This window comes from Pseudopodoces humilis, chromosome 2, assembly GCF_049639895.1.
Source record: "Pseudopodoces humilis isolate 2021_Gansu_Grassland_sample_001 chromosome 2, ASM4963989v1, whole genome shotgun sequence".
NCBI classification, from domain to species: Eukaryota; Metazoa; Chordata; class Aves; order Passeriformes; family Paridae; genus Pseudopodoces; species Pseudopodoces humilis.
Genome location: NC_142201.1, coordinates 104,083,832 through 104,218,043, shown reverse-complemented (window position 1 = coordinate 104,218,043; position 134,212 = coordinate 104,083,832). Strand labels below are relative to the sequence as shown.

General features: G+C 39.3%; 1 protein-coding gene across 3 annotated transcripts; it reads right to left on the bottom strand.

Annotated features, from left to right (window-relative positions):
* Nucleotides 1-25,834: 25,834 nt before the first annotated feature.
* SAMSN1 (SAM domain, SH3 domain and nuclear localization signals 1) lies at nt 25,835-108,041 on the bottom strand. 3 transcript variants are annotated; one of them, XM_014253508.2, is made up of 16 exons: nt 107,940-108,041; nt 99,258-99,395; nt 93,023-93,063; nt 90,603-90,640; nt 89,006-89,092; nt 85,160-85,227; nt 81,521-81,589; nt 78,567-78,690; nt 76,972-77,348; nt 43,518-43,589; nt 42,774-42,929; nt 40,708-40,828; nt 39,177-39,328; nt 36,917-37,123; nt 35,273-35,423; nt 25,835-26,828 (listed from the first exon to the last, which is right to left on the bottom strand). In XM_014253508.2, exons 1-16 carry the CDS (start codon nt 107,961-107,963, stop codon nt 26,623-26,625), a joined length of 2,031 nt encoding a protein of 676 aa, XP_014108983.2. In that variant the 5' UTR covers nt 107,964-108,041; the 3' UTR covers nt 25,835-26,622. The 3 variants fall into 3 exon arrangements, with proteins under 3 accessions (XP_014108983.2, XP_014108984.1, XP_014108986.1); XM_014253509.2 differs by lacking the exons at nt 76,972-77,348; nt 78,567-78,690; nt 81,521-81,589; ... (4 more) ...; nt 99,258-99,395; nt 107,940-108,041 and adding an exon at nt 59,577-59,719; XM_014253511.2 differs by lacking the exons at nt 76,972-77,348; nt 78,567-78,690; nt 81,521-81,589; ... (4 more) ...; nt 99,258-99,395; nt 107,940-108,041 and adding an exon at nt 48,336-48,395.
* Nucleotides 108,042-134,212: the final 26,171 nt, after the last annotated feature.

The following is a 134,212-nucleotide window of genomic DNA, read 5'->3' as shown; positions in this document are numbered from 1 at the left end:
AGCAGCCTTCCTCTGACAGACAGTTCAATATCAGGCAGCTGGATAGAGGAGCATAGCCTTTAATTTAGATGCAAAAGTTTCCATTAAAATTCCAGCATATAGCCTAAAGATTCTGGCTCCTTTTGAGTGGCTGACTGGCCATGGCTGGGCAGGGGTGTACTGAATTCTCCATTAGCCACAAACTCACCCCCCAGCTGGAGGCAGGAGGAGCAGCTCAAGGCTTCTCCTAGGATCCACAACCCCAAAAAGCTGAACCATAAGGCGTGGGAGGAGTGCAAGGAGCTCCCAGCAGATGTCTCTGCCACGGAGCATTTCTTCCCCAGACTGCTTTTGGTGTCTGACAGATACCTGCAGATTCATATAAAGCATATTAACCTTTAGCAGTAGTTACCCAAAGTCTTGTAAAGGCGTAAGTCATGAAAATGGCACCACATTTTCATTACAGTTTCTTTAACTGCTTTAACATACCCATCTCACGGAACCCTCATGAAATAATTTTGAGGTTAACAATGAAATTACTGTTTCCCCTTTCATAAATACAGTTGCAGTGATACCAGTATAATGTAAAAACTAGGAAAAACAGTTTGGAAAAGAAAAAGAGATTTTCACTGATTTTTTTTTATCTGTCCCACTTTTCTACTTGAATTTCAGTTGGTGTGAATGCTGATAAAGCTTTCTGTGTTGTGAAAAATAAAAACCAGAGACATTTTATTGAAGAGGCAAAGCAGTTTGACACTTATTGGTCTGGTAACTGAGAGTTTCTCTTCATGCTTCACCACGGTGAAGTGGGCCAGTGTTACAATGCCAAAAGGCAGCTGTGAGCTTGCTGAATTCTCCCCAGCCACATCAGCCTGGGGTAGTGGGCCTGAATCATGGCTTGGCTTGGATTTGTGCTGGTGCCTGGAACACATCATCCACCTTCTGCTCAGCCTGGGTGTCCTGTGTGGAGCAGGGAGGGCAGTACAGCACGGGGTGACAGGGAAAGTGATCGCTCGTAGCAGTGTTTGCAGCACCACGCTGTGTGAAGGGCTGCAGAGCTCAAGGATGGGATGGCTGGGAGTCTCATCATCTGCACCAATCATCATGGTGATAATGAGAATGAACAAGAGTTCCAGCAGCCCCCCAAGAGACCACTTTACCTCATTCATGTTGCTGCTGTGTATATGAAAGCCATACAGATGTCAGTCAGGCTTGTCAATTTGGTCTATTGTATATGACAACAAAAGGATAAACACAAGAACGCACTCAAATAAAGCTGCCTGAACAGCGTGCTCCCCAGGCAGAGGAGAAATTTTGCAATATGTGTGGATAGAGAAAAGTTCTGTTCTTTTTATTTATTTATTTATTTATTTATTTTTTGTGGAGTACTGAGGCTGAAGTGTCAAGAGTATCTGTTTTACATTTGTTCTTTTCCTGGAGGTATCACCTGGCATCATTGGGTTTGTACACTGGATTAGAACTTCTGAGCCTTTACTGTGAATCTTTTGACTGGCACAGAAGATCTATTACAGTCATCATTTAGAAGTGCTGTTATGGTACTCCAGGAGCAACTATGCTCTGCCTATTTTCCTAGAAGACCTAGCTCCCTGGCCCATATTGTTTCCAATCCAGGAAAAAATAATAGGTAGCAACATGTATTCTTCTTTACACTGTGTGAAGCAAAGGAACACTGAAGGTCAGTGACTCAAGAATAAATAACAAGCCTGGAGGGCCAATACAATTTGGAAAAAGATGTCTCAAACATTGTTTCAGAGATCCCACAACATCAGCCTTCTTGCCTTATTTTTAGGAATCTGTATTAAGCAGTATCGTCAAAGATTTGATGGGAGAGAAGTGTCCTCATTTATAATTGCTCATTGGCCAAGGTGGTTGTGGCATTTCCTAATGATCTTTGTAGTGCACATCTGTCCTGCAGGAATAAGAGTTGCCATTATCGTGTAAATGCATACTTCAGTTTAGTGGATGAATGGTTCAGATACAACTGAGATGTGAGCAAGCTCATCCAGCATTATACAAACTCAGTTTGGTGTCATTCCTGAGTGCCATATGTAAAACCAATAGCATCTGACAGCAGAGCCCACTGTGTTTCTTACATACTCCAAACCCTCTGAAATAGGCAAAGAAATGTTGAGACACAGAAGAAGGAAACTGTGTCATCAGCCTAAGTCAAAGTCCTTAGTGTTGCTTTGTACCTTCCCAGAACCTCTGGTCAGTTGGCAACCACTTTGCATTAGTTGTTCCCTGTGCCAAGGCTTGCAACCTACCTGGAGGGCTCTTAAACCTATTTCTGACAGTATTGATGGAATCATTCCGACATTACTCAGATTACTCTTACAAGACAAGCAAAGATGTCAGCCACACCATGTCTTCTTTTTTCAGCATCACTCCCCTGTGCACTGTCATGTGAGTAGCAAGTGTCTGTTTAGCCTGGAGAGAAGTTTGTTGGAAGAAGATACTGTAAAGTTAGAGCCATTCCAGAAGAAGGGTGTACAGCTAGGGAAAATGATCCATCCACAGAAGTAGAGATTAGCCTTTCTGTGCAATCAACAATAAAATAAAAGACCCATGCCAGTTTTCTCTCTCTTTCTTGAATGATTGCACTGCGTGTAGGTCTGCTGGACTGTATCAGCACCTTCATGCAGCCCATAATTCATTGCCATGCTTTTGGCTCGGTTCTGCAGCTCAGATATGCAAGTGTTTGAAAAAACAGCTACTGCTTATGCACACCCAAGGACAGGCAGAGACTTTACAAGATATGCGAAATCTGTGTGCCAGCATATTTGTGGGCGCTGAGCCTTTAAGCTTCAGAATATTTGTACCAAATAGAAAATACCGATAAAAATGCAACAGTATGTTTATGTCATGGTTCTAAGAAACATTTCTGACTGTGTGCAAACAGTCTCATTGGGCTGGACTGCCTTTTTTTCTTTTTTTTTCTCTTTGCAGTACATAGCACAGAGGGCTCTGTGGCTGTCATCACACTATGGTGCTCCCACAGCACCCTCAGCTGCAATTAAGCAATGTGAGGGAGGGATTTCACAATCTCAGAAGGAGGTAGTATATCAGTTTCTGCTGAATTGTTGGGACAGAGAATGCATCTTTTCATATGGTCTGGAGAAGTCCCAAGTGTTTCCCATCTCAGTATAATGCTCTTCCCTTGCTGTCATTCAGTCCCAAAGTGAGCAGAGCTGACAGATGTCGATTCTTTCAGATTTTCCCTTTCCTAAGGACCTTGACAGCTTCAGCTGCTGAACAACAAACTTACCTTTTTTTTTTTTTTCTCCTTACCTGTTTACTCCCACTGTAGCTGTCCTGTCTCTCATGAGGAGATGTAGATTCAGTTCACATCATCCAACATCAATACTTCGCGCTCACTTTGCTGAAAAGGATCCAAGGAACAATACAACAAACTACCTGTCCTTGTCTGTCTGCTGTTTATTGCAGTCACCATCGTCTGTGCTTTCATTTCAGAAGCAGTTAGGTATGACAGAAGCACTTTAGGATAGACAGATATACAGTGCTGTGCCAATCAAAAAAAAAAAAATACAGTTAAAAAACTTGCAATATGTCTATCAGCAAAATAAAACAAATAGAAAAGAAAGGTGTTGCAATTTCAGTAGTAATGAATAAACCAAATTGCAAGATCTGTCTGCATCTTTGTTGCTACTACATTCATTGAAAGCAAAACTGTAGTTGTATATCATGCTCTGTATGGTCACAGCTACTAATACACAGCTTTTTGAAGCTGGGTTACACATTCTGGGTCATTATATGGAAAATATGGCATGTCTGGATAGTTCCAAAGTGTATGGTATTGGGAGCCAAATAGATAAAACTCTCTGATAATTTTATTTTGTACAGGCGATCTCCCATAAACTAACATTGATTTGTCTGTTATCTGCAGTCACTGAGGGCTAGTAATTCACTGCCATTTTGTTATTTTGTTTCTTCTCTCTGATTTTTGTGTGGGTAATAATTATGCTGGTAAGCCTCTTTCTGTATGACTTTTACATATTTTAGTTTTGAATTCTGTGGCCCTAAAATCTGAGCAGAACAAGGAAAGAATTTTTTTTTTTTCCTGCTAGCTGAAACCTTTTCCCAATTCTCAGAACTCCTTTTTTTTTTTTACTGCAAATTGATAGATTTTAGTTCAAGTGTGTGATAAACAGGAGTGGAGCCCTTCCTGTAAAAGACAGTCCTGAGAAAATGCAGCTTAGTTTGCAGCCTCTGATAATGAGATGATTCATGGAGGGCCTGTCAGGAAAAGCAGCTTGCCATCTCTATGCCATTTTTAAACAATTTGTATTGCCTACCTGTTTTCCCCTTCACTTTTCACAGAAATACAAAGCTTTCTCTATATTACACTGAAGGATGGAAATAGAAATGGGGAAAAAAAGCATTTTTGTTTTTAAACACGAACATTTAATCGACCTGAGGGGAGTGATTTATCTTGGATAATGGATCCACCTCTCTGCTCCTCCTGTTGCTTATCCCCATCCAGCTGGGTGCTTTGTAGGCTCTCTTGCACTGACATGGTGTGGCACCACTAGCTTTTCCAGCTGCTGGAGCACCAGCAGAGCCCTACACATGAGCACAGAGACTCACATTCCTGCCCCTCTAGGGGGAGTGCAAAGCCCAGGAATGATGGCTGGTAGCACAGTCTTCAGGCCTCCTTTTCAGCAGTTAACCCAAAAGTCCATTGCAAATCCATCTATGCAACAATACTTGGTGCTAAAAAACCTGACAAAGCCAGAACAGGGGAGAAAACTGTTTATGATAGGAGGGAAAGCCTGCACTTGTTGGGTGGTGCTTTAAACCGGCAGAACTGTCTGGTTCAACCTGCTCTCTCTGCAGTTAGGCCTTTTCCACATCTATTTTCCAGCTCTTATTTTTTTAATATAGAATAAATATTCTGTTTGTAATTACATTTAAGTTATTCTATGAGATTATAACATTCTTCTTTTCTGTCTGAGCTGGGTCTGTTCCATCTGAATTGCAAAATGGATATAGGATTGCAGTAGTTAGGGAAGGAAAAGCTGTATTAGACCAGAGTCCATCATCCTGTATGGGTATGATATAACACTGTGACAGAGGCCATATGAGATATTAATTTGCTATAATACAGAAGTGTTTTACAGTTTCTTAAATTATAATGAGAAAGAGCAGCCCAGGAGTGGATTTCTTATCAGTGCAAGAGCTGGGTTGCCATAAAAGCTAGAGGTAATGCATAGACTATTAGAAAAAACAGTCTGCCAGGTTGGTTCATGTGCTTAAACCTTCTCCAGCTCAGCCCTTAAAATTTGGGACCATAAGGTCCTGGATGACCTGCACTCATCCTTCCAAGCAGAAGAGCCTGGTTTTGTTCTTGGGTCTTGAAATAAAATCTGTGAAAGCCCAGTGGGTCTTTGCCTGTTGTTTTGGAGCAAAGCAGTTCCCATCTCTGCACTTCCCAGAGGCAGGAGGGGACTCTGTGCTGTTGTAGATCCACTCTGCTCCCAGGCAGCTCTATGCCCACACAGGAGGCACTGAGCAGCTGGCTAGGGTCGTGGGTTTGTGCTTAGCACCTGAAGGCAACTTTGTCTTGCTGGGAGGATGAAAAATCCCATGGCATGTTTGCACAGGATGAGATATAAACCTTTTGGTATCCTGGCTGGTCCCAAAATTCAATGGCTCAATTCTGCTTAATTCTGCTTAATTTCTCTTGCATTTTAATTGGTGCAGCTGTAACTGGTGCCTTGTTTCACTCAGAGTGAAGCAGGCTTTGAAATAGCACCTTAAATGTATATACACTCACTCTCATCCCCCCAAATGCCAAATAAAACAGCCTTTTATCACTTGTTAAGTGGTACTGCACATTAATGCAGTTGTGGAAACTGCTACTTTACAAATATCCTCTTTCATAACTATTTTCTATAGATTTGTTTTCAGCAGAGTATGAAACCTTGGGATAGAAATGCTTTTATAGTTTTCTGCTTCTGGCCATATTATTGAGAGACAAGGAATATCTTTAGTTCAGTGCTTTAAACTCTCACAACAGGTTTGTTTTTTTTTTTTCTCTCAAAACACTTGTAACAAAAATACATTGCACCAGGTGCCCTGGTTTCATTTCTGCATGCTCCCTTCTCAGAGGTTTCACATAACTCAGGAATGGAAAGTCAAACTACACAGTGTGCACTTGCTGCTGATGGGCATATACACAGGGGTAGACTAATAAAAATACTGTATTATTTCTCAATACAGTGTACATTTCCAGTGCTGAGTAAATACTAAATGCAATGGCTGAAAGATCCTGTTACTAAGGCAACCAACTCCCATGTTATCCTTAAATATATATACATAATCTGTCTGCTACTTGAAAAGAAAAATTCTTGTCAAGATTTGCTGAGCTGAATTCTTGATGAGGTCTGTCTTATAAGAGGCTAAATGTTGTGGGTGCCTCAGACTGGACTTTCAGGTTGACAATATGTCCTGGGGTGAAGTTATGATGCTTGTATCCCCAGCTGTCTGCTCTGTTTATGCTGGATATTGAGTTCTGCAGCTTTAAGGACGGCTCTGAGAGTGAAGGGGGGAAGGAAGAGGTGCACAGTTTTATTTGCAGAAATGGCACTCGCTGCCCTGCATGCTTCTCCTGTCTGTGTTCTCTGCAGCACAAACAGCAAGACAGAGCTCTCCTTTGCTTTTAGTTAGTTTTTAACTAGCTAAAACAAAAAAGTTCCCCAGACTATGTTTTTTTTTTCTTTTTCCATAAATCTTTTCAAACCTACTCTAAACTAAAAACCATAAAAACCACTGAGAATTCACACCTGTAGCCCACCAGAACCTAAACCTCAGCACTTACTAGCACCAGAAAAACTAATAAAGAGCTAAACAAGCCAAACTACACCCCACAACAAAAACTTTTTTAGATTTGCCATCTCTTTAAGAAACAAAAATTTTGTTGTTAAATATTATTAATTTTTATACTTGTAAATACTTGTTAAATAAACAATTTTATCCACTTTTCTCAAAAAAGAAATCTTTTCCCAAACCAGTTAAAAGAAAAGCCACTTAAATATACTTTCTAAAAAACCCCATTCAAAAATTTTCTCCCAGATTTACCCTAAACCAAAACAAATACACAATAAGAGCAAGAACAGAAGCTAATGGAGAGGATAATGATTTTCAAGTTGCAGAGTTCTGACCAACTTGTACAAAATGGTGATAGGACAAAACTTTTCTAAGGCCTATGCACACCATAAGTGACTTCAGAGAATGAATGTATGTAAATATTTCATAGCACCTTCTGAGATAGCTGTTGCAGCTTGCTTTATTAGGCAGACCAATGTATTTCTATGGCAATTCTTGTAGGGAATGAGCCTAAGCAAAGCAACGCCCAGGGGCATGGAGGTGCTGACAAGACATCAAAATTCAGTGCTGCTCCAAAAGAGTATAGTTGAGGCACCACATGCACAGTAGATTTTTCCCAGCTTTCTCAGCTGTGGCTGACTTTTTTTTTGCCATAAATGTTGATTTTGAGGGCCATTCAGCTGTAGTTTTCGCCCAATGTAAAAAGAAGAGTTCCCTCACTGAAGGTTTAGTACTTATGCAGGTGCAGTATCAGTTTACTTCAGGACTTAATTTTCAGGACTTTAATTTTCAGGACTGAAAATTTACTCAGCAGCAACAACCCAGCGGAGAGGGAGGCTGAGAGACAAGAATTTCATGGCCTAACTTAAACCATCCTTGGAATCAATCTTTGGTTTCATTGCAGGTGGCCTGTGGAGTACAAATATTTCAGTGGACCTTGGACTGGACAAGTTTGCAGCTTCTTGACCTCATCATGCTTTCAGTGAACCACTGCAGGTATTACTAAGTTCTGTATTCAGGCTTTAGGAGTTACCTTAAAAAGAATATTTAAATAGCTTCATCTTAGTGCCATATCCCAGTAGCTTGGGACACTAAATGAAGTTATCTGTGATGGTGTTAATCACCCCATGTGTCTCTGAAGAGCAGGTATAAAAGCAGATATAAAATAAGTCACTGAATAAGCTTAAGGAACAGTGAAATGGTATTAGGTGAGACTTTTTCCTCCTAGTGAAGTTTTAACCCCAGTCTGTCTCTCAGAGACATAAGTAGTGAGGCAATTCACAAATACTTTTTCCATCTTCTGTGTTAAGTCTAAGAATTTTTTGTCCAGAACCACGGAAATTCACCTGTGTGACACAAAGATCTCTCACCACTTTGCTTTCCTTTTTTTAACACTGAGAGAAGTGTCTGTGCCTTCTCTCAAATCATGTAATAAGGCTAGGAGGTCCTTATCCATGTCCCTCAGCTGGGCTGCTCTCTCTCTGTGGCTGGAGTCCAAGTACTTTCAGCTCTTTTCAGCAACTCAGAAGTGACACCATTCTGTTCCCATTTTTAGAAAATACCAGGGATACGCTGAAGCTGAGAAAAATCCCTGCTCCTAAATAAGCTGTTCTGGATAAAACTTTCCTTGTCTCATTTCTTTCTGAGTCTTTTCAGAGGCTTCCCCAGTGTGGTCGTAAAGGCGGTGCTTGTAATTAGGGAAACTCATCATTCCAAGCACAATTGATACAGAGCTTTTGTCAGTTATCCCCCAATAGGGATAATAGCATTTTATTCTTAAATCCAGAGGTTAAATGCGTTTTAACCAAAGTCCCTAAACCCGATGCTTAACCGCAACGTGTATGAGGTCTGTCCCATACAGTCTTCCTGGCTCACCAGCAGATGCTCGAGGAATGCACCCCTCCCCTTGGAGACCTCCGTCCATCTGGAGTTCCAAAGCAGCCCTTAGGCTGCACTTCTCCCTTTTCATCAACAATAAGCTCCTTGCTCTCAAAACCTTCAGGGAATGTGGATTACACAGGCATGGAAATAGGATTTTTAGTAACAAGTGGACAAATGTTCAGACATCTCCTCTAAAGACATTTGTGCTTCTAGTGAAAAAAAAAGAGCCTGATCCCAATAAAGAGTCTATTTCTAAATTAATAATCAATTTTAAACCTCCTCAAGTATGAGATACATTAAAACACAAGGTGACATTTGAATGTGTGCTGTGGGTCAGATTCTGATTCTCTAAGGCACATTGACTACTGTTTTACTTGCAAGTAGATCCATTAATTTCAGTGACCCAGTTATGGAGTAAGACACCACTCAGCAAGAGAAGAGATGTGAAAAAACTGCCCACAAGATTTGATGATAATTTAATTTCTCTACTGCCTTCCAGACCCAGTTGCCCCATTCTGCTTTCACCAAAGTGCGGCATCTCTTTCATAGATGTTGACATCTCTGGACTGCTGTCAACCTTTGTGATGAAGAATATTAGTATAACATTGCAGCTGTGTCAATAAAGCAGATACACATCCATTCATGGAGAGGATATTTTTGAGCAATTCTTGTAAAATTCCTTGTTTTTTTCTCTTCTAAGTTGATAATCAGGTTTCTGTGACTATGGTAAGTTCTGTGCATTTGCATATTGTAGGCTGTGCAGCCACAAAAGGAGATAATTGATTTTCTTCCCAAAGTAATTTGGTGCTCTTCACTTCAGAGATCATCCTTTGGATTATCGACTCCTTATTATTAGTCATTTGCAAAATTATTGCTATAACTATGAGGTTCATAGCCCTCTCACACTTTTGGCTTCTTTTCCTCTGGGTTTTCTTCCTGACCAGGAAGGTTTTAATCCTCTTGTACTTGAGAAAAAAAAAAAAAAGCCAGCTGTACTGGCACCTCCTCCCATAAGGCTGACATTTCAAATCAGTTCCTTATCAGCACATGCTTCTTGCTTGCCTTTACGATAGCCTCAAAAAAATGTTGCAAAGAGCTTGGTCAGTAGTGATAACCTCTCCAAAGCAGTGACCTACAGCAAGGAGAGGTGTGTTTCTGAGCAGCTGCAGTATAGCAGCAAATAAGTGGTTTGTACTTGACTACACTGTCACTCTTTACAGTGTTCACCTTTGGTCTAACATTGTGCCTAAGATCACTTTTTTTTTTTTTTTTTCCTGTTTCAAGTATATTTCTAAAACTTCAGCATAAAGCCTCACACCAGGTTAAATGGTACGTCAACATGAATCGTATTATTTAGTCCAAAAGTTTCAAAATTCTCAGATTAGTTTTTGGAGACTTAGTGAGGGATCCTTTTTGGTTTGGGCTGGACATCCCTTTACTCACAAAAGGTGAAGTTAATGTTTTAGAAAAGATTCCCCAAATGTATTGATAGTGCAGCGCTTGCTTGAAAGTGTAATTTTCAAAGCATTTAGGACTTCACAGAAGTGGTAGTGATAATATGAATTCAAGGTAATATTTGAGCTTCAGACACAGCTGTTTCTCTGTTTGCACTCTATTTTCATTGTGGCATTTCTCAGGCTCTGCACTAACACTGCAGGTAGCAGTGGGAATGACTCTGCTTCCATTTCCATCTGCAGTTCCCCACCTGTGCCTTTGTTGATTTCTGGTTTGTAGTTAAGGTAACCATTGAGTAGAAAGGACCTGGTGTTGTGCAGTTGTATCTGAACTAGGCATAGAGGTGAATGATGGAGCTATCACAGTAGCCTCCATGGCAGTAACAGGGTTGGACATCCATGGCACTGACACATCATGTGTTATTTTGGTTGTAAATGAAGCCCTATGAGCTTCCTGCCAAGCTCACCATCCTGCGGGACAAATAATCTAGAACTGGAACCCAAATATGTATATACAGTTTTAATGATGCCCCAGTCATGACTTCCTTACTGTTAGAGAAAGACTGATGTGGAGATGTGGAGAGATGGTGTTTGTGGACAAAACATGGAATAACAATAAGGGCTGTGACTACTAATAGCATTTTTTTTGTTGTATAGTATTAATTACAGCGGTAATCATAAACACACACAATCATGTGCATATACACAAACTCCTCATCTTCCTTTCTGTATTAGGAGCCATCCTTGTTTGCCTGTGAAAGGCTCAGGATCACGTCTGTGCACTGGAGAAGAGCTCTGTATGTCCTTATTCTTAGCCTAGCCATGACAGACTGTCGGTGGCTGGTTCCAGAGGTTTGTCCGACCCCCGGCACTGCCACCGATTATCCCGGATACGGGTCCCATGAAGAACGGCTGTCCAGGGGTCTTGGGCAGTTTCCAGCTGGGGGTAAGCCTTATGAGCATGGTCTGAGGTGTCAAGTGTTCAGCTCTTCTAGATGTGATTTCAGCTCTGTGATCAGCTCAGATCAGCCCAGCTCAGCTCAGCCAGCACATAGAGGAGAGATGGGAGAATGTGTGGCATTCCACGGGGATCCATCCTTCAATAGCACGCTTCAGCAAAGGGGGCCAGTGATGAACTTCCACTGAACTGGGCAAAAGCTGGGGTTTTTATAGGAGAGGAGAATAGGGAAAAGGACCAATGGTCTAAGACTGGGGTAAAATGACCAAATAGTTAACAGGGAGATAACATGGGGTCCTGAAGCAGGAGGGGTCCACAGCTGAGTCACCATGACTAAGTAGTTTTGTCTTATCTTGGGGGACAGATCTCCAAGGAAGAAGCCTTTCGGAGGACTGGCCTTCCTCCACAACAGACAGGAGTCTCATCTCAGCCACATATTTCTCCAGTAAAGATGATTCTGCAAACTTTACTGTAAACTTGTTCCGTAGCCTAACTTTTCCAATAGTTATAATGTTTGCCTATTATTTAATCTAAATTCCCCCTTGCTGCATCTTAAACCCATTGCTTCTTGTTCTGTTCTTGTTCTTTAATGAGAATAATTGGTCTATGTCATCTCTGTAACAGCCCTTTGCATATCTGTAGACAGTAATGCTTCCCCTCAGTCCTCTTTCCTCCAGACTGAGCAGTCCCTGCTCTCATAACCTTTTCTCAGAGGTCTTATTTACTAACTCTTAAATCATTTTTGTTGCTCTCATCTGAACTCTCTCCAGTGTCTCTATCTGTTTTAAAATGCAGTGCCCCAAAATGAGCATTGTGCTCTGAATGAGGCCTAGCTGGTGCTAAGTAGAGCAGAATAATTATCCTGCTTGTTTAACATGAGGTATTCCTCAGCATGGCTCTCGCCTCAGATGCCAGGGCTTGGTCCCCTGGCCTCCCCATTCATTTGTTATCCTCTGCAACCCTGCAGAAAACTGGAGCTTTCCAAGGCAACATTTTTAGGGCAAAAATAAATTAATTAAATCCTGATGTCTTCATTATTCCCCATTCCAAAGGAGAGGCGCTCCCCTCTTCATCCACGCACAGCATGGAGGGGCTGGCAGTGTCTCTCCTGTCTCCCCACAGCTCCATGTTGGCTCTTGGATAAATCCAAGCTCCGAACCTGCGGTGATGTCTGCAGGCCCAGGGCACAGAGCTGTGTGTGGGCAGTGCTGACCAGGGCTCACCTCTGGCTGAGATGCACCCCATCGTTTTTAGTGTGGATGCACTGTTAACCTCTTGGCCAAGCCTTGTGACTCAGCCATTGCATTTTCCCAGTCCACTGCAGCTCTGGAGACCTGCACAGGAGCCGTGTGTAGGTGGGAAGGGCAGGTCTGGGGAGTGGGGGGTGGCTGCCAAAAGAAGTAGCAGGGTCAGAGGAGGAAGAGCATGTAAATTTTTACCGTTCCATTCAGTGAGTGGAGAATAACTTCAAAGAAAGTTATCAAAGCAAGGGGTTTTATTTTGTTTCCATGCCCATACCAGGAATAATTTGCTGGAGCATCATTCCTGATATTTGTTTGGGGACTTGATTAAGGCTTGAGGGGTGAGGCAGTCCAGCAGCATGGGAACTGCAGGGGCAGCATGGCCTCACAGGAATTGCTCAGTGCTGGTGACAGGAAGGTACAGATTCAAAGTTCCCTTGCAGATAGCAGCTCAGAGGTTATTTCCAATTCTGTGCTGGCTCACACCTGTGGGAGCAGAGGTGCTGATGCCCTCAGAGGTACACCATCCAAGGAGTACATGGACAAACGTGGGATATCACCCTTAATATCAGCCACCACTATTTTGTAGGAGCCTGTAGCAAAACTTGTGTCACTTTATGTTGCAGTTTACACCCAAAATACAGGGACAGTGCTACTTTGATACTTCCAAGGAGTGCCACACATACTTCAAATGTTTGACAGGCTTTGGAGCTAAATCCAGAGCCCACACTTTCAAACATCCCCTTTGACTTTGCAGAGCTTGGAGTTGGCCCTGGAGACCCTCTAACTGGAAGTGCTGCTGAAGATGATTATTTCTTTCAGAGAGCAAGACAATACCTGCTGACACATTGATTTGCCTGCAAAGAATTAAAAACTCAGCGAATGAATTCTGTATAAATGTTCCAGTCAGACTTCAAGAGAGAATGTGATTGGTAAAAATATACCCACATCTCAGGCTCTGTGTTCAGCAAAGGCACTGGGCCAGAGCTTTGGTTTTGCTGAGTCCACGTTTGTTGAAGCAGAGTGAGAAACTGGTTATGACTTCCTAACTCTGTGTCTGGCTGCCAGCCCACACCAGCCTGGGGAAGCCGTGGAGCTGCTCTCATGACAGCGTGTCCAAGGCCTTAGTCCTGATGTGTACGAATGGTATAACCTGGGCACATCCCCTTGCCCTTCTTCCCCTTTCTTGTCTCTGCCTCCTCTGCTGACACGGGCCTTGGAGCAGAGGTGGCGAAGGAGCAGCAGCACAGTCTGAGGGAACATTTCAGTGCTGGCAATCAAACATGCATGCAGGTAGCACAGCTTTTCTCTTTTACCTCAGCACCTCGTAGGCGATGCAGAGAATGTGCCCAGGATTTACGAGGCTCGTGCTGAATGCAGCCAGCATCACTGCCTGCTACATTTTTCCACCTCGCTGCACCAGTATGCTGCTTAATAGACCTCTGGCATAATGTGCAACAGTACCCAGCTCTGTACCTTAGAGCTAAAAATGAGGAGACAGGAAGAGATGAACAGCATAGCTGTTTTTCATGCACCACAAAGGGAAATTACACAGGAAGTAAGTCACCTCCTGAAGAGACTAGACACAAGAGGAGTGATCTTTCTCTGTTAAATTAAAAAGAATGATTAAATGTCAGGTATTTCAAGCACATCAGGCAGATACTGCACAAAGACTTTTCTTGCTAAGAAGGTAACCACATAAGTTACTGACTGACTTTAAAACAACTGAGAAACTGTAGTTGTAAAAAAGCACTACTGCTAATTTACCTTCTGGCAGGTAGGAACCAGTTTTGGCTTGGAGTAGTACTCCATGCAGTAATACAATACTGCAGCTTGTAACAAGCACCTGAACATGTGAGGATGTGGTGTCTGGGTTGCTCCATGCTTGACTGCTGAACTTGAATGACCCTCACAAAAGCTTCACATATTGAGCAAAGAACTGTGAAACCCAGCCCCAGCTGAATGCATAGTCTGCTGTCTCTTTTGGCTTTGCAAAGGTATGCAACACTGGATTCACATAAACTGACTGAAGCTGGGGACACTGGAATGAGGTATCCTTAAATCTCTTACCACATCCAGCTCCTCTTTGGCATTTCTTGTTAGCTAGGTCAATACACCTGCCAGAGGAAATCCTTTTCTCTTGCTGTCTCAACACTAACACTGTTCTGTCTTAGCCACAGCAGGTAAACTAAACCAGAATGGTCCCTCCAAAGTGTTAGAGGGTTTTTAGCACAGCCTACTTAGCAAAGATCTCCATATCAGATCTTGTACCCAAGGAAAGGTTTTGGTTTTTTTTAATCTTTCTATTTTTGTCCCTTTTGCTTTTCACCAGCTAGCACATCAGTCATATTTAAAGGAAAAATGCAGTTCATTTTAAACACTGTCCCATTCCAGTCTGTATGAAAAACTTTCCATTCATCTCAGCAGATGTTGGCAAGCTGTAAACCTGACTACTAAAGGACAGTCCCATAGGGAAAGGGATTCATCTCATCTCTAAGCTCTCCGATTCTGGGGCTTAGCAAGTTTCTCTTAGTGAAGATTTGCCTCCAACAAGAAACGTGCAAGGGGTTTGTAACTGGGCTTTAATTGGAACTGATTGTACAGAAACTTCCCCTAAAAACCTAGTTTCCTCATAAAGAGGAAAGAATTGCTACAGCCAAATAAAATTTTCTGCACAGAGACCTGGCAGAGTATTGCTGCCCAACATTGGCCATTTCATGTGATCAAAACTTAGGCAACACCCACAGGCCTTTCAGCTCTGCAAGCAGCAGGAAAATTAGAGGAACTTCCTCATAGTCTCCTGCTCTTTCAAACTCCCAGCATTACCAAAAAAAGTCTCTGAGTCAATGGAATTGTAGCAAAAATAAAGTAGTGGTGTGTGAACTTATCTCTCTGGTGTCCCAGGCTGGAGAGAGAAGCAGAAAAGCTTTGTTATTCAGATCAGCTTGTCTTTGGTTACTGCTGTGACTGCAGTCTGAGGGCAGTAGGGGAGGGAGAACAGCACAGTCTGTCATTTGCAGCTCATATTAAAAACTGACCAAGCCAATGCAGACTCTTTCTTCCCCACCCTTAAAAATGATAGTGATAACTTTTATGGAATACGATAGGAAGGGATCAAACTGTTGTTATTATACCTTGCTCCTTTGAAATATATACTTCTAGTTACCCATATATGCTTTGCTACTCAGGTCCTAACAATGTGATGGGCTATCTATAACCCTTTTTAAAAATAATCTTTGAAGGATGAGTGGGACAGAAAGCTGCCATAGCTTTTAGAGACCATCCCTAAAAGAAGATTCCTTCTAAATCCATCTATTCCAGTTAATAGGGCTTGGCACAGCCACTATGTCTACTATTCCAGACCTTAAAAGATAATTTATAACAGAACTTTGAATGTTTCCTGGCTCAATGCATTTTTTAATATACTGGATCATTTGCATTAGTGTCTCTGTTCACCTTATATTTCATGAGTAAGTAAATTGTGGAAGGTTAACCTCTTCTATAAAAAATAGGACTTTATGTGGAAGTCAATATTGGCACAGTCTGGAGAAGGACTCTGTCTCAGCTGTCAGGGTGAATGTTTTGTCTGGCCTTCATTGCAATTCTTTTGGTTTTACTCCTTTTTTTTCCTTTTATTTTTTTTTTTTCCCCTAAAGCTAAAAAAAGAAATTTAATAAACTAACATTAGCATCAAATTCTCTAAATTGCCAAGTCATACTCTGGCTAGCTTTTCCCCCATGCTGTGCACCATGGTGAACATTTATGCTTACACCACATCCCTTCTTGAGTAATTTATAGCATTTAAAAGCTTGGTTGATCTTGTGGGCTGCTTGGTTCCCTGGTGCTTAAGTGGGCTCTTGGCTCTGAGGCAGTGGCTCCAGGCCTGTGAGGCAGCAGTGCCCCCTCAGTGTTTGATTGCTCCCCTACTCATCCAAGGACATAACTAGCAGTATGAAAGATTTCTCCCAAGACTGATGCACACAATTAACTGAATTACTTCAACAGGGTGTAGATAGGATAGATTTAAAGTGGAACCTGTTACTGTGCCAGTGGCTGGATGAGGATCCTGCTGTGCCAGTCACAGGGGAGGAAAATCCTTCTCTGCCAGTTCTCAGTGAAGAAGTTCTTGCTGTGACAGCAGATCCAGCTCACACGCTTGATATAATGCCCTTAATTACCATATCTTTGTAATTATCATCCCTGTCTGATAAGTCCTGTGGAAACTATCAGATCTTGAGTAGAGGATCTAGGAGACTTGTGAGAATATAATGTCTTGAATTGATCTGTCTGTTTAATGTTTCATCACTCTGCCACCGATTGATCATTCTTTGAATAAAATGATAGCATAGCTGTATGCCAACACTTGTGATTCATTTTCACTTAGCTAATCAAAATGTTGTTTCACAAGACCCTAATGATGTTCAGGATGCCTTTTAGGAGGTATTACCTTACACCAAGCTGGCTGACTCAGGTGGTCTTTTCCTTATAATGTTATCAGACCAAGCCCCATGATTTACGAGGTATGCTTTCCTCTAACAAGTTCCTACAAAGGTGCAGAACAGTTTGATTAAAAAGTTTATCAGCTAGAGAGAAATCATAGTAAATACAATTTTTTTTTGTGTTGAAGGAACTGCAACATCCCCACATATCCTGAATCAATAACTGAACATTTTTCTCTTTTTACATGAAACTTGAGGATTATCTGAAGATTTCTGCCAGGTCTGTACAGATCACCCATTCATCGTTAGCTAGACAAGCCAAGCATCTGTTTTCACTCTATCTCACGCTGAAACTATAATACTAACAGTCAGACACTGACTTGTTTTTAGGAGGGCTTCTTTTAGCAAATGCAAAGGGAACTTGCTGCTGCTATAGTCATGAACTGTGTTCATGTTTGTAGCTGAGATTTGAAAGCACGCACCCATCAACCAGGGAAGTGACTCTTACTTTTTTATGAATGCTAGTTGTTCTTTTTACTGCTGCAATCCTGATGAGTTAAACTGTGTAATGCAGTTTGATGTTTGCTGTAGCAATGAAGTGGTAAGTAAAAATTACCTCTAGGTAATTTTTAATAATCTCTAGGAAGAGTTAAGCACTGATGTAGAATGAAGCAGTGAGTCAGGATACTCTAATGCAGTTAAGAGACTGTGGTTTTCAGACTACAATTGTAGGCAACTATTTCATAGGCCTTAGGGACACAGGTGATTTTTACCCAGAAAACAAAGCCTTTTTCCACAGGTTTATGTCTGTTATAATTATGTTCTAAAGTTCTATAATTATGTTCTAAAGTTTTTTGTTTGTTGGGGTTTTTTTTTTGTTTTTTTTTCTTTTTTTTATATTCTGTGAGCCTCAGTAGCAGCAGCACTGGAAAAATTGCTCTGTAGCACTGAACACTGTCTGCCTACAGCAAAGGCAAAGTTCATAAAGGACACAGAAAGCAGAGAGCCCCTGTTAACCTTCTGAGAAGGAAGGTGTGTTTGTACACGCCAAGAAAGCAATCTTTTTTTGCCTTAGGTCTTTGTACAGCCTCCTATGATCTCCTTCTAAAGAAAGAAGACACCACTGTAGTCATTTTGTAAATATCATCAACTTTAAAAAGACTAGAAGCATCTGGCAGGACCAGAATTGTGATTCATCATGTCAGCCACCACCTTGCCCATTATTTTTTAAAAATTGAGTTAAGCAGCCTCTCAAACACTGACAGGTTGGATAGAAGCCTAACTCAATGGCTGGTGGCTGGAACGGCCACTGGAGAATGTCCTGGAAAGTGATCAATAATCCATATCAGGTTTTTGGGTTTTGGTTTGGCTTGGGGGTTTATTTTTGTGTGTGTTGTTTTTTTTGGGTTTGTTTCCTTTTTTTTTTTTAAAAAAAATTAACAGTGTAATTATTAACTTTGAGAAAACCAACATTTCTTTAAATCCAGGGATTCACCTGTATTTTCAAGTGTGATGTCAAATATTTAATGCCTCTCTCACAGACCAATATGTCACTTCTAGCCACTTGCCTTTTCTTTCTACAACATTGATGGCCCTTTGAGTTAGTGATGCTTGTGCAATTCCAGATGAGAGCTCCCAGTGCTCACGTGGCATCACTTCTTCCTGATTAAGCAGAACAAGTGAGCACCTGATTGACTTTTACCATAAATGCTGACATTCTGCAGGCAGAGGGGAGGGGGGAGGGAAAAAACCTTTTTTGATAGTGTTTAAAGCACACAGGCCGTTTTCAGCAAGGATTTCCATTTCAAGAGATTTGTTAGTGTAGTCTTGGATTAGTGTATGCATCGAAAGCTTTACTTAGGAAGATTTTCATCCTTTGAGGCACACACATACCAAAGCTCTTTGTTGTTCCGAATCCATGATTATGTGCTGAATAATGAATATTTTTAAAAGCATTATGCAGCCACACTGTGATACCTTGACAATTTCAGCCAATCCCACCCTCTCTCTCTCTCTTTCTTTTTTTTTTTTGGTTTTTTTTTTTTTTTTGACATTTGCTAACATAAAACTTTTAGCAAAGACTTTTAGCAATTTAGAAGTTCTTCAGTGCCAGGCAATTGAATTGCTGAGATGCTGATTTAAAAAAAAAAAAAAAAGAAAGGCATCTTATGTTGATTTTGTTTTAGAACAAGCTGACTAGCTGCAATTGAGGTTAATTGACCTTTATAATGGATACACAGGACAGTGCTAAAGCTGTATACATAAACTGCAAGTTTATTTGATAGCAAATTGTGTTAATTGACATTCATTGTGCATCTTTCTGTTGTTTATTGCTAGTTGCTCATGTGAATAGTTTGTTGATATTATAGATAGGACAAACATTGTTTCAGATAAATAGGATTTTCAGCTGAATAGGTTTTAATTAAATGATCCCCTGAATTCAATTTTGAAACTATGAAGTACTGTACAGTATGTACCTAAACCTCTTATCTAGGATAATAATAATATCTAGGATATTGTTGGATCATGTCTCATACAAATTTGTTTATTTTTGTCAAATAATGCCTAATTTTTCTGCCAGTTGGGCAAGACTTACGTCTTTTGCCAGAGGAAATAACAAAATTACAGTGTTGGAGAGACTGAATTTATGCAAGACTTACAGGTGACTACTCTGCATATGCTCATTCACAGCTCCTGTTCTGCTGGACACTCAGCCATCATTTTCTGTTCACAGACCTCATTAAACAGCTGTAGGGCTGACCCACTTAGCTACACTCTTCATGCTTCTCACAACATACAAACTTTCTCATATCTTAACTAAGTGTTAAATATATCTACAAATTCAGTCCAAACCAGTCAATTTTCCCACTTTTTTTCTCTAATGAAATGAAACTGTAGCTGACAAAATCACTGGTCACACAGCCTCTTTCACTGCTGATGGCTTTCCCTCCACTCTGCAAGCAAAATGAAAAAGCAGCCCCTCCAAAGCCTTTTCTAGGTCACAAAGCATGTTTTTCTTAGCCAAGTTAAATCAGAAAAGACTGATATTACGTTTTGTCTGAAAAATAAAGCATAACTAAGACAGGTAGATGTCCTGCAGGCATGTACATATGTATATACAATTGAGTGGTGCACAGCTATGAGTTAGCTGTTATGATCTTTTAGCTCCTTCTGACACTTCAGCACTCTCTTTAAATAGCCATGTAGCTCAAAACATCAATAAGGAAGTATTTGCTGTATATTTTTACCAGAGAGACATTTAAAGAGAAATAACTGTTCTTGAATAAGTTACACTTTATTTTAATATGCCCATGTAAATAGTGATAGTCATTGACCCCTTATGTTGGAGATGAGAGCAAACTTAAGAGGCAAAGTAGTTAGGTAATAATATACAGGGAGATTTCTTTCAAAGAGTGCAAGTTCCTCGGGTTTGCTGTATTCATTTTTCTCTAATGTGTTTTTTCCTCACATGAATGGCTTTCTATTTCCACTTCTTTTACATTTGCACTCTCTAAAGTCTAAGGTTATTGCCAACCTATTTTGAGAAGTGACTTCCCTGGAGGATTTTTTTTTTTTTGATAGGCAGTAAGAGACTGCTCTCAAATATGATGGTGAACATATTAGAGAGATTTGTAATATAATGTGCATCACAGGCATAAAGGTCTTGTTTCTTTTCAAAGAAAAGTGGCAAAAGGCTGGGGCCTGATTTTCAGCTATGGCTGAGCTAACCAGCTGCAGGAGCAGTCACTGAAACCTGCACTGGGTACTGGGCATCAGAGCTAAGCTGGTCAGAAGTGTCTGGATGAGGTGCTTCAGAAAATGGGAATAGAAGCAGCACAGGCTGGCTGTCCTGGTAGCAGAGCATACATTGCATGCAAACTTCACCCCAAGTCACTGAGTAACCCTCAACACTTTCATGTTTGTTTGCATTCAGGGTAGCTACGATTCACAGTTTGGTTCCTTCCGCAGGAAAGCTGAGGCTTGGGAATGATTCAGGTTGAAGCCCTCCCATGCCCTCCCTTGCCCTCCCCTCCCTCAGCCACATGGACATGACTGGTAGTCAAAGCAAGTCAACCAGCTTGGCCCCAGTCTGTCAAAATGACCTGATGGCCCTGCACAGTCCTTACCTGTCTCCATGTCCTAGTGCTGACTTGTACAGCATGGCTACACCTTTGATGTTCCACCCTAAAAACCTGTGTATGGCACACAGCATGAGAGGTCCTCCAGAGAAATATTCTGGATTGGCATGGGGAAAGGGCCTTAGAAGCTGAGGACATGTGTGCTCTTCCCAAGAAACATGCACTTTGTGGGACACTGGCCAGGCTTAAATTAAACAGCCAAGGTATGTGAACTGTTAAGGGACACCACTTGCCCTCCAGCCCTCTTGTCCCTCATTTGTCTATGACTTCTTGGCACAGGAAGGTTTTCTGTTCTCTTGCTGTCAGCAGACAGTTCTCATGCCTAGCAGAGCCTAGCCACAAAAAATAAAATGACCCTCTCAGACCCTTCAAGCCTATCATGGACCGCCTCCCACCTGTGTCCTCCTTCTAGAGAATACGTATTTCCCTGAGTACATAATTCATGTTCATTGCAATAATTGCTGTTTATGCATACGTGATGCAACTCTAGATTCAACAGCTGTGTCTCCCTGAATTCACTGCTGTTCTCCAGCCCCTTTTGCCCATGTGTCTGTAGTGGCATTTGTTAGCCTTTCCTAGCCAGGAGAAAATAGAAGGTTTGAAACCACTTTTATTGGTTTTGCAGTGAACAGACCAGCCCTTCCTCTAGGATCAGTTAATTGTAGAATTATAGAACCATAGAATGCTTTGGGTTGAAAGGAACCTTACAGATCATCTTTCCCAGCCTCCTACTATGGGCAGGCACACATTTCAGAGGACCAAGTTGCTCAGAGCTCCATCCAACCCGGCTTTAAACATTTCCAGGGATGAGGCATCCTCAACTTCTCTGAGCAACCTGTTCCAGTGCCTCACCACCCTTACCACAAATAATTTTTTCCTAATCTCTTATCTAAAATTTCTTTCTGACAATTTGAAGCCATTCCCCCTTGTCCTGTCTCTCCAAGCCCTTGTAAACAGTCCCTCTCCACCTTTCCTGTGTGCTCCCTTCAGGTACTGAAATGACACAATTAGGTCACCCTGAAGCCTTCTCTTCTCCAGGCTAAAAATTCTCTCAGCCTTTCTTCATAGCAGAGCTGCTCCATCCCTCTAATCATCTTGCTGTCCTCCTCTGGCCTGGCTCCAACAGGTCCATTCTGTGCTGGGAACCCCAAAACTGGGTTCAATTTAAGGGTTGTAAACCTTCAGCAAGGATTCCTGCCTGTGTCAGTCCTCTGGCCAATCCCCAGGAAATCACAGGCAGATGAGGAGCTGCAGGCTGGTGGGTTCATCAGATGATACAAACTGAATGCTCCATACAGCCACATCAAAGCCTCTTCCACATTCTCCTCAGTTGTAGGCAAAAAGCTGCTCATTGCCTACCAGGAACCAAGGATCAGGGACACAAATGAACAACTCATGCAGGAACCCATAAACCAAAGGGATATTCTTGTACCATTCTATGTCACCTGTTCCTGGACCCACACAAAGAGTGCCATTGCACAAGGCAGTACTACAACACATGCAGCCGCCAGACAGAGCATGATGCAAATAATCTATTCAGAAGCTAACACAGCTCAAAACCTCGTCTTTGAGCTGTGAAAAAGGCAGAGTTCTTGCCATGCTTTGATAGACATGTTGAGACTGCTTCTCTCTGACATGACAAAAGGCTCAGAGATCTGTGACACTGTGACTCAGTTGCACAACTACCATCAAAGTTGTCGTAGGACAGACACCAAGCTGTCAATGTGACTCAAGGCGCTGGATCGGTCTGTGGCACGTCTTCCCTTACCTATTGACCAGAGATCTGTGTGTGTTTGCGTGGGCTGAAAGAACTGTACTGGCCTTGACTTGATGGAAAAGCTGATTTCCAAGCAAGGGGCAGGTTGTCCTCATCCTGTGAGCACTGTGACTTCTACAAACTGACCTGTCTGTTTCACAGAACCCATTTATTCTTTCAATATTGCTTTGTTATCTGTGCACCAGCCTTCTTTACAAATGGGTCTACCGGTGTGACGCAGCTCCATGACAATGCCAGAAATTATTTCAATTGCCACTGCGTGGGAGGAAGTGCTACAGTATAAAGGCGCCCTTTATATCACAGCTGATGAGCTGTGGGCTCCTGCACATCACAGAGCAGACACTCAGGGGTAGATTTGGTGAGGTTTGGGATGGAAAACTGAGTGGTAAGGTGGGTGGAAAATTGGCTGGGTCAGGATCCTGTGAGTGCTGTGAAGTCCAGCTGGCAGCCTGTAGTTGGTTGAGTCCCTCAGAGATGAATCTTCTCCGGAGTTTCCACAGAACTGCCCATATTTTTGTGCTTCCTGTGCTCACGGGCACCTCAGCAAAATGAAAGCAAACCCCTCCTTGCTGGTAGCCACTACCCTGCTGCATTCATGTACTCTGACTTTTAGAAGTTTTGTTACAAATTCTGGAGAGCAGGATGCTGCCTCCTGGGATCTGCAGGCTACTCCATATGGATCATAGGGCTGTGGCCTGGCACTCAGCTCCTCTCTTTGATGGTAGAGCAGCCCTCCTTTAATGTGATGCCAGCCGTGGATGGCAGTCACATGGTGCTGAGCATGGGACATTAAACACTATTAAACACTGCTAACTTTGACCAGAGATGGTTTTCCTTTGGGAAGGAGGAGGCCTGCCACCACCTGAATTTTTGTGGGGGTCACCAAAGTCTGTGTGAGTTGTGGCTTTCGGCTGTGGGCAGCAGCACAGGTGTCAGTGGTCAGCCCTGGGGGAGTCTGCTGCACCTGCACCACAGCCCTGTGCTGCCAGGAAATCCCCACTGCCTAAAGGCTAGAAGGGCTGCCCTCGTTAGCTTTGCCTCTGCTGTTACTGACTGGTTTTGCATCTCTTTGTAACTGCAGGGAACAGGCTCCAAATAAATTGTAAATGTTTTAATCCTCCTTAAATGTAGAGGAAGGTTAATAAAAATGAAAAGGGACATGACACTCTTGAGCAAGTGACAGAGAGGAACAAAACCTCTACTGCTTTCTTCTCTTCCCTATCTCAGGGACATTTTAAGGATTACTTGAAAGTCAGATCTCCACCAGACTTTATCCAAGAGTTCCAAAAACAACCTTTTGTTCAGATTACCCAGCACTTAAACCAATTGGAGAAATGCTTCTGCTATTCCAAACAGTTTAATCCATGATCAGTGTGATTAACGAGACCACCAAGGGAGGAAAGCAAGTTGGGTCTGCCTCTTGTAGGAAACACTTTTTTTTTTTTTTCCTTTGTGGCCCAAAATTTCCTCATTCTTTTTCTCAGAATGGTGTGAGAGAGCGGAAGTGTCTCAGTTTGAGATCTAATCTGCTCTGCCATCACAGGAAGCTATAAAAGTGTCAAACAAGCTTTCAGTTGGTATATTTTTCTAAATAAGAAGCCCTTTGGACGAAGCCTTACTGCTTAGACATCAGAGTGGTTACAGCTCATGCCCTTTGTTTCCAACTACTTAACCTTACACCTGTATCCCCTTGCCATCAGCCCAATAGGCAGAGTTTAATTCCTATAAAATATAGCAGCTCTTGGGTGTTTTGCTCTGTTGAAAGATTTGCCTATGTCACTGCCACTGGCTAGGGAGGCCTATTTTCATTTGCAAACCTGTGCAAATTAACATTTCTCAGAGTATTTATATCAGGGCACAGCTCTGGTCTCTGTGGTTGTTAGTCCTTGACCCAGCTAACTCAGCTGCTTCTTGACAGTCACAATCACATTTAAGCTCACCTCAACATATTTTCACAGGTTCAGCAATTTTTCAGATGTCTTCAGAACCTGAAGACTAAGTGCCTCTGCCACAAAAGCCAGAAGATAAGCCCATCTGAGAGGAATTTAAGCTGAATTTAGTCCTTTTCTAACCTGAGGAGATGATAGAAGCCAATTCAAACCCATTATTTCAGAAGTTAAGTCATATTAAGTGATGTCAGTACTGCATGTCACGATACACCACTGGCTGGAAAAGCATTAAGAAACAAATACAGCTGCTTGATACAAGCTCTCACATCCTTCATCCCACCAAGGGTTCTGCATCCCCACCACACCTGGCAGTACGGAGTCATTGCTGCTAAATGCTGACATTAGTTGCTGTTATGAAAAGTTAAAACCGGAAACAAATCATAGTAGCCCCCTTTCTGGTGTATTTTTTTCTAAACAGAGTCTATTTACTCCAAATCTTTGAAATCTTGTTGATGCAATTTTCAAAATATACAATTTTTATACTACAGCCTTCAAAGCATACTTGTGTATTAGGAGTCTGACAGCCATAGTCTTTCGAGAAGTCATGAAAAGTACAGAAAACACAGTGGGGAAAAGAAAAAGAAAGGGAGAAAAGCTTTCCATTTGTTTATAGCTTCTTCAGAAATACTCCTTTTTGGGGTGGAACTTTTTGTGTTTCATCTCTTCTGAAGTTGATTTTCTTTCAAGTTGTCAGCAATATGTGGAAACTTTTTAACATAAATGCAAAATGCCTCAAATTATGAAAATGCTGTGACTAATGACTGAGCAAAAAGTCTATTTATTTGATACACAGATCCTTATGCATGCTAAAAATGCTCAGTGGAATTACTGTTTGCTGTGTTAGTCTTAGAAGAGAACAGTCTTTGAAATGTAATAACCACATTAAAAATCAAGTATTTTTAAAGGGCTTAAACACATGATTCTGTTTATTATTGAAGGAAGAACTCTAAAAGAAGACAGGCAGTTAAAATGTGTATTCCAGTGTGAAATATACTGGGAAAAGACAATAAAATCTCATATGAAAGACAGTCATGTACAATACCCATGTTATCTCCGGAGTTCTGTATACAAACAAATACTCTATTAACAAACTTCACACCACATACAAATGGCCACATCTTCACAAAACATTATCATAAAAGCATAGCACTGATCCTGATTTATTTATTTTTTTTTTTCCAAGTTTGAATTCTCTGTATAATGCTTGGGACAAATGAGAACATGTGTGAAAAGAACCATAAAAAAATTGCCACTGCATGAGCCATTCAGATGGCTCTGTTCTTCCACAAGATAAGGACCACAGAGAGCTGAATTCAGATTTACCCTACAGTTCTTTTATGCCTCCAGGAAAAAGTACAGGAAATGATAGTCTACTTTACAGCTCATCTTGGAGAAAAGTGGTGAGAAACAACTTTAATATTAGTGAGAATTGGCTTGGTACTTTTCAAAGTAGGGTTTGACTGTACCCACATTTTTATTACGATGCTATATCAATGAAAATACATTCTGTACACAAATCAGCAAAACACAGCTGAAAATAGAGATTGTGATTAATCCATATGTTTTTAAAATAAATATGTACAATATTTACATTTTAGACAGTTCCAGAAATGAACATCTCCAGATCATGAACCAATACCAAAACAAATTCTCTACTATTATAGAAAATGCATTCACTGTACAAATATTTATAAATACTTTAGTATAAACTTTTTCAGGGAAATACCTGTGGATTTATTGAAAAGCAAAACACGAGCAATTCTTATTATCAACTAACATTTAGCTATCAAGTGTCCACATATGGAACAGTTTAGAGCATCATGAATCAGAAAAAAGTAGATTTTCAGTGTTGAGAATATTTTGTTCTGCTTCTGTGCCATCATGCTGACAAATGTGATTGTCTTTTCTGAAAACCTGCAGAAAAGCAGCAGGACCGAATCAGTTTGACTCACTGATTGTTATTGACTGCACCATGTCAGACAGGGCTTCTGGGTCTGCTTCTTCTTTACCATTATCTGAATTTTCTGATGAGATGTAACAGCCAGAATCTCTTGGACAGTCATTTAACTGTGATTTGTCAAAACTCTGGTGAAGGCTTAAGTTCTGCGTCTCCTGATCACCCTCACATTTCTGCTGTTCTTCAACTAGAAAGAAACAAAAAGAAAGAAAAAAATGTCAATGCAAGTATCTTGGGAAAGAGCTGAGATAGCAGCATGGCTGATCTTGAAGAACTTTGGAAACAGAGCTGGTAATCTACACATGACTACATCAATATGTTTTGTTCATCAGAAACAGAACCCTCAGCATCAGAGAATTAAAAGTATGATTACACAAGTGTAACAACATCTGAGTTGACATTGAGGTTGGTCTTTTTCCTTCTGGATGTTTCTCAGAGATGAATGCTGGAGGCTTTGGCGTGATGCTTTACGCTGAGGCCCTTCAGGCTGTGCACAGTGCGTGGTCACCGAGGCCACAGCAGGGATGGAACCTTTCCCCTTCCCCTGCTCACGTATCCCAGAGCGAGATACTGAATTAACCACAGAGCCCACTTGTTTTCTAACACACTGCACTGTCTAACACACACTGTCTCCTGAGTGCAACCCCCAGCACCTGATGTGCTCTCTGCAGGGAGACAGAATGTGCTGGCCTTCTGAAGCTCTCGGCACAAAGACGTGGTAACCAGCTTTTCTAAAGCCCCCAGCTTTTCTGCAGGAGTGGGTGGCTGATGGAAACTTCCTAAGCTTAGCTTGATATCCAGAAAGTTATTTTCCAAAACACAGAAACCTCAGAGGAAGCTAAGATGCTTGATTTCTGCTGCATGGTTTTTGAACACTGTTCCAAAACTAAGTAGAAGCAAATTATCTTGCAAATAATTTTCCCCTGTTTAAGCTGCTGTATGACTAATCTGCTCAAATTCAAAAATCTGGAAATCAGTGCCAGTATCAACAGATCTCTCAAGAGAAGCTCAACAAGAGAGGACATGCATGAATATAATGGCTCTTACATGTACTGGTTTAAAATTTCCTCTCCCTGTTCTCTGCTTGTGAAGCACAGAAATTTACTCACAGTAAATTTCTTAAGAAAATAAGCCATAAAATATAAATCTTTCCATTTCCTATTTTTTTCCTTGTGCTGTTATCAACCTCCTGTAGCTGTAGATTTACATCAAACTGTATCTGCCTTTCTGAACAAAGTGTAGGGAACACATCTCAGAGGAAACAGATGGTTTTGCTCCAGACTTTTAGCCCTTCAGTACCTTTTTGCTTTTGCAAAGAAAGTTCCCTTCTGCCACTTGATTTGTTACTTCTTGGTTAAACAGTCAGTTCTGGATCTTTAGTCATATCTAAACTGTCTGAATTCAAGTTCAGGCAGAATGGAAGTTCAAAGATATGAAGGATTAAATGCTGTCTCAAAATCTAAATCTATTTTAGTTCCTTGAATTTTAAAATTTCCACAAAGAACACCCATACTGACTTTTATTTCAATTGTTGGAAATTATAACATTTGGTAAAATGGGAAAGACTTTAAATTTGATTTTTTTTCCTATCTTGTATTGAATAACACAAAATAAATTAGAAATGTAAGACTGATTTTTTTCACTCTTTTAGAGTGAAATGGAACAGCGGGAGAGTTTCTTTGGAGAACTCTTTCATTGTGTGAGATTTCAATGAGCTTATTTCACAAAGCATTTTGAGCTACTGAGAAACATTTTGAGGAACTGATGGAAATTTGTTTGGCCTGATGGAATCTGCTTAATATCTTCTAGCTTCCAATTGCCTAATAAATTGAAAAACTAAGTTGATTTTTTAAAGAATCCAGACTCAGCTTAGTTATTTTTTCAATGAAGTCTTGAGGGTATAGGCATAACCATATGTATTTAGAATAGTAATAACAAAAAAAAAAATTACTTTAAATATTTTCCAAGGAATAAAAGTTCCACCTTGTTCCCAAATAAATTAATGGTTAATTGCACTTGCATGAAAGAGTACACGTCAAAGCAGATTTAATTGAGATCTGTAACTGTTTGATCTCCTTCTCACTTTACAGGACACAGTTTGTCATGTCAAATGTTATCTCTCTCTTTGCAGGGAAAATATTTGATCAGGTAGGGCCCAATTGATTTCTGGCTGAAGTCAGGAAGGAATCACAAAGACATCACACCGGTGAAGGCACTCCTGCTGCTGTTGGCAGCCACAGAAGGAGTTCAGCACAAACGAGAGTGATGCCCCAGCAGTCCTGAGCATCTTCAGCTCCTTGCAGCACCCTCCCACCAGGCAAAGGGAACCAAGTCTTGTGCAGCTCTCGGAGCCCTCCTGCCCTGCTGCCTCCCTCCTAATCCCCTTGGCTGCCTAATGCTGCTTGCTGCCCTTTCATCTGCTCTCCAGCATCATCTGCTGCCCTGGCAAGCACTGACCTAAAAAGTGTTAATCCTGTTTACATTTTCAAGGTCAGAGAGGAGCTTCCATCCACTTTGTTTGTTTTACAATGGAAAGAAGACCGAGTAACCATTGGATTAAAAGGAAAATGCGGTCTCAGTCACTGTATTAGTGCCTTGTAACTGCTTGTCTAGGTAATCCGAGCAGTTCCTATGTGAACAACAGATCCTAATTTATTGGTTTTTTTAAATCAATGTCTCCCTAGTGTGTTTCAGGGAAAAATGCACAGACAAGCCTGGAACTGAGATTCTTTTTTTTATTATTTATTTTTTTTTTATTATTTTTTTAAATCTGAATCTAGGTCAATTAGGAAAATGAGAATCTTCTGTTTAGAAGATATACTTATATGTAAATTTCCTGTAAATCTAGTTGAATTTTCTTACATGAAAAACTGAAAACTGAAAATATTCAGGTGTTTGAGACAATAAAAATGTTACTTTTTTTTGTTCATTCTAATCAGAAAAAGTTGGAAGAATACCCCTCCATCTCCATTTTTATGTAGACAAGACTGAAAGCAAACTTTGGTGCCTCTTTTTTCTCTTTAAATCAGTTTTAAATATTCTGCAGTAACTACTAAACCACGTGAACAGGATGCTGAGTATCATAAAAATACATAGCATGCAATTTTAGAAGTTGCTTCATGAGAAGAGCAAAGCAACTTTTGCTCTTTTTCTTTTTATTCTTTTTACACTTTTGGCTCTTCTATTCCTTTCTACTCAAGTCCTTTTTCTAATATGTACATGCTCAAGTTCTACATTAGGAAAGGTAGGTTTGCTGCCTTAATCTTTTGGACATCAGAAGAAAGCCACACTGCACAGAAAACAGGAATTGATAAAATTAAACTGCCTTTAGATGTTGCGGAATCATCAGAAATAACTATCTTATCAACAAATGGAAGTCCTATCATTTTTCTACAGTAAAGCAGTTTCACATAAGATAAATGGCTCTCAGTCACTGTTGTCTATGATATGGCCAGAAGAGCCCAAGATATGCATCATTTTGACACATATATTCCAGTACTCCTTTAGACAGTAGGATTATATTCAGACTTCTGAAAAAAATGTGAGGCCTTTAGCCTTGGTAAGAGATGTGTGATGCATCCCTTATCTTCCTCACTATTTAGACCTTTAAAATGAGGTTTTGTTATTCAATGACTTAGATCTGCACGACACATGCAAGGATAGATTTCTTTTTTCCTTCAGCAGCGATTTTCCCCTTTCTAATGAGGTTAAAGTCCTGATTAGGGAAGCACTTTAATCTTGGGTTTAAGGGAATTCAACTCAAGAATGCACAGAGGTCACTCTGACTCCTGTAAACCAGATGAGTGGCAGGAAGCTTGCATTTTGTCTTGGACAGAAAGAAGGTCATTCAGGAGCAAACCAAACTTCATGAGCGTGCTCTCTGAGAGTTTGCCTTTGTGAGCTTTCTCCTGAAGAACTGGGCTAGGAGTACCATGCTTTGGGCTGAGTCACTCGCCTGCCCTCCTGGGACGTGCTGTGGTGCTGGACTGAGCAGCACCTTTCAATAACTAAAGACTCAGAATCAGAGAATCACAGGGCACTTGGCACAGACCTCTGGAGATCATCTGGTCCAACCCCTGGAGCAGGTGACACAGGAATGTCACCAGGTGGGTTTGGAATGTCTCTGGAAAGTGAGCAGCTGTTCCAGTGCTCTGCCTCCCTTAGTGTAAAGAAGTTCTTCATGCTGAGATGAAACTTGTTGTGTTTTAGTTTATGGCCATTGCTCCTTTCCCTGACACTGGACCCCACTGAACAAAGTGAGTTTCTGAGAATGAAACCAGACCTCCTTTGAAGGTACACAGGCCACGTATCACCTGTACCAGTTAGACCATCTAAGTGTGAAAATGAAATGAGAACTCACAAAGCATCAGTCTCAAAGGATCATCTTGGAGCAGTAAAGGGCAGTAATTCTTGGAAAGGATGCAGAGAACATGAACTGGTTTGTGCAATACTTTGGGTATTCAAATGACTAAATATTTTGTGGATGTTTACAGATATGCAACTTAAAATACAGCATTCACTGAAATCAGTGGCATAGCTTTTGTTGGAGTGAAAAGTTATTGAACAGATGTGAGAACCTGTGGTGAAAACAGGAATGAGAAGCTTCTTTTTTAATCTAAAATCTGCAAGGAAACAGATGTGCCTAAAAAAAAGGAAAGGTGAAAAATACTAATGCACATGCAAGGACGAGCTTCCTTGGGAAATCTGGCAATATTATGTTCAGGCCAATGAGTTGTACCACAATACAGAAGGGGAGATTGTCTTTGAGCACTATTTGACTGACAAGATACTGTGTGATGCCATGTATTGAAAGGGACTGCCCAGTGTAAAATGGAATTCTTGATGCCTGGTTCTCACGTAAGGAATGTATCTGAGAACTGAAAGTCATATCTTTATCTATCCCCTACCTTGCTGTCCAATAATAAATAAAGAATAAACATTATTTGGTATTAATAGTGGAATTTAAATTATGATCTGCACTTAAATATGAAAAGTAAGCTAAGGAAATTGATTTGGGGAGATAAGTGTAAAATATTATCCCCCAGATTGCACACATTCACCTTTTGGGATTTTTCCATAAAATTAACTGCATGCATATATCCAATGAAGTCTATTTTTTCTTTAGCTCAGAATAGCTTTGGACTAGTGTAACCCAGTGGATTTCAGGGATGAACCTCTTGATTTAAATCATCTATGAGAGAAGAGAATCAAGCCTATCTTGCACACACACAAATGTGTGTCCTGGGAAGTGGTCAAGGGAAGTTCCAAACTTCTTTTATTACTTTATTCATTAACCATCCAGCAACTCCTTCACTTTAAAAATAGCATCCTACAAAAGCACAGACATCCATCTCCTGTCTAGGAGCCATCTGTGAGAAGAATGGAAAGCTATTAAGAAATACTTTATGAAAAACCTTTTTTTCTTTTTTTTTTTCCTCACAGCCATGAATTCATGGAAACCAAGACTTTTGCCCCAAATATATAGGTCTGACCAACTTATAGAAAATATAAAATGATGTCTGAGGAGGGGGAGAAGGTCATGAGGAGCTTACAAATCCTTTCAGTTTTAGGATAGCCTTGCTACATGAAGTACTTGAAGATGATGAGTTTGGGCCTGGACTCCCAAGAAAAGGGAGAAAGAAGATAGTATAGTAATAGGAAGAAAAATATGCTTAAAAAACTCTCTGTGGTAGCATTTGCTAAATAAAACTTACATTTTTAAATTCATGGTATAAGATGGGTAAAATTTATTCTTTCAAATTCATTCAGGTCTAAATCAAATGTAAGATTAAAGAAATCACTGCCAAAAATCCTATGTTTTGCATGGCTTTAAGTAGCATATAATGTGGAAACGACTGCTGCAGGTCCTTTGGTTAGAAAACTCAATAAATGTTTATTCTGCAAAATGAATTATACAGCACAAGTATGTGTCATGAAGATATTACTTAGTATAACATACAATAAATGTCAAGAAAAAGCCAAGGAATGACAAAGAAATTAAAAGCCTTGTAAAAACCTCTGGACATCTCACAGGATCAGATTGCACATTAAAGAAATATGAAATGTTGTTTTACTGCATTTATAGGAGGATCTAGTAAAATGAAGCTAGGTTCCAGCACACTTGGCTGTCTGAGTAACAGCAGTGTCACCAAAACTCAGAAACCCTTGTATTTCAACTCTGGGCCACACCTGACTCCCCATCCATTAATCAAACACGTGCTTCATGGAAGCATGAATGGAATGCAGAGACATGGAAGTCTTCCAAGCTCTGTGAGAAAGATGGGCCTAGAACACTAAATACAGTCTATGGCCTTAGCTTATTTTTTAATAAAGCTTACTTTTAAAAAGCGAACTTTTTACCTGGAAAGTGCTGAAATTCTATCTAGAATTCTCTTGGCCAGTAAACAGGTTACATTGTAGCTGTGGGTAATTATGCAGTTCACTTCTAAGCAATGCACAAAATCAATTTTAATTAAAAAATCATTTATGCTGGACTGAGCCATGCCCATTTAGGAAAAAAAATATATTGACCCAGGAAAGTTCAGTCCAGATGCAGAATTCACTTTCTCAGTAGCACCCAGCTCTTTCAACCCAATTTTCTAATCTGATTGACAGAAGGACAAAGAGGTCAAATGATTTGTACAATGTCAGACTCATGTGGAGCTTATCCCCAAGATCATCTTGACGCCCTGTCTTTTGTTATAACAACTTAACAGATAGCTTCTATCCATTTTGGTCTTTAGTATCCTCCTTTCTGGAACAGGTTGTTCAGTTCTGTTCCCACCAGTCACGTGACAAATGCTCTGATCCCTTTGAAACCAGGCAAGGCAAGGATTCAAGAATCAAACTAGGACAATATTTACTCATGGCTTACCTTAAAATACACATAAGTCTTACAGAAGTTAACTACACTTAAATGAATGCTTATAGCTGGCATGACACAAAAAGATGTTTTGGTTTTGGTCCCTGTGAGCATTCATAAATTCTGGGAAAATTATTTTATTGCATTTGAATACTGGAAAGATTTGCTACACCTGTCTTAAGTGCATGTGAAACAAATATTCATTTAGTCTCTTGAAATAAGACTACAGTGTCGCCACTGATTCTGAAAGATGGACCACTTTATAAGATTTAATGTTTTTATTCCCAGAGCTGTTACAAGAATTTGAACTATTAGACTACCATGCAGATAACATCAGGGATATTGTTTCACCTGGAAAAGTGACTTAATCCTATGCTGCCAATGTAGGAAGAACTCAATTTGGACAAAAAAGGTGAATGTATTCATTTTCAGTATATGGAACATGTAAGGACCTTGCCAAGCTTGGTTCTTGCACAGGTGCAATGTAGATCATTAAGTGTTAAGACACCAGTATCAAAAGCTGCTTGCTGTGCTTTTTTGTTACCCAGCAAATATAAATAGCAAACCACACTCTCACCACTACGGAGTAGTTTGGCACTCGTGTGGTCTGTTACAAACCATTATGTTTCAGTTTGGCTTTCACACTGATGCAGAACTGAAAATTACAATCTAACATTTTTCTTTACTATTTTTCTGGTGTTAAATATGGAAAAACATTCACAATAAAAAGTGCAGAAAGTGTAGCAAGGCTGGTTCCCAAAAAAACAGACTATACTCAGTATATACATTTTCAGGTGACTTTCTGGCAGATCCCTGTGATAAAACTGCAAAATGCAACCATTTTTTTTCTGGATTTACTCTCTCAATCGTTGCTTCTACATAGACAGCCCTTCAAGAGTTCTTTTCAAACCTGTCATCTCACAGAGCTATAGACCAGAAAGAACTTCTAAACCTGGAGGGCAAAGAAAACCTTTCTAATGCCACTCTAATATGTTTGCAAGAGCCTTTCTCTGGAAGCTAAATAAGAACAACTTAATGTACAAATAGGGTTCCAAAAAAAGCCCAAACATTCAGCAAAAAAAAAAAAAGGAAAGCTGCCTATGTACTGAGGAGATAATAAGTGGATGCTGACAAAAATTGATATTAAACTATCCCAGGAAGACATTGTTTATCCTTCTCTCTCTTTCCTATGCTTCTCAATTGGAAGTGCACATTCGATGACATGACTGCTCAGCACAGGGGGAGTATGCACAAATATTAAAGAAGAAGAAAACACCTCCTGTTTTCATGTCTAATTAAGTAGATGTTAGGCTGTAGTTTCTGCAAAATTGACATAAATTATATACAATTCAAAGTCAGACTGGAAATACCATGAGAAATGTTTTTTCCTGTTCTGGATCCTAGCTTTTCTACTCCCCATGAAAGGAACAAGTGAAGAAAACAAAATGGTGATCAATACATGTGCATATACATACCCCATAGGTTCAAATGTTGGGAGCTCACCAGAAGCACAAGTTAGATTAATTTTGAGAGAAGAATGCAAACCAGCTATTAGCGTATACATATATTTTTTAAAATGCTTTCCTACAAAAGAAGCTAATTTGGATAAGGACTTAAGTGTGATGAAGCAAGGGAAGAAAAAGTTTGTAATTACCTGAAGAATGCTGTTCAAAAAATTAAAGAAAATTCTTTACTGGAGCAGTTTGAACTAAGCTCTCTTTTGCTTAAGATACTAGTGCATATATTCTTAACAAATCTTAAACACTTACTGTCATAGTCCTGGAGATTTTCAATTGCTGCTAACAATCTTGCCCTGTCTTCTGGGTTTGAAATATTTAGTTCAGTAAGGTGGCTTTCCTGTAGATCCTTTAAGTCCTCTAGGGTTTCATAGCCATTCAGCAGGAGGGTTGAGGCATATTCCTATGAAAGGAAACAAGCAAATTCTCTCATGGAAACAAGCTCTGTGTTTAGTAGAGGAATAGGTACTATCTCACTTTTTGGCCAAGACGAAATGAGCTCCATTCTCCAGTCCAGTTGCCTGACCTTTGCCAGAGGTGGAAAGCAGGAGGGAACAGAGGCAGAGATGCCTGGGAATCCTCCTGGCCATGCCAGCATCTGTGCCTGAACTCCACAGCACAGTCAGCAGCACACAGGACCAGGGCAGAGCTCTGTCAGAATTATTTAATCTGCTGAGTGTCTGGACTGTTGTGGGTCACTCCATGAGTGTCTCCCACACTGAGCCCAGGAGGGCTCTGGGGAAAGGAGTGCTCTGCCTTTTCACAGGAGGAACCCTCGATAAGGGGAGAAGCAGAGGGTGCCCTTGTCCCTGCTGTGTCACACAAGGTCCCCCTTGAGCTGTGTGTCAACTCAGTACAAAACTCTGTGCATGCTCCAGGGAAAGGAGTGTTTGCATCAGCAGCAAAGCAATTACCCTTATTAAAAATGTTACTTGTAAATCATGACCTCATTACACTTTGACACTCAGTCAAGATCTAGGGTTGCAGAGAGGGGGAGAGGCGCAACATGAGCATAGTGCAAAAACACTATTGCTCCCTAAAGATTACAAGAAATTGGAAACACAAATTCTCAGTTTTGGCACTGGAGTCAGACTGCAGGCCTGTCCCTGAGATGTCCACAGCCACACATCTGCTATACTTAGGCACACAACTGCAGTCAGGCTGACCTGACAAGTCTCCAGCGTCCCTCTCTGACCAGAGTCTCCTAGCCCAGCCACATGATGAGGTGAAATGCAGTTCTATAAACCACTCATGATGCCTTTCCTGGTTTTAAAAATTGAGGGTCAGATATGGTTAAGGGATTAGGGTTTTTTAACCTCAGTATTTTAATAAGAATCCTTATTGGTGCCTCACTTGGCCAAGGTGGAATGCACCGCAATGCACACACGATAGATTGCCTATGTAATTTATAGACCTTACAAATTAGCATATGTGACAAGGATACCCCAATGGGAGGCCTGGATGAATGGTGTGATACTCCCCCATCCATGGAATTTCCCCCTGGATGGTCCAAATCTCCAGTTCACAGGATATGTTCTGGAGAGAACCTTGGTTTCCCAAGACAGAGCTTTCCAGCCTCCTATTACAAGGCCTTTAGGATGTTTGGTCTCCTGGCCTGACAGAATACTAAGCTAAGTTATCAGACTTAAGGAGTTACAGTATGCATGCCAAGAGTACTGAGGATACATAGAAGTTATATAAAATGCATATAAAAGAAAAGGCAAAAAATCATCTTGGCATCTTTCATAGATGAAAGACACGAGGTTGCTTTGCTTTGCTTTGCTGACATCAAAACTGCTGAAACCTGCCTTTCTCCTCCTGCCTGTAAATGACATTCAAACCCAAGTGCACAGAAAGGGAACACTTCAAACAGAGCTGGGAAATGCCTTGGCTGACCTGCAGGTGGACACATTCCAGGAGCTCTTGCAATGTTTTAGGCTTGGTTCTTTTCTTTCCTCTGTGTGGGTTTATCTTTCTGGGTGCAGCTTCTTCTTCCAAGATAATATCCACGTAAATGAACTTGAAATTTCCTACTTTGTTGTTCAGCATGCCTGTCCATATGCCCATGGGAGTTTTGCAGATGATATCTATGATGTCTCCTTTCTAGAACAATAAAAAAAGCACACCACTGCTTACACCTCTGGTTTGTTTTATGTAGCTTTTCCTCTATAGACAAAAACCAGCTCTAGTCAGTGCAAAGTAACTTTTTTTAATTACCTAGATTTAGTGTCTTTGCTTTTATAAAATCCCAGGAAAATAATTACAGAAAGTGGAGCTAGTCCTTATCTCCAAACCTTTCTGAAGGAGAGGTGAGCATAAGCAGCCCCTCTCACTATTTTTGTGCTCCACTTGGTCCCTGAAAAGGGATAGGGTTACATCAGCAATTAACTTTTGTCATGGGCAGTGGGCACAGTTTTGGCAAAAAGCAAGGGATTACTGTAAGGTTATTTTCAAAATATGTGCCATAGCATTTACAGAATAATCTTATTATCTAACCTCTCAAGTGTCTTCAAAAACAGATAGCTGATCTATGTGAAAGGTGGACTCCTACCTATTTTACAGTAAAAAAACACTAGCTACATTTCTCAAAGATAATAAAGAACATTTAACTCATCAAACATGAGTGCTTAAAAGGGTGACAGCACAGCTATTTCAAGAGGGCTTTTTGGTAAAAGTTTTCACAGCAACACTGTGGGAACCAAGGTCTCAGCTCAGGAAAACGACCGTTCTGAGTAATTCTAACAGTAAAAAGGCTCTCACAAAGTCATGCACCCTACACAACTTACTCCACAACTTACTAAAAAATGAGCCCTATCTTCTTGGCATCTATCACAGAAAAATGTTGAAAGCCTTTGAAGAATTATCCAACAAATGCCAACTTCATTTGGGATTCTGTTACAAAGTTAGAAATTAAACTGTTTGTTAAGATGTGTCCACAGTTCCAAGACTTACATCTTTTCTGGTCTGGTCAAGGAACAGGGAGTCAAGTGGTCACCCTAGTTTTGGTACAAACCCAAGTACAAAATTGACTGTGAGCTGGTGACCTGCTGGTGACCTGCTTTATGTAGAACGTGGGGCTCAGAGCTGTGAGCACATTTGAAATGGAAACTAAACAAACATTTATTTAAAGGTCACATAATAAGCACACGTTATTCTACAAACTCATGCAAGCTCAGGAGCTTCAGATGTGGATGCAGGTCAGGATTAGGCAGTGGCTCCAAGCCAAGCTGCAGATGCACTTTAAATTCAGATTCAAGATACTGAAATTTTGTGTGATAAATAATTAGGATTTCAACCCTAAGTATTGGTTTATAATTACAAAATACAACACCCTAGTGATTAAAAAAGAAACCTATATGAGCCAGCAGATATTTGCCATTTCATGATCAGTTAAATAGTTTAAACTGTTGAACTGTATTAAAAGAAATGAGCTAGATGTGGGTGGAAGTGGAGGGCAAGTGCTGAAGAATACAAGTACAGGCAGAGCAACAGTTGTCATGTAGAGAGGAGGAGAGGAGGAGAGGGATTCTGTGTGAGATACAGGATTTGGCAAAAAAGAAGAAGCTGTGAAGAAGAAAAGAATCTGAAGGGCTGGGTTTTTTAGTAATGTTCAACTGGGCCCCTCTTTGTTGTTCCTCTTCTTCACTCATACGTCCCAGATACCCCTTGCCATCTCTGGGCTGAAGAACATTCACAGTTCAAACATTGGCTTAAAGAAAAGTTTAATGGAAAGGAAAACTGTTTTTATTAAAGACAATGGGTGCCACTGAGCTCTGGATATATCCTAGTTGTGACTAGGAAAGCTTGGAAGACAACTTCACATCCCATGAGACTTTACTCTTTCTTACTCCAGACCACGTATGTGGTAAGTAGCATGTATTTTACTCTGAGGAAAGCTGGGGTATGTGGGGAGATACCATGATGAAGTTCTTACCTGGAATCTGTGCCTTAAAAAGCCTTTAGCAGTGCTTGGTTTTGCAGCCTTGTCTGAACTAAGCCCTTATAGAAGCATTGCGAAACCAGATCAGCCTTGCTTTTAGAGATTTCCACATGCTTAAGCAGTTACAAATTAATTATTAAATGTATTATTTACACTTAAAAATTGGTCCCCCAGGCATTGTTAGTGGGAAAGGAGGAATCCTGGTGGTTGTCTTACCTTGATTTTCAGCGAGTCAGTGTCATAGGGACTCGGTGTGAAGTCGGTGTGGACTTTGGCTCGGCCGCAGAAGGGCCCGTTGTACGGGACCTCGTCGTCAAAGCGCAGGCTGTCCCTGTTGCTCGTGCCATCGGAGCAGCTGGTCACCCCACCTGGGAGAGAGACAGCTTGAGACACCCCTGCACCAAATGCCCAGACATGCAACTCTGCAAGCAGCCCGAAGGAAAGAGTTCCAAACCACAGAAACAGAGACAGAGGGTATTCTGTGTGGGTTTGACAAGTTCCAGGATAACTACATTCAATGAAAATCATGCTGTAAGAGACAGAAGAAAATGGGTAGGAGATCTCTCATTAATATCTTCCCTAAAGTAATCTTTTTCTGGTGATGATACTAATAGACTACACATTTTATTTACAGACTTTTTGAAATATTACCTCTGCAGATTAATAAAATGTACCCTAAAAGTGCAATTTAGGGAATTAATTCTGCTGAACTTCTCCTGTTTATTCAGAGAAATGAAAACAAGTACTGTAGAAGTTATTTTATTTCATTCCAGAGCTAGCTGAAACATCAAAGGAACCTGCATTGCAGAGGGAAAATTTTAATCTTATCAACATTTCTGCCTGTCATTTTATCCAAGCTGAGCAATAAAATATCAGCAGAGTAATTCAAGCAAATTTGAGCAAGCTCTGCAGTATCCCATCCAAATATGTTTTTAGATAAGAGCAGCGGTGTGTTGGAAGTAAACTCCTATATACGATTTTCACAAATCACGTCACAGAAAATGATCATAAAAAGGGTTTTGTTCGAGGTGATTGCTTAAGTGCACAGTTCCATCCCAGGGCCAGATTAACTCTAAGTGCAAGTGGTCTGGACTGCAGCTCCAGTCTGCACTCAGGGCTCAGGCAGTGGCTGCAGGGTGGCACAGCAGTGTCACCAGGGATAGCGGTGACCTGCACCCAGCAAATATCCACAGCAGAGCACACAGAGAGAGGTGGAGGCACATTTCTCATCAGAGATCCTCTGCTCTCCAACTGAGACTACCCTGGTGGGGAGGGTTTTCAGGTGGGCTGTGTCTCTGCATCATATCCCAAATCTGCCAGGCCAGACCCACACCCCACACATCTCAGAGAGATTTTGTCTGCCTCATCTCCAGGGCAAAGGATGAGCTCACAGCCAGTCTGCCAGGAGAGGATGCTTGTGTGGCTTCACCCAGTGATTGCAAACCCAGCATCACGGCAGTGATAACCCCACAAAAATTTATGGTATATATATATACCAGCAATATGCCCTATAATTCATGCCTCTTTTTTTCTTCAGTTAGCATTTCCACTCTTAAAAACACTCAACTTATTTCTGGATAGATGTTTACCTACCCCAGCTGCTACCCATTTAACCAAATTACACTTTTGTCTGCCAGAATGAAGAGCTCTCTACCATCACATTTTTGATCACCAGCTCTGATTCCACAGACATAAGCAATAACTATATTGATCCAGTGAATAAGAAGTATAGGTGTCTTGTACTTACTTGATGAGCTCTGGCCACTGTTCAAACTATAAAGACTTTCCAAAGAGTCACTGGTTTTTAGGGAGACCTTCTCAGTGTGTGTTCCACCACCAGGATCACTGTCATCTTTCCCCTCTTCATTCTTTAACACAAAAATCAAATGTTAACCCCCAAGAAATGTATTTTGGAGAAATATTTTTTGTCTGTTTTAAAGCATCATTGGAGATTAGCTCATCATTGCAGTTTATTAAGAACTCTTTTGTGAGAGTAGGCATTTTAGAACTTTGCCTGGTACTAACCATGCCCAACCATCACCCCTAGTATTTTATGATCCTGGAGAAATTCCCTGTCTTGTTTCTGTCCCACTCACTTCATCCCATCCCTGCTCAAATTGCTAAGCTAGGAAGACTGCAATACACCATGGCAGAGCTGAAAGCTTGTAATGGGAAATTTGTAGGCAGCCTGATAAGATTTTGTCTGCTTGTCTCAGAGAGGGAAATACAAAGCTCAGTTCTGAAAGCAGGTGGTGAAGAGCTGGCTGACACAGCTGTGTTTTGCACTGAGCTTCTGAAGATGGTGGTTACTTGGTGGCAGGCTGGGGACAGCTTGCACACACGTAGGGCACTGGTGTGTTCTAGCACCGTGCTCACCACACTGCCCAACATTCACCCTGTCCTCAAAATCCAGTGCATTTCAGAATTAAAAGGTACATCTTTCTCTCACAAAGTCTAATGGTGTATGAAATTGTCCCCTTGAGTTTATACCACTAAATCACACCTCAGGAATCCCAGCCTGCTCAAAACAATAAGATCCATATTTCAGTCACAGTTAAGTTAGAGAGGATGTAACAGATACATGAAATAGGGATGATCTTTCAAAGCGAGAGATTTTTCAGCAGAATTCATCATGTTGCCAGTGCATGTGATATCCTGATGCAACTGAAACTTCTTTCAGCACATTGTATTTGGGAAAAAAATTAGTTATTCACCAGTCAAATGATGAAGCAAAGGTGACAGTGCAGGTGTGAAGTAGAGACCCATATAGATACATATCAGACACTGAAATGAAGAACTACACTGGTTTTCAGCAAGAACAGTGCTTGTTACACCAGCCAGCAGAATAACAGATTAATCAGGAGGCTGATATTGATTGTCATCATCTCCTGCAGGAATGAAGATCATGCTACATGTGTGTTCATCCAGATAATCCATTGAATTTCTGTCATGGAAGTTGCTGCTTTAAATGTGCAGAAAGGAAATATAAAAATATAATACAATGATCATGGATTGCATTTAAAAAAAAAAAAAAAAAAGAAAACTAAACTAATGAAATACAGATCTTTGTCCTAGTCCTCCAAAATCTGTTTAAGGCTATCCTGTGAGAATTACTTTTTATTTGTGAGGTTCCTCATTTGACATGTTAGATAGGATGCAGACTAGCTAGAACTAGATTTTTTTAGGATTGTTAAGTGTGACAAGTTTTTTTCCTTATGTTTTGAAATTTTGGAACTTACTGACACAAAGTACTGAGAAAACAGGATTTTCAGTATGTGCAGGATATGTTTTTTATGTTTAATAAAGATAGTTTCACTAAGATTAGATAAGGTAGAAGGAGATAAGGCATATGACTTGGAATTCTCTAGGATGCTGGCTGACCTTTACAAAATGGGCTTCAGAAATAATTATTGTATTGCGAGATGAATTCTTCTAATGAGGCTTTTTGTACAAACTGAGCATCAGACTGATGATGGGGTGCAGCCAATACTCCCCTGTGTCCACATGAGGAGGTTTTCTTGTGCTCATACACACATGCTCATACAAATGTTCCTTGATGAAAAAGCAAAATTAAATGATGTGAAACTCTTATGACTCTCCTGGGCCCTTACTATGTGATTTGTGTGTACACTAAAATTCACATGAGAGAAAAGGTACATGCCAAAAGTTGGCTTAATTCAGTATGTGTTGTTATCCTGGTTTTATGATTTGTCACAACTGAGGACAGTTGAATCATGAACAGAAAAAAATGCACATAATATTTTTACTTCAAATGTATTTCCAACAAACACAAGGCTCTTAGGCTGTATTTACCATCTCCTCAGACAGTGCCTTGATGTATTTTTTACCCATCTTTTTCTTCATGGTAAGTGAAATGGCTCTCATCTTCTTACTCAGACTTCCTCCATTGTTTGCTGCTTTGATTTGCATTGCTTCCCCAATGTCACTTATAGTCTCCAGCTCAGGTGTCTGTTTTGAAATCAAAAAGTAAGCAATAACTCACCACGAAAATAAAATGCAGTATACTGAATAAGGAATTACCAGGAAATATTTAGGACACTAACAGAGTTAGCATGACAAAATTCAGTCATAGCCATTTTCCTTGGAAACTGTGTACCTAAACAGGTTTGCAGCACAATACTCTATGCATGAATGACAGAAAGAAAATATATTTTATGGTAGGTAAAGTTGTTTCTCATTATTTATTGACCCTAATATCAATCAGAATTGAGGGAATTTTTGCAGAGGTCTTGAAAACTAAAGTGAGACATCTGTGAATTACTTGTACAATGCTGGTTACTTTGGGCATGGATCAATGTGAAGTGCACTTTTTAATTTTTAATTTTTTTTTGTATTGTTTCTATTTTCACATCAAAGTGCCAAAGTTTAGGTGTGATTCTCTTGTTTGTTTTGTCAAGGCCTCAATCACTCAGACTGATGCAGCTATTCAAGCAAAGTTCTCACCACTGTAAAATTTACACCATAGCTTCCCAATGGTTTTGCATAACTGTCATGGGAAAAAGAACTGCAGAAATTTAAGGTTTGTGTTCTACAGACCTCAGCTGAATCATCTGTCTTTGATATTGAGTGATGCCTGAAACGGTCAAAGCTTCCAAAGCTGCTTGTGCGCTGTAAAAGAAGAGAAGACAAACCTTGACTCACTGGTGTTGTTTTGCTTTGTTCTGTTGCAAAGACTTAAATAAAACTGTCAAGCCACCTGTTGGTGTTAAAAATCCCTCCCATATCAGTGGACCATGAACTGCTACATCCAGCTAGAAACAAAATACGAGGTGACTGTAGGGGAAAAAAATTGTGACTGTAGAGGCAGAAGTAGAAAAATAAGGAAGAGAAACAATACTGCTTCAAATACTAATTAGGTAATGGATATGATTATGAGTTCTTCTACATCTGTTTCACATTACTTATGTATGTAAATAACCATGTATTATTTGCTGGTAAAAAAGACTTGTTTATGAGTTTCAAAGTAACAAAAGGTGTTTTCATAAATATGATACAAGCAATAGATTTGGTTTTGGTGGTGTAAATTGTGTCAATTTATATAATGCATTTTTGCAGCTGGGGAGACAATTTAAGGTTCTTTCCCATCAGGAATGAGCAAAAACTGCTGAGGATTATGAATACATCTTGTCCAAAATGCACACATGAGGGAGTCACAGAATCATCAAGATAAGCCTTATGCTTTTCTTCCAAATTAAAAATTCTGTTTTTTTAAACATAAATGGGTACAATTTTCTGCCATGCCACAGCTTCATTTGGCTTAACAAAGCCGCATTACCTGAGCTGTGCATTAAGAGAGAGTGAATGGATTGCCCTGACTTCCTTCTAGTCTTTACTCTTTCTGCACGTGGATAAATGACATGGAAAGGTGGGAAGTGGCACAGCAGATTTTGAGGAGTGGGGTCCTACAGAAATACCTGTCAGACATGCCCAGGCAGAGCTGCCTGACACTGCACTACCCATGTTGGCAAAATGCATAAAATTGGCATTGATGACAAGTCAGGAGTCCCTTTAAGTGTGGACCTAGAAAGAGAATTTGGACATCTATCCACTCGACAACGTCTTTAAGAGCTTGTTTTTATGTCTTCACCAATACTCACAGCTAAATCTAGAATGAATTGGGGTTTTTTGAGTATTTCCTTCTTCCATACTAAATGAAAGTTTTTAATGAATTATGAGTTCTTGAGGAGGGTTCACTATTATATATGAGGCAATATAATCGCAGACTATTTTCGAGTATTCAAAATCCCCTCTGGAGATAAAAAAACACTGAACTAAAATAGCAAATCACAAATTAAATACATTCTGTCTGATTTAATAAGTGATTTCAGGCTATCTGGGCTACAGCTTTTCCTGTACTTATTCATCCTTTTGCCTTGCCCATGTGATTTCAGCCAAACTAGTTCCTTGTTCCATTGCTTTCTTCCCCACCCCCCCCCAGCCACATGAGTCATATTTTCATCTCCCCCAGGTTTCTAAAGCACCCACTGTGCACTCTTCACCTGGCATCTCCAGCTCCCTGCTTTTGCTGTCAATCCAGGAACTTCACAAGCCTCAAAAGGCTTGTGAGCTCCCAACTTTCCTATTACAGAGTTCCAGTCTTCTCCACCAGACAAGAATTGTCACGAGGCAGCCTCAGAAGCAACAGAGGTAGAATATCCTTTGGGCAACACAAGTGGAGGAGCAAAGGACTGGTTTGGGAGCTTTGCCTGCCTTCACACTGCAGGCATACTTGATGCTGGCATGGACCTGCATCCAGAGAAGTTAAGGAGAAATCCCTCCTTGATGCATTTCCCCGTTTTCCCAAACTTATTCATTAACCAGTTCTGCCACCTCCCCCAGAAAATGAATGTGGACATAGCGGTGGGAGCCTGAGCAGAGTCAGATGGAACAGAAAAGTCTACCCATATTTTGGGTCCATATTCTAAGCAGTGTAGCTTAAAAGAATAATAACATCCTCTTTTTTTACCCTCCCTATATTTCTGGGCACATCTAAACTGGAAAATATTTACAGCCAAAGGTTATTTGAAGAAAATGACCCATGTTTGTGAATATTTTTGGACAACTATAATGACATTTACTACTCACTGAGGAAAAAAAAAAAAAAAAGACAAAAATCATACCGCTCCTCTTAACTGATTGTAAAATCTCTGTTGTCTAAACATTGTGGTTTATTTGTTTGTTTTACATTGTGAACTTGAAAATGACAATTTGAATTGTACATTTAATTTTATCTAAAATTCCCATAAAGAGCTTTGCTATGAAGTAGATGAAGAACATCCTGTGACAAGGGGTTAGCTCAACAGTATGATATAAAAACACAGCCCAGAGGATTATGGTTCTATTAGACAGGATTAACACCTTTCACTAGCTTGTCAACCCAGCCAAATGTGCCCTGCAGCACAGAGCGGGAGGGAGAAGGGAGCCTGGGATTCACAGCAATACCAGGAAGGGAAAGTATAAAATTGTCTCAGCAATCTCTAAACATACACTGACCTTTCTGTTGCATTCCAACACTTCAATATGTCTAGTAGGAATAAGTGTATATTAAAGTGCAGATGTGCTGGAAATAGTTTAAAAGGAACAAGAGGGAAAACATTGTTTAGTGTTGGTCTTACCTATAAACAGCTTGAGCACAGGGAAATCAGTTATTCTTTTTTGACCCTCCAAACAACCTTATATTCAGCATGTGCAGGAGCCTTGGGCTATTTGGTAGTGTACTTCAATGTTGCTTCATCCTCATTAAATATTAATAAGGGTTACAGGATGATTTCCACTGTTCTAGATAATGGTCTTGCTGCACTGGAGAGCAGTGAATAGGGCTGCTTCAGCACTTCTCTATACTAACTTTTTCCATTAAGTAATCAATAGGCACCACCTTTTAAAAATGTATCCAACCCCATTATACTGATAATGAAAAGCAGATTTAGGAGCTCCTGGCTGCAAAGGGAATGGGACTATTACTTTCAGTAGTGTCAGTCACTGCATTAGTGTCAGGGAACACCTACTTTGTGAAGATATGGACAGGCCTTATTTCCAGGTGAAGGGAAGCTTTTAAAGTAAATGCAAAGCTACTAAGAGAAAATACGCTATTGACTTTTGATACCAGGATTCAGCATCCTATAAAGTTAAGTGGTTTTTCTGGCTCAATTCATGCAAGAGCTACCCAGGGATATGTTAAGCAAATACAAATTTGCTCACTAAAATCTAATGGAGGCATGGGCAGAGGGAGAAACAACTGTGTTTTCCCGCACAAGTACTGATCAAATAATTTCTATAAATCAACACATTAAATTTCATCTCTTCACATTCAGTATTCCAAACTAACATAATAGAAAACATCAAAGATACTTTTAAGTATTTGAAAACCTTCTTCCATCTTCTCCTATATCATTTATTCCCTGAAATCCAGGAACTTTAAATAATCCTTTTAAAGGCATAAGTGCTATGTAATTGTTGTTTATTTTAGTTTGGACAGTCTGCAGTTGATTGTCTGGTTTGTCTGTAAATAGCCTATCATTTTTCCTAGAAAATAATATGGTATGGTATGCAAATTGTAAGACAACAAGTTCTGCAATCCATCTCTTTCTGTTTTAAAACATCCTTCCCTTGTAGGGCATATCATAGGAGAAGTTCTTGTCTGTGACAAACTAGTCAGAGCTTCCCTGTGTCTAAAAACAACCTTTGAGCCCAAACTGACTGCAGTTATCCTGATAAATAATCATTATGGGAGATATCTATCCCATATTTTTCTTCGGACAATTCACACTGCTTAGCAATCTGGTTGCCTGCTGTCAGAAATTCTGGCCCATTATATTTTGCTTTGAGTCCTATTCAAAATATCTTTTAAGTCCCTTGTGTCAATGGCTTTGTTCTGACCCTCTCACACAAGTAAATCTCTTCAAATTACTCTATGTATTTTAATTTTTAGTTTCCATTCATCCTTAGACTACCCAAACCATGTAAGCTGTATAGGGGCAAACGTGGACACTAGAAGTGATAAAAAGGGAGCTCAGCATGTTGCTCAATTTCCTTGCCTGCCACAGACACTTGTCTTCTTCCCTCTTTTTTGAAAGCAGACACAGCAGCCCTCAAGAGAACAGCCTGTTCTTGCTGCTCTGATTGATGGAGATAAGTGGAGATCAGGATTTGATTCATTTGTTCTATTCTCTGATGGTTCTAGTCCCTTCAGAAGGAGGAGACCACTCTGAGAATAAAAGTTACCAAGTAGGGATGAATATTTCCACTCTGCTAGCTTATCTTCTTGCATAGATAATCAAAAGAATTGTCTCCTACTTTCCCAGATGGCAAGATAGCAATTTATAGCTTTTTGGATGTTCTGTGGAACAAAACCCCACAAACTAAACGCCACCAAAAAAAAGTCACTTTTGTATAAAGAATGAGAATTTGCATAAAAGATTAAGCAACAACAAAAGAGAAAACACCATGACCTCTCTACCACTGGGAATTTTTCCCTATTTACACATTAGTTACACATACAGAACTTCTGACCACTAACCAAGACATTAATATAACTTTATAGCCCACATGAAACATGGCCTAAACCTTGCACTTCACCAGTCAAAAGCAATAAAAAAGATACAGCTTGTTCCTGCTAACTCAAATAGAGCAATCTACTGAAATGGCATTTTTAACTGGCTTAAAAATGACTCTATAAAAGACTGGTTGTTATCATGGCCTGGTGCTCAGTAGCTGCATGGAGGTGGGGGAGAGAGGGGAGCAAAGTGGACTTTGAACAGAACCGCCACCATGAAGCCTCAGACCAAAGACCCTAATTTTAACAGTGGAAAAGGACTGGAAAAGCAAAGCTGAATTAAGAAATTGAGGTAATCATACCTAACACGCCTCCAGGTGAACAAACTGCACTCTCCAAAGTAAACACCGAGCAGCTGTTTTATCAGTGCCTCTAACTGGTACCAGCCTCTCAAGCCTGCATCCCTGCTGACACGAGGCAGGTAGTTCCCAATATCCCAGTCAGAGTCACCTCTGGAAGCCCAGTCTCCAGTGCCTCCCAAGGACACCTTGCCCTGGACAGGCTCTGGGCCAGCTGAGAGAAAGGGCAGAGCTGCTGTTCCTGAAGTTAAACCAGGGTGGGATTGTTTGCAAGGTCTGTAAGTATTCCTCTGGAAGGGGCAGCCATGTAGGACATCTGAGCAAAGAGGCAGTTTAGTCTAGCAAAAAAATGTGCTGTGTTGATTAAACAACTTTGTGAGGGACTAAATAAGGAAGCAATTTAGGAAACGCCAGTCTTAACACTAGGAAAGTCTTGTGCAAGTGAGTATTGCAAAATGTGCAGGGGGGGAAGGGATCTGACTCCACTTTCTCTAAATGCACGTGGACTCTGAATTTTGAGCACCATCATTCCTGCCCAGCTGCTGCAGATTACTCTCACTTCCCGGTGAGAAAAGTCATTCCAAGTGCTCTTCTGGCAGTCTGTCCAATTCTGGGAGTGTGCACACAGGTATTTGCTATAATTATGTAATTAAGACTTTATTATTTATATGACATTTAATTAAAAGTGACTTTCAGTGGCACACAAAACCATGAAAAGAAAATTACTTTAAAAGAAGGTTAAGGATGTGTGACAAACTCAGAGGAGCTTTGAAAATGACATTTAAAGATTTGGCGTGATGTGCACTTCCACCTCCCTGCTATCCTTTTTTTACCCTTCATTTACACATGGGCAGAAACACTGAGGGATGAGCCTTGAAATCCACCCTCCACAAAGCCATCCCTGCAGCAGAGGGGAGCTCTGCCTGAGTAAAGGCTGGTTAAACACTATGTAAGCATTGCAGGCTTTGATCTTTAATCCCTTAAATACCAACATCTTTCCTCTCCTGAAACTTCCTCCTCTTCAAACCAGCTGAGTTCACAGATGAATTCTCACATTTTAAAACCAAATCACCTAGCAGCTTCAATTAAAGTCCTTTCCCTGCTTACTTATACAGCATGATTTTAATAATGCTGTGTGTTATCTAGGTCCTGACCTTGCAGGGTTTTGCTGGATTTCCTGTGTGAGAGAAATTACTCACAAGCATGTTTGCTTAAGTGAAGACAAAAATACATATGCCCAAAGAGGAGATGAGAAGAATCCAGCCGCAAAGGTTCAGTTTTACAGGGACCCCTTTGCCTGGCCAGCACACCCACAAGTGGAGCAACCAGTGTGCTGTGGCAGAGGAGGTGGGAATATGGCTGTTCTGTGGAAGGCATTCCTTCAAAGGACCTTCCAGATAAAAACAAGATTAAAAAAAATAACCTCTAAGTCAGGTCAAGTCTGACCGTCCCAAAAGCTTGTTTGCTCTTTTTCTGAAGAGTAAGCAAACTTCAGAAAGCCTTTACATGAGTTTTACTGCCCTACTGCAGTCTTACCCTTGACAACAGGTAATGACCAACAATAAGCTAATTCTAAGAAACTTGGTGGAGGGGGGAAAAGAGAGAGTTAGTTTTTATTACTTTTAAATGAGTGTTTGATACATCATCTTGGTTCCCCTGATTAATGTTCGCAGCAAACTCAGCCATTGGAGTTGTAATGTTTCTGCAAGCTTCCCTACAGCAAAGCCTAGCCATTAATTCAGTGGCATATGTCAGCTCAGCAGAGCAAGGTCACTCTTCTCTTTCAAGGGGAACCTTTTTAGAAATAATAAAACTGACAGAAAGTTCTTTTTTGCATGCTTTATGTCACCTGAGGTTGAGTGCTGCAGTTAATATCACAGAGCTTATAAACATTCCCTTCTTCAGCAGTCTCCAAACCCACCGGGCTCTTAGAACCTCAACATTTCTTTTTTTTTTAAAGCAATATAGTGACAGCTTTATGTGGGGCAGATATACAGTATGTAATCCTAAATGAGTAAAAAGTAAGTAAAAAATGAACAAATCTTTTCTTGGGCATTTTAGAGGAGAAATTTTGGAAGACGCTAAGGACTGCTGATACTGCAGGATGCTTAGAGAAAAAGATGTGGGATTAGGGACTTTATCTCCATGGATGCTTGCATCTTTGGATAAAGGGAGGAAACTTTAAAATGCACAGGTCCAACTCGTTTCCATTTCACTGCTAACTGATATTGTATAGGCATGTGTTGTAAAAAGAACACAAATTTAATTGATCTATTTTTGGAATGATTCTGAATTTGTAAGTAAAGATGTCCTAGTCATCTGTTATGATAACTAATTGCAAATGGAACTTATTTATCAGGGTACAAATATTATGGAACATGATAAACAAAATAACTAGCTGAAGAATAAGATCCAAACAATAGGCCATTTTTCCCCCTCATTATCTCCCTTCAGACATCCTGACTACACTTGATTAATGAATCCATAGTGAGATTAGCTGAAATTGCCTTAATGGAGATCCACTACAGTAGAGAAGCAAAATTCAGTGCAGTATCTATCATCAGTCACCGTGAATTTGAGTGCTTCATCAGATCTATATGCCCATTTATTTAAATTATTTTTATATTGGAAAACAAAGCAAAAAAACAAAAAAAATAAATAAAATACTACACTCATTAGAGTGGATTAACTTTTGACTCCTTTTAAATGTAGACTAGAGTCACCATTTTTTCTCTTTCTTGTGTTCTCCCTTGTCAAATGGCTGTGTTCCAACACTGGCTTTTTGTCATCCACAGGCCAAAGTTATCCTTATTTTCCAGTTGAAGAAAGCACAAGTGACACTTCACTGCAGCTTCTCAGGCTTCAAAATCTGGACATGCTTGCACAATTTATTCCTGGGAATCCTAAATGTGCTCCTTGCAATTTTGAACTCCTAAGTTCAGCAAGCTTTTGGTTTTGTATGGAAGATGAAAGAAGGTTGCCAGCTCAAGGTTTCCATATGATTTGGGAGTGTGTAAGAATCTTTCTTAGTGCACAAGTTATAATGTATTAAATTCCATGCTTGCTTTTTAGCGTAAGCTCTATAATTGCAATCCTAGGGAAAAAAAAATAAATCTAGGAATCTGAAGACATGATCCTGAATCTGTTCAGGCCAGTCCAAAAAAGGAATTAATACAATCAACAGCTCACCAGGGTACCAGTAAGGGCACATCAATTGCCCTCTCTCCATTTGTTTCTCTCTGTGGCATGGGTTGCTGTGATCACAGCTCAGTGGAAAACTACAGCTTAATTTCATGAAAAACAAGTGTACCAGGTGCCTGAAGTGTGTTTTCATTCTGACACATGAGAAAAGTGAGACTGAGCAGTTCCCCCCTCCCCTGCTGCCACAGCCTCCACGAGAACCACAGGTACTGGAGAGACACAGTGAGGTGCTGCTACTGAGGCAGTGGCAGCTGCGAGGGCTTTGAGGAGTTCTTTGAACCCCAGATTTAAGGACATACCCCAAATCCTACTGAAATCAGCCCTACCACTGCAAAGGGAACTGTGCCAACTACACAATTTTAAGCTGTCACGAAGGGATATGCAGAGGTTGCCTCTTCCCTTTTCTTTAGATACTGGCTAAAATCACAAACACAAAGGCCTTTTCAAACATTTTACCACAATTACCAAGATATATTAGTCAAGCAAATACAAACTCCATTACAGAGACAGGAAGAAAATAATGTAAACATGCCAATAGGCAACAGCCCTGCCATGTGCTAGAGCTGAATGCCTGCTCCACCATTTCATATATCCTTTCCACAGGTTCTGAGCTGCTTAGCCATTAGTGAACCATGTCCCCTTTCCAGCTCTTTGAAGTGGTTTTTGAACTTTACATCTGCTCTTAAAGAAGGAGGCAGAGAGACAGAAGTGCAAGAGCAGAACAGCTGTGAGCAGAACAGTGGCGAGTGAGACAGTTGAGGAGCGGTAGAGCCGAGCATCCCCTCTGCGCAGGCGGAGGCGGCAGAGAAGCTGCGAGAGCTCTCTCAGCTGTCTCGGCCTCTGTTGTCTCCTTGTCACACATCTGCTTTCGGCCCTGCTGTCACTAAGGGAAGCTGATTTCTTTATCTCATGGCTGCAGCCTGTCAGTGACACATCTCCATCTCTGTCTCAAACACAAAGGTAGAGGCCATGTCTTCTGGTTGAGCAGAACTCCTCTAGTGTTTGTCTTCTCCCTGAAGAAGCCACGAGGAGCACTGCAGAAAAACCTAGAGCCAAGTACTCAAGTACTTGTCCCTCAACATACCTGGAAGAACAGCAAATCTAACACACCTTCTGATGAAGTCAGCTTGGACAAGTAGAGGAATTCTCACTTCTTACAGTTCTCAAGGAAATGACCACTCAGCGCCTCATGGAAATCAAGTTCAGCAGTGCTAGGTTACATGGTTGTTCTTGTGAAGATGATAAAAGAGATGAAGGCATAGAAGGGTAGGAAAAGGACTAAAACTCCACCCAGAAGGTATAATGGTGCAAAACAGCAGGTCACTAGAGCTTCTTGCCAGAGAAAACTTGTCAGCTTCAGTGCTGGGTGATGAGATAGAAGACCCTTTGCTCTTGACCTTTAGCTTTCCAGAAAGGGGCCAGATATTATGACTGGCAATTAAACAGCCTGATGACTCTGTTGAGGTGAAGTCATTATCCGGATTTCTGTGTATCCGTGGAACAAACCAAAGAGAGTACAGGGAGGAAAAGTGGCAGAAAGGTATACATTGTGCATACTCAAAGAGGCAGCTTCCCTGAAGAAGCCTCCAAACCTTTCCCCAGGCTGGATTTTCACTCTCAAGTTTAAGAGAAATAATAAGAATATGCTCTTGGGTACACTGTCAGTAGAATACAATTTTTAAAAAAGCTACAAGGGTAAGAGTAAGCATGAATACAGAAGAGATTTCACTTAGGAAAAAGATAAGTGGTCATTCATCTTCCTGTGGAATAACAACACACATACAAACACACCTCTGATTCTTGAAACAAAGCTTTCTATTAGAATGGTTTAAAGGATATATGATATGCTAAATATTCAGAGCATATATAAACTGTAGCCTGGCACCAAGCAGCAAATGCTGAGCAAAACCACTGACACCACCAATTTGTGGAACAGAGAACAACTGCTTCTAACAACTGGAGTAACTCTGCTGTCTTTGTTGCAGCCTTTCAAAAGAGAAAGCTTGAGGGATATTGTGATTACAGAGACCCAGAAGATTTTTTCCCCCTTCTCAGGTATGGGGAACTTCCCAGCAAGTTCTGCCCACACAGCAAGGGGTTGATTCTTCTGGCTGAAGTGTTTGTAGCCACACAGAAAGTGCTTATACAGCTGCCCAGTGATGGCTTTATAACAGCTTTTGTCTGAATTTATGCCGTGACACAGATTACTAGACGAATATTGAAGTACAGGAAACTGTAGGCCACATCCTCTGACAGTCCTGCCCATACATTGTTACTGCTTTTTTCCCAGCAATGACAGATATCCTGACCAAAATTTACTTTGGGGTATTTTGGTTTTCCTAGAAACACAGTAAGTAAGTCAACTGCTCTTAAACAACTCTTAAAGAATTAGGAGGCAAACAATGCTGATTTATGTCACCTTGGTAGTTGTGCTATGTTATTTATCAGAGAGCACAGTTATAAATGCTGCAGCTGATAGTCTGGTTTCTAAAAATTCCTGGATAAGGTGGTTCAGGCAGACTTCTTGAAATGCTCCTACTTGCTTAGGAAAACAAACAAAACCCTGGATTTGTTACTGTAAGCAAAATGAATATTAATGTGTAAATATTCCCTTCAGAAGATTGCTCTCATTTGTTTTAAAATATTCTGCTCTTAAGGACTTAAGCCTGGCTAGTGAAGGAAACCAAGACAGGGAAAAAACAAGAAATTAAATTAGTGTTGTGCAAAGTTGACAAAAATGTAAAAGATGCTTTAATCAAGGGAACACACAAAATACATCAGTACTGGAACAGGCCACAGATATAATTTTCCTTTGTAACAAAAGCTAGCCAAGAGTTGTGATAATCCTCAATGAGGCTATGTCGTGGTGTGAGCATCAAAATGGGGAGTCTGGTCATCCTAATCAGCCTCCTGCCAAGGGCCAGGTGAGAGATGGCTGTTCTTTCACCACAAACACTCTGGACCTTTACTTCCTGCTGAGAAAACAAAATTCCTCAAATTTCAATAGCTTTCTAGGAGGGATGTATTAGCATATATGTTAAGACACAACTTTCTGAAGCTGCTCTTGGAAATAAAGAATAATTAGCTGATGACCAAGAAGCATGTTGATAATATAAATAAAGAAAAAATAGCAGAAGTAAGAGGAGAAGTAATGTGACTGTAGAACCGCCCACTCACACAAAGAAAATAACCCAAGGTTCACTCTAACCTTGTTCCAGTATTTTATGAAGCCTGGGGGAGACAGAAAACACCTTCTGAAGTGTCACCTGCAATCCCACCTTTCCTCATCTACACACACATGATTTTTATAAGTATCATTATTTCTTTCTCTGAACCCCCCCACTAAAGGCCCACAGGTATTTACACCATAAACCGAGGTCTTAAAAATACTTCCCAGATGTTGTCATCTGTTCTTGCTTGTTTACCAGAGTTCAAATGGATTTTGACAAACAGTCTTTCTTCAAGAGGCAATGCAGTAAAGCCCTTTAATGACAGAACTATGTGTCATCTTTGCCTATAAGCATAAATTTGCACAGCGGGCAGTACGGTGAAAACAGCTTATCATCAACTCATCACCTCTCATCATTGTTAGAATGAAATGCAAATGGAAACGAACATCACTTCAGTCATGGTTGTGAAAATTAGCATCTGTGACATTAGCAGTGGCTCATTTATTATGCACTCGAAATTTCAGGGGGAAAGAAAATAATATAAAACTTCATAACTCTACCAGTCTTTACCTTTGAAATAAAATTAAAACCTTCAGCTTTCCCCACTCAAGGATAAATCCTAGTTAATATTCATTAACACTGAGCAATCTCTTCACTGCAGATCTTGTCCAACAGAAGATCTAATTATGTCTCAAATTATTTTTGGTGTTTAGGTTTGCTGTACCTATTTTCTCTTTTCTTTTGTTTAATAAGTGTTCCCCATTGGAGAGACATGAGCCACCGTCAGAAAAATGCGGCACCAAAAAACTTGCTTATAGCACCTGTCTGCATTACAGGCTCCAAACACTTAGGCAAGCAATAAACTTTACTCAGATAATCCCACTGAAATCAATGGGATCACAGCTAATTTATTCATTTAAGCCAAAATCAGGATCAGGCCTTCTGTGAAGAATATATAAAAAGGTGAAATTCTGGCCTCAAGTCTATGGCAAAAGCGTGCATTGATTTCTGCAATGTCAGGGTTTCATTTCAAGCTTACAAAAAGTAAAATTACTGGTATGAAATTGTATTAGGGAATAAATTTGCATGTTAAAATGTTTCCTCCCATTGGATTTTATCACTCTTTCCTCATAGCCCTGAAAAAAAACAGTGGTTTATCACCTAAGTAAGCAAATATTGATTTAATTAGAAGCTTGGACATCTTTTTGCCTAAACAAAATGTAGAGGCATTGACCCTGAATTGTCTTACACACCAGAAGCTGAGTTTAAAGCACCAAGTGCATTTGGAAGCAGAATAAGGAAACAAAAACATCTCAAACCTTTAGCATAAACATAGATCAACTGTCATGTAGAATAATGATACAAGACTTTCTTCAGTCAAGCCAGAAAAAATGGCACAAAGACATCTTTGCTTCATGTTGAAGCAAAGCCAAGAATCATCAGGCAATTCTCAAGTTTGCTGTGTCCAGGGGAATGGAGAAGAGAGAGAGAGAGAAAGGAGTAGGTTCTGCCCAGCACATTACACGTGCTGGTAAGTGGGCAAGACAATGCAGGGATGTTTTACACAGTATTTGCACCTGGACAAACGTGCAAAACAGTGCAAAGTGAAATGCAGAATAGCTGTGAAGTGCTTTAATGGGGTTTTATGTGTATGGTGCTGCCTGAAGGGTGCATAAAAGAGAAGACTAGAACCTGTATAATTTGTTAGAGTGTTTTTTCTAAATCTGCTTTATTCCACTCCCCAGATGCACTGCCAGCTGTAACATCATGAGGCTCAAAGAGGCTGACATCCAGGTGATTTCAGGGCTCTTTCCTTCAACCTCCAAGTCAACTGCTCTCCTCTTCCCCAGCTCCCTGAGGGCTGGTGGGACAGACTGCACAGACCCATAGGTGAAACACATCCAGGACACACGTCCTTTCCCCACCTGCTTTCCCGCTCTGCAGAGCTCCAGGAATGCAGGAGTAGTCCCTGCAGTGAGCCACTCCAGCCATCAGCGTGACCATGGACCTCAGGGCTTTGTGCAAGACCTACTTTGTCTGACCTCACCTGCCCACAAATAATTCCGCAGCTCTGAGCAGCTACACCGTGCACACCAAGCTGTGTCTCATCTGGCAGAAATGAGAGGAGGGCAGGCAAGGACTCCCGAAAGGAAGGGATGGGAGATGCACAGGTCCTGCTGTGGTAGAAAGTCATTTAAGGTCCTGGATAGACAGATAAATTAGCTTAGATAGGCTTGGAATAGAGAGTTAAGCCATCCAATTGGTTGAATTTCTCCAACATTAAGCGGAGTATTTTTAACCCTTAGGACTTTTCCTGTATAATTCAGCTTCCTCAGCTTTTATACAAGGTATAAATGTACACCCATATGTGCAGCTACAATGAGAAACATTTGCAAAGGATCAGAATCCTTCCAGTATCTCTTTTGAATGCATTCCTCTCTCATTTCTCTCCATTTTCTCTGGAATGACACATGGTTTGGATGTCTTTTTGCCTAACAATGAATGTTTATTTATATAAATGCATTCAGTAGTTATATGCATATCCATGAATACACGCAAGCTGCCAGACATTCAAAGAAGTTATTAGCATGGCTGCAGCACTACTGAAATCTTGCTGCATGACAAAAAAACCCTGCAAAACTATTATTTCATGGCATAGATCAACTTTTCATAGTGTACACTGAGAGTGTTAAAATAGATTTTTGTCTATGCAGCATCTAACACATCTGCAGAAGTCACTTAAGCACCACAATAATAAATAAGGTAAATGCACTGCACGTAGTGAACAGTGATATAGTGAACCTGTATTACTCTTGCCCTGATCATTCAACTGCCCACCACCACAGCAAATTGCCTTGAGAAAGACTTTAACATGAACCTTCTGTGATATTCATTCATCTTTATCAAAAGGCAGCAATTCATGCCAGTGTTTTTCACATTAGAAAGTAATAAAACCAAAAGGGATAACAAAAAAAAATGTTGGTGAAACACTCTAATTAATGCACAGAAATTTGTAGAGTTGTGATAAAGACAAGTAGTCTCCATGGTTAAGATTCAATTACCTAAAAAGATCTTTTTGGTGCCCCCTTTGAGGGTCTAAGGCTTGATTTTCATTTAAACATGCAAACATGCAAATTTGATTTTCATTTAAAATGAAAAGCAGGCCTTTTGGCTCTCCCTCAGGTCTGTGTGGGTGTGTTGGTGACACTGGGATGTCTAACTGGCCTAAAGGCAAGGTGAGGTAGCCCGAGACCTGCCCGGTGGCAATGGTACCGTGCCGTGTGAGCATGAGGAGATACCAAATGCTGCACGGCCAGCCAGGACGTCACCTACAGAGGTCACTTGTGAAATCCTGTGACTTCTCCAAGAAGTGAGGACCTGTGTCCAATCTTACCCAATTCAACATTAAGCAACTTGAGTATTTACGTTGCTTCCCTGGGACAAGTTTCGAAACGTGCTATAACAAACCAAGATTCCTATTCTAAGCAACGTGGGGCTGTCTGCTCCCTTGTCCTGATTGTGAGCAGCACATTAAGCAAAGGTGTTCTCCTCAAGGAAACTTTGCATAGTTCTGTGAAAAAGTGGGCCTTTAAAAATAAAAATCAGACTATTGCTAAGGAACACTGTATTCTGGAAGAAGATAGTAGCCAAAACTGACTTTTGAAAATATTTTATACACAAGGAAGTCCATCCCCAAAGTCTTTCCTGGTCATTTCTTGTTTAATCAATAATTAGATATTAATTATAATTCTTCCCTGGCATTAAAACACAGTATAATGAATGAGCAGAAAAAGATGCATACCGAAACAACCAGTGCAATAAAAAAATATTAAAATGTGGGGGGAAATGGTATCAAAATCACTCCAAATCCATGGAAAAACATTAATTTTAACTTTTAATGAGTAATAGTCTAAAATTGCAAGCACAATCCACAAAAGGCAATGCTGTGCAAAACCAGAAGGCATCCTTGCTGAAACGGTGTCTGCAGTAATGTCTGTAATATAGTAACAGAAGTCATTAAAGGAGGTCTATTTCCAAACAATGAGAAGGTGAATCTTTAAATTATAAATTATAAATTGGGAGACAGCAGTTTTGAGAGCAAAGAAATACTAAGAGGCTTTTCTAATCTCTTTGTTAAATTTTCAGCACCAATAAACTGAGGCAGAAATGGAGACTGAAGTACTCAGGTTGAGCACTAGCTGTTGCACTACAGCCTTACAATACTCGAAAATACTTGTACAATACAACAAGCAGAGGTCATTTTGCTCTCAGTACAGGGACTGAAAATAAATTTTGAGCATTGGACACATCCTTATGCATCTTGCAAAAGTCTCACCTCCTTTCTTACAATTCCAGATTGTGGAAAGTGTCCGGTGTAGCATATAGACAATTTGTTTAGAGTATTTCTTTTAGGCTGATTTTTTAATGATTCCCAAAGAAATTAAGATGACAGACACTGATTGCCAAGTACCCTCTTCTCCTGTGGTTTGGTGATGCAAAAGCAAATTTATTAAAATAAGGAACAAATATAATAGCATTTTTAATTCTTCACTGATTCTCACACTCTCTTCTGGGACATCATTGGTTTATCATAAATGAAATAGAGAAAGGGAATTTGTGTGCCCATCTGTTAAAGTCCAGCACCAGAAATCTTTAGCACAGCTATAGCAGCTTCACAGTGATTATTCCTTGAATTGGGTCTTTACTATTATAAAGTGAGTATATGCAGATTCCTGAGATTATAGCACTGAGGTACTTGCAAACACATAAGAAAATCCTGAAGATAGGATTTAAGAGGAAACCCTCGTATTAAAAATTGTTAGGAATTCCTGTTATTTTTATTAATTGATGGCAAAAAATGAGACATTCTTACCTTTGGCTTTTGACTTTTCTCCTTATCAGACACGTTAGATGTTTTTCTCTTCAGCATGTTTAACTCACGTTATTCCACTGGATGTGCAAGGGCTATGAATTTGTAACCAAACTAAGTGCAAGGGAGGGCACTCCGAGTGTCTACATTGGTTATGCAGTTCCTTATTCTATCAGGATGTGACTTCACGCGGCTGCCTTGTTGCATGGGGGAGTAAAGTGAATTCTTCCTTTGGGGAGGGGGTGAGGAAGGAGGGGAGGAAATGATGGGGACAAGAAACACAGAGGTGCACCAAGGAGATGAGTTGAAAAGTAGGACAGGGTTCAAAGTAAGAAATGCTTTAAAACTTATCTGCTGCTGTGTCACCATCAGGTCTCAGTAAGATTTTGGACAACCGCAAGAAATCATTCTCTTTTCATCTCTTAATTTTTCCTTATCACTAAGCGCAGCTTTATTTCCACCTGTGCTGGGACTTGTGTGTGAAGAAGGTGTGCTGCTATTCAGAGGACTAAGAGATAATATTGATATCTGATGTGAGCTACACCGTGGGTGCAACTGGCCCCTAACTCCTCCATTCCTCTCAGCTCTCCAGCAATGCAATAAAAGCAATGAGATTAAAGGTTGCTGTTTGGTAGAGAAGAGAATTACCTAAAGCCATATTTTTCTCTTGCATGGTGGAATAACTTTTTTGCCATTTGTCACAGAACTGGGACTCCCTGAAACATCACTTATCAGTCCTCTGTTTTCCTTGATTTGCTGAAAAAGTCACAGGGAGAAAAGGCAAGTCTTACAGAAGACTTTAAACAAAGAGGCTGAGGGAAATGGCAGAGGTCCTCTACATCCCCTTGAAAACCAGCCCAAAAGCAGAGCTATTAAAATAGCTTAAATTCCTGCTTCATTTTGTTTGAAATTATCTTAGAGAATAAAACAAAAACCTTGAGTATCCTAAGTAAAACTTATTTGTTGTGACTAATAGGCCAGAAACCTTGAAACTATTAAATATTCCCAGCTTTTTGCTGAGCAATGGAGGTAAATTCTCAGTTTCAAACCCAAAATTTTCAGGCTCCCCAAAAAGCTTCAATTAAATCTTAATTTAAGATTACTACAATAGTAAAAGGAAGAGTAAATTGCAAGAAAAGGATTCAGGAGTAACTTTCAAGAAAAAACTTTGTTAATTTTTTTTTTCAAAAAATTTTTTTCATGTTGTTAATTTTTCTAAATTTTTTTTTTTCCAAGGAAATGTATTCTAAGCAGGCTTAACTCATAATTTTGGCATAAATAAAAGCTCTTTTAAAAATACTCTTATTTCTCTTCTACCATATGAATACTCCAAGGAAGGATAAGGCATGCTTATCAGATGAATTCCCGTTTTGGTTTTCTATTTGGACTGCTCTTTAAATGTTTAAGAGGAGTTTTTTGGGTTCTGATGGATGGGCAACTGGATGGACTGAGACTGATACTGACTGATGAAGGAATAATTGTTACACACTAATAGAATTATGAGGTTTTCCTTTGCAGGCCTTCTAAGATGGGGGTTGGTAAGAAGGGAAGGAGGAACTGCAGTCAAGGTATTTGAATTCTGTCAAATATAGCCCAAAACTCTCTAGGTTAGAGGGCTGCAGTAGACTATGTTTTGAACCTCAGCCTCTAATGTTTCACTTCACATTTTAATCAAAACACTAATTTAAACCAAAGTTGAATGTGAGGGTTTTATTATTGAAAATAACATATCCATCAGAGTTCCTAAGAATTGAGATTAATAATACTAATCAATTAATAACAATGGTTAACTCATAGATTTATTTTTTTTTCCTGCATCTGAAAACAACACCTGAAACATCAGTTTAAGTTTCTAAGCAGAAGGAGGTTTTACCATGGATATTTAATCAGCCTTAGTAATTCAGTAAGGCCATAAGTTGTTACAAAAGCTGTATATATGTTTAATAATAATTAAACTTGATTATTATCTCCGTAGATTTACATTGCAGCATATTGGTTTTCTTTTTAATCTGATTCAAACATGAGGATTAAATCAGACTCGGCTGATCATTAGACTGTGATTTCCTGTCTCAGGCCACTGTTAAAATCTTCATGATTAATAAAATGGGAACTCAGCTGAAGAGTAATATATGAGCTTCCTTTCTGTAGAATATTTATTGTTAAACAGGAAGAAAGAGGCTATTTCAAGAGATATAGTACTCACCCATATCTATTTCCTTTCCTCATCCACATATCAGAAAAATTATAGCAGCTTGAAGGCTGACCTGATTATGTTCTTGCCCTTGGAAGGTTGACCCACCAGTTTCACAAAGTAACAAAGTGAAGAAAATCAAACATATATAAGATTAAGTTCATTTAATTTAGTTAACCATTAAGTTTCAAAAGGAGGTCTTTTGAATTAAAAATTAATAATAAGATTGGTGCTTATATCCTCTGTATCTGAAACTAATTTTTCATAAGGGAATGAGTACTCGCTTAAAATTAAAAGAAAAATTCTTATACGTAGTTTTCTGTTGGACATGACTGCATGTAACTTATTCCATTTCCTTGCTGGACTTTGAATCTGATCCAAATCCCAGTGAAATCAATAGAAGTTTTTCAGGTGATTTTTATGGGGCTTAGACTGACTCCTCTATCCTGGAACAACCAGGCAACGTTACTCTTTTATCTGGAAAGTCTTATGGGCAAAAAAGCTATCCACTTAAAAATGATTAAGATCACCCCATGAGAATGATTCCCACTGTCATTATATTTATAAAAGGCAACATCCCTTATAGCTTATTATTATCATTACTCACTTTTAATGAATGGACTGTGAGGAATGGTCCTGGATGTTCAAGTGCTTTATGTGCCTCCCTCCCACATGGTATCATATTCCCTCAGGGGCTCCATCCAGTTACCTTCCCTGAGAGGAGAGATCACTTCCAGACTAAACTGCCAGAGTAAATTTATCCTTTCAATACTTGATTATTCTGATAAAACTAGAGAGTAGGGCATGAAGTAGATTGAAGGGTTTAGCACACTGGCCACCTGTCAAAAAGCAAATGAAATTAGGCTTTCTCTGTATTAGCAACTCGTTTTTCATTGTCCGTCAGACAAAACTGGTCCAAGCTTAACTGGAGACTCAAAGATACCTTGGGGCTCTACATTGCTTTCCCTAATACTAAACAAGCCCAGAGTGTCTTGATCTGTTCATTTTAGTTAAAAGAAGATATATTTTGAACAACAAAAGAATCATGCCCTCAGCCTGTGATTTCATGGGCATGCGTCTCCCTGTGCTATCTAACTCGCTTAGATATTGCAGAAATCTCAGAATAGCAAGTGAGGCTGAGTGAATAATTTGCAGTGAATAATTTACTCAACAAATTTAATCTTTATTTCCTCAAAGAATGTTCGTGAGCAGAACACAATTTCCTCAAATGTATTAATTATGGGCCAGAATTTAGCTAGATACTTCCCTCTCCTGGTTTGATTTGAGCCAGCCACAGCTACAGTCACTGCTAATCCTCAGCAGAGCTCTCTCCATAAGCTACCACAGCAAAGACTCTTCAGAAACTCAAAAGAGCAAGTGTGGAAAAGTGAAGCCAAGCCCTCTCTACCCTGACAACAACCCATGAAAGAAGACAGAGGTTGAAGGCTGGGCTGTAACTATTTAACAACACACTCACCTTAATTTTAATGCCAAAGATCAAGGTTGTGATTTTCAACTGGGATGCCTTAAGTTCCATCTTTAATACTCTCACATTCTCTGAAAACTCCTCATCCAGAATTTAGTATTGAAAATTGGTCCAAAATATTTAGGGACTTCATGAAATAAGGTGTGTGATTTCCTATTGAATAGGCTCCCATTTAGTTTTCTCATCAGGAATAGAAAATGGAGAAGCTACAGACTCTCAGAGTCTTAGAGAGACAGCACATGATTAAAGAATATTTTAATCTTACAGTATTGATTTGTGTCTGTGTTGACCCTATATCAAGAAGACTCCTATCCTATACAAAGTATAGTACTTATGAAACCTTGGCTATGCAGCAAAGTGAATAATTAACACCTAAATTGTGCTTCAAAAACTTAATTTTTGCTAAATCATTTACATTGGGTGGATTTTTAATGACATATGTAAAATGAAAAGGCATAAGACCAAAAAGAGTGGGAGTCTAAGCTTATTTAAGCAACCATCAGGGTACAGAGCAGCAGGAATACTGTCATCATGCCAGGTCCTAGGAATATATGATTTTGGTCTCTCGGACTATTGGGCTTCCTTCTCTTCCTGAAAAAAAGTTACTGTGATTCTTCCTTCTTTTATGCTAATCCTTTGCCTTTAAGGTCAATGGAGTGATGAAGAATTATAGCAGGGACAGGCTATAGAAAACCACTACCAGAGTTTAAAGAGGTGTCTGGTCCAAAAGAGTGGTTGATACTCTATGAGTAAGAAGAAGTGTCTCATTGCCAGGCCCTCAGACTGTGTCCTTGGCACATTCCCAACACCACCTGGCCTAAAGGGAAATTGAAGTACCAGGAACTTATCTCCAGCTTTGATCCCAACACATTCTCTTGCATTAGCAGTAGATGAACAGATCAGTCACACCTACTCTATGTCAGGTTAGCAGTAACACTAATAAAAATCTATATTGCTGTGACATAAGGATTCTCAAGGAGATTGGCTTTCACCTGTTGAACAAATCCCTTTCTTATTAGCTTGAAGAGTAAGAGCCAAAGTTGTGTCTATGTCTTCCAGGTGTTCCTGTCTAGAAAACTCAAAGTCAGCAAGGTTGCTGTCTTGTAAAGCAGAAGCCACAGACTTATCCAGCATCTGTGTAATAATTTGCTGCAGAAATGTGCGTCACTGGTGGTTTTCCTGTGCGACTCCTGTACTCTGAAAGCAGAGTACACTTTACAGTCTGTGATGAACAACAGAAAGCAACTGGCAGGACACTGCTGCTGGGAGTTCAGACGTGCAGGGGAGCAGCCTCACTGTTTCTCAGAGTGAATGTTAAAATCAAGACTACACTGCAGTGTTCATACCTAGAACATCTCAGTGGATTCCATTAGTGAACATTGTGATTACTAATCAGCTACAAGGACATTTTATCCCACGGAATTTGCAGGTTTGTATGACTTGTTTTATAGTCATCCAGCTGAAGCTCAGACTCACAGAAATGCATTTACAGATAAATAGTGATGGTCGCCTTGTACATCTATTTAAAAAGCTCAGATATGAGATTTTCAATAAAGGAAACTGATACAAAAATAAGTTTAGGCTCTCTGTTTTAATCTCATACACAAAACATGACATGCTCCATTTGGTATTTAGAAAACCAGCTTAACACAGCAGCACTGACATTGCAGCAGGGGATTTTTTCAAGGTATGTACATGATGTCTGCCAGCCTATCGCTGATTAGAATCAAGATCAGCAGAAGTAAATTCTGATTAACTTTAATGCCAGCCTGCTGTCAGAAAACTCTGCAGTTTGAACCATCTTTTCCCAGTAAACATCTCCTGCTGAATTTCTTCACTGGTGTCAGAGTGCCACATCACTGTGCCATCATGGCCTTAGGACTGCTGTGCAAAAGCTAACAGGAAAAGGAATAACACAGCACATTGCACATTCATTCACTTGAAAGGCTTGGATTTCATACTGATTCTAGAGGAAAGTGTTCTCCTTTTTTTCTTTATCATGATTTAAAGTGGGTGAAAATCATAATTCGGAAGTGACAGAGAGGGACAAGATGGCTTTATTTGGAATTGGTTTTAAAAATCTATTTCTACCCATTTAAATTATGTGATACCTGACTGATAGCCAGCAGAAACAGAGTCCTTCATTATCGAGAAAAGGTGGTTATTCACAACCTTAATCTTCCCTCCTCTCCTCCCCAGGCTCTGTACCAAACCCATAGGCTTACTGTAGCAAAACTTAACTCAGGTGCTAATATTAATGGCAAGACCTCCAAAATCTGGCAGGATGTGGGTCAAAATAGCTCCAAAATCAGCAGACCTGCCAAATCACACACACTGGGAATGAAACTTGAGAGGCTGATTTTCTCATACTTCCAGGTCTGAACCTCAGTGCAGGGTGGCCTGGCTCATGCTCTGTGCTTGTCTGGCAGGTGTAAATTGTTACCTGGATCCATCAGCTGCTTGTTCCAGGGCAGGACTGAGGGAGGGTGGGCAAGCTTTTGCCAGGCTGGGCTCCCTGACAAAGAAGAAGAAATGCTTTTCCTGCTGGATTTTGGCACTGAGAACTGGCAAGGTGATTGCTGCACCCTGTGCATGGCTAGTGCCCCTCTAGCCTCACTCAGAATTTCATGGGATGCTTCAGGCTGTGGCTGAGTGGTCACAACTGACTAAACTGCCCCAGGTCAGCTGAGCCTCACTGACAGGGTGGGGATTTGCTCTCAGCCCATCAACAAGATGAAATGAAGCACAGTCACATAAATTTATTTCATTAAGGGTTTAAGATAACATGCTTTAGCTCGGGCTGTAGGCTAAAGGCACTCACAGGGACACTCACAGTACTCAGTATGTTTAAGGTAATTACTTATGTGTCAGTAACTTGTCTTTGGGGAGACAAGGGAATGGAAATGGAAGACTGTCTCCAAAACTGTGCTTTTTATAAAGAGAGTAATGCTTTGCTTTGCTTCTTCACAAACATCCCCCTTTTCTTCCATATTCTTTCCCACCAATCTTTACCATTTTCCATTCTAATAAACTCTTTCCCCTCTCACTTCCCATGAAGTGTATGAGCTTTTGACTCACACCTTGCATACTTCTTCTCTAGGGAACTTTTTTTTACCATCTATTCTCATGTATACTTTTTTCTTCTATTATTTGTATTATTTTGTGTGATTTCTGTTTCCTTTGCCTTACTGCTAAACAGAAAGCAGAAGGTGATGAAAAGGCAACAAAACCTTTCCTGCAAACAGCTCCAGGATCTGCTAAAAGTTCTGCTGAGCTACAGACAACAAACTGGAGAGGACCCACCCTCACTCCTGGAGCAAACTCTGAAAGCCAGATTTAGGCCTCCTAGTTTACAACAAGTCTTTTTGGTTTTTAATATATGTACAAACTGGTGGAGAGAATATTATGCTCCTCTGGTTTATGAGGGGAAAGTTCACAAGAACCTTATAAATATCTTTGGGTTCAAACACCGCTAGAGGTGGAAAGAATAATACCTGAACCCCTAAAAAATCAGCACCCTTATGTACCATACACACCCAAACTCATTAGAGGAAGAAAACAAACTTTTGAAGCCAAGGAAAGGCAGAATTATTGCTGTCTGTGATACCTGATTCTCACCCCTACGTGTTTTATGGTGCAGTTTTAATAAGACAACTTTAACATTTACCACATTTTCTCTACTGAGTGTCTGTCTAATTTAGTGCAAACTATGAATCTGAATGACAGTGTCAGAGCCTGCAAATAAACTGTTTGAACTGCTGCCCTTCTGGGGCACAAGTTGGAATGTGTATGCTTGCTCGTGCAACAACCATCTGATGTGTACAGGAACACACTACCCCCATTTTGCAAATGAAGCCTGAGACAGACAAGTGATTTGCCTAATTTCACACAAGATGTCTGTAGTAGTGCAGGGAGTTGAATCTGCATTATCTATGTCCTTAATCTCTGGATCATGATTCATGGGTTTAAAGAAGCTATGCTGCTATAAGGAACTGGGGTAAGGATTTATTTTGTCATTCCAGTTCAGGGGATCACTAAGAAATTGTGTTAAAAGTCATTTACTTTGCAATTGATCACTGACTGCATGGAATCCTCAAGATGTAACCCTGTGGTTAGATGTGCAGATAATTTGAGCAAATACAGCTGTAAGAAAAGTTTGGGGAGTTTGATTTCATGTCTTTCAAACTGGAAAATCTGAATACTATCTTGCCATAATTTTTAGGGGAATTATGTTGAAGCATAAATGTGAAGAAGGAAATCAAGATATTAAAACACTTACACAATCTAGAACTAAATATAGAAATCCTCAAGATATATGTAAAAGTTTCTATCTCATGATCTTAAACTATCTGAACTCTTGATTTTCCTTCTACCCACACACTGTTTGTCATCATTTCATGTGCTATGCTATCAAAGAAAAGTTGTAAGTAGAAGCAAACAAGAAGTTTCACGTCATTTAACCTAATTAATTTGGTTCTTTTGCAAAAATTATTCAGCCAGATTTCTTCAAATGGATTGGAGTGTAAGCACTTCCAGCAAGAATTATGTTATGTTCAAATTTTCAATTTGCTTCTCTTATGTATTAGGGAAGGTGAACTTCTTCAATCAGTTAAATGTCTACAGAAAAACGGTCCAGAAATTTCATTGCCATAGGTGAATTCCTTTCAAAATAAAAGCAAATACTCAGATACAAATCACTGTCCATTTTTTTTCTGAAAAGCCCTGGTCTTTGTCTTCCAATGACCTGTCTAAATATCTGAAAGTATTTAAATAGCAGAATTACAGGTGTGTTCACTATGTGTTAATTGTTGCATTTCCAGTCTTATTTTTCAGGCTTGTTCATTTCACCCGCAAGTAATTTATCCAAGTTGGATGAACACACAGTTTTCACATTAAATTTTCAGTTTCTGAAAACAAGTTTGGAATTATGCAAGACATGCCCTGCTTTTGGAGAATGTGACAACTGAAGTGCTTCTTTTAAAGGGTTTTGAAACACACTCATTATAATAATGCTGCAGCCCTGGAAACCTTAGTACCTTTCTGGCACTGAAAATCCTCACTCTTCCATTTGTGCCATTGCTAAGCACTGATATCATGTGATTTTTCCTTCACTTCTGTGTGAAGGAGATGAAAACAGAACTAATTTCTTCTGATTTATGAAAGGCTTGTTTCACAAATAGGCTTTAGGGCGCACTTTAAAGTATACAAAAGTGACTTAGCAAAGAGAATAACAAGCTTAATCTACACTCACAAAAGAAGCAAGCAAACATAACCAGGTTCTGAGCAATCCCAGAACTTCCAGAAAACTGATGTCCCCAAAAGAAGAGCCACTTGAATCAGCTGGAGAAGACAAGGAGTGTCAGGCATTGTGGTGTGCACTGCTAGCCACCACTTAGCTCTTGTAACTTAAGGTCAGTAAGGATCCTTGAGTCATCTTCAGCCATGGCTTCCTTACCAAAGCCGCAAAATCCTTACCTACGTGGGTAGCCACGTGGGTAGCACTTTCATTTTAGTTTCATCAGGGATTCTGAGGAAATCTTAAGCTAAGCTTGCTTATTCTCCTGCATGAAGATGAGCACACACAGAGTGCACTGAGCTACTGCAAGCACAGTGAAGATTAAACATTTTGGCTACAAATGGGAAGCTTGCCACCAACTCAACAAGCACAAGATCTAGAAAATATTTAGGTTTCAAAAGTGAATCTACACAGAAGTAAAACTGCATTACTTTGTGTGAGGAGATAAATTGCACTGTAAAAAAACTTAACAGTTGCCTGATAGTTTCATTGGTCAAGATGTCCCTGAAAGCACCAGGAGTGAATGCATTAGCACAACACAGCATGAAAACACAGCCTGTATTAGCTGATTCATTCAGCAGGACCACTGAGCAAGCAGAATATTGTGGGATTTTAATTTTGTTTTGTATTGGCTGGGGTTTTTTGTTTTGTTTTCTTGTTTGTTTGATTGTTTTGGATTTTATGGCTTATGGGAAGAAGTTATAGCCTTAATTTATTTATTTTTTTTTTAAATAAAAAGACAATAAGAAGAATGTCTTTTATACTGGACTGACAGCAGACCCACATAAGGATGATATTGTCACAGAGTAAGTAATAAAGCAGCAGACAGGCAATGCAATATATGTCCTTCAGAATGGAAAAGTGCATCATTGTAGCAATTCCAAAGTAGGCTAACAGGAAGTCATCCTTTCACCAGACAGTTTGTTACCAACAACTTCACTTAGCTTAATTACATTTTGACTCTTAATCACGTTTCATGAAGCAGGTAGCACTCTTCTTTTTCTATTGAGAATGCATGTGCCATTCACAAAACATAAGCCTATGAAATGCACAGTTTTCCCTGCAATTTCAACAATCATACTGCCCTTCATACTACATTCATGACAGTAATCCAAAATCTTTCATTTCTCTCTCTAGCTGTGCAGGACCTAGCAGCTATGTCAGAAGCAAACCTATGAAATCTGCTGAGCTGAATTGCAGTGTTCTTCTGCAGTTATCTGTAATGATATTAAAAATGTTGTGGTATTCTAAAATATCTTTTAGTGCAAATAAATTCACTTCATTATCATTCTGCTTCATATATATACTAGCAAATACTAGAAATTCAACTTCACAAAACAGCCCAGAAGTTTGTGGCAGAAAAAGTTTAAGAAGCTTTTTGGTAGAGTTAGGTAAATGCCTCTAGGATTAATGGAAAATATGATATCATTCCCTACATAGCCATGAAAATTCTAGTCAGGTATTAAAAATAAAAAATAGGACAAGAGTTACCATAGTGAAGAATAACAGCATCAGATTTTTCACATTTTTTAAAGCCTGTTTTAAGACTGCATGGTCAAAGTCATCACAGATGAGGACACCAAATTTTTCACATTATTATGTAAGAAATAGCAAAAGTCACTGTAGGAAGTGGAGTGGTAGTGACAGATATTTGCTATCAGCACAGTGCAGTGGTGCATCTTTAGAGAGGATGGACACCCTCCCAGTTTCCTGTCTTCCCAGCACAAAGCTTGAGAAAAGAAACCTTGCACTTGATTTTTCTCTCATTTTTTTGTATTTAACTGAAGCAAGCCCTATAATGTTTACCAACTTGTTGCTGTAACTGTTTCTTGAAAAAAGGTGCCTGTGACAGTAGAAAAAGTGAAACTCTACAGACCCTGAAGCACCAAGAAAATGAGTGTTCTTAAGTTCACTAGCATTTGTCTCTTTCTTCTCTGAGTCTGTATCTTTCTCTGTATTTCCAGGAAAAGTAAACACTGAAAATTTAGTTGTGGCTCTTAGCTTTTCTTCAGTTTTAAAAAACAAAGCCATTCAAATGTCACCAGCACTTTACTACAATAGATTTTCATAAATCTCAACCACTACCCACTCACAAATCTTAAAATTCAAAATAAGTTTTCACGAGGTTCTGGAACGGGGTTTGAATGGGGGGAAAATGGGTTCCTTTGTAGCACTGTTCCTTTTTGTCTTTTATCAGTTCCTGTATATCTCATGACTGCAGTCTGGGCAGCATGGGGGTGTTTCTAGCTGTCTCTTTACCTTGCAAGAGAGGTGCAGAATACAGAGGGAAAAGGGCTGAGCTGGTGGACCAATGGGGAGAGCAGGGTAACCACTGAAATTAGCTAGAATGTTATAAAAAGCAACAGGAAACCTGTTGAGTGTTGGAACCCTAGGCACGGAGAATTTTAAGCTTTCTGTGCTGACAAGCACTGACCCACAGGAGAACACCGTATTTAACCTAAGGCCATAGAAAAGGCTTCCAAGATTAAGTAATAGAACTGAGATTGTAAATGTATAGTTTAAATAAAAGTGTGTTCTAACACATAGTATAAAATTTAGAGTTTAAGGTTTTGAGATATAGTAATATATATGTAGCAAAACAGAAGTTTTAAAGTGTAAGCTTGTCTCGCTTTTTCACCTTCTTCTTCCTAGGTTTAGGTAATATTGTGTGATTGAGTAGAAAACTCCACAGTGTGGAACACAAATGTTTGGTTATTAAGTTAAAAGTAAAAATAAATTAGTTAGCATTTTATAATTGGGTAGTTTACACTTAAAAAGCCTTGTAGAGATCTAAAGCTTCATTTTTAGTTAGTTAGCTTAGTGTGCTGAAGAACATACAGTCTGTGAAAATGTAACGTAGATAAGAAATAATAAACATCTCTAAATCCAAACAAGAATACCGTCTCTCACTCATTAATCTCAACCCTAAAGAAAAAAAAACCTCAAAACATTTTACAGTTGAGGGTAAATGAAGATATGACAAGATGAAAGAGAAGCAGCTGGGGACAGTTTCATATCTGAGGAAACAAATCCTGGTTTTGCGTCTTAGCCACAGCTTGTCACCTGAACGCACATATCATGGTCTTGATTGGTTTTGTTTACTGCCTTTCAGCTGCCCTTTATCTCGTCCCTGGGCAAAGACTGGGCCTCAGCTTGGCTGAGCAGGACTCTCTAACACCCATAGAAAATAGATTTAGACTTGGTGGGGATCTGGCTTCCCACCTTGTCACTGAAATAGGAACAAGAGCTACAGCTTTTAAAAGGATCACTTATTAGTGACAGTGAAGCAGCCAGAGCGGCCAGAGCAGTTGAAAATTGGTGTCTCAGAAAAGCAATTTGGGGATTTCCAGGCTTTCTTTTTAGTGCTATATTTGTGCCAAATAAGGATTCAAAATGCAATCGAGAAAGCTCTTCTAAGGCATGTTCAGGTGTCTCTCAACAGAACGATATTAGCTGAAGAAAGGAAAAACTGCAGAAAACAGTCAAATTGTTCAAGAAAATTGAGCAGGCAGAAAGTCCATTAAAGCCTACAGCATTCTGGTGCGCACCAGAAACTGCTGGCTGAAATGGAGCAGAAGTCTTCCCACAGCAATTCTCTGGGCAGTTCAAATACAGCTTTCAGTGCTGGAGCGCATGTTGCTGGAGAAGAATACTCTGCCCTGTTTGTTCATTACCAGTTGTCCGTACCCTTCCTCCCCACTCCACTAGTCCAGGGAGCACTGATCAGTCACTGGTATCACAGATACCCAACCCCTGCATCAATCTCCAGGCAATATGCAGCACGTTTTTGAGAACCAAAATGATCAGGAGCAGCAGGGGAGGTGCAGAGGGCAAGGTAAGAGCAAGCCCAGCAAGGAAGAAAGGCTGTCATGGGGCAACCAGAACCTATTATGTACAATGTGCCAGGAAAAGTTAGAGCAAGGAAATGTTGCTCTAACAAAGGTTGACAATTAGAGTGTTTCTTCAACAAAAAAATGAGTGTCAAACTAGCCATGTCTCCTAGGGGTCAAAGGGAGGTGCTGAGAAATGGTTTGTCTGACTAGGAAGCAAGCCAGACCAGGAAGAAAGGAAAAAGTCACGAGGTCACTGAAATGGCAGAAAACCATGGCCAGTAACAGCAGGGCAAACATAATCATGATTAAACCATAACACTTTCCTGAGAGGAATTGGAGAGAATGAACACAGGAATTGTCATAAAGTCTTTTTGCAGTAAGGTTGAACAAACTTATTGTTCATTCCACCACAATGTAATGCATTCATATCAGATAGAAACCAATCTTTTGAAGCTTTCTAATCTCCTTTTAACCTAAAAATGGGAGAGAAAATATGTCTTCCTCTGCAGTTCCTTTAGGTTTTTTTCTTTCTCCTCATCAAAATCCCAATTTTTAGTCTTGGGAAATGTTGCTCATATTTCCTTCTCACTGAATGCCGAACACAGGTTGCACCAGATAAATATTCTTAGGGTATCAGTGACTAAATCCTTTTTCTGTAAAACTTTACCTTGATGCTAAGGTGTATGAAGATGAGAAGCCCACTTCCAGTAACTCTGCTGATTTGTCTCCAACAGAAGATGATGTCTCCTCTCCCTTTCCTGTAAAGGAGGCCTGTGTGATTCTACAAAGGCATCTTCCATATTTCACAGATATTGGGAGAGTGGATGGGTCAGCCAGTGATGTAGCATGTTAAAGTATTGAGGGAGAGGAGAGAAGGACTCAGCTGCTTTTTTTCTCTTTGTCTCAGACTGTCCAGGATAGTCTGGGTACCATTTTGTGAAGAGGACCTCAGCTGTGACCTCACTGTGCTTTTCAGGTCCATTCAAGCCTAGCAAACTCCTGTAGTTTACAGCCTTTTGACTGTAGATTTTTCCTGCCTTATGAGGTTGAAAAAGTCTTATAAAGTCTTATGCAACATCACAGACTGAGAAAAAGCAACAGAAGGCTGAAAGAGTTTGTATAAAAGTCATATGGACATGGTACTTCTAAGCATAATCCTTTGTTAGGGTAGTAAGTATCTTAGCATACAAACAACAGAAGGGCAGCTTTTAGTAAACACACACACAAAAAAAGAAAAAAACTATTCTGAGACAGACAGCTTAACTGTTTTCTGTAGGGCTAAGCCTGAGGAATAAAAAGAATTATAAAAACCCAATAACCTTTTCCATTGGGGTCAAGTGGTTGTTAAAGTGGTGTCTGGACAATCTTTTCTTCCATCTCCTGCCTGCTTTTCAGCTGATTCATAACATCACAAACATCAGCATGGATCTCCCCAATACACTTCATGATAATAGAAAAATATGCAGCATAGTAGTTACTTTATCCAATCATGCGAGAATATTTTTCTTTTTTTTTTTCCTTCAAGTACTCTGTATTTTTTAAAATATATGCTTCCACTTTCTAAGGAAGAGCTATTTATAAATTACATCTCTCTGGGAAGAATACCACTAACAATAATTTCACATGGCAAGCTTGACACACCAAAAAAAAGCAATGCTTTATGTTGCCCTAAGCAAAATTTTGACTAACCACTAATTATATTTTAAAAAGCTGAATGATAAAATATATATATTTTATATTTTTATATTTATATATAAAATATAATATATATATACAAATTCCTGTAGTTAACTCTGCACAAAGAGTCTAATGGTAGCACTGTGGCAGGATGGGTGAAATGTGAATGGTCTGCAATATCCTTGTGCCAGAGGCTGTCCAGTTAATGGAGGTGGTTACTGAGGGCTTAACTGGGGGAGGCTGAAGGAAGAGTAGCTGGAGGAGCCCGTTGGAGCTGAAGATTACTATAGTTTTTGGAGTCTGTTCTCACAGTCCTTGCCTAGATGACTTCTGTCACCCCTTTTACTGGTTTAGGTGACAAAAACTGCAATATGAAGCACCACAAGGGAGGCTGTGCAAAGTGCTGAGGTGGAAGAAAAGAAGAGGGAGCCAAGGGAAGAAAGGTGTCAGGGGAAGAAATTGGAGGAAGGGAATTAGGATTACTCATATTTTGTCTCTCTAAACAGCAATCTGTGATGGAGAGATCCATGTCTTTCCTTGTGATTACAGGAGAGCACTACTTAATTTACTATCTGCCATTCAAGCTTTAATAAAGGCCAGGCCTGATCAGCTTTGTGTGCATTGCTGAGATACATCTGGATAATATTTGTCTGATCTAGATATTTGTCTGTCCCCCAAGTCAGATCAGCAGCAGTTTGCTGATGGAATAGCAGTCTTGGATCTTTGTTTTGCATCTACCAGTTTAGTCTCAACTCAGGACATACTAACAAGCATTTTGATAGTCTCCAGCTATGTCCTCCACAACTTTCTGCAGCAGAGACAACAGAGGAGTTACCAAGTCAAGAAAATGAAACCATACCTTCTTTCTCACAGAACAGGGAAGAGTGGTGCTATGGAATATATTGGTTTTACTTTCATAAGTAAATCAACATCAGAAAGAACATCTGCACCACCCCCTCTGTCTGATCCTCTCCTAGCAAAGCCACCAGTGTCCGCTTTTTGATCCTTAAACAGCAAAACTGAAAGTTCAGCCTTTGTAATCTTCAGTTGAGCCAGTTGATAGAATACAGATGCAAAGAATGTCTTGCCATTGGCTGTAATCTAAATCTAAAGACACTAAGCCCTCAGAGATACATTAAAGTCAGACAGCCTGTCAGGAAGGCAGATGGCAAAATAAACAATTCGAGAAAAACAAGCACTAAACCTCTTGCTGACACTTAATAGTAGCATGGGTAGGACAAATCTCACCAGGGTAGGAAATGCTAACTGTGTGTTTGTGACAAAATGAAATAAAATTATTTGAATTGACACTTATGTTCTCATAAATCTGACTGGCACCTCTATTACTGTTTTTACCTGGAACTTCAACCTTCGCTTGGGATGCTAACGCTGATTGCATAAAGAAGCCAGGCATATGATGGAGCCCAGCATCCCTGACACAATTCACTTTCTGCAGAGATTCCTGTTTCCTGGCATGCAGGGGGACTCCCCTGACAAACCACAGCCTCTGTTCATGGCTCCCAGCCCATTTCTGCCAACTCTTTGTCCCACAGGTCTGTCGGCAGGTGCTCTCCCTGTGATTATGGAGGGCTGAGGCTATCCTGGGTTTCATTGCTGCATCTCCCTCTGCATTTTTAGGGGTAGTTTCCTTTCCTTCTTTTTCAAATTATCCACCAGTCAAAGTTTTAGATTCTGTTTTCTATGTCAAATCCCAGGAAAATCTACAGCTAGATAAATCCCACATTTCAGGTCCTGCCTGGTATGTCAGCTACTGTGTCATTGAAAGGAAGCTGAATTACCTCCTCCATGAATTCAGAAATATGGCTGCTGTATAGACTCACATCTATTACCTTTCTAATGCTATATGGGCACATGTCACAGATGATGCTGTTCTCAGCAGGACACTCTCTGATCTAAGGCTGTGGTTGCTCAGACCTGCATTTGAACACTCAGCTGGCTTAGAAAAAAACAAAAAAAACTGTTGTTTAGGTGCACTTTCCTCGGAGCTGGCCTTATTTCACAGTGAGAGACAGCTCTGTCCCTGGAGCACTGTAGAGGGAACAGGCATAAAGGGAAAAGTGGCTATTTTTTACTGCTTCCCTGATGTATTTCACTCTTCCAGTCACTCTCCATGTGCTCACCACTATGTGGAGTTCCAGAAGACCTGCTGTGACCAGTGAGGAGAGGGAGAAAACCCTTGTTGCAGTGTCTGTATTTTATATACCTAAACAAAAAGCGTGTCTCTTGGTTTTGTTCTTCTAGTCTGAATATCCCTTTTAAAAATGCCAGCAATTAAAATACAAAAACCTCCTCCAAAGATCTATCCAGGAAGATAACTTCAGACTAAGATTAAATTCTGCTTCTTTGTTTCTGTCCCTAGAATCTTCTTGCTACCACATAGGTAATTGCAAAAATAGGCTCTACCAGCTAAGCTGAGCAAGAAGACAAGAAGACAGATACCTCTGCAACCTCTGACATTTGCCTAAATGACTCTAGTGTCCTTTATTGGTATTGCAGTGACTCTATATGCCTGCTCCAAGTCCATTGGCTTCATTGTCCCTTACTGACTTAGCCCAGACTTCCAGAAAGCTTTCTAAGCATAGAAGGATGAGTATAGTACAGATGAAAAACCAAAAAAAACCCCCACGAGTGTGCTGATGAGAAACAGAATAGCCTAGAGCCTTCCAACTCTAAGTTGCTGATGTCTGCATGGTTAAAAATGAACTACCTAGGGCTATACGAACCCCTGGTGCTAGCCTGAGCAATGCATTCACATCCATTTACCTGAAATCTAAATTTGGTTTATTGCATTTCATAACCACATGGAAGACGACAGCATGTCTTTAATGCTGAATCAGAGCAAAAAGTTTCCAATTTTTATGCATATCAGCACAAAAGAAACCACTTCCACTTACCCAGGAGTACTGTAGATCCATATCAGTTAGGGAATATGTAAGATGTGGCTGATGAGAAGAGCAAGTACAGTTTTCCCATTCTTCTATTTTTGAAATTAAAAAATCACAAGGACAGAGCTGGTTGTCAGGAAACAGCTTCCAGTCACTCCACAAGTGAAATTCTGTTTCAGAATGAATTGAAATAGTTCCTAAGTTATTAAGTCTGGAAGTGTATGAGCGGCCCAGAGACGCAGAAATAAAATCCATCCTGGTCTCAGTCTCTTCTTTTCTCCTTGTATTATCTTTCCAGGACTTCTTTTCCTGAGGTTTTGTCAGCTTCATGCAAGAAGTTAGCGCTTCTTCATCCTCTTCAGAGAGATAAGCATCTTCTAAGGTATCTTTAAAAATGTAAATTCTTGTTATAGGATGTTGCAATTCATAGAGAAACTAGCACAATTTTTTTTAAAATTTAATAGCTGTCTTTCACTCTATACAATGAAAAAGCCAAGGACTCAATTTTTAAAAAAATTAACAACAAAAATACTCCCACAAAAAAACTCACAAAAACACACACACAAAAAAAACCAAAACAAAAACCAAAAGAACAACACCCACCCCCCCCCCCACCCCCCCAACACCCCCAAAACCAAATAATTATGATAATTAGGGAGATGGAAAGGATTTTGTACTGGGTCAGGCATCTGAGCCAAAAGTGAGATTTATTCTCCATTTGGTATCTTTGTCTTGTTTCCTCAAAGGTGAAAAATTTTATTAGTTCTGCCCATGAAAATTTGCTAATTGAATGTCATATTGCTGATAGTTTCAGAGAGAGTGAATTGAGATAGTTCAGGAAATTTTCTGAACTATTGCTCTCCCACCCCTTTATGTATGTTGTAGTTACAAAGTAGTTGTTAAAATCCCTATTTCCTCACGTGTTTCAGCCCAAGCAGTGAATGGGCTAAAGCAGTAGTTCAACAGATAGTTTAAACTTGTTTTGCTAATACTGGGTTATAAATAATCATATAAACAAGTGTGTTGTACAACCAGTGCATGCAATAAATAACGTTGGCAAAACAAGTTCAGAGGAAGAGCTGCTGCACAGTCAGATCAGAGATCTATAGGAGACTCCAGAAAATCAGCTGAGGCCAGAATCAGTTCAGAATTCCTGGTCCTTACAGCCCTGGGCACTCAGGTATGATGAGAGACTGACTTGCTTACCATACCTCAGACCTTCCTGCAGATGCTACTGACCCATGGATTAGCGCTGGAAATTATTTTCCCATTTGTGAATTTTGCCTTTCTGACCCAAAATGTGATACAAAACTAGGAAACCCAAAGTGTCCCCAGCACAGAGGCCCTGCTGTTATACAATTCTATTTATCTAGAATCCCCACTTGTGAGATGCACTGTTACAAAACTCCAGCTAGTGTGACAGGAAACAGGTTTTCACACTATGAGGAAGTCAGCGCTGGAGTGGTATCACAGTAACATCTCAGTCGGGGGTTGAAAATCGTGGGTGGTGAATGACAGACCAGGACTGGATTGTTTATAGTTATGTTCAATCCAGTGCAATTTGCCAAATGTTGGAAGGACTGCTGATGTGATGCTGTACTTACTGAGGGGAACCAGAACGTGCTTGACGTCTTCCAAGCTCTGTGTACTTGCTTTCTTTGTTCGGACCAATTTCTGCAATCTTTTTAATGTTCCCCTGGACTCAGATTTGTTGTCTGGTTCTGTACTCTGCCAAAAAAACAAAACCAAAACAAAACAAGAAAGACACTAAAATAATTCAAACCCTAAAAATAAAAACTAAGGGTAACATGGTGTTTATCTTGAGAATGACAAAGTGTTGGATTCAAAGAACTGATCATTGACACAATGCTTTAAAAGTTAGGCTTTTCCTTGCTTGGGACTAATAGGTTAAAAAAAGGAGAAAAGGAAACTCATGGGAAACATCAAGCTTAGACCAGTGTTCATATTGCTGTTTACATATTTTTTTTCTCGAATACCTAAGAATTACAGAATATAAGCAGGACCTAGTGCAATAAACATATACCCACATATAACCCAAAAAAATCTGAAACTGCTTTATTCTTTCAGGAACTTTTATGATAAAATACTCTTTGTTATGTTAATTATTATTATTATTATTACTACTACTACTACTACTACTACTACTAATTATTATGTGTCTAGATGCACCTTTCAGGGCTACCTTCATTGGTGATATAAACTATACTAATGCTGACAGAGCCTATATTGACTTCTTTCCTTAAGGATGGGACCCTAAGAGACATCCTTCTTTAATTACAATAATGCAAAAGTTCCCACAGTGGATAGCACTTGGGTTTAGATCCCTCCTTCTCAGCAGCATGCTACATTTCATGAAATCTGCAGTGTTCTGGCAACTGGAATCTGTTCCATGGGAACAGAGCAGGAAGCCAGAGGGTTGACATCTTTTAATGTCTCCAGTGTCTCTTGTAGGCCAGGGCTTCATTAGTGTCTCAGTTTTACAGTGAATGTTGCAACTATCCCTGAAAGCTGCACTTCAGTCTCAAAGTTCCATAAATTGAACTCCTTACAGATGAAATTAAGACAAAAGACACTTTCCAGAAGTTCAGCTGATGACCTCCAGCTACTGGTTGGAGTCCAGCAGGGAGGATGTGAGCATTGGTAAGACCTGGACACACTGTGGGCATCAGCTCATCAGCACCAACTGCTCTGCTGTGCTTTTTCTGTCCTTCACCTGCATGTAGATTTCTTTCCTCTTACAAATTCAAGATGGCAGAAATGCATTTTTGTCTTAGGTAACGAGAGAAATTGAGGTGCAATTTTTCAGTCTCATTGTGAGATGTCTTTGCAAAATAAATCACAGTGGCTTAAAATGCTAATATTGCTCTCATATTAGAACTCTTGTAGCAATAATAATTTGTCCGCTTATAAGTAACAACACAAAAGCAACATGATGACTTTGATTTATGATCTTGGATTTCCATCTTGGAAACATCAAGATAAATGGAAGATAATCTATTCAGATAATTTCATTAATGGCAAACTCTAATCCTCTTTTCCTTAAAAGCATGCCTTTCATGGAGTCTATTGTTAGGGAAAAGTCATAAGTGCTTAAATAATAAATGTAGTAACTCTCTTTCATGAAGAAAAAAAAAGCTCATGAAGTATCAGCTAGTGGTGAGACAGCTTTAAAATTTACAGTATTTTATTTTGGCTTACATAAGCATTCAAATATGGGATTTTATCTGCCTATCCAAACATTCTTTGATGTAGAAACCAATCAGGTGAACTGTGCTTTGCCCCAATCTATGAGCAAAGCTATCTATAAGGAAATAATTCCCACATGAATGAGAACCAAGAATATTATTGATTTCCTTACTTAATGGGTTTTAGTGGTGAAAAATCATGTCACATCACAAATCAAAATGAGTTGTGTAAAAAAATAAATCACAGGCTGCCCTTTAGTTGCAAATAATTTGCATGAAGCATGCAGGAATACTTAAGCACAAAAAAATATACATTTTAAAAATGCACTTCTAAAATGCATTACAGGAGAAAGAACTAAATAATGTCTGATAAACTGTTTCCACTTTATACAAAGATATTTTAAATACCTTACACATCTTTGCACAGTGAGATGTTATGAGGATTAACCTGGTGACAGAAATACAGCAATTTGGAAGCTAAATGTAAAACACTGCTGGTCAGATTCCTGCAATCTCAGTCCTGTTGAGCACTCTCTTTCCTGGGTGTAACTGCATTAATTTCAATAAAACTACTTGCACAGCATGTCACTTCTCAGCATTAAGAATTTAGTCATGGCACAGTTTAATCTCTGTGATTTTTCTTTAACTGCTTTGCCTTTCCCAAGGAAGTGCAATGATTTAATCATGACTACCAATGCACTTAAATTCAGAGTACAGCGTAAGAGTGAGAAGACAAAAATTAATGTGTTTACTGTGTCCACGGTGCTAATTGTTATGGTACCATAAAAATGTTTGGAAAGTTTCAGTAATAACATGGCTGCACATAATTAATATTAAAATAGTATGTGATTATATACAACTTCTTGCTCTTTTTAAAAGAGTTCTGTAAAATGCATCAAATTTGGATAAATCTTCTGTTTAAAAATGTTGATTAAGCCATGGTCAGCACATAGAGAAGCACTGTCTGGACTTCTCTCACATGCTCTGCCCATATTCATCTGACCTTTAAATATCCCCATGATGTTGGCCTGGTATTCCAACTAGTTTAAAATGAGTGCAGAGTCAGACTAAGCAGTCTGAGATAATAGGCAGATTCTTCCCTGGGAATCACAGCAATAATACAATATTCTATAAATGATAAGGAAATATAATGATTAATAGCTGATTAATAGCAGGGCAATAATAAGGTTTTCTATAGAAGACAGAGAGATATCATGATTAATAACATGGATATGGATAAAGATCTTTAGGCTTTTGGAGAAGGATCATACAGCACAGGAAAAACCAGGCTGTGAGCCTGTTCTTCTCAGCTGCTGGTGAAAAAAAAATAAACAATTTTCATGGCTACTCACCACTTCACTGTTGCCAGGCACACCTGGATTGTGAACTCGTGGTGGGATCCATTGTTCATAGTTTATCACCTAGATAGTAAGAAAAGTAAAATAAAAAAAAATACAACTTACAGAAGATGAATAAGCAGAATTAGCATTGTGTAATTAAATATAGATAAGAGCTCAGCAGCTCTTCAGCCTGGTACTGTGTGGATATGAAAGTAAGACTGACATATACCAGCTGCCAACCATTGAAATTATTTTGGTATTGAGCTGTCTTGATTTCCTCACTTATCTGGGACTCAGTAACATCTTGGAGACATCACAGTGAAAGTGGTACCATGGCAGAGCTGTGCATTATGGTATGGGATCCTTGGATCTCATCCTAGATCATGGCTTTCCCTGCTCAATGAACAGGAAAGACAGAAGACTTCCTTCAGCAGCACCCCCTTAGGAGCATCACTGATGCAGTTCTAAAATGAGTCTTGCTTGGTTCATTTTTCCTGGGATGTTGAGCAGCAGGGGTGTGAGTTTGAACTGGATTAAAAAAGGGGAGAAAATGGGACAATCCTCAGAACTAAGATAAGACTATTCACACTTTCATCATCCGCTCATAAGCCATTTGTTGGTCACAGTGTCCTCAGGAGAGGAGCACCAGGGGAATACACCTTCCTTGGGGCACTGCTGCAGCCCCTAGGGGGCAAGTCTGGCAGTGCCTACAGCTCAGCAGGAAAGTGATGAACACTGGCCTTTTTCCTTCATGAATATGAATGGCATGTTGAAGGCTGAATGCAACCTAAGGATTTACGTGAGAAATGAGGCATGAAACATTTTTGAAAATGTATTAGCCCAAAGACTGCGTTACTTGATATTTTATGTCCTTCCCAATATGCTACAAAGGCTTCAAGCCATCAAGGGAGCCCTGCTAGACTTGAGTAAATAAGAACAAAGGTATGAAAAATAAATGCAGAAAATAAAGGCACTTTTTATGGTAAGAGACAATTATTGTAGTGGTGCTCATGCTATATCCCTCAACCTGTACTTCTGTTTCAAGCCCCATTTTCAAGCACTTACAGAATGAATGGAATGAATGAATGTCAATTTAGGAAATGGAGAAGGATTAAAGCTTTTGTGAAGCACTCAAGGAAACTTATTTGCTGTCTCTTTTTTTTTTTTTTTTCTTCAACAGTAGGGAAAAAGATCTAAGGTGTTCATCTGTTCAATTTATTCCTGCCTGTAAATTTGCCTTTTCCATGGCTCACAAAATCACAGACCCCCACAGACCCTGACAGACTCCCACAGCTGAGGTAGGAATACACATTTGGGGACTGTCTAGTTTAGCTCCCTGCTCAGACCTGGTCACCAGAGCAAGTTGCACAGGTCTATCTCCTGACAGGAACATCTCCAAACTTCTCATATCCTCGCTAGGAAGTTTTATCAGTGTCTGACCACCTTCTATACAAGAAGAGTGCTTGCTTTATTTTATGTGAAATTTCCTGTATCTCATTTGTGTCCATTGCTCCATCACATTCCTGGGAGTAGAGGTCTGTAATTCCCAGGACTTTCTGGGACAGCTCAGTTGTGTGAGCTATCCCACACAGCTTTGTGATCCTGAGGCTGCAATTGTGCAATTGCATGCAGACTCTTAATTCCTCTTGTGTGTTCCCCATGCTCTGTGCATCAGCAGACAGGAACTTCATAGGACACTTATGTGTGCTGATTTTGCAGGAAAAGGTCTTCCCCCATAATGCTGTTCTCTCAGCATTTCTTTGTTTGTGTGCATAATGTAGTGCAGCAAATGAATATTGCATTTGCAATATTAGATATATATATGTACACACACACACATATATATATATATAAGATATATAGATATAGATATATACAGATATAATCAGTCAATTTTGGAAGCTTAAAAGAGAATTATATCAATGTTACCTTGATGATAATGAAGACAAGAGGTAACAATCACTAAAATTTAAAATAATGCCATTAAACCTGAATTGTTTAAAAAGCAAGTGCAATAGGTCTTAAACTGATACCAAAGTTTGGAGGGACTCAAGTCCCTGTAGTTCATCATTCATGCACCTGAAAAAAGCATTTTCAAATGCTTTGAGAAGTCAAAAAAAGGACTTTGCTTCAAAAATGGGGCAAATGGTTCATGGGGAAAGGTTTTAAGTGAATTTATGGGAACTTATACTTAACGCAAACTTAGATCTTATTCCCTTTTCCCCTCCACAGTCTGTCATGTCTGAGGAATGACCTCCAGACTCTTTACCAGGAGCCAGTCCAAAAACTTTCATGGCAGGACAGGGGCAGAGCACAGATCCCTCACACTAAGGGAAGAACTATTGTAGGAAATCAAAGAACAATCTTTGTTCACAATACTTAGAAAATGAGAGAAAGAACTCAGAGAAAGAGAATGAGAGATGCAAAAGAAAAAGAGTTCTTTTCTCCTTTCCTCCCTCCTCAGATACTCTTTTGTCAGCTGGGAGAGGACATAATCATGGGAATGAACTAACAGTGCAGGGACAGATAAAACCCTGAGGGAAAGCAGGAGAAACCTGGAACACACTGACTTTCCAGGCACCAGTTTCCCATACAGTTGTCTGTCCCCTGATATGCAGATCATTTGACTCTTTTCTTTTAACCCAGATCTTGACTTTGACCTACACTGGAGCTGAGCACTGCCTAAACATTGGGTCTTCATCTGTCTTATCTCAGATGCCTTGAGGGTGATGAATATACATTTTTTTCTTGGTTTTAACTTAAACATCTAAAAGGACGCCTGATATTGTATAGAAACAACAGAGGAAGCTCAGATCAGAGCTTTTTCTAAAATTTAATGCTCACCTTGAATTCAGAACTTTTCTGCAAAGAAAAATTTAATAGATTTTTCAGCTTCTAAATAATTTCATTGTATTAATTCCTCATTTAGAACACACACATATATACAGGTGTGTTATACATATATACAGGTGTGTTACACATTTTTAGTCCCAAACTGAGTAAACTTTTATGTCCTGTGAAATCAGCAGAGCTAAGCTGGTTTGCTACAGGTAGAATTCAAGTAAAACATTATGAGAGCAAACACTGGACTGGAAGTGAAATAAAACCCAAACACCAGTCATTCCAATTCCAAAGCTACAAGTCCTTCTCCTCACCTCTGCTGTTCACCAGCTGATGGGCTGTCACCTACTTTTATGTTGTTGCTATGATTATGCAAACCCAGGGGTCAGAATTCATTAATTCCTCGTGCCAGTGGGATGACTAATACAGATTTAGGAAGAAGAGATATGGTATATGTTTATAGAAATTCAGAAAGCATTAGGATACATATGCCAATACGGATCATGCAAGACAGATGTAAACACTTAGTACAGAACTTGCCAGACACAGTTCTAGCACATCAATTTAGCAGAAATGTATTCGCTCAGGGAAGGAAAATGTTTTCTAGGCAATGAAATCCATATGGCCTGCAACAGAAAAATAATGAACAACTTTGGAAGTCACCAGAGTCTTCTTTCAATATCAGCTGCTAAAATACAGAAGCATACTGAGTATGAAGTTTAGGCTAGACAAATTCTGAATAGAAACAAGAAAATAAATTTTATTTGAATGAAAATTTAGATTCTGAAAAAGAAAGAGTAGTTGTTTCACCTGACATGTTGTTTCTTCTATCTTCTTTCCTTGGAGCAAATGTATTCCATCAGCAATAATATTATCTTCTGTGAATTATGACCAAAAAAGAGAAAACATGCTTTAAAATGTCCTGCTTTGTTTTTATGAGGAATATCATTTGAATTGCACTCAATGCTTTGAGCTGACATTTTGAGTCTCTGAAGTTAATCTTATTTAAGCATCCATTTTATCTTAGACTGCTTTGAAGTGAGACTGCAGAAAAAATTGGCAAACTGACTCACAGAAAGAAAACTCATTCATACTTATTTCTTCTGTACTCAGTCCTCAGTTTACTAATCCAGAACCCCACTGTGACTTTCCTCTTGCCCTGCTAATTTACAGCAGCAAAGTCTAGAATATTCATATGAAAAAATGAAGGGCAAAAAATATTTTTTTCAACTGAGATCTGTTTATCTTAGATTAGATTAGAAATTACTTTCAAATGATGAATGCCCTCCCATCTCTTGAAATAAATGAATGTTTGGATGGGAAGAGTATTAACCTTCACTACAACAATGAGCAATAATAGGTCAAACAAGTCTAAAAACTATTTTAAGCAGGCTTACTTTGAAAAATTCACTTTTACTCCCAATCTTAAGGCAAAGCACTGTACAGCTGTAGGACAGCCCTAGTGATCAGATTCCCTCAGAACAGATATGAGGATCACTCAGATATTTTAAAGGGAGAAAAAAAATGAAGTAAAATATCTGTTAATCACACCACATTTTCTAAAGTCACCACAAAACAGCAGGAATGTGTTGGTTTTTTTTTTCCTCATTAATCTTAATTTGGCATCTTTATTGCTTCTGTGGAATACCTTACAGCATCAGTAGTTCTCCTGTTTGTAAAAGGACAGCTTGCTTAAAATATAGATCCACAAAAACTAACCACAGGCAGGTGAGACTGATTGCATTGTGCTCCCTACAATTAACAGAAAAAGAAGGAGTAATTCAAGGAATAATTCTAAGTGAGTTAGATTCCTTAGCTATCACATGGAAGAAGTGTTTGAATGTGATCATTAAAATTTATATTCAAAGAGGCACATAGGATCCTGGTCCAGATTTTGTCTTAAGCACTTACAAATCTCCCAGAAGCCACCAAGGGCCTGGTGTCTGATAATCTGGTTGTTTATTTCATTATATAGCTGGCTGGACTTTCAGGAGCACCATAACTCATGAAAAGCAGCGCTCATGCAACACCAGATTCACACAACTGGGTTCTTTCTGGTCCTCAGGATAACTTGTTTTCATCTCCTGCAGGCATCTCTGTACACTACACCCCTGCACTCTGTGAGCTTACTTGGGAAATTAAATCTTGCAGTGTTCAGCTCTTTGCCCCAAAGTACTCCTACAGCCTAATCCAAAATATTATTATTGAGTAGCTGTTTGCAGCTGAATCACAAACAATTGTGGGGCAATGTAAATGCCCTTAATCTGAAAGACTACATACACTGACACTGCTATTGACGTAATATTGCCCAAACCCAAATTAAAACAGCAAGTTATTAAAGCAAAACTTAGTGGTGTCCCCCAACCACAATGTCTTTGTTAGCTATAAAAACCTGCACCCATGGTGCTCTTACATCTTGCTTAGATCAGCTCTCCAGCCCACTGAATTATGGAATAAGGTATTTGTGTAAAAAAACAAACAAACAACAACAACATCGACAATAACAACACATGCAAAAGATATAAATGAAGTTCAAATAGAGCTGCAATGTTCTTGTCTTCCTAGTCTGGCTAGAGGTACCAGTCACCCTCCTGTGGAATGAAATAGGAGCAGTGGAGAATTACATCCACTGACTCTGAGAGGTGTCAGTTCTTTCCTGTTTGTCTCCATAATCTTCCATGGAAACCCAATGACTGTGACTTCTACAGTCAACTTTTCAACAGTGATGGTTTTAGGCTGGCAGATCTCGTGCTGATGATTTGGGTGTGGCCTTGTGAGCAAGGACTGGTGTTTCCACTGCTGTGTCTGTGGGACATTCATGTGTTCACTGCGATTTCATCCCAGAAAACTTGGGCTTAGGTGGAATAATACATGTGCTGTCATCAAGGGCTACATCCAAAGGCTACCAGTGTCTGTGGATGTCTCTACAATTATTTCAGTGATATCTGAGACAGGTCTGTGGACACAGCTCAGAAGTAAGCAGAGAAAACTATGGTGACCACCTTACATGGCTTTTATAATCCAACAGAAATTCATTTTATGCAATAGACTTGCAGACCTTGAAGGATTATCTCTGCTGAGAGAAAAGTTTGATCAATAGTGACGAATTATCTTGATCAATACTGATACACTGTAAATCTCCTTGCAAAGGTTTCCACCACTGTGTGAAGGGGACTTCCCTTGAAATAATTTTACTGCAGTAGGGGAAGGGGAGATTTTTATTTAGCTGCCAGCTTTGCTTCCTGTTCCCTCTGGGCCCCTGCCCTTCAATTACAACACTTGTCAGCTTTTAAAATGTGCACTGCTTCTTTTGCATGCCTTGGATATTTAAAAGGGTAAAAAATGCCTGGAGTAGAAAAGACTTTGGAAGAAGGTCAAAAAGTTCTGTTTTCTTATTCAGCCTCTCCCCACTTCCAATCCAGCAACCTCTGGAGTATCATTGGAAGGATCATTCCAAAATGGTTTTGGTTAAAAGTAAGACTTGTCAGGAGAGAAATGCCTAATATTTCTGTCATCTATCATTAGAACCTGTTCCTTGCAAGCCAATGACACTTACTGAAGGTCCCTTTTCTCCTCACTAGTTCAGTACAAGAATTCCTCTAAATCTTCCTGTCATCTCTTATTTCTGGTTCTGGTTCAAGAAACCAAATTTGCCCACAGATGTGCAAATGCAATATGTATTGCAAGTTCAGATCTATTTCCAAACATTTAAGAGTTTAACTTCAAGCGGTGAACTGAACAAAATTCAGAAGGAAAGTTGGCACCCTGTCCTTTGCTTTCTTTGACATATCCAGATAATAGTGGAATCTCCTATCAGTGGATAATCTCTGGACCATTTGTGCAGGAGATATTCCCACTTTTTTTGTTTAAATTGAGAACAAGACATACTTCCACTTTAATCTCACATATCTTGATTTCTGCTTTTGCCGAGCCTTGTCTGGTTTGGTCTGATTAAGCAACAGTAAAAGATCTACCTTAAATTTGAGAAGTACAAATATAAATGCCATTCCTGGAAGCAACATCAAGCAGATTATCAAAGCATTTTGATTTTTAAACTCCAGTTTGTGTTTAAATAGGTGAGGTGACTGCTCACTTGTTAATACTGAATGTTATTTTGATGAATTTATATTAGAGCACTTTCAAGCAGTGTCATTAGCAACTTCCCATGCATTAGTTGTAAGGTTGTTTTAATAGTTAGTCAGAACAGGTTTAGAAAGAGAATTAGACAAAGTACTTGCATCTAAAATTTTGCCAACTCTCTTTTGCACCTGTCACAAAAAGTTTCTTCTTAGAAACGTTGCACCCTTTCCCTGCTGGATATCTGGAGCTGTTTAAAATATCCAGGAATCATGGATTACTACAGCTGGCAAGCCCTATACAACACAACTATGGCAATTTACTGTAGGGAAAGTCTGCTTTGGCCCAGAGTGAATTGGTCATAGAGTGTGTTTGTAGCTTCTCAGTTTTAAGATAAGCTTTGTTTTAACTACTTTTATCCCCAGTGAGGACAAAATAAATGTCAAAAAACACTTTTTATTTATTATTTAATTAAATTATTTAGCTGGATTATTGGTAAAAGATGAAAAATTTTCTTAGGTGCCCTTTTAAATACTTTGTTGGAAATGCAAAATCAGCTGAAATATGTTTAGCAATTACCTTCAAGCTGGCAGTGCCCTCTGATGTAGGAATCATTTTCTGGCTTCTTGGAACCCTGCCGAAGTGTGCCATTCACATTTTTCCTGTCTAAAGTAAAAGCACAGAGAGCAGTCACCTGAATTCATAGCAAACCTGTGAAATAACAGGAAATTCTATAAAAATAGCATCAGAATGCAAATCAAAAAAGCTTGCAGAGCACTGGAGCATCTGCTCAGACATGGAAATGAACTGATAATTTTGCAATATAGGAAGATGGATGGATGGATGGACGGATGGATGGATGGATGGATGGATAATATTTATTATGGTCAGACTTCAAGTTTTATAATTTTCTTCTGTGGTCTAATACCTCATTTAACACTGTTAACACATGATCAGAATGATTGTTATCTTAACCCTGGATTTAAGACCTAGGATCCCATAGAACATCTGTACCTTTGTTTTGCTTCCAGTTATATAATCATTATTATTATTATTATTATTTTTATTTAAGTCTACCAAGTTTTTTGGTTTTTTCTTACAGTTTTACCCAACTAGAGTGTTTGCAAGGAATAACATCAAAGATGCCCACAGTCATCCCTCCTGGATTCCAAGGGGGGTCCAATGATGGGCTCAGCCTGGATGGAGATGGAAGGAGATGGCCATTTTCCTGCTCCCTCAGTGAACTTCAGAGCACTCTTGCTTCACAACATGTAGATAACTATTCTGGGTTTGTGCTTTCTGGGTTTGCTTGGTTTTGTTTAGCTGAGTTTTATTTAATGCTGGGTTTCTCTCAGAAAATTTTCTTTGTGAAAGCTCTTGTAGATCTTGTCAGGTGCCGGGAATTCATTACAGCCTGTTTGCTGTAGACCAAATGACACTGTCCTGCATGAAAGTGTTCCCAGTGAGGAGCTGCAGAGTGAAGCCTTAACACGGGGGAACTTTCATCTATTTGAGACACATTGTGAATCAGAGCCACATCATCACAATACCCTTTATACTCAGCAAGGACTAGATACAACAGCTAAACCAAAACTCCAAAGAATAAATGAAAGCATGATAACAGGAAGTTCTCACTGAATGAAAAAAAAAAAAATCCAGGAAATTTTACTTTTAAGAAGCTGATGATTATTTCCTATAAAGTAGTTACAAGATAGAACCCATTGAAACACAGGTGTAGATAACAATACAGAGTGTCAGGATGGGTTTAATAAAACCTCTGAATTTCCTTCTTGGTGATCTTGTTTGTGAAAATTCTCACAAAGAAGTTTAAAATGGGAAAGGGCAGGGACCTGAATTTTCTTAGATCAAAGACATTTTAGGGTTTTATTGAAATGATTAAAGGAAACACTGGACATGCTGAGTATTTCTAATGCTGTCCCACAACAGGTTCTTCATCCTAATGTGGTTTCTATATTTAACTAGTTTGTTTTCAATATCTACCTACAAATGTGTGTGTGGAAAGCAAGGAAGAGGGGAGAATATATTGAAAGCGTAATTCTATTTTTTCCTTTCCTTTGCATTTGCTCCAATAGCTGTAAAACAAATCAGATCCTTAATTAAAGTTGGCTCTCTGAGATTAGCAAGTAAACAGTAAATGATTTAAGCAGCTACTAACCAAATGCTTCATTTTCAGACATGGACTTCTGGATGGATCTAAAAGAATTAAAAGAATTTACCATTAGCTGAAAGGCAGAATGAAAAAATTAAAGCGTGTTTAATCAAATATGGGTATTTTCAAACTAATTCTTCAAAGCAGGGCACAGGGATTTAGCTGTGTTATTCCCAATGGCTTTAATCAGAGTTGGCTCATTCACCCAACCATCTATTCCCAAACACTACACAAAGCATCTGAGGTTCCATTCTGCAGGAATGTGTGACTCAAGTTTCTTTCTGAAATGAAGAATTCATGTTGGAGTCTGGGGGACACATCAGGAAGCAAAGAAGAGATACTTTCCTCCAGACATGATCTGAAGTGTCCTACAACATTTAGGATTATGGCTGTAAGTTTGGTGACATGACAGATTGAACCAGAGAGATCCATACAAACATACCATTCCCAGGACCCTGAGTGACATTTGACTGCCCCAGTAAACCTTGAGCTTTTTGCACATTTACATCAAGGATTAGTCCTCATTCATGCTTCCATCTGTGGTCAGCAGTTCATAGAGGACAACTTGAAGAATAGATGAATTTAACAGAGGGAAAAAAAATGTCTTTGAATAAAGATTAATTTGTTTCACTTTATCCATTAAAAATCCAATGGAGAGTAGTTTATGAGCACTGGTTATAGTAGGTGAGAGGAGGGACCGTTTAATCTGTGACAGGGATCAGCAGAAGGGAAGGAGCACAAATTCTGGGATCCTTCCCCATCCTCAGTCATGTAGGGGCTGAAGAGTTTCCTGAGCAAGAGGATGCAGCTAAACTGCTGTGGATCTTTCAAGGAACTGGTCTGTACCCATTTAGCTCCATTTAAAATGATTGAATTTTGTGATTCCAGAATTCCACATTGTCTAAACAAGGAATATTTATGTTATTTCTGCCACTCCATTTAATTTGGTGATTCCTTCTTGCCCCATTGCATGGAACAGAGAATGATTAATTTATTGTTCACTTCATCCATATCTACATGAAAGGTCAATGGGAAAATTTGTGCATTATCACTGGGACTGCTGTGCCAGGATAGTGATGGCTGGACATGACGAAATAATTTTCATTACAAAATCTTTTCATGTTGATTCAAACTATTTTCTTCCAACTCACTCTTTTTTTTTTTTTTTTATTGATCAGTCAAATTATCTCAACAATGCTTCTAAATTCTGATACATTTTTTTTAAGAACAGGATTAGTTTCAAAGGGGATGGTTTTATTTGCATTGTAAAATTTGACATTTTAGCTATAAACTGCTATTTTTTTCCTGAGGCAGGCCAAGTTCTGATCTAAACAGGACACTTTTAGGTATCCAGGTGATTTCATCATATTTGTAGAGCTTGGTAAGGCCTACACAGTAGCTTGACTTCCTTTAAAGTGTAAATGATGAGAAATCCATGAGTAATAGAGTTATGTCTATATTTTAATTAATGAAATTTTGGGAGGAGTTTCACAGAGCCCTGGCTGGTGACACATAGTTAAGATCTCACAGATGAGTGCACATGTCTGTGTTTGAAGCTGATAAGTTACTAGTGTTTTTATCAGATGACAAGAAATAGATTAAAACTCTTATTTAAGACAAAAGAGCTCTTCATTTTCTTAGAAATCTTTACCCATTTTGAGATTTTTTAGCACCAGACAGATAACATTGATGTTCTGAATTTAGTGGGGCCCCACCTATAAATAAAATTAACAAAAACAAACAAAAACTCCAGGAATTTTCATGTCTGTCACAGCAGACAGATAAGATCTGTCTGTAACATTCCATTAGGCAGGGTTTCAGATTTCATTTGAAGGGGTCCACTTCAGCAATGCAATAGCCTTCAGCATGAAGCAAAAAAAGAATTTTCAAAATAAATTGAGGTGCCTGCTAATAAATATTGATCATTAGCCCAAACCATAGCACTGTGTCCATGAATGGATTCAAAACATGCTGCTATCACAAAAATTATTCATGAAACTATGTCTGACCTTCTTTATCTGAATCATTTTGCAAACGAATTTTTCACTTGGATTAAAACACAAACAGAAAAAAACCTCTTCAGGAGATTATCAGGTCAATGGTGCAAACACACTATAAAATAGGTTACCACTTCAATCTCTCAGAAAAGCAGACATATGATTAAACCAAGCTCAGATTAACTGCATTTGATTTTAACTGTCCTGGTTCTGATATTTTGGAAGAAAGCTGTGTGGATACAAAAAAGTCATGGCAAAAGAGCCTTAGTAATGCATTACAAGCTTGTTATGTGCTCTCCAACTGCAACATTAATACATGTACTCTATGAGAATGAAAGCAACATTGGCAAACATTAATAAAACAACAAGGATGAAAGGTACAGAGAAATATAGTGACACTGTGTAGACCTTGAACTGGTCTCAACTTACTTTCTTTTTTTGGTCAGTGTGTTCTCAAAGTCAGGAAACTCCTTTTAAAAAGATAAAGAAAAAAGGTCTATGAAAATCAAAAATGTTTAATCCAAATATATTATTTTTTTCACTGAAAAGACAATGAATTATATATTTTTGATGTGTGTTTTTTAATATCCACTACATTTTCAATCTTTCTTTTTTCAACAGTGCAAGCTGTGGAGGGCACAGTGCAGCAGAGAATATGTGTAATTATGTGTCCTGATTTCAGGAGGCTTCAGTTATCCATGTCTCCCAGGAAGCTGACAACCATAATACGCCTGAAAAACCAGAGAACCATGCTCATACCCAGGAATGAATATCATATCTCTTCCATAGTATGATTCTTTGGAACTTTATGAGGATTAAAATACCCACATATTGCCATGGGATATGTCTTCCTGACAGACTCTGTAAACCCAGATGTGCAGGGGAAATGTGGAAGCTGCAAATAAAATTGAAAGCTCTCATGGAGACCAAATCAGAATCAAACACTGGCCTGGAGGCAAGATCACAAAGCCCCCAGGGCCCAGACAATAAATACTTATACCCTTACAAGGTGTGAGGAGGAGGAGAAGTAATGTAGCTTCTTTTTTGTTCTTTGTAGAGAACAAAAAGGTGCCTTGCTGGGAAATGATATCAAAACATCTCAATGCATGTTTACTGTGCAGTTAACCATGGACTTGAGGATAATTTCAACTGTAGGAAAACCTAAGGACGTCATGCTAGGACAGAAGAATCTGTATATCACAATATTATTGTGAAGTCTCTTGAGAAAGGATATCAAAGCACTGTATCACTGTCTTATTTCCTCCATCCTGAAAAGCAAGAACTGCTTTAAAATGTCCATGATGATACCACTTTAATCTGTTATGCAACAAGAGGCATTAAAAAAAAAATATAACCATTCATTATTTTATAAATCTGAAAACTTAGTCTAACTGGACCTGTTTCTCATAATATTATGTTTATTTCCTTCTTGTAACACTAACTACATCTGCATGACTCTGACCACAGTAATTTAAAAGCATCATCCAGATTGCATGATAAAAAACCAAAACCTCTGCTACATAAAAGTTTGTACATTCATAATTGAGCATTTTATACTTCTCCCCTCTTCTCAGAAAAACTCATCATAGATGTTTTTATGCTTTTTCAAGCAGTGAATTAAGAAAAGGCTGTTTTCCTGTGCTAAGTTATTTCAGCTGAGTGTAGGAGGTCCTTTTAGCATGCATATTTGTGAATGTTAATAATTGTATGCAGTTTCCACTTAATTTTTTTTGGCCTGTGTCGATTTGTTCACAGATGCTGTGTGTAGATCAAAAGATTATACAGAATTTATCACTCACTTTGAAATAAAGCAAGCAGTGTAAGATCAATTTCTTGCTGAAAAAATGTCAGCATTTTAGTGTTGGACAAGTATTTTCAATAACTCAAAATAAATTATGAACTGAAATGCACAAACAGAGAGAAGTTAAAAATAGTTTAAAAAGCTATTTTAAGGCTTTTTTAAAAGGGTAGTGCCAAAATTTTATTGAAAAATATCAAATATTTAATTTCAAACAGGCTTGTTAAAGGAAGTATTGTGCATGGAGGCCAGAGACCAAAAGATATTGTAATTTAAAATCTGTATATGACCTAGGGGAAAAGTTTGAGACAGGTCCCATTGTGGCAATATACCTAGAAAGATTTGATTCACATCTTCACACACCAAGCAGCTGGTGTAGAACATGAAACAGGGTTTAATCTTTTGCTCCACAGCTTGGAACCAATTCCTAAAGTCCAGCAAAGTTGCATTGATGACAGTACATCATATATTGAGGTGATGACTGATGTGAGTTCACAGTATATCATGGGAGGCAGTGAAATACTTAAGTGGACTTAAATGGCCATTTAAAAATGGCACCTTTCATTCAACACACTCTTCCTGCTATTTCTGAATCAGGTGGCTAAATTCGGGTACAAGAATAAATTACTCTGGTTTGTGTTTTTTCAAAGTATCTTTTCAGTATTGACTACATTTAAAATTATATGTAACTTTAAAATGAAGCTAGTTTTTAAAAACATATTTTAACTTAGAATGTAAATAAAGGCTCACCTAGACTCTACTCTCCACATTCTCTAAAGAGCATAATTATCTTGTTTATGGGAACAATTCTTTTCTTCTTTATCCCAAATGTGAACAATCTGTTTCCTAGGAAAAAAACTGCTTATGTGGAAACCCTGCATGATGAAATTATTGATAAAGTCATTTTCTTCCTGATTTTATCAAATAACTCTGAATTAAGGAATTGAATTAAACCCTCTGGTGTTTCCAAGCTGGCTGAGAAAAGCTAGAGCTCCTGTGTCTGTTAAAACTTGCAAACATGGAAATGACCATTTCAGATAACAAGCCCTTTTCTTGCCCTCACTGGGCTCAAAGGCCAATTATAACACTGCAGATTAAGGCAGATATCACAACTGGTTTTGATATTCCTGGCAACAGCTTAGAACGACTGATAAATTTTTTGGCACTCTTCTGGTACGCAGGGTAGTCAATCATATCATGGTCAGCAGTTCAAAAATACGTGGATCTTATGACATTTGGTGATTGCAGTCTGACAGGATATACATGGAAATGGTTTTAATACTGAAGACTCTTTCTCTGAGAAGCTGAAGGCAGCTCATGAGGTAGAAGACTGTAACACCAGGTGACAAGAGGTAGAAATTCAGTTTCCCAGTTAATAGCGTAGTTACAGGCAAAGAGTACCCGTGTGATTCATTATGTGCTCATGGCTACCAGCTTTTTCTGAGGAAGGTCCAATTCAGATTTGCTGTGCATGAAGTACAAAAACAGCTCCATAAATCTATTTTTTTCTTCCTTTCTGAGAATATTACTGGAGCTGAGCAACAGGAAAAGTAATCACAAAGCTAACAGGCCAATACTCCAAGAGGATTAAAATCAAAAGGCAAGTGTGCATAAACAGCTCAGCATAGTGCCACTGGAACCCAGAGTGGAAACATCTCTGACAAATAATTCTGGATAATAAACAGGTCTCTGGGGCTATGTGAGAGAGAAGAACAGTGCACATGAAGGACAGATTTTTCTTCATACAGGATGTGTCATTTGGGCAGATGTTTGGCCAGGAGCAAAAGAGCCATGGTTCAAAAAGGAATGTCCAAAGCCCGTGTTCAGTGAATGATGTCCTGCACAGCATCAGTGACCACACTACCCTGTATTTCCACACCTCCAGAAGAACTTCATGGCTCAGCTATGATTAGGACAAATCACAACAGGTGAGTTCACTGCAAGAAAATCACTACCTCATTGCTTTGAAGGGAAGAATTTTCTCTAACCCTAGTCACCCTCTTTAAATTTGAGGGAAGCTGATGCTGGATACCTGCCCTGTTGATTTTGAAGTTATATAGGAAAAAGGAAGGGCAAAGCCTCCTGAGGAGGAAGTGTGGCATTCCAGGCTGCTCCACCCTTGGGAGATTTAACAGCTCTGTGGAACCTGCCGTGCTTCAGCCAACCTTTTAAACGTTCACTCAAGTCCATACCTACTTAGCAGTGCACTTATATACGTGCATTACTGGATAATGATGGATGGATAAATGGAGCCAATAATGTCTGGAATTTATCATGCCGTGGGGGCTGCCCCGCAGCCTGGAACCGAGTGACGGAATTAAAAATGGGAGAGAAGTACAAATGGGCTCAGTTAATAAGCTTTAACGGCTTCATCCAAGGTGCAGCTGTAATAACTCACAGGCCAGAAATAGCAGATAAGATTACACACGGGCCTCTGGCTTTAGCGACATTTTTCCATAGGTCTTACTGCCGACACATCACCACTAATCTTGTTTTCCATTTCTAGAAAGTATTTTATAAATAATCGTGTTGATTCTACAGCCAGCACAGTGACACAGCATCCAGCCCTTATTTTTAGTTAAGTGCTGAGCTTAATTATTTTATTTCTCTTAAACCAGAAAATGAAACCCAGAGCAGCCTTGGGAAGCTTCTTGATAATACCTAGCGAGCCAAGTGTGCCTACCCCATTTAGTGTTGTTTTATTGAGGATGAACTTTATATTTAATGATGAACAAAAGTGCCATCACCATATTTCTTTTAAGAAAACAAAAATATGTGATAAGAGGCAGCAGAAACCAAAGTGCTGGGTTCTTCTATTCAGTGTTATACATGTATCTTCATGGACTGTGCAGTGCTATCCCACAAAACACTGAGCAATGTGAAAGATTATTTTTTCTAAAATTTGTTCAGAATAATGAATAGGATTTTCTAATCCTACACTAGTAGTAAATCTGCTTCTGCAGGCTGGCTCAAGGAAAACAAAGTTCTTTATTGGATAGCTTGATTATTTTTCTTTAGCCAAATAATTTATGAAGCCTAAATCTAAAGCAATACAATGAAAAGTCTGAAGATGCCAAATAAAAGCATATAAAAATAAAAAGCAGAATACAACAAGAAAAAGCAAGAAACAGCCTGATGTAAACAACCACTGCAGTTTTAAGTCTTAGTGAAAGTTTTAAGTCTTTATGGTGAAAAGCATAGCAGAGCACAGTGTTATGGGTGTGTCTTTACCATACCTTGAGAAAATAAAGGACAATTCCTATTAGTTTTCTATTGCTAAATCCATTAAGATATCATATGTCCTATTCTAGGTACAAACCAAAACGGAAATCTGCCTTTTTCATTTTCATTTTACTTTGTCTAAATACTGCTTCAAACAGATGAACATCTATTGGCCAAAGAAATATTAGTGTAGCAGTCATTGAATACTAAGTTGGTTTGGAGTCACAGCAAAGGGAGAGACTAAATGGATGTAGGAGCTGTACTGAAATATTCATCTCTGGGCATGTGCAATGGCATGCAATATATAAGTACAAATAACTAGAGCTTCCCACAATGAACATGCTCCAGCCAAGCTAGGATGAATTTACAGCCCTATTTCACAACCACAATTATACACTCTTAACTGGAACATTGTAGAGGTAGCTCATTCTTATAGTGATAAGGCCACAGTCTGGTAATGGGGAAAAACCCTGTCACTCAGGAGAGCATCTCCCACCTACTGCAGGAAAGTTATAATGTAGGGACATTTCAGAGCACAGGCTCATAGGTCTGTGCTGATGCTATGAGGAATCATCTTGAGATGTCTGCACTGCTACTCTCTCAAAACCAAGACCATTATTTACAGTCCCAAGGTGATTATGTGCAAGAGAGAGACATGCACAGAGTGAGATGGTTACAGCAGATGGGTCTGAGAACAAGTTGTTTTCAGTCCTTTAGCAATTTAACAAGTGCTTGTCACAATTCCCCAGGCATTCTCCCATCCCACCAGCTCCAGCACTTTCTCCAAGCAAATCCTGTGTGCAAACCTGCTGTGTGATAATGCAACTCCAAAGGCCCAGCAGTCTCGTAGGTACATGGTACCTAACCCAGAGTGCATGTGGGTAAAACTTGGCACAATATGTGAAGGGAGGACAGTATCCTCTGAATTATGAACATCCTGTTTTCCCCTTTATTCAATCACCAGACTCCATCATACATTGAAATAGAAACAGTAATTATAAGCAAAGGCACATTGGGAAGCAGAGAACAGAGATTACAAAATGAATAAGATTATGAAATTTAATATACCATGTTCAAGTATTTGTCAAAGTATCATCTATTATACCAATAACACGCAAACAAGAAAGGATTAAGTAGGGTAACATCATTTAGGAAGGAAAAAAAAAAAACAGAAGACAACCTTCTTCACATGTTTGCCTAATGAGGTCTTGTAAAATGTCAAGCTTATTCCAGAGGCCATCGGTTATAAAATTCATTCAACTCACGCTTTAGAAATGCATTTTTTTTATTAATAAAAAGGACAACCAAATTTACCGATAGTATATTCTTTAGAGACAAACCATACCAGTATCTGTACCCAGAGTTTTGTTACTTGCAAAGAGAAATTCCCTTGTCCAGTGCAGCTGCACTAATCTCCCTTTGCTGCTCACTGTAGAGAAACTCATGACCTGCTTTTCAAATGTGCTTGTTACGACTGGCCAGAAATCAGGTCAATGGCTACAGAGATGAGATTTGAACAGTGGCTCTAAAGAGCCTAAATAGTTCAAACTGGCAGATAAACCAGCAGAACACACACGTGCCCATGTACAGAGCAGTAATTTTTTTCAAAATACATTGCATGCTTTGCAATTAAATGTTACTTACCAAAGACATAGACCTGTCAGGTGGCCCAGAGTTTACATGTGTGCTCACTGGAGTGGCAGCCGGGCTTTCAGGAGTAGTTGTATGCTTGGCTTCCTGATGTTCTGGGACAGGCTCATACAAGCTGTCCATTGAGCCCTCCTAAAATACATTTAAACAGAGATGAACACTTGCAAGAATATTAAATTAACTGTAATTTTAAAAGGAAGATGTTTGTGTGATTTGCATAATGGAATGTGCTTTACCTCCCCTGTCTTTTGAAATCCTTTACTTAGTTTTTTTTTCTCTAAAAAAGCATATAGGTGTTGATTTTAATAAGTACCCAAGTGCTGCAGTTCACAATATCATGACTTAGACACCACAGATTGCCATGTTAAAGCTGAGGGTACAGTAAAAATGAATATTATCTGCTCAGGAGTAAAACCAGGTATATATCTCCAACTGAACACTGCATGAAAATTCCTGTGAAAACTATGAAAACCAAATACCATGAAAACTTTTATATGAACCATAGAAATGTTTTATAGTTAGTACTCCTATACAAGAAAAAAAAAAAAAGAAGTTAATTTGATGCAGAAAGGTAACCTCATTACTCAGAGTTAGAGAGAAACGATGCTGCCAGCTCCCAGAATTTGACAATTATGGTTTAGGCCCCCAAAATAATGATAATGGGTAGAATTAAAGAATCCATTTGCATTCAAATTTTTTAAACTCTGTGTTTTAATGCACATGTAAGATTCTTTTTACCCAACCTCCAAGAATATAAACATTTTAATAGAAACTAAGATTTTCACATTTATCCCACAACTCCAAGGGATTTGTGGATAGGATTACAAATACACACTGCCATTTCATAATTTAAGAGTAAAGTGAAAGCAGATGGCAAAACTAAAGACACTCTTAACTGATGATCCTAAATTTTAGATGTTGCCATTTTGATCTGCACTGAATATTTTCCCAATGAATTTTGATTACTTATTTTAACTGCATTAATTAAGGAATAAATCAAATTTATAGCAGTGTGACTTACAGCAGAGCAACACCACTGAAATTAACATAGTATATTATTTAAAAGCATTTGTTCCTTTAGTACAGAGGATAAACACAGATGTATATTTGAAGTTATATTAATAATATATAAAGCTTTACAGGCAATATTTTTGACTGGTGGAGCAGCAGTTCAAAGACATGACTAATTTTTTGCAAGCACAATATTTATCAATGGATATTTATATGCCTCAGTCTGATAGATTCTTGGTAAACCAAAATAAATATTTTGTGAGAAATATTTCATGGGGAACTTCTTGATAATACTCAAGTTACACACTTGAGCCTATTCTAGGAACTAATGAGTTAATCCTTCGTGGGAAATTGGTGCCTAGTTTATGAAACACATAGAAGTGCTGAACATCCAGCTGAGCCTGAGTTTTGACAGCAACTGCATTTTTTTTTATTACTGCATTTATTTTTTATCACTGTAAGTATTTTGCCATCTAGCAATGATGGTTCAGCCTCCCCATCTGAAGTTGTGGATGGAGCACTTCTAGACAAAAATGATGAGTTTAAAAACTTGTTACACACTTCCAGGGTTCTGCAATGTGAAATGCAGCCATATACTTCTCCCTCAATAGGGAATAAAACACAACTTTGATGAAGAGAGTAATGAAGAGATGGAAGCATAAAAGATAACTCATGTGAAAGAGTGAGTATGAGAGAGCTAAAATGGGAGAGAAAAGGTAGAACAGGGAACAGTGAAAGGAGAAAGTAGTGGGGGGAGGAAAAGGGTAAGAAAATACACCAAAAGAATACAGAAAGTGGAGGGAAGAAGTGGGGGAAAGAGCAAGGATAAGAGAGGAAGGAGAGGGGGGAATGGAAGAGGTGAAACCTGGAGAAAGAGCATAACCAGGAGCATGTGAGAATTAGTGCTTGAAAGAAGAAAAATGTGAGAAAGAGCTCAAGCAAGAAAGAGAGAAATCTTGTGTGAGAAAGATGGAGCTCAAGGGTGTGAGAAAGGGTGATCACGTAAGAAAAAAACAAGTGTGCATAAAAACCCAGCAGGTCCATGTGAAGGAGTGAGGGCACAAGGAGTAGGATGTGCATGAAGAATGACAAGGGCATGAGGAAGAGGATGCATGCAAGCGGAGCACACGGGAAAGCACGACTGCTGTGAGAAAGAACACAAGAAATGCAAGTGCAAAAGGAAGAGCCAGTACACAAACCAGGGAGCAGGTGGAGAAGAGAAAGAAAGAGGTAGCAAGGGAGAGAGAAGGAATGTATGAAAGCGAGATGAGCCATGAATGAGAGTGGGAGAGAACAAGAAAGAGAGCATGAGACAGAGATATTGGATGAGAAGTAAAGTTTTCCTGAGAAAGAGTGAACATAAGGGAGTGGAAAGGTTGTGAGTGCAGGAGGAAGCACAGGAGTGTGTGGAGAGTAAGCACATGGGAAACAGCAAGTGTAGGTGAAGAGCCAGGGAATGAGAAAGAGTGAGCACATGAGAGAGGGAAGGCAGCAAAAAGATCAAGTGCAGGGAAATGAGCAAAGTGTTCCAAAGAGAGGACATGGACAAGAAAGCAAGCAAGAAAGCAAAAGCGTGGGAAAGGGTGGCCAAAAGAAAGGAAAGCAAAAGGGTATGTGGGAGCATGGTCACAGGAGAAGCTGCCAGCAATGTGCAAGGAGGGTGCTGGAAAAAGGGAGGTCATAAGAGAAACGAAACCACTCCAGAAAGGGAAAGGGAAAGCACAAGAAATAAAGAGGGAGAAAGCACTAGGAGAAGGGCAGAGAAATGGAGTAAGAAAGCAAGCATCAAGGTGTGAAAAGGGTCAAGCACAAGGTCGTGAGAAAGTGTGAGAGCACAAGAAAGGGAATGTAAAGGAAATCAAGGTGTGAGAAAAGAAGAGGGCATGAGAAAGTATCCCTGCATGCAAGAAAGAGTGAGATGTGAGAAAGGAAATGTGCACAAGACAGATTAAGAAAGCAAATAGGACTGTAAGACAGAGCAAGCCAACATCAGAGGGTATGCTCACATAAAAGAGAACACTTGTGAGAAAGCAGGAGGGCACAGGAAAGAGTGGGTGCAAGGAAGGGCAGGGTTGAAGGCAAGAGAGCAGGAGAGCACATGAAGGAAATCACAGAGGGTAGAGCAAGGGTGGAAGAAAAGCACAATCATGAGAAAGGGCAAGTTCTTGAGAAGTGTGCAAAGACGCATAAACAGGGCTGCAAAAAAGTGCTCATGTGAGAGAAAGACAAGAGTGTGAGAAAAAGGAAAAAAGAATGTGAGAGAGTGTGCTGAGAAAATATGGCATGCGAAAAACCCCAGCAAACACAAGGAAGCAAGAGTGGGGACATGAGAAGAAAGGGAGTGTGAATAGCACCGAGTAGAAGAGTGAGGAAGAGATGGTGTGCAAAAGAGAGATTGTTCAAGAAAGAGAAGGCATGTGCAAGGAGTGTGCAGGCAGGAGAGATAGTGAGAATAAGGTTGTGAGGGGAGGAGTGAGGTCATGAGAAGGGGGAAACAGTGCAAGGCCATGAGAAAGATGGGCTGTGAGGAAGGGGATTATTTTAATTAATCCTTGTGACAAACAGAGCTCGCAGGAAAGAGGGAGAAAGGGTGCAAGGAAGTGAGCACCAGAGTATGAGATTTAGTGGCCACAAAGTACTAAGCAAGGGAGAAAGGACATGAAGGTGCAGAAAAGAGTGAGGTCACACAGAGAGAAAATGGGTGAGAGAGCAGAATCACATGTTCTAGACAAAAAGGGTGAATTTAAAACCTTGGCACATATTTCCAGGATTCTGCAATGTAAAATGTAACCATATACGTCTCCCTCAATAGGGAATAATACATGCCATTGTTGAAGTAAGGGAGAAGCATCAAGAGAGCTCATGTTGAAGAGAAGCAAGAGAAAGATAAAAAGGGAGAGGAAAAAGAAAGTAAGAAAAAGTGAAAGGAGAGAGTGGGGAGAGAATATAAAGATAAGAAAGGGACACAAAAGAAGATGAAAAGAGAGAAGAGAGGAAGGGAGGCTTTTGTGGGCTCAGGTGAGTGCAGACACAAGAAAGTGAGAACAGATGACAGAGAGGGAAAGGATGTGAGAGAGGACAACCAGGAAAGCAAGTTCAAGAAAGAAAACTCACACAAAAAAGCACAGCAGTTAGAAGGAGAGCACCCAAAAAAAAAGAAAAAACATCTTCAGTTTTCAAAATAGTTTTCTTTGCTTACTGGTTTTATACTTTATGAGAGTTTATTTTCCTTGCAGTAATTGCTTTTCTTTGAGGGCAACTCAAAGCATTTAACTGAAATTGAAATTTTCTTGCTCCCTTCTATTTTATTTAATTCTATTTTATTTTACAGTTAGGTCTACTTTTATATCAAAACGTGCTAAGTCAGTAAAGTCTTTTCATTTCATATGTTAATTCTTTTAGTCATCCTGAGCGCAGTAAACATCATAGAGGAAAATGAGAGCTAGAAGAATAAAAAATGAACTTATTTCTGGAGTGTTAGCACATTTTCTTTATCCTACATGCAATAAGAATGATTTCTGAAGCTCTTTGCTTCAGGAGTTTTATGGGACAAAATATCCAAAACATCCTAGTTTAGATCTAGAAGTGAATGATTGTCTGTAGCTCTTTCCTTTGCATGATATTACTATCATCATAGCATGCAGAGACTGGGTTGATCATAAGGTGGAGAAGGAGCATTTAGTCATGCAGTCAGGTCATTTTCCACCTTAGGTTTAGGGATGGAATCCTGTGTATGGTGGGATGCCAGCAGTCCAGCCAAAAGGAGCAAGGACTATATTCCCATGATTACATGGGAAGCACAAAAAAGTTCAACCACTTAGATCTCTACTAATCACACTCCACTTTAGAGATAGGTCTTTCCACATTCAGCTAATCCTTCTTTGGTAAAACATATTTTTAAGTCCATTTCTAAGTACCACCATGCCCCACTAGTCATAGCAGCACTAGCACCTTTCTATTTACTCTATGGTTTCTTTAACATAGAGGCTCCAGCTAGATCATAATTTATCCACTACATCACTTTTGTTAATACTTATTCTCTCTGCATTTTGCATAGAAACATTAGCTTTTAGTGCCAAGGGCTGTTTCAGTTTATAACATTAGATGTAATACGTTTTACATTGTGCTGTCAGCACATCTTTAAACCAACAATCAAAATAAAACATAACTAGTCCAATAGTACTGAAAATCACTAAGAGGATTAAACTTTCACTCAGTACTTTACATTTTACTAGCAGAAGTGGTGGTTAGAAAAGCACCATACGGGAAAGAAATAGACAAATGAAAGGGATCTTGTTTGGCTTAAATCCTAAGACCAGTGCTCAACTTGAATAACTGATCTGAGCAACACTGTGATTAGGAGTGTCACAGCCTTTCTCTCCTGGTCTTCTTACACGTGTTTCTGCTGTGCTTTCTTATGAAAACTTTCCTGAAGGGCAGGGGTTGTGAGTATAAGTCAGGATAGGTTTAACAGGTACTGTTCCAGGTGAAATGGTGTTAACCCTAATGCATATATCCTTGATATTCAAAGCCAATTTAGGAAAATAATGCAGGAAAAATATTCTCCTTTAACTAAAGGATTTCACAACTCAATAACAAATTTCATTTCTTTCATTTTCATTCATATTTCATTTTATTTGTAGGATCCTGACATTTATTAGGCAGTGTATCAAAACAGGTGTTTTGGCAGCATAATTTCTTGTAATTCATACAAAAGCAGTGTTTGATTTGGGACTCTGTATATTATCCATAATACAAAGAGTATTGTTCTGATTCAATTGCCTGACATGCTAAGCACCATGAGATGGAAAAGACTGCAAATTTAGGGTCTAAGGTTGACCTTTTAACATAATATATTTACAAACAAACAAACAAAAAAAAGGGACATTCCTGTTGATCATTTTGTAAATGAAAAAGGAACACAAGATTTTGAAGGCAAATCTAATTTTCCTGCAAATCTCTTGAGAACAAGGCAATGAGTCTGATGAGAAAAATAATCTCAGCTGAGAAACCAAATCATTCTGAAGTCAACTCAGGACACAAAGTACTTCTGGGGAAACACCCCATGCTGGAGCATTCATGCTAGGAGATCAGAGGACTCCCAGGTGGTGACAGGTTGGAGTAATCCCCGTTTGCCTCACAGGGAAGGGGAGAATCCAGTTCAGGCTCCAAAGCCCCATCACAACCATCTTGTGACTATTATGTGTCTCCAGCCTCCAAATCACCACTTGCTATACTGGCCCATAACACTGTGTCTCATGCTACAGCTGTCTCAGTTTTATGGGCAGGTATGTGAAAGAAAACCCAAATTAAAATTCAACACTGTGAACAGATGTTCCTCTAACTACCCGAATTTCCACCACTTTGCATCAGCCAGAAGTCTTGTTAAACAGAATATTATTGTCATTCTCCCAGGCTGTAGATTACTTCAACCTCTATACTCCACTATTGGGTTAAAGATATTTTCTGAGCTATAAACCAGTGTATTTTAACAGTATATGCATATGCACACATACATAAACACACACATACACTCTTTGCAGTCTGAAATCTCATCAGTCAGTCTACATGAGAAATACTTCCATGAGAATATGATTTGTTTTGTACAGCTCTTTTTATTCCGTTTGTCAATAGTCTGAATTTCTCTTCCATGGTTTCAGGTTTAGCAGTTACTCCAGACGTTCACTCGATGTAAATCTATGTTGATTTCTATTCCTTGGTGGCTATTTGCATCTACTAAGGAACTGTCTCCCCTAACACCTTTAAAAGCTGCCTTTGAATACTAATTATGTTGTTGCTGTTCACTATTTCTGGCTTGACTCTCTTGAAGGGAAATACCCTTATACTGACGCTACAACTACTTTGTAGCCAGCCTCTCCATGGCCACCGGGTGACAGAGTAAAAGTGGCCAAGACATATATGTGGATCACCAGCTCGTTTCCAAGCTCAACAATCTGATTGCACCTTCTCATAGTTACAGGGTAGGTGCACAGGGCTCTTTCTTTTATGGAACCCATTACTGACCTATAAATTACCTTTAGATGTTGATAACTTGTGAGGTGTTTTGCTGGGTGAGCAGAAGATTACTAAAGCGGACAGAATGGCTCCCGTGTAAAGCTTGTAACGAACGAAGGTTATCTTCTTAGCAGCAATCTTTAAACAGAACTAATTATTTCATTACAGAAACTATCATGGCACCAGCTTTCACTTGTCTGAACCATCCATTATCACAGCAGTCATTGCCTCTCCCACAGAAACCCTGGGTGCTGCATATCGAGTTTAACAGGGAAACTGGAACTTGACCTTCCCTCGCCCACACAATCTACCTGACATTTTGTCTAAATTTTGATTTCTCAACTGATAAAAGGCTCAACACCTTTTTTAAAAGTGAACTACTTAGAAAACCAGAAGCTGCTCCAATGGAACAGTAAAATACTGATAGTATAGTTCTTTCCCAAAGAACTTCTGAAATTAGTATTTTCAAGCTGTTACAGATTGTACCACAAAGCCATTGTTAACTTTTACAAATACATTGGCATTCACAGGAAACTATGATCAAAATTGTCACTGTTCCCAGGGAATTACTTCTCTGAGTGACTCTTGTCACAGAATCCTGAAATACCACTGATTTTACTTTAAGTACAAACTAGCTTTTAATCCTTATGATCTGGAAAACACCAGGACTCTGCACTAAGATAGTATTAGCAATCAGGACCAATGATTCACACAAAACAGTTTCCCTATTTGAGTTTTTATTAGTGCAGCTTGAATATTGATTTTAATTGTTCTTTCTAAATGTATGGGAAAACTACTAAACAACAGGACAAAAGATGAAAAATGGGCAAACAGATCTACTGTGCTGAGTAAATACAACAAATATACTCAGCTAATTACCATTACTAATACTTGGCATTGGTATTGGCAGATGGTTAAGCTCTTAAAACAGAAACAGTTTCTGTGGATTTCCTATCCTGATTTACCTGCTCATTCTGAGCAGTTGCCTTGGGGCAAGGAAAGAGAAGGGGGGAAAAAAAAGAAAAAAACCCTGAAAACTAACCAACCAACCAAAACAAACAAACAAAAAACAAACAGAAAGAGAAAGGGCAAAACAGCAATGCCAACTAAAAACAGTCTTAAATCAAGTCCTCTGTCTGTGTGCAAATATTGCCATGACTAAATTGTCCCTGATGACTGTTTTCATGTTTAGGTAGTAGAAAACTATTGCATGAAAAGTTCTAGCACTTCCCAAACTGCTGAAGAAAGAAAATGGATACTATTATCTAAAAATCCCTAAAAAATCCTAGTGCAAAACAAGTTATAACATACATGTATTTAGTAATTTTATCTTATTTATGAGGTGTTTTACTGTATTTGGATTAAATGCCTCATGAATAAATCTGCATGGTTTTGCAATAGTCACAGATAGTGCATGATATATTTCTAATACATTCTCTGCTTTATATTTTTACTGAATCATCTTTTGCTACATACAATTTCTTATACAAAAACTCTTTTGTCTAGGCTAGAAAGACTCCCTGTTGTTATACAACCCTTGTACCATTTGTAATATAAAACCTTCATTATTTTTCTATAAAAGCACACCCACCAGTCCAGTTTATAAACTCAGTAACCCACTAAAAAAAAAACATATGTGTGCACACTTACCAGAGAAAAACAAAAAAGATTCATGTTGGTATTGAGATCCACTCCAGCACCCTAAAATTCTGCTCCACAAACTCCTGTCACACAATGCAGTTCCTTCTTGCTCTCCCAGCTGTTTGTACATTTCTCCCTGGAGATTACTGCAAGATAAAATCCCTGCAATAATCCACTGGATTCAGAGCCCATTATCAAATGAGACAGGCTTCCCCAGGCCAGCACAAACTGTTTTCTGAATTAAAGAGCAATGTTTACTAGCAAAGCAAAAGCACGGTCTGAATGATTTTCATGAACTCAGAAAATGCTCTCTTGCAGGCTGCTGTTTCCATTAAAATTTATCATCTAAGAGAAATAAAACTCTTTCTGTCTGAGACTACAGGAATATATACCTAACTCAGAAGCAAATCTCAGCTTACTGAGATTATCAAAAGACAGAAATTCTCATGAAATGCTAGTTTCTGTGCTCATGAATTAATACACAAAAAAATCAGTAATTATTATTGACTACAGTTTGAATGGAAGTTTCTTACTTACAGACTTAGGGAAACAACTTGTGAGCCACAAACAAATTATTAAAAATATCCACAACCAACCAACCAACAACTAAGCAAAACTCAAATTGTACATCTGTATTCTAAAGAATAGTTACTCAACTGCTGTCTAACATGTTGATTGCTTGATGATGAAGATTAGGATTAAACCAATTTTGCCATTTGAAAGCTTGGCAAATCTGGAAAATAAAAACATTGGGAGTGGTCAAAGCTTATCCATACAGACAAGCAAACAAAGGAGAAATTATTGTAAAGAAAAGCAGTAGTCTATGCCACTAGCTGGTATAAATCAGGAAGATTCCATCACCTATAGTGGAGTAGAACTGTCTTACAAAGAATCAATGCTGAAAGTACTGTCAATCCAAATTTTTTCTGATTATGAAATACCTGAAATTAGACTCTGTTTGGAATAGTATTGCATACCAACCCACAATTAATTCCCCATAAATTAATTTCCCACAGCTTTTATGGGATTGCTATGAAATTTGATACCATGAGCAAGCAGCAATTGGTAAATTGAGCAAGCAAAATACTGAAGAGAGAAGCTGAAATTCACCACAAATGGACAGGCAATGTCATTTTGTGACCATGATCTTGATTTCCTTTCTTTGGGCCCACAGTTTCATATTTGTAAAGGACAGGCATCACTTTCATCACTCCTACTTCTGACTGTTTCAATTCATTCTAGTAATTTTGTCATCTGAATCTGCATCCCAGAAAATTTGAAAATGTCTGTACCTTGGCAGGATAAATGCATTTTAACATAAGTTGGTTTCTACACTGAGCAAAACCCAAACAAGGCTTACACAAACAACATTCAGGATTTTAAAAGGAAAAATCCTTAGCTTACACTTATTTAATTTGCTGTGAAGTACGTAGAAGTATTTTTGAAGGCTTTTCCCAGGCCTTCTTTTCAGTTTAATTTCAGGTTTCACACATTAGTAAAGTAGGGCTGGCTGTGAAGAGCTTTATGACAAATGTTATCATTTAGAAGCAAATTAATGTGAGACTTCTCATTTATTCCTGCTATAAACTTGAGGAACACTAACAGATTTTGTCAATTACCACCTAGTGACACAAAAATAGGCATTTGAGAGACCAAACTTGCCACAGATGGGCTTGCATTTGCTTTATGGCTCACTTGCTAGTTTTCTTGTGAGGGAGTAAGTTCTCATCCTTCCTGAGCCTCAGGTTCTCCAGCTGGAAAAACTAAAATAAGATCACAAACCTTATGTGCAGAGCACTACAAAAGTAATGACCAAAAGCAGACCTTCCCAGCTACAGAGAATTACTTTTCATTTCTTTTTTTTTTTTTTTTTTTTTTTTTTTTTTTTTTTTTTAATGCCTATTTACAGTAATTGCTATCTGGAAAATTCCAGAAAACCTGAAGAGCTAGTAAAATGAAAATAAGTAACTCAGGGAAATGTCTCTTTCATTCAGACTGATTTAACTTCTTGATTTTGGGTTGTAGCTTTAGAGGTGATTTGGCTATTTACTCTAAAACTTTTATGAGGAAGTTTCTTAATTTTATACCACACATCCTCAAGGGAAGGATCTTAAAGGGCAGACATTAAACTAAGCTGTTAAGTTTTCATTTTGCCAATACTTGTAGATATGAAGAAAAGATAATAATTTAAGTATAAACATTAAAATAGAAAAAGCAGCCTGTACCTACAGTTACAGATATAGATACAGATATATATATATGTATGGCAAGAAACTGTGTAGGAAGGCAAAGATGCATGTTATTACATGGGTTTCGGTACTGTCAGTGTTAAAATTCTTCTTATGAAAAAGTAACACTTTAGATGTTTATTATTCACTGATACAGCCTTCTGTAAGGGTCAAGTTTGTTGATAGGCCTAAACTAGAGATGACATTAGACTACTAGATAAATCACAAACTGTAAGGAAACACCTACTAGAATAATTAAAATAAGAATCAACAGCTTATTAACAGGATGAATAATATAAATAAAATACTCAGCAAGAGTTCATAATGCCATTTGATATCACAGCTGTCTGTGGAAAGAGTTTGAACTTTGAAAATAATTAAAAAACAGTAACTAAATAGATAAAAATTGAAGGCAACATCAGTGTTGTGACCTCTATGTATATTTTATCTGGTATGAATAGAGCACTTTGCTGCAGCAGTAGCATAACAGAACAGCAAACCACACTATAATAAGGGGACAAGAAAAAGTTTTTATCAAATACTTGAACCTTCACTTTCCAGCTTTACTCTCACATTACTGTTAGCATTTAATTCTCTTTCTTCACTGCTGTATGATTTCTACATGCTTGGGTTCTACATCCTCAAAAAAAAAAAAAAAGAAAAAAAAAAGTTGCTCAAATTGAGACTTTTGTGTACTGAGTTTTCTGTTCCTGCACAATGAATAGACTTCATAGCTAAGATCTTGAGGCATCCTTGGCCTTTCCAGGAGACTGGATTTTAGCTGTGCATTCACAGTAAATGGCAATCCATAATCTAACATGGCATACAAGCAGTAAAGGTCGAGCCATGGTGCAGGTACTCTCAATTGAGCACTAGCTCCAGGCTGCTCTTCTAATGACAGCCACTCTATTGGTGCAGCTGCATCTGCCACTGGGAGAACTCACCAGCAGGCCTGTGTAGTTCACGGATTTCTTTCTGTGATGGACAAAGAGAAAATAATGTATTAGTAGTTGCGAACTTGGACACATTTCAGTAAATCTAGAAGTAATATTTACTCCTATTCACTTCCTCCTCCTTATTTTTCTCTTACAGTATATAAATCCTTAATTAAAATGCACATCTACTTCTGATCATCATTTATTTGTCATCTGAAAGTAAAAGCAACAATGCTACTGATATAGTCTGAGTGTTAAACATGTAACTACTTATAGGCTGAGTGGTCACATTTCTCTATTCACTCCACGTAAAAGGCTGAATTATGACTTTATCATCATTTCAAGGCAAACATTGGGCATTTCTACTATCTTGAGGGAAAGTGGAAATTTAGAAATTAAGTCAGAGGCTTCCTCTTGCTGTCCCTTTCTTCGGAAAGAAGAACTTTCAGCACTTTCTTTCAGCCAGTGCCTACTCTGTATCCCACATATTCCCTGACATTTGAGGGCAAACCTGTAAGTTCACACTGGATAAAATCCCTGTCTCCTTTAAGGTCCTCCTGTTCACTTCCAACAGGCAGGTGACAAGCAGCTCTGTGCAGAACTGTGTGACCCAAAAGCCACTGCCAAGTGCTCAGTGAGAAGCCCCTATTTGAACCTGGGAGACTTGTACTATACGTTTGACATTTTCATCTCCTGAAGACACCTTTAATGGTAGAAATCTCCATTTCAGACCACACAATTGTAGTCTGACACAATAATGTCTCTAAGACAGAGCTACTAACATTTGATATTCCTGAATCAGATGTTCTAATCAGCGGCTCTAAATTACATCTACTTAATAGTTTGGAAAGGACCCATGAAGTACCAACTAAAAATCTGATTCCTTAAACGGTATTGATTTTTTTTTTCTTTTATAATCTCCTTCAATTTAGAGGAAGCTTCTTCATTTCCTCCTTTTACATTCTGCAGCTAATTAAAAATCGGTAAGGAAAAAGCTTCACAATCCTCCTCACCTCTGCCAAATTGCAGGAGTCTGTTCCTCCTCTGAAAAGACAGTCTTAGAGATGAAGGGATCAATTCAACACAGCAGTTTTTACACCTTTACAAAAAGGATTTCCAACAGACTTTAGCTCAGTTAGAGATTATTTAAAGCTTACTCAACATAAAATGCTATAACATTTACTTCAGCCCAGAAAAGCAAGCAAATAAAGACAAGAAGAGACAATATTCCCTAACTCAAAATCAAACAGGCAAGTTAAAATGCTTTCACAGTTTCCAGGATCCAAGGGAAGCTCTGTGCCTGTTAAAGTCGCAGGCAAAATTCCCATCAAATTCTTTACAATCAGAATTTCACGCACCTTCTTCTGCTAACTGATCACATTTAATCACAGCATCATAAAAGCTCATGGTGTTTTCCATGTGATTCATTGTAACATTCAGCCATTCCTTGAGGCTAACCTTCTTTTTAGAATAAATAACCACCTTGTTCTTTCCCTTGTTCCCGAAGATTTATTTTTTTTTTTTCAGAGCATTTATATTTTAACGAAAGGAAAAACTTCATCTCAGTTTTAGAGAGGAAATGTATATTTCCTAAACATGAGGGCCAAATCCTCTGCTCTGTAATTTACAGAAACTCAATGATCAGGCCCACACATTCTTTATTGCTATCTAGCACTATACTGCAATTTAGAGTGAAAACTGCTAACTTGTATCATCAGGTCAATTTATGTATTATCAGACAAAACTGATGTCTACTGTGAGTTATGGGTACAGGAGTCATTATCTTCCCAGAGCACCTTGAAAACGAGATGCCTAATCTCAGTAATGTAAGTTTCCTGGTTAAATAAATCCCTTGTGCTTAGTAATTCTGTGCATTTATAGAAAAGATGTCACCCCCCCCCATACACCTCCTTAGACTTTAAAAAACATTTTAAATCCTCAAGGGGATTTGAATCCTCACTAAACAGAATTGATTTCTGTACTTACTAGTTAGTATTCTTAATCACACAGTTCATGCATTTTTGTTATGTAATGGATTGGGAAATTCAAAGAACCAGCCTGTTTTGCAAACATTTCATTTTCCATCACCCCACCTCTCTTTTACTTTGAGGTCTCTTTTTTTTTTTGATATCAAGATGACAGCACCCTGCTGTAAAGAGCTCAAATCAGTGTTGCCCTCTAAGTTAGCAGCCACCCAGGCCTTGTGGGAGCAGCTAGACCAGAATTTGGAAAGGCTAGCAGAGTTTTTCCAATCCACTCTGCAAGAAAGATTACCTCTCCACTCCTGCCTATGCGAATTCAGGTTAAAGCCTGTACTCATCTATTTTTTTTCCTTGAGAGCATGATCCAAAGCTAAATGAAGCTAAAAAGAATCCATCTATTGATCTGAGCATTTCTGGCAATTTAATTCAGAGTTCCTCTACCAATTTATTTGTTATGTACGATACAGCCTGAGGACACATCTTTGTCGGTGACAGGACAGTGGGACTGAGTTCACCCTCAGCAGATTTGCTGAGAACACCAAGCTGTGTGGAGCTGGGCACATGCTGGGGGGAAGGGATGCCATTCAGATGGGCCTTGACAAGCTCGAGAGGTGGGGCTGTGTGAACCTCATGAAGTTCAACAAAGCCAAGTGCAAGGTCCTACACCTGGATCTAGGTAATCCCAAGCACAAGGACAGGCTGGTAGGAGAATGGACCCAGAGCAGCCCTGGGAGAAGGACTTGGGGGTGCTGGTGATGAGAGGCTGGACATGCCCCGGCCGTGTGCGCTGGGAGCCCAGAAACCCCCCGTGTGCTGGGCTGCATCCAAAGCCCCGTGGGCAGCAGGGCAGGGAGGGGATTCTGCCCCTCTGCCCCTCTCTGCTCAGACCCCACCTGCAGGGCTGCATCCAGCCCTGGGCTCCCAGCACAGGAAGGACAGGGAGCTGCTGGAGCCGGGCCAGAGGAGACACCAAGGTGATCAGAGGGATGGAGCAGCTCTGCTGTGAGGAATGGCTGAGAGAATTGGGATTGTTCAGCCTAGAGAAGAAAAAGTTCTGAGGAGACCACAGAGCACCTTCCAGTACCTGAAGGCAGCCTAAAAGACAGGCAGAGAGTTTACAAGAGCATGTGGTGACAGGAAAAGGGGAAATAGCTTCAAACTGACAGAAAGTAGGTTTAGATTTGTTGTTATTTGTTGTGAAATTCTTCCTTGTGAGGGCGCTGAGGCCCTGGCACTCAGAAATCCACTGAGAGAAGCTGTGGCTGCTCCACCCCTGGAAATGTTTAAAGCCAGGTTGGATGGGGCTCTGAGCAACCTAGGGGAAATTGTCTCTGTGGCAGTGAGGCTGGAATGAGATGATCTGTAAGGTCCCTTCCAGCCCAAACCACTCTGTGATTCTATGATTCTAGGACAGTCTATCCTAACTTGCCCCCAGTTCCTGTGGCCATAGACACCTATTCCTGCTCCCAGGCACTGCCCTATCTTCAGGACATACCCACAGATGGCTTCTGACAGCACCAGGCTCTGAGTGAAACAGGAGCCAGCTGCTTCTCACAGCCCACCCTCCATCCCCACCCCTCCATGAGTAGTCTCTCAGCAGAATATACTATTTTGTCCATACTACCGTATTTTCTGCTGTTTTCAGGGCTGGACCTGGCTCTTAGCCTGCCAGTTCAGATTTACATCTGCTTAAATTTGTAGATGCAACACCAAATTAAAAATATTCTTCTGTCCTCGGGAATCTTCCCCGACACTCTGACACTCTCATCAAATCAGGAGGATGGCAGACAGTGAGGCTGCAGCAGCATCTGGAATAAAAAATAGTAAAGCTTAACAATTACCCTGCTGAACTTCTGGCTCCTGGCTTGTGTTCTCATTTTCTTATCAGGTTTGTGTGAGACTCCCCATTTTGGAAATCAAAATTAGGAACTCAGAAATTCCCCACTTAGTTTTCATTTACCCATGGATTTTTAACTGATTTAGATACTCACATGCTGCCTGCAGCCTGTTCTTTTATGTATCATTCTCAATAAATTCTGCTGACAACTAACACATTTTGGTTGCACTAATTCTAACTTAGATTCAGGGGCTGTATAAAACCATTTTTCTGATAAAAAAAGCAATTATTTTATACAACCTGAGAAGACCAGCAATCCACAGCAGTTATACTTTCAGGAGTACAACAGTGCAACAGTTTCTGTTTTGCCAAGCAAAGCTCTTCTCTAAAACTCTGCAGCTTGGGTTTTAACATCTACTTCGAAAAATCCAAAGAGATTCTAATATTCTAGACCATTTCTGAAGTGTGAGTACCAATGCACCCAAGTGCAACAAAGTTTTCTTGAAAGACAATGGCATAAATATTTAAGGGCTGCAAATATAGTCATGAGCTGGAATAGACCACATAAAATAGTTCATGCTTCAGCAAGTAATAGATGCTGCCCACAAAGCACTTCTTCCCACCTTGCTGTTTTACACATTGCTGTTTTACACAGCTTAACAGCTCCACACTGTTTGGATGGAACATTTATATTCCTTGAAGTTGCTCTGGATAGATCCTGAGCTGGTGGGTATTAGCAAAGCTTCGTATTTCTCATCTGGGCTGTGCCAGCTAATCCAGTGTCCCCAGGCAGTCACACCCAGGTAGCTGATCCTTAGGACAGTGTTATTTTTCAGAGGCAAGGAGACATCAACTGATGCAGTGGCAATTTGAGCTGTTTACATCCCTGTGCACGTGACTGCAGAGCCTCCAGCTTGGAGTGTCCTCGTTTTTGACTATCCACGACCCTGCTACACTGTCTTACTGCTTCTCCATGTGTTATAGCACTTCCCATCACTTCTACAAACATACTATGCCATGTGAGAGACAAGCTGTATTTGCCTTTTATGGCCCCTTTGAAAAAATGGCAGTTCTCATGCCCGATGGCAACTCATGACTTTATGTTCCTCCAAAATATGACCCGTCTGTACCAGCTATTACGGGCTTTTATTAAGGTAATCAAGTATGCAGAAGAAGCCAATGTTAAGGGGAAGAAGTTCATACACTACTGTCAGGACATGTTGTGAGAACAACACATGGCTGGTGTGTTCTAAAATATTTAGGGAAAACAAAATTTAAATTTGATTATCACATCCCATCAGTAAAAAATTGCATTGGCTACACACTGTCTGCACCAGTCACATTAAACCAGGCTTATACAGTGGGAACAGTAGATGCCATCTGCAGCCCTAGAATAATCTTGGCAGCGCACCAGCACTCTCATTTCTGTGGAGAACAGCCTTGCTTGCTGAAGCTGAGTCCTCATGGTACCTCAGATGGCCAAATTGTCTCAGAGCTAGTAACTGGATATTATCACTCATTTAAATCATCCTGGTTAAACAAGATGCTTGGAGTTGGCAGTTCCAGAAAATTTATAAAGGTTGAGCAGGGTAATCTTTCTTGCCCCCATGCCCTGATTTAGCAGAACATGATTACCTCAGGCAACTGACAAAAAGCCTGTGAGGGACAACTTGAAAACTGGAACATACGTTAAAAAAAAAAAACCAAAACCAAAAATAAACCCACCAAAGCCAAAAAACTATACAAAAAAGCCACAAAAGAATACAACAAAAAACCTGTTGCTGAGGAAATTTCAGTGTTGTTCCACTTTAAGAAGAACAGAGTCTTTCAGCAGGACAACTAACATCATCCTAATGAATTAGATGGATTGAGAGGGGAGACAAGGGAAAATGCATGGCAGTATTTCTGCGTTTGAATAGGAATTTCGACCTGGATAAGCTAATTTCTTTTAATTTAGAGAGCAAGGAACAATCAAGACAGTTCTTGAGGAAGACTGGCATCCAGCAATCTGCAAAAAGGGTATGGACAACAGGCACAGTTACAGTTCAAAGGCTTGTACATCAAAGAGTGACCCATTCCCCTGTGACTCTCCCTGCTCCTATTTCACTCAAATTCTTCAAAGTGGGATTCAGTGGAATAGATGACTGTTTTTTTAATCCTGGATAACCATGTAACAGCCAAGATTTACTCTAACTATTGAATCCACATGTAGTTCAAAACCCTGTTACCCTCATAACATCAAAAGGAAAACACTGCTGTATGCAAAAATAATTGTCCATTAATAAACTCCAAATATGCATCAAGAATAGCTTAGTGAATCACATACATATTGGTTTAGTGCTACAAATGTCAGTTTTACCCAGGATAGTGGGTGGGACTTCAGAGGTGGTGCTGCTTGCCATCTCTTCCCACCTTCATGACAAGCACTCATGGTACCAGTGGTATCAGATATAAAACTTCACAGTCTTTAGCACAGTTATCCTTTCAGTGTCCCCGTGGCAGGGAATGTAGCACCACACCAATGTTGCCATGAGGTTGAGTTTATTGCCTGTATCACTAAAAACCAAAAAAAATATACATGTCACCTAGCAGTCACTGATGAGGGAATGTCTGAAGTCAAAATGCTGATTTTCAAATCTGTGGTTTCAGTTGCTTCCTCACTCTTAAGATGCTTAAAGATACTTAGAAATGTAAAGTCTGTCTGTGCAAAAATTCAGACACTAGACTTCTTGACAATATTTAGCAGCTAGACAGCTACCCTACATTTAAGCTAAATCAGGATCTATAATTTATGCATTCATGTTCCTATGAGATCTCTGCAATTAATCTGACTGCTTTCTTCAGAGCAACCTTACCCAAGGAAGCTTTGTAGAGAATAAGGGTAGAGTGGACAGGACTTGTCCTTCTTGCTGCCACCCACCAGTCACAGCATTCTTTCTCCTTAGAGTTCAAATTTTCTTCTTGTTTTCTGTTCTCTTCCATGTGATATCACCACACCAGGTGACTTTCTCCTTCTCCAGAACCTTGAATCAACTGTTCTGCTTTATGCAGATTAATTAGACACCAGTGGAGCTAAGGACAGGTGTTTATAAATGTGTGTTTGTGCATGACTCTTTGGCCTGGTTGGCAGAGCAGTCACTTAACAGAGGATACAAGTGGATTCCCCAGTCAGAGCTTCACTAAACATTAAATATTGATTTCACTGCAGTGGAAATGAAAATGGTTGCAGTGAGTAAAATAGAGTGTTTTGGAGGAGTGGCTTTGTGTGCTCAGGGAAGAAGTCTGCAGAAAACCAAAATTTGAACCACAAACCAGAGTTGTAAATCTGTGTACTGAGAATCCAGCAAAGATACTTCTTCATCCTCAGAATGAAACTGGAAACAGTCTAATTCTGCTGTTAGTTTGTAAACTGTGCAAAATTGCCAATCTTATTTTCTTTATTACTTCTGTGTGACCTCTTGAGGAGCAAAGGCTGGCATGCATCTTACTCTGTCATCTCCCTCTGCTCACCACTGCACTCCTCCCTTCAATCTCTGGGAATTTCCAGGAGAGAAATGGTGAGGGTGAGGAAGGAGCCATTTAAAAATAACAGTGGCAAAGCCAAATGCATTTTTATCATTTGATTTTTAGTAGCTTGCTGCTGTGTGTAGGACTAACCACAGGGAAGTTGATCCAGTTTGTAACCAGTGCCTTGGTGGAAAAACTCAGTTGGATTGAGTGGATACAGGGAATCTTATTTGAAAGAAAATGATGGCACTATTGGAAAACTGAATAGGAGGGGATAAATCTGTGTGCACATATCCTAGTCAGGAACAGGAAACTTTCATTGCTCCTGCAAGTGGTGCCAGCCACAGCCACAATTTTGCTGGGTGTCAGTTTACACTTCCTTAAAGAAAATGTATTATTTATCTCACAGACACCAAGAAAGGCATAATATATTATTAAGGGATTAGGTAGTCAAAAAGAAAAAAAACACACTGTCAGGGCTGGAATTACATTTCTGAATATGACTAATAAAAATTTCAGTCACTGCTGGAGATGGGATACTCATCTGCCCTTGACCAAACACCTCAGTACAATGTGTCTGCTTGTGTGGTCTTAAGCACCCCAGAGATGCTTTCCCATTTTTAAATGGTATCCTACATCTCCGTGTTACCTGTAGGTTTTGTACAAATTTTGTACTAATTTGTAGTAGCAGAAGATAAAGTCCAGCCTACAAAAAGAAACTGGGAGCAGTTTCTTTTAGAAATAGAACAAAAGCTAGGAGAAGGGAAATAGATCTGTAGCAAGAGTTTTCAGTGGAAACTGAGACAAAAATACCATGTAAAAACATTCAATGCATATCAGAGCTGTCCTAATCATCCAGGTTTTCATGTAGAAACCCTACTTAATCTGACAGAAAGACGTAATGGAAAATTTTTTAATCAATTTAACACTTTCAGGATTAAATGCATAGTTTTGAGGCAGAGAAATCTTTGTGCTTTTATACATGCATACACACACTGGGCTCCATAAACTGGTTTGTGGCAACATCTAGAAAACCTACAAACACAGATTTTTTTTTAAAATTAAAATACATGTTATATTAATGGACTTCTATTTACAAAATTAAGAACTACTCTGCAGTGGCATCTTTACAGAAAAACCACAGAACACTTGCTATTTGAGAATTACACCTTTGGATTTGTAGAAACTCAAAAATCATTGAAAAACTACTGCAGTCATAAAATTCTGCTAAATCCAAGTGCACAGATTAAACAGAAAGACTAGAAAAACTGCCAAAGCATCCAAGTGAAAACAAACATGAGGGAGATATAATTACAAGGGATAACAAGACTTTGGTTGTAATCTCTTGCATGTATTGGTATTATCAGCTGAATCTTTGGGTAGGTCTGATCCAAAGGCTGCTAAATGTTAATGAGGGTATTGCTTCTGATTTTAATAGGTTCTGAACTAAATACTAAACCATTTCTGTTGTGTGATGTGAAGCATAGTGTATGAACATAAACCTTGCATGTCATTAAGTATCAAAACCAATGTCTCATTATTATTTATTTTTAATGTAGCAGAAATAGCCTTTTCAGAAATAAAGACTCCATATAAAAAATTTTTCAGCAATGCTTTTCTTGAGTCCATGCACTTAGACTCTGGCTTAGATGTAAAGTGAAGCAATTAATTTCCTCTGCTTGGCAGGTGAACAAAACTCTTGCAATGCAACTTTGACTTTCATTTTAGTTGCAGTCTGTTATTGCTAATGAAAAAAAAAAAATACTTACTAGCTTTTCTACTGTATCAGCTGGATAAATTGTTAACACTTAAGAACTCCCCAGGCAGTAATGAATGACAGAGTTTTCTCTGTTATCCCTGATAAAGTTTAGGATATGGAAAGCAGCTTAATCCTCTTTCTATACTCTCCCATCTGTGCTTTAGAGCTACACAGTAAATTACTACATACTTAAGCACTGCTTCAGATGCAATTTCATATTTTCAAAGCTGAGATAATTTTACTCCACAGTGTATTTTTTAATCTTTGTAAAAAAAAGTAAAATGTTTAAGGAAGCCAGGTCAGATAAAACTGTTGAATTTAAGAGATGGGTGGTGGTTTTCAGTGAAGTAAACCTTTTATAAAGGTTACTTGGAATACAGAATTAAGCTGGACAAATTACTTTGTTTACAGAAAATCTGCAATGTGAAGTGTTAAGGTTTAACTCAATTGTAATCTGCTGTTAATTATTAAACAGGAATAGTAGCTAACAAATATGGCTTGAGGCACTCTTTACTGTACCCTAAACATGCTATTGCCTGTGTCTAATATCTTTGATCCTGTTTTCATTTTGCAGAATGATTTTACTTGGTACAGTTTTGCCATTAACCTGCTCAGTCACAGTTAGGGCTCATTTCTTTCTCTGTGAGGAAAGCTTAAGTTTTGTGTTGGAATTCTCCATGTTTTATCAGATGTGCCTTTTGCTGCTGTCTAATCATTAAAGATAAAGGGACTGATTTAGTATCTATTGGAGTAAATTGACTGACTCAGTTCAGAGGCTGAGCATAGCAGCTGCTCCAAGAGTAGAAGTGAATTCAGTGAGAGATATTTTATAAACTTCTCTATCTTGCATTTTTCTGTCTCCACATAAAACCCCACATTCAGTAAAACTGAAAAAATCCAGTCAGTCCAGTGTCTTGCTCAGGTCACCATATGGTTGTAGTACAGCTGGTTCATGTTAAACCTTTACAAAATAGAGATTATACTTAGAGGAAGCAGCATATACTTTGAAGAATCTGCAGCCACAGTGCAGCATCTAAAGCAGCCAGCCACAAATCATCTAAACACTCTGACAGAGAAAGAGTTCCTGTGTAACCCTTTGTTACTCTGAATTTCAAAACGTCATTTTACTACCTATCCTATGTCCTGGGACTAACCTGAAGAATAGAGGCCATTCCACCTGGTGACCTAAACCCAGCTAAGCAAACATCTGTCACCTTACAACCGGATTATGGCAATCCAGCACTTTCTCTAAAAACTTGTCAATTGCTTCTAAAACTAAAAGTTGTCAAACCTGAGTTTAATCTCCTAATTCTGGGTGGGGAAAAGGGACCATAGGTTTTTCTGTGGGGCCAGATAATCCAGCTCTGCAGAGAGCATCCTGATGACATTGAAACAGAGCCACTTCCCCCTGTGTATTCCCAGAAGAAACTCCTTGATTTGTTCTATTTTCTTTAGGCCCTTGCCAAGTGCTGGCTGCTGGGATTGCAAAGGAACAGGGCCCCATCTCCATCACCTGACCCACACACATCTGCTCCTCTAGTGTGGTGAGCAAGGAGCACCTGGGTGGGCAAACCTGGATTTGTGCTCACCAGTGGGAGAAGTGACTCATGGAGTTGGAAGAAGCTTGGTAATGACGAAAAACTACCTGTTGTGGGTAAATTGCAATTGCATATTGTTGAAATAATAGTGAAGTGGCACAGCCATGCTACTGTAACGATGGAAGTTTCAGAAAGCTCCTGAAAATATAATAATACCTAAATAAATATAAGGCATTCATGTGGTCTTTGCCCCTTTGGGTACCTGGTGTGATGTTATCAATAGAGACAGTAATCCAAGGGATCACGTAGGAGAAGCAGGGACAGGGTCTATACCCTGCCTCTGTGAGGGAGGGAAAGCTCACTTCAAAGCTGGTGCCTCAAAAGGCAAGAGAATGGGTTACCTTGAGCCTGAGAAGGCTGAGGAATAGAGAGACCTACTGGCAGCATCCTCCCCCTGCTTTTCTCCACTCCTTGCTCCCTAGGCTTCCCTTGGGAACCCTGACAGCAGCCCCCAGGGTCTGCCCCCAGCACAGTCCTGATCCCCAGGGACAGAATTCAGTCCCCTCCGTGCCCAGGGGGGCTCTGGGGAACAGCAGGTGAAACAAAAAAAGGAGGAGGAGGACCTGGCTAATCTTCTGCAGTTTAACCTGAACATCGGTTCACAAAATTAAACAACAGATGCTTCCCAAGGGCATGACATGTAGAGGCCTCCTTGAAGTAGGGGAACAGCTTAAGCCTTCCAGCTAAGGCTGACAGATTTTCTGATAACAGAAAATGAAGCAATCTAAAAATATGCTCTTCCAGCTACCCGTACAATCAGTTACAGGTAGATCATAGCATATTTCATAAATGTCAAAGCAAACTGTCCTGACATCATTAGTCCTTTATTTTAGACACTGATAGAAGGAGGTAAGCTAATTATTTATGACTATTTAAAGGACAAACAAAGCACAGAATTAGATTGATAGGAAAACCCTTAATAACCTGATCAAAAGATAATTAATGACTTCCAGTTGTTTGGGGTTTTTTTAAACTTCTTGTGGTTATGATACTCTTTGACTATATGTTGTTTATTGTACTGCTCTAGGCAGTAATGATTTAGATACAAACAGAGAGCAAGCAGGCTAAAAGTTAGCTAGTTTTTATAGTTTGCCAATAGAAAGATAGAAATACCATACTTGGTATAGTAGACATTAAGTTTAGGTCTTAGGTGCAAATATAGAGCAAGACATATGGCTTTCTTAATGGAACAGTAACATGAGTTCGCCTTTTAGTGAATTTGTGTGTGAGCTTGAAAATCCTTGTAAACAAGGTAACTGAGATATTTTGGAACTGAGCATCCATATAAACTGCTAATGAAGTAATGCTGGAACGTTCTGAAACGTGTGAAGCTACTGCTTGAATAACATTGTGACTGCAAACACCACAATATAGGAGAGATATAAATGAAATTCTCAGAGTCTCCAAAATAAGAAGTATTCACATAAATTGTGGAGCAAACGATTGGAACACTAGTAAACTGCATGACTTAGGCATAAAAGCAGCAGACATTTCAGTTACAGGAGGATATATATATATATTTGTCAAGTCTTGGGAATACATTGAAATCCTGCCCAGATTGTACAGGTTTTCTTAATTATAAGTAAAACACTGTTCTTTAAAACAGTGTTTTACTTATATGTTGCTATGTCAACCGTCCAAGTATACCATATTTCCTAATTTTATAGTAATATTCATGGAGCTGTTTAGAAGGCAGACCTGTATCCAGTAGCCATCAGAGAGATTCACCTGGTCTGCCATTATCTGACAATCAACACCTCTTCACTGGGGCTTGAGATACGGACAGCCAGAACCTCACTGTGAAATCAGGATTTCTGTAATGAAAAGCTGAAATAACATTTAACAATTGAGTAAAAAGACAAGAAGGTTGTGGTAAACCTGTGAAGAGAATTTGTGCTTTTTTAAAGAAATATTTGTGCTTCCTCTCAAAATGCTTTCAAGGAAATACTTATTTCCTAAGCAGCTTAGTCATAAGTCATTATTAAAAGCACTAGTCTTTTTTTTTTTCCCCCCTTCTGAAAAGAAAAAAACAAACAAAACAAAACAAAAACAATTATGTGAAACATAATTGTCATATATAAATTACATAAAGGTCATTTGTTCTCATGAGTGTGTCCAACTGTGCCAAAATAGTATTACCCATAAAAAATCATAAAGATCGTAACCAGCATTTGAAAATATTGGTGTAACCAGCCAGGGACAGATTATATTCAATCTCACAAAGAAGAAGAGTAACAAGAAGGAAGGGGAGGGTGGAGCTGTTGGAGGAAGAAGGAGCAAAGGAGAACACAAGGAGGCTCCATTCATTCCCTGCCTTGAGTTTCCTTGCAGACACAAGGCCCAGCCTGGTTTTGCTGCTTTGTAGAAACGTCAGGAGCACTGAGAGCGACAGCCATCATTTCAGCAGGGAGGACAGGGCTCTGACCCCATTCCCTGGTGCACTGGCCCACAGAGCTGGCTGTGTATGGATGCTGGCTATGTCTGTGCACTCCATCAGGGAGACTCTGCCAGGGGCCTTTCAGGAGAGCTGTGGAATGTTGTCTGATTCCCTCTGCTCCTTGGAAGTGGGGTAGCTAGTACAGACAGTCCCAAGAACCCCTGAACACCTTCCTATCATTCCTGCTGTGCTCTCCACACAGTGTGAGTAGCCAGCCTATTCACCAGGTTAAATAATTGCTGTTAATCAGTGGCAGTCTTAATTAAACTTTTGCCAAGCAAATTTAGTTAATCGTTCAAAACACATTTGTGAGATTCTGCAAAATGAACAGCTTACCCTCCACCTTTGTGAAATTATGGTTAATCATTCACTAATGTCTGCATCATCCTATTTAAACCTTCCCCCTGTGGTTTTAGACTTCTTTCTGCTTGCTAATCCACCACAGGGGAGTGATATGTAAACATGCAAATACATTATTGTAGGCTTTTCCTATTTGTGGTCCTGGGTTCTATCAAACCGTATTTACTGCCTCACCAAGAATGATCTATAATTCATTCGTCTCACATTCAATTGAATTAATTTAAAGGTATAATTCAATTTAACAAACATGCAGCTCGGTGTCCTGAGCAGTGAGACACTGCAGCTGTTTGGGGCAAGCTGCACTTCACCCCATCTCTCAGTTCGCAGCCAGCCTCCTGGTTCCTGGTATTCTTATATATCAAACTAAGCACCACACCAGAGCCACAATGAACCATAACAAGTCAACAACAGCTTTTGAACCTCCAAGCTGTGTAACTATTACCTGGCTGTCCCAAATTTCTTCAAATTCTCCTTCTCCACGAAGATTATGTCCTTTACTGTGCAGCTATTTTAAAATCCCCTTGATATGAACTGCTGCACTCTTGCTCCTAACTCTACTAAGTCCATTACAGACAACCCTTTCCTGTGATTTATGCCTCATTATAAAAATCAAATTTCTTGGTTGTCAAAAGTAAATTGACTGCAGCAAGCTGAAGGCACCAGATCCCTAGCATACAAAGCCATCACACCATTCTAAGGGTGCAACTTCAAGTGTGATGGAAGGATATCCTATAAATACAGAGCTCTCAGAGAGAGGAAAATGAAAAACCGATTATCAGGCTGAGTGAAGAAAGTGCAAACTGTCTCTCTCCTAACCTTAACCCCAACCACCAGGATGGGCTGAGACCTGGCCCACACTCAAAAGCCATCACCCAGATGAAAAAACTGTCAGCAGAGAAAATGTTCTGCAGGATATTGCTCCTTGTGCCAATCCTTTTGCAGCCCCACTACTGCTAAAGATTTAGGTATTGTGCCTCTCCTAATACTAAAACTTATCTTTACTGTACTTTTAACCATAAGCCTAAATGAGTTGTGCTTTCAGCCATAGCCTGGGTCCCCAATATATGTTGGAGATGAAAAAGAAATAATTACATGATACCATCTAAAAGGTCACTGTGAAAACTAAGAAAATTATGTGCAACTATTGTAGTTTCTGAGATGCCATTTTAGTTTTACATGTAAATAATTGATTTTTATAGCTTATTTACTGAATTAAAATTAGGAGTACAGTACATGTTCAACAGACCCTTCATTATATCTTTCTTCATTGATCTAATCAACCATCCCTCACCAGTGCTGAAATGCTACTTATATTCCAAATTTCCTCCAAACTATTGGCAATTCTAGCAAAAAAAAAACAATTTTAATTGACTAAGATATACTGTATGTGTCATACACTTAAAAGAAATTATCCAGGTTTATGTTTTTCTTTTAAAAAACAGTGATGTTAACATAAATTTATTTTCTTGGCAATTTTTTCCCATTAATGTTACTGATATTATTTAATTGAATAAAGATATGTAGTCTTTCTTAAACACACATAAATATTACAGATTCAATCCCCCCAGCATATTCATCAGAATTTCTGAATTTCCCACAGCCATTTTGCAATTTTTCCCTGTCTATTGTCAGCTTTAAACCACTATTTTCTTCTCTTTACTTCGAGGTTATGCAAGTTGGCTGTTTGAGTGCAGCAGCACTATCAGAGGTCCACAGGCTACCCCATATATATTTTGGGAAGTTCTATCAGCTCCTGCAGCTGACACCAGTGAAGGTATCATACAGCCAGGTGCATTTTGGACTGCCTTTGACTTCCACACATACACAGCCAAGAAGTTTTTGTCAGCAAGGTCACCAACAGACAGCTGTGGGGCTGGATCTGGGCAGAGGTAAACCCACACCCTGTAGCTCTTGCAGTGTAACAACTTAGCTAAGTCATTAATTAACTTTGATTAATATTTTTAAAAGTCTGTCATTATGCTGCATGTATTAAATGGTAGTAGGTGACATGTAGAAATTTGAAATTGATTTTTTTTGCTACTTCTTTTCTATATGTAGGAAATCTTAGCATATTTGCACCATCTACACCATTCTACGTTTCCCCATAAATCCTCTTCTCTCTGTTCATGCCTGTGCACATGAAAACCCCACTAGTTTCACCTTCTGTCTTTTCTAAGCTTGGCTATTACTAATCTACCTCAGAACTAGGGAAAAGGAGTATATTCCAGTTACTGCTCTGCGCATCCCATACCAACAGAGCAGCCTGCATTAACAAACAAAATAAGCAACACCCCAAACAAGCAAACACCCCAAAAAACAAGCAACACCCCAAAATCCTGAATATGCCAAATGCTTTTCATGAACAAACTGAAGAAGAGGGAAGTATTTCCCCCACATTTTCTGGTTTGATATTTCTAGACTTCTCTCAAATAGAGGGGACCGTATTTATACCCTGATATAGGATTCTTGTGTTGATGTGCCCCTTCAAACTTGGCCCTCTTAGCAGAGATTCTCATTTTATCAGAACCTGAAATTAGCAACTATACCAGGCTTTGGACAAAAATGGTTTATGAGTGGTTCATAAACCCTTCCCCATCATATCCAAGGAATGCCATGGCCTTATAATGGCACACTTTTTGAATCCTTTCCAATTTCAGATGTTTCCTCTCTCTTTTAATACCTCATTGCTTTTGCATCAATTACAACCTGACCTCAAGCCACACTGGCAGTGAATGTGATATATAGTAGAATCCATTTAAATGAATTTCTGATGAAAAACTAAAACTGTTAAAAGAATAAATTTACTCCACAGATTTATACAAATCCTGTATATGCACTGAAATCCTCTTAAAGGAAAAACTGATGAAAGATTAGAAAGTTAAATGAATTAAACCCCAGCATCCTAGTGAAATATAATGATCATTTGACCTATTAAATTAATAGCTCCAATGACCATATAATGGTAAGTATTCAAATATATGTCAATTTTAAATATGAAGTGAAAAAATATAAAGCAAACAGTGATCAATGAGAATATCTATTAAGACAATAAACCTACAGAACAGCAGGAAAATGTTCTTGAAAGGTCTTTGTTCACCCAGCCTTAAAGCTAGAAAGTCCTTGATTTCTGTTAAGAAAGAGCATATTGATGATTATTATTAAAAGTTATTAACTGTACAGCATAAATGTAATTTTTGCTTTGCTTAATTTCAGCATATTAAAATGTCTGAGAAAGCCATTTCCTTTCCTTCTGGCTGTGGTAAATTGTTAGGGAATTATTTTAAAAAACATATTGACCAACATCTACCATTAGAGTAGTCTGCATTCCATTTTACAGAAAGTATCTTAAAACTCTGCTATATCCATCATTACTAAAATAAACATACAAAACCACATGTTTTGAGCACTAAAATATTTATTTTAGCTTTTGTACTTTTAATTTATAGTCAAGAATATCACATATTAGTCATATTTCTGAGAAATATTACATCTGTGTATTTCAGAGCTAAAATAATAATTAGGGATTTTCTTTCCCACCGAAAGCACTATTCTGGTAGCACTAACATTCTGTGAGGTGATCCTACTTTGGAAAAAAAAAAAAATATGATTTATCTTTCTATCTTGGTTTTGGCCAACTCTTCTACTAACTGGTTTCATTTTCAAATCCCAGATTAAACCACTAAAAACGTGCACTCTAAATCCCCTGGCAATGAGTTGAAAACAATTTTATACATCAGCTTCCTACCTGAGAAGAGTTGAGTTCATGTTCAGTTTAGGTCATAGGTGAAATGAGTTTGTCAGTCACAATCCAGTCTGTAATAAATTTATATCTTGATCACAAAATTACTGTACTACTCAATTAAATATTGCCTGAAGGAACTGATCATTAGAGATGGAGACCCAACGATGGATATTAAGGACTGAAGTCCATTATCAGTGTATGAAGAAGTGCAAAATTCCAAGACAGTCCATTCTCAGTGGTGAGATGCTATGCATAGAAATGGCATCCTTCCTCCTGTCAAATCCTCACATTTGCATCACCTTGTGATTATATGACAGATTTCAAAAACTCCACACCAAGAAGTTCTATAACCCCTGAGTCACAGCTTTCTCTGCAGAAGTCTTTGTAGAAATTCAAGGGGGCTTTTAGTGACACCGTAGAGATTGTGATTATCCTTTTGCCATTTAGCCCAAATCCTGTATTTTTGAATGATGCATAGATAAAACCAAGTCATTACCAGAGGGTGAAGTGGCAGTGAAGCATCCTGAAAGCTACAACTTCCCTGTACTGAGGGAACAAAAAGTGTGTGCAAACTGCAGGCCACCAGAGAAATGCACCTGGAAGGGTACAAATGTGACAGTCCTTTCCTACAAAAAAATATGTCTTCTGCCTTTTCCCCTCCTAAAAGCAAAACCAGATGGATGTGAAAGGTTAGGAAGGGTACTTCACCCCCCTAGGTGAGGTTATCTTCTAGTCCTTTGAATTTTCCCCTGATTCTCCCATAAACTTAAAAAAAGAAAAAAAAAAGGGAAGGGAAAATTTGTTTACTTGACTGGCAAAATACAAGGAAAATGAGTCTTGGGAGATTGGACAGTGGAAATCTTTCACGGTAGAATTTCTCTCTGGTTTTCCCTTACATAGACAATATCCCCCTAATCTTACAGTTGCACTGACATCAGAGACTACAAAGAAATTTTTAATTTCCCAAAACCCCATCCACCATTATAATCTGCTAATCAATACACTGTAATAGCCATAAAGAAGAAAGCTGGAAATAACCATGCAAACACTTCAGTCATCCCAAAAATTGTTTTCTACTGTACCTTGGAAAGCAAAAATATACACTGAAAATACAAATAGATGGTAAAAGGGAGACACAGGAGATTGAATTCCTGAATAAAAAAAAAATAGCTGGATGGCTGGGCCCAGAGACTGGCGATGAGTTGAGTTTAATCTGCTGGTGGGCAGTTACTAGAGATGTTTCTCATAGCTCAGTATTTGGGCCAATTCTATTTAATATCTTTACTGCTGATCTGAATGGTGGGATCAAGTGCACCCTCAGTCTCTTTGCAGCTGACACAAATTTGGGCTGGAGTGTTGATCAGCTGGAAGGCAGCAAGGCACTGCAGAGGTACCAGGACAGGCTGGATCCATGGGCTGAGACCAATGGGCTGAGGTTCAACAAGGCCAAGTCTTGCACTTGAGTCACAACAACCCCAGGCAATTCTACAGGCTTGGGACAGTGTGGCTGGAGAGATTCTTGATGAAAAAGGACCAGGGGGTGCTGGTTACAGCTGAACATGAGCCAGCTGTGCCCAGCTGTGCCCAGGTGGACAAGAAGCCAATGGCACCTGGTCTGTATCAGCAATGGTGTGGCAGCAGGAGCAGGGCAGTGACCGTCCCCCTGTGCTGGGCACTGGTGAGGTCACACCTCAATCCTGTGCTCACTTTTGGGCTCCTCACTGCAAGAAGGACATTGAGGGGCTGGAGCATGTCCTGAGCAGGGAACAGAGCTGGGGAAGAGTCTGGAGCACAGGTCTGATGAGGAGCAGCTGAGGGAGCTGGGGATGTTTGATCTGGAGAAGAGGAGGGTCAAGGGGAACATTATCACTCTCTACAGCTGCCTGAAAGGAGCGGGCAGCCAGGTGGGGTCAGGCTCTTCTCCCAGGTAACAAGTGACAGGACAAGAGGAAATGGCCTCAAGTTATTCTAGCGGGGATTTAGATCAGGTATTAGAAAAAATTTCTTCATGGAAACATTGCCAAGCCCTGGAACAAACTGCGCAGGGAAGTGGGGGAATCACCAACACTGGAAGCTTTTAGAAGACATGCAGATGTGGCACTTAAGAACACAGTTGAGTGAGGGACTTGACAGTGTTAACACTGTCTCAATGGACTCAATGATCTTAAAGGTCTTTGCAAACACATATACTGGATCAGGGTTCTGCAAATTAGAAGTTTAATAGAGAGATGATTATTTTAAATTTGACACTTATATTAAGATAGCCTGTAAGACTGTCTAGTTGAGAAGTGCAAAGCAGTTAAGAGCTGGGAAATGAAGAGGTTTTGTTGACAAGACAACCACTAAAAAGAACTGGAGATTGCTGCATAAGAAATAGTATCCAAGGCCAATCTGTAGACAGCAAGGCTAAGATGAGAAGCTGAATGTGAAATATAGTCAGAGAACACTGTTTTGGTAAAGATTTTACTGGGCCTGACAGAAAGAGCCCTTTTTCTTAATGATGTAATGATGACCTAGTTGAAGAGTGAAGCACTTCAAAGCACAGGCAGGAGAGGATGCTGCAAATACATGCAAGGCTTAAATACCTTTTGAGAGATATACAAATGCTATTGCCTTTATGGGACAGCAGAAAAATGTAAACCTAAGGAAGGTCTTGATTGTTCCTTTGCCATACATAAAAAACAGCTTGTAATAATACAATATTCACACTAAAATCTTCGGCCACACACCAGAGGAAACCATATTTCCATCCTTGTCTCTTGGGAATCCTCTTCTGAAAGACTTCTTTTTTAACAGTTCAGCCCACATCTCTTTTTAGTCAGCTCACCACATCTGATTATCCTTCTCAGTGAACACTCAGAACAGGTGGCTGCAACCTGTCCTATAACCCTTTCTTTGCCAAATTTTTCACTTATAGCCTTGGGGTTTGTTTGTTTGTTTTGTCCAAATGAAAAAAAAACTAAAAAACATTAAATCAATAGAAGAAGAACTTAAATGTCTTTTAGCTGTGGGAAAAGAAAAATCTGAATCAGGATCTGAAGCTATGTTTAGTGGGTTAATCTGTTTTAATCCATGAAAATCAGTCTCAAGCCACGCTCATTAAGAGGAATTAAATTTTGTTTTCTGTTATTTAAGCAACCTAGGAGACATCTGACCTTCCTGCCAATAATTTCTCTGTACTATTTATAAGCATTTTTAAAGGTGCTGATTACAGTGCTGAATGTCAATAGGATTCTGTCTACTATTAATATTATTACTATTGCTGTAGAACTTAGAGCAGCAATTATGGAGCAAGACCTGACTGAGCTACAGGATACACAGATCCAAAGTAAAAGACAGGTACTCTCACATGAGCAGTATGAGTAACATTAAGAGTTAACTTGGATCTATCTGCATGTGGAAAACTGAACAGCATTGGTCAGAATGGCAAACAGGAGTTGGATAACAGATGCCTTCATTGACAAGAATTCTAAAGATTTGAAGCATGGTAAGATAATAAACATGACGATTTGCAGGTATTTATTGAGACCATTGCACAAGAACGAGGGCCATCAGGAAAAAGGTTTGATATGTTTGATAGTTGATATGAATATTATTGATGGGTCAAAAAGAAGCCCTGAGTAACAGTTCTGGACATTTTTCTGAGAGAAAAGGTTCTCGTGACCTCAGTGGGATTTGTCTGATGAAGCAAAAGAGGGAGAAAAGTAAGGATATAACTGAAAAGTAGACCTTCAAAGTCCTAAATTGCCCCTTCATTTACACATAAATGAAAAGGAGAAAGACAAAGGAGAACACATAGGCACATTGAAGCTAAAGGTGGGTATGAAGTTTGCATTGGGTAAGACTGAAGCATGACTATATGTGAATGGAAAAGCTGGAGCATTAGAGGAGAGAGGAAGGAAAGGAGGGAAAACATAGATACAAACTGAAGATAAAACAGATGGCACTGACACAGACAGACATGGTTAGAGGAGCATGACTCAGGAACTTCCACCTGAATCAGGGGAGAAGATAATATAGAATCTTTACAAAGACTGCAAAGCAATCTGGGAGAGGATGGAAACTCAAATGTTTTTTTCAGGGGGCAAGGTATGTACAGTTTTTACTGGAATAAATTGTTGAAACTTGTATAAAAAAATCGAGAATAAAGGTGTGAAGGATTTTGAAACAGGATGCAAGCTGGGAAAAATGTGACCGTGATTGTAAGCATAGAATTTCAGATGGAAGAGGAAAACTGTTGGGTCAGGAAGACGCCAGAATGGAAATAGGAGAGAAAGTATTTTGCAGCAGGAGGAGACAAGCATGGAGAAGCAGAATTCATTGTAACTCTGCAGCATATAGACACAAGTGCCTCAAGGTAAGCACCAAAAGTGGTTCTAAACTGTAGCTTAGTTGGGCAGACCATGCAATTAGAAAACACATTGAAGGAAATAATGGCAAAAATGAGTGAAATAAAAATAATGCATCAATTTAAAAGTTAAAAAGAACAAGCAGCAAACCAGATCCACACACAGCCTCCAAAAGGAAAAAATCTATTTCAAAACAGAAGCAAAGCCTGAGAGTGGATGAAGAATTGTCTGCAATTGCCTGCAAGAAAAGATGGGGGAAAAGATCAAGCAAAAAGGCCTGTGGGTGGCTGATCTCAGTATCTTGAGAATAAATACTTTCTTACCATGTCTCCTGCAGAGTGGATAAATTCCACACTGCAGATGAATTCTATTAATGCAGAACAGGCATGTGCAATGATTAAATGATTTGTGTGAGGTGACAGAAATCAAAGCTAAACACTGACCCCAAGACCTCAGGTCAGACTGTTTGTGAGCTGAACTGTCCCTGAGGTGCAGGCTGAAGTCTGATATCCCCCTGCTCTCTGCAGAGCCTCTCTTTATAGGTGTACTAAGAGAAGAGCATCTTGTGAGGTGAAGATTATGTCTCCAAATATCTTAACTTTCTCAGTGTTCTGTAAAAAGTATGAACTCCGAAATTGTAGGAACAAAGGCACACCCAGAAATGACTCACTTTTTTATCTGCTAACAGTTGGGCAGAGGGGAAAAGCAAACTACACCCCATCATGTCACAGAGTTTAATGCTCTCCATAGCACAAAGAAACAAAAAGTAAAAATTCACTACTCCTGAAGCTTCTACCTGTGCTGACAGTTAATTTAGGCCCAATATACATGCTATGCAGTGAATATAAATTCTTATGACATGTCAAGTCAGGAATCCAAGGAAGCCTGGCAATGATATTGAAGCAACACACTGTTTGCATACTGATTTCTGTGGTACCGCTCTTTGTTTTGAAAAAACTTATTTATTGAGTTTCACTGGGAACAGAGGTACCATATTCAAAGAAATGAGAAAATCCCACCAAAATCACTAGTTTGTTTATGGTTCATCCTATCACTATACAGAAATTCCTTCTAGGGTTTTGGGGTTTGGATTATGATTTGCAAAATGAAGATTAGGGATAACCTCTTGGCCTCCTTTCAGATTTTTGAGATACAAAATATCTCTCCATCTAATTTTAGAGATTTTGTAGACTCATTTCACATATAATTTTGATCTACCAATATCTCACTGAACATTTAGAAACAACATAATTCACTAGCTTCTGATTTTTTATTTGAATGATTTTTGAGACTTTTTATCTGCTTCTTAGCTAAGTGCTTCTTTAGCCCCATGTGTTCAGTATTTTGAGAGCTGCTTTTAATAGACCTGCTCTTGCATGCACTTCATCTACAGAACTCCTCCTCAAGAAATCTACAGCACAATAAATAAATAAAAGAACTTCATCTCAGTGTATCTCCTCAGTGGTTTTGCGTGACTTTTACTTCACCTCTTGAACCTCCTCAACACACTGTCAAACTGACTGTGCTCTCTGCTTATCTGAGATTACT

Bases quoted from the DNA above. Each gene is read 5' to 3' on its own strand.
- SAMSN1 (XM_014253508.2), bottom strand. From the start codon at position 107,963: ATGAATCTTTTTTGTTTTTCTCTG. The intron at 40,829-42,773 runs GTAAATACAGCC...TTTGTGTTAAAG, and splicing joins AGGCACTGTCTGAGGAGATG to AATGAAGAGGGGAAAGATGA. The intron at 26,829-35,272 runs GTAAGTGTTTAA...GTTTCTTTCTAG, and splicing joins AAATCTCCAGGACTATGACA to TTGAAGAACAGCAGAAATGT.